At 49.9% G+C, this 132692-nt stretch overlaps 9 protein-coding genes across 20 annotated transcripts; 3 read left to right on the top strand and 6 right to left on the bottom strand.

Annotated features, from left to right (window-relative positions):
* Nucleotides 1-2990: 2990 nt before the first annotated feature.
* On the bottom strand, nt 2991-8116 carry LOC142907679 (uncharacterized). Its single transcript, XM_076057324.1, has 2 exons — nt 7970-8116; nt 2991-5527 (listed from the first exon to the last, which is right to left on the bottom strand). Exon 2 carries the CDS (start codon nt 5509-5511, stop codon nt 4066-4068), a length of 1446 nt encoding a protein of 481 aa, XP_075913439.1. The 5' UTR covers nt 5512-5527; nt 7970-8116; the 3' UTR covers nt 2991-4065.
* Nucleotides 8117-26219: 18103 nt separating this feature from the next.
* Nucleotides 26220-34309, bottom strand: LOC142907676 (uncharacterized). The gene is made up of 2 exons (XM_076057314.1): nt 33512-34309; nt 26220-30926 (listed from the first exon to the last, which is right to left on the bottom strand). Exons 1-2 carry the CDS (start codon nt 33703-33705, stop codon nt 29465-29467), a joined length of 1656 nt encoding a protein of 551 aa, XP_075913429.1. The 5' UTR covers nt 33706-34309; the 3' UTR covers nt 26220-29464.
* Nucleotides 34310-42757: 8448 nt separating this feature from the next.
* On the bottom strand, nt 42758-97817 carry LOC116958653 (uncharacterized). 4 transcript variants are annotated; one of them, XM_076057318.1, is made up of 2 exons: nt 97521-97817; nt 42758-47288 (listed from the first exon to the last, which is right to left on the bottom strand). In XM_076057318.1, exon 2 carries the CDS (start codon nt 47270-47272, stop codon nt 45833-45835), a length of 1440 nt encoding a protein of 479 aa, XP_075913433.1. In that variant the 5' UTR covers nt 47273-47288; nt 97521-97817; the 3' UTR covers nt 42758-45832. The 4 variants fall into 4 exon arrangements, with proteins under 4 accessions (XP_075913433.1, XP_075913430.1, XP_075913432.1 ...); XM_076057315.1 differs by lacking the exon at nt 97521-97817 and adding an exon at nt 50056-50201; XM_076057317.1 differs by lacking the exon at nt 97521-97817 and adding an exon at nt 50014-50159.
* On the bottom strand, nt 59868-70830 carry LOC116958671 (uncharacterized). Its single transcript, XM_032981406.2, has 2 exons — nt 70570-70830; nt 59868-64413 (listed from the first exon to the last, which is right to left on the bottom strand). Exon 2 carries the CDS (start codon nt 64383-64385, stop codon nt 63540-63542), a length of 846 nt encoding a protein of 281 aa, XP_032837297.2. The 5' UTR covers nt 64386-64413; nt 70570-70830; the 3' UTR covers nt 59868-63539.
* Nucleotides 71155-88618, top strand: LOC116958652 (uncharacterized). The gene is made up of 4 exons (XM_076057294.1): nt 71155-71489; nt 72830-74204; nt 82175-82347; nt 85399-88618. The coding sequence occupies exons 1-4, from the start codon at nt 71452-71454 to the stop codon at nt 86774-86776; spliced, it is 2964 nt and encodes a 987-aa protein (XP_075913409.1). The 5' UTR covers nt 71155-71451; the 3' UTR covers nt 86777-88618.
* Nucleotides 89898-98030, bottom strand: LOC116958667 (uncharacterized). 5 transcript variants are annotated; one of them, XM_076057326.1, is made up of 2 exons: nt 97928-98030; nt 89898-95503 (listed from the first exon to the last, which is right to left on the bottom strand). In XM_076057326.1, the coding sequence occupies exon 2, from the start codon at nt 95485-95487 to the stop codon at nt 94117-94119; it is 1371 nt and encodes a 456-aa protein (XP_075913441.1). In that variant the 5' UTR covers nt 95488-95503; nt 97928-98030; the 3' UTR covers nt 89898-94116. The 5 variants fall into 5 exon arrangements, with proteins under 5 accessions (XP_075913441.1, XP_032837289.2, XP_075913440.1 ...); XM_032981398.2 differs by having other exon boundaries at nt 97918-97991; XM_076057325.1 differs by having other exon boundaries at nt 97838-97940.
* LOC142907681 (uncharacterized) lies at nt 97966-101989 on the top strand. 3 transcript variants are annotated; one of them, XM_076057348.1, is made up of 2 exons: nt 97966-98043; nt 99859-101989. In XM_076057348.1, the coding sequence occupies exon 2, from the start codon at nt 99887-99889 to the stop codon at nt 100706-100708; it is 822 nt and encodes a 273-aa protein (XP_075913463.1). In that variant the 5' UTR covers nt 97966-98043; nt 99859-99886; the 3' UTR covers nt 100709-101989. The 3 variants fall into 3 exon arrangements, with proteins under 3 accessions (XP_075913463.1, XP_075913461.1, XP_075913462.1); XM_076057346.1 differs by having other exon boundaries at nt 98041-99126; XM_076057347.1 differs by having other exon boundaries at nt 98042-98879.
* LOC116958668 (uncharacterized) lies at nt 101025-108970 on the bottom strand. 3 transcript variants are annotated; one of them, XM_032981401.2, is made up of 3 exons: nt 108501-108970; nt 107146-107245; nt 101025-105622 (listed from the first exon to the last, which is right to left on the bottom strand). In XM_032981401.2, the coding sequence occupies exon 3, from the start codon at nt 105604-105606 to the stop codon at nt 104320-104322; it is 1287 nt and encodes a 428-aa protein (XP_032837292.2). In that variant the 5' UTR covers nt 105607-105622; nt 107146-107245; nt 108501-108970; the 3' UTR covers nt 101025-104319. The 3 variants fall into 3 exon arrangements, with proteins under 3 accessions (XP_032837292.2, XP_075913444.1, XP_032837293.2); XM_076057329.1 differs by lacking the exon at nt 108501-108970 and adding an exon at nt 108132-108490; XM_032981402.2 differs by lacking the exon at nt 107146-107245.
* A 10-nt stretch (nt 108971-108980) lies between these two features.
* Nucleotides 108981-131934, top strand: LOC116958651 (uncharacterized). Its single transcript, XM_076057293.1, has 3 exons — nt 108981-109255; nt 111681-113158; nt 129276-131934. The coding sequence occupies exons 2-3, from the start codon at nt 111719-111721 to the stop codon at nt 131013-131015; spliced, it is 3180 nt and encodes a 1059-aa protein (XP_075913408.1). The 5' UTR covers nt 108981-109255; nt 111681-111718; the 3' UTR covers nt 131016-131934.
* The last annotated feature ends 758 nt before the right edge of the window (nt 131935-132692 follow it).

Raw genomic sequence — 132692 nt, 5'->3', positions numbered from 1 at the left:
CAAACCAAAAAAAACGTTTTCGAAATCACCAACATAAAAGCCATAAATGCAATGTAACAGTGATCATAGGGACTGTGACCAATTTTTTAACAAAAAACTACATAAATTATAACACCAAAATCTAGAGCCATATTTTAGGCCACTGAATTGCAGTGGCAGCTAGGGGGGTACAACTCCTCTAGAGCAGTTTTGAGTGAAGATCTCATAGGTAGTGATTCAAGTTGCAGTTTATTGGCAATAGCATTCCAGACCCTGGAGGCATCAATAGCAAAGGCCCTTCCTCCGGTTTTTGTACGGCAATATGGAATGTGAAGCTGGTAAATGAGCGAAGTCCTGAGGTCAAAATTGTTCTTTGAAACAGAGAGGAGATCCAGTAGGTAGTCTGCGGATTTTTTTGTAAGTACATCTTGAATAAATAAGATCTGGTGCACAAGCCGTCGAATATTTAGAGATGTTAAGTTTGACCCAATGTAGAGATCACAGTGGTGCGTCCTATATGGGCAGTTCAATGCAAATCTTAAGGCCGAGTGATAGATGGAATCAAGCTTCTTCAGTACAATACTTGGGGCTGATTTATACACGCTGTCACAGTAGTCAAGTAGAGGCAGTATGGTAGCTTTTATCAATTCCAAACGGAACATTGGGGGGAAGCAGTGCTTGTGTCGATACAGAAAACCAATTTTTATTTTTGTCTTTTTACCAATATAATCAATGTGATCTTCAAAATTCAATGTTGAATCCAGGATTACCCCAAGATACTTATGTATCTTGACTTGCTCTATTTGATAATTATTTAAGGAATGTAATTGGGGAAAAATAACTTCCTGCTTTAGTCCTGATGAGAAGCATAGCACCTTGGTTTTAGAGGTATTCAGGACAAGTTTAAGAGCAACTAGCTGATGTTGTAGTTTGTTGAAATCACCTTGGAGCTTAGCAATCACGTCATCCGGAGAGCGGCCAGCAGTAATCAGTATCGTGTCATCTGCAAAAATATTTACCCTAGAATGATCCAATCACAAAGACCCCCCGTGTAGCCTGTGACAACTGTAGGGGCAAGTGCTGTTAGCGAGTGGCAGCAGCGCCTATGAACTCCGCCACTGTGGTACACGAGGAGTGAGGATGGCCGCCACGCACGGCCGCCTTTGTCTCCACCATTCACTCACTCGTGCTGCTGCTGTGTATTTGGAGTCTGCGTCTCTCTCATCATCATCATCACGGTGGCTAGGAGATGTTGACTACCTCGCCTGGTATACAGGAGGTCGTGGGTTCTATCCCGACCCAGACGCCTGCTGCTGCTGTATATTTGGAGTTTGCGTTTCTCTCTCCCCGTGGTTGCCATTCCTTCGTCCGTGAGCTGGACCAGTGACGCCTGCAGCGATGTATAATGCAGGAGGTCCAGTGGGCTGGTTTTGCCTCCAAGCACTTGAGGGGGTGGACAGTCCTCCACTCGGGGCATGAAATAAGAGAGTGGCTCTCAGAATGATGGAGGCATGGGGGCATTGGGGCATGGCGGTGACGTGTGGGAAGCTGTGAACCAAGGCCGTAGCCATGGAGTCAACATTGGGGGGGGGACCAAATCTTCCAGGGGATCTGGGGGTCCCCCCCCCAGAAAAAAAATCTAAATTTGAAAACTAATTTCCTGCCATTTCCTGAGATGGACTTTTTTACAATAATGTCTAATAGTGTATTGTATTACATTGATGTTTTTTTCTTTTTTGCCTTTTCTTGTTTCATTGTATAATGGCAGAGGTTAGGGATTAATAAAGTACAACCATAACCACAATCAAATAAACAAATCTATGCATTGTTATAAAATATTTTTTAGAGAAATATATTGTGGGGGGGCATTTTGAGCATATTTGAATATTGGGGGGGATGTGCCCCCCCAATATTCAAATATGCTCAAAATGTGTGTCCCCCCCAATATATATTATAATTACGGCCTTGCTGTGAACCCCAGGCCACTGTGGGCTTTGCTTCTTCATCAATGGGAGGCAAGGTTGGTGGTGGTGACATGCCCACACCGAAGATGAACATCAGGCAACGCTGATGAGTTTACATGACCTTTATGACCTCCTGTGCTAGCTAGATATATGAATATATAAATGGTTCTGTCCTCGTGGTAGAGTCAACTTGTTGGTTGACTTTAATAAGCCGACACAGGCACCTGGGCTGGAGTAATTGGATGGCATGGGCCAGATCGGCTCAATAACAGCAGCAGGGGGCTGCGCATCATCCACACAGCAACTTGGGTGCATGCTGGGTCCAAGCAAGAACATCTGCTGGACCACATAGCGATGGAACAGTGAATGCGGGCCCATGTCCTTGACAACAGAACCTACCGTGGAGCTGATCTGCCCACTGATCATCGACTTGTCATCTGTAAGATGAGCCTGCCATTCTTCCACTCAGGTGGTGGGTGTACACCCAGCATCCCATTCAAACCCATAGTGGCATGGTCTTATTTGTACCGATATGCACGTTGTGTGTATGTGTTGCAGCGCAGTCACCACGAGGTCCAATAATTATAGCGGGTAGTATGGTTTGAGTTTGTCAACGTACGATCTCTGCTATTGGTGGTTCTCGGGTCCAGAGGCGGTGATCGGCTTGATAGCGGTGTGTCCTTGTACCGAAAATACCACAGGTCCCCAGCAGGGGGCATTGGGTCGGCGGGTGTATGTCGGCACACGGCGTGTGATATTACCCGACCCTTACTATCCTTTGCCTGTGGTTTGGCGAATTACTGGGCACACTCAAGAGTAGCGGTGGCCTCAGGTCTTCCAACGGAGATGTTGACTTTGATCGGAGCACGATAGGAATGATCCTCACACTATGGTCATGTGTGTAGGCTTTCATCCGCCCATATTGGCGCTTTCCGCCTCACTGTTTTATTATTACTAAATAATAGAATAGTATTCTTTTATTTATATTTTCTTTCTACGCAGCTTTACCGAAAGAACCAAAGAGTAATTCCTGCAATCACGAAAAGCTTCAAATCAAGTTTGTTTTATTATTATAATTTCTATGACGTGGTGGTCAATACAGTTATACAACTTTCCCAAGATAACCTTGTGAATAAATTACCTCCCAGATGTCTTTTGTTTCGCGAGGCAGGGGAGGTGGTGCTCCTTTGGCCTTTGTTGTCTCGAGGGAGGAGACAATATATACATTTTTTTTTACTATTGAGAACCAACGGGGTGCAAGGCTGCAGTGAAAGTTAACCACCGCTCAAGAGTGGTTACCAAAGTTTAAAGTCCGTTGCACGTTATCCATCCTTGCCTGTTGCATCGCCCACACGTCCAGATCGGCAAAGGTCGGGAAACGGTGTTCCTTTCAAATCTGGTTTGGCGTCTCCTCCACCGTTGGGTGACATGGTGTCTAGATGTTAACTACCTCGCTTGGTATACAGGAGGTCGAGGGTTCAATCCCAGCTCTGACATGGCCTGCTGTATATTTGGACTTTGCACGTGTCTCTCTCCCCGTGGTTCACGTGGATTTTTCTCCGGGTCCTCTGGTTTCCCCCTGTCTCCCCACCCCGACATTTATAATCAACATCACCAGGTGTTTAGAGAGCATGTGGCTGCTGCTATAAGTGTCCACGTGATGATAGGCCACTTCGTTGAGGTATCATTTGTGATGGCCAGGCCGCTTCTGAAAAAGAGATACGTGGCTGTGGTGGGCCGTACCTGATAAAATAAAACCAAGAGTCTACGAAGTTTTCACTTCACGTGTATCTGTTCTCAGAAAAAAAAATATTGCCTCCACGTTGTGTACCTTCACAGTCGTGCAGACACGCTCGTGCTTTCGAACGGCCGATGTATCGCGCGACATTTTCTCAACATTTCTCTCTCTCGGTCAGCTTCTCGAGTGTTTAATCTCCATTCCACTAGACCTGCCCCCTCTGTGTAGTACACATCCCCCACCCACGCTAGCAAATTAACAAAGGTCCCAGTCGAGGACTCGCTCTCACTCGACATGCTTGCTTGGAGCCTCCTCCTTCACACGTCCCACGTAGACCTCAACATCCGTTCCCAAAGCAGAGACTCAGCCTCCAGTGTGCCACCTTCACCCCAGCCGCGTCTCACAGCCGGGGCTTTCTTCCCGTTCCTGCTTCACGATCGAGAGGGGAACTGAAGAATCCTCCCCCCCACCATGTTCCACCTTCACCCCTGGCCACGTCTCGACGCTGGCGATCCCTCCGCGCTCCCGCTTCATGATCGGTAGGGAGGCGGAAGGATCTTCACCGTCGCATTCCACCTTCACCCCCGGCCACGTCTCGAAGCTGGCGATCCCTCCGCGCTCCCGTTTCACGATCGGTAGGGAGGCGGAAGGATCTTCACCGTCGCATTCTACCTTCACCCCTGGCAACGTCTCGAAGCTGCGGGTCTCTCCGTGTTCTGATGATAGCGATGCCGAGGGGGTCACCGAAGGGGTCACCGAGGGGGTTGCCGAGGGGGTTGCCATGAGACCCTCGCCCCCGAGGCTCGCCACGACCTCCCCGGCAGCAGTCACGCCCTCGAGGAGCCCGGCCCTCCCACGGGCGCAGCGGCGGAGGGGACGGGCCGGTGGCGTCGACGCGCTGGAGCCCGCGCGGGCCTGCCGGCACGCCCGGAGGCCCCCTGCCTCGGAGGAAGCCTTCCCCCGTGTGAAGGGCCTCCCGCCCGCGTGCGTCCTCTTGTGTACATGGAGGGTGCCCAAGTGCGTGAACGACCTGCCGCACACGTCGCACGCGTACGGCCTCTCGCCCGTGTGGGTGCGCTTGTGGATGCCCAGTGTGCCCGACTGGGTGAAGGACTTGCCGCACGTGGTGCACCTGTAGGGCCTCTCGCCTGTGTGGGTCCTCTCATGTGGGACGAGAACCTTCAACAGGGTAAATCGCTTCCCGCACACGGTGCACCCGTAGGGCTTCTCGCCCGTGTGGGTCCTCTTGTGGTTGATGAGAGCCGTCGACTGGCTGTATGCCTTGCCGCACGTGGTGCACTTGTACGGCTTCTCGCCCGTGTGGACCCGAGTGTGGGTGACGAGGTTGGCCGAGCGCACGAACGCCTTGCCGCACACGGCGCACGCGTACGGCTTCTCGTTCGTGTGGATCCTCTGGTGTTTGAGAAGGTGTTGCGACTGAGTGAAGTCCACCCCGCAGACGTTGCAGTGGTAGGGCCTCTCGCCCGCGTGGATTCTCTTGTCCGGTGAGACGTCTCCTGGCGGTTGGCCGATCGACTTCCTGCGTCGCGCTCGATTGATGTGCGTGGTCTGATGGGAGCAGTAGTCTTCCGAATTTGCAAAAACTTCATCGCACACCCAGCACTTGTGGAGCATCTCGTCGGCGTGGCTCCTCTGGTGGCCGATCAGAGTGGCCGCTTTGTCCGTGCTGTACGGGCAGTGGGGGCACTGGTACAGCACGGACTCGGTCCGGCCCCTGTGCTGCTTCATGTGGTCCTCCAGGGCGGGCAGGCTGACCACCACCCAGTTGCAAACCGGGCAGTAGATCTTCATCTCTCCTCCCTCGTTCATCGTTCCCGTCCTGGCACTGGGGCAGAGAGTGAGGCACACGAAGGAAAATGAATCTCCCCCGCCCCACTCCGTCCCTGTGAAGTATCGCAAACAAGGCGTGAAGCTAGAAACCACGGACACCAGTTGCTAACTGTAGAACAAAGGCAGTGGTCGCCGCTGCATCCCGTGGCACTTTCAGATGCTGCGGCTTGTGGCGGAAGTCTGGAACGCTCTTCCTCTCCGGTATGAGGAAGCCACTGGGAGCTGCGATGCACTTTTAAATCATCATCTAGATCAGGGGTGGGGAACCTTTTTTCTGCCAAGGGCCATTTGGATATTTTTAACATCATTCGCGGGCCATACAAAATTATCAACTTAAAAATTAGCTTGTTATATTTGGTCAAACATTTAATTAACTCACCGCTAATGTGATGGCTGGAACTGCTTCTCTTTGGCGAGGCATGTGATGTTAGCTGGTATTGACGATTTTGCTACTCGCAACTGCTTATCCAGGTTTGCTCCTAGATTTATTGAATTTCGAGTCCTGCCTGCGGTTGCCTTGGCAGGGCCACACCAAATGATTTCACGGGCCGGACGTTCCCCACCCCTGATCTAGATTGACAAACTCAATTCTTTAGAACTGCTGCTTGCTGTTGTTGTGTTCAGTTTGTTGTCTTTCCCCCCGCACCTCCGATTAGCACAGTTGGCTACTGCTCTGTTGCTATTTTTGCTGCCTTGCCCAATCTTGATAAATCGAAATTAAACAATAATTTCCATTTACCTTTTGTTCTATTTTGCACTCCTATCGTGTGTGTGTATCGTGTGTTTGTGTGTATCGTGTGATTGTGTGTATCGTGTGTTTGTGTGTATCGTGTGTTTGTGTGTATCGTGTGTGTATCGTGTGTATCGTGTGTTTGTGTGTATTGTGTGTGTGTATCGTGTGTTTGTGTGTATCGTGTGTTTGTGTGTATCGTGTGTATCGTGTGTGTGTGTATCGTGTGTTTGTGTGTATCGTGTGTTTGTGTGTATCGTGTTTGTGTGTATCGTGTGTTTGTGTGTATCGTGTGTTTGTGTGTGTATCGTGTTTGTGTGTATCGTGTGTTTGCCGTTGTAAATCGCTGACTCCCTATACCCATACTGGACAATTGTGGAAAAGAGCTTTATAGCTCATCGGATTCCTCCTCCTGCAGTCTAAATAAACATTCTGATTCTGACTGAGATGACGAGCAGATGCACCACCTGTGCCCCCTACTGTGCAAAACTTGGTACTTTTAGTAGCCCGGCACTCTGCTCGTTGTTGTGAGCGTCGCTCCTCTGCCCTCCATTGTTGCTGGAGGGGGACTGCCACCAACTGCCCAGCAGCAGCATCCTTCACGAGCCTCCTACACAGAGGCCGATCTTGACACCGCTGGTGCCAGTCGTCGGCAAGTCCACTCAGCTCCACATACCGCATCAGCGCCATCTCATCTCCAGCCCGTACTGCGCCCGTTTAGCCCCCCTCTATCGGGCCAAACAGAAGCTGCTTGGGCGTGCGGTGGCTGGGCATGCGGGCTACATGACCCAGCCAACGGAGCCTTGGAGGAGCTCGCCGAAGACAGGTACCCTGTCCAGATCCTTCAAGTATTTGTGAGCTCCTCACACTGTGATTCAGCCTGCCGGTTAAACCCACGATGGATCGTAGGCAGGGCCGGCCTGCAAGTTTCAAACCGGCGCAGACATCTCTCATGGTCTCTCTACTCGCGATTTCGCCCTCGCGATGTCTCACAATCTTCCACTCGCGATCTTCCACTCACAATCTCCCTCTGACAATCTCCCTCTCACAATCTCCCTCTAGCAATCTCCCACTCAAAATCTCCCTCTCACAATCTCCCACTCACAATCTCCCTCTCACAATCTCCCACTCACAATCTCCCACTCAAAATCTCCCTCTCACAATCTCCCACTCACAATCTCCCACTCACAATCTCCCACTCACAATCTCCCACTCAAAATCTCCCTCTCACAATCTCTCTCTCACAATCTCCCTCTCACAATCTCCCACTCACGATCTCCCTCTCACAATCTCCCTCTGACAATCTCGCTCTCACAATCTCCCACTCACAATCTCCCTCTGACAATCTCCCACTCACAATCTCCCTCTGACAATCTCACTCTCACAATCTCCCACTCACAATCTCCCTCTGACAATCTCGCTCTCACAATCTCCCTCTCTCCCACGGCCTCTCTCCCACAGTCTCTCACCCACGGCCTCTCTCCCACAGTATCCTACGGCCTCTCTCCCACAGTCTCTCTCCCACAGTCTTTCACCCACGGCCTCTCTCCCACGGTCTCTCCCTCTCTATTACTCAGAGTCTCTCCCACAGTCTCTCTCCCACGGTCTCTCTCCCACAGTCTCTCACCCACGGCCCCTCTCTCCCACAGACTCCCACAGTCTCTCTCCCACAGTCTCTCTCCCACGGTCTCTCACCCACGGCCTCACCCACGGCCCCTCTCTCCCACGGCCTCCGGGTCGCTCTTCGCCCTCCGCTCCCTCCCCTTCAGCTTCCTTCCGTCGCGTGCGAGTGACGTCGGGCGAGCAAAACGGGGGGGCAAGCAACGCCGGCGTGACGTCACGACGGGGGGAGGGTGTGTATAATGGTGACGTCACGTCCGGTGGTGGGGGCGAAGGGACGTGACGTCACGAGCAATGGGCGTTTGGACGAAGAGACATGAGGTCACGGGCAATGTGGGGGGGGGAGGGGGTCGAAGAGACGTGACGTTGCGACCTTTGGGAAACGTTGCCTCTGTTTCTCCAAACACGCAGTAGAATTTTAACAAAAGTTACCTTTCTTCTCCCACCAAAACTGTATTCCTAGATGGTTGGAGGTCAAACAGTGTTAAGATAACAAAAGGGTCTATACTCTTTGGTTCTATTCGGTAAAGTCATGTAAATGTATAAAACAACAAAAATAAAAATACAAAATATATAATAAATTCACCACGTTTCGGCCACAACACAAGTGGCCTTCATCAGGTGAAGGGACCAGACTGTCTCGAGGACAGCGCTGTAGTGAACACAGCCAAGCTCAGACCGCGACCTTTAAGCTTGTGTGAGAGGAATTAAGGTGCCTTGACAAAGGAATTAGCATAAAAATTTGCATTTAATAGGCGGACTTAGCATGATGAGAGGTGAGGAGGGGGTGAACATGTGCAGGCTGGCGAGGGGGCAAGGTAGAGTCCACATGCTGGTGGTGTGAAAAGGGAATTTTAAGAAGCTGCGAAAGTTTGGGATACCACTACTTGAAAAAATATACTTTACCATTGAAAATTAGTTTAATGTTTGGTTCGATTTAGAACATCTTTCCAATGGTTGCTTAATTTTAAACCATCTTGGTTGAAATTGTGTCTGTGTTTGTAAATCTGAATTGCCTCGTGGACAAATTTCTGATAAAAACCCGTGGGTTTGCAAAGAACCTTGGTATCGGAGAAAATTATATCGTGATCACCCACAGCGTTGTAACAGTGATCAGCTACGGCAGAAGAATTCGTTCTGCCGTGTTTCAAATTTGATTTGTGCTCGCGAATTCGGTCAGAGACATGTCGTTTCGTCTCCCCGATATAGCAGTCACCACAGGTGCAGCTCAATCTGTAAACTCCGGGGGACTGTAAGTCAGGAATGACATCCTTCACGGAAGGGATAAGGTCACGGATTTTGTGTACTGTATTGAACCCGACCAGGATCTTGTTTGTTTAGAATTTTGGAGATCTTTTTAGTAACAATTCACAAACAAACCTCTATTTGATGTAAAGCAGCAGCCCGGGGTCACCAAGGGAAGAGGGGAGGGGGGCAATCAGGCGCAGCCGTGGGGAGAGAGCGGACGGAGTAAGCATCTGTTTTTTTTCTCTCTCGCAAGAGACGCGGAGAGAGGAGAGAGAATTTCACATTTAAGCTCGGCAAGGGACAGCGAGACGGCAGATTGGAAGAGGACAGCAAGCCAACTCCGAGGCATGGCCTCGAGACATTAGCAATGGGTGCTGTGTCCCGCAGAGAAGAGGGGCGAGGTGATGTTAGGTGCTGAGTTCGGCATGTACCGACAGAGTATCGCTGAAAGATTATTCTACATTCATCCTGATGCTTTGAGTCGCTTGCAGAATCAAGGATTGCGATGAGCTGTATCGTACTATGCTACCAGAGTTGTGTAAGAGGTGTGCAAATACAATTTTCAAGTTTTGAGAGTGAGCTCAACAATCCAGCTCGACAATTCTCTCGACAATTCAGCTCGGCGAGCGACCGAAGAGGGCAGCCAGCGGCAGGCTCCAGCAGTGGGCCCCGCGATCAACCGAGGATGGCGAGGCTGGCAGAGTAGCGATGTGCCACTGAGTGTGAGTTCAGAGCTGAAAGACGAAGTATCGCTCAAAGACTTTTATTCTACATCGAGTGCCAGCTGCCAGCACCAAACGTTGTACCGACTTGGCTCATCCAGCAGGGGAAAGAGCCTGACCAGCCGCCCGTGAGCAAAAGTGTCAGCGGACCAGCGGCGAGCGCGTGCAACGCAGCTCCTCCAGCAGTGGAAGGAGCCTGCTGCTGTCGGCGGACCAGCGGCGAGTGTGATCGAGCATCTACAGGGACGAGCGCATGCAACGCAGCTCCTCCAGCAGTGGAAGGAGCATGTATCTGCCAACACAGGCAGCTAAGCCGACGCCCCGAGCAAGAAAAAAAACGAAGCAGTTTGTATAACCCTCCCCCACATTCACATCCTCACGACGCATCACCCAGCGTCTGCTTTACAAAGACACACAACATGCATATCAGGACAAATCAAGAAGGGTTACCATTCCAAGGTGGTGCATTAAATATCAACTGATCGTGAAGAACATTTCTGCCCATTGAGTTACATGGATACGGTCATTTAGAAGCACCTTAGTCGTTCGTTTCTTTCTTTTCTTTTTAATTGAATAATCATGCCGATTAATCTATTGACGTATACTTTGCCTTTGGGGCATAATCATTGCTTATTGCCTTTCGCATGAATTTTGTCGGACGAATTTTTAAGGACTTTTTGTTCCTTCGTGTTACTCTGAAGTAATCAATCGATCTGTTACCCAATTAACAACGTGACCATTGTGGGTTAAATGTATGGATCAATGTGGTTGATAATTCTAAGCATAATAATTCGCATATTATAAAGTTAAGGTTTTGTTTAGAAATTAAAATTGCTTAACACAGAAGTGGTTGCGTGTTTCTTCCCTGAGTCCATGCGTAATAATCTTATTTATAAGGACTGTATCGTGCGATGAGATTTTAATTTGGAGACCTGACATAAACACCAATACATAATCAGTAAATGTTAAAGTGAGAATAATTGTATAATACCGATTGATAATACGAACCTAGACAACGAAGCCGAGTTAATCTGACATACTTACAGCACACCTGCATAACTTCATACGATTAATTGTATTATCCCGATTGATGATACGACCCTCGTCAGCGAGGCAGGGCCTAATTATCATAACTGTGTACATTAGCATAATAGCACGCACTCGCATATATTAATACGATTATCTCTTGAATGTGCACAATTACATCAATTAACATAATTTCGGATAATTACGCATTTTTTTCCAAATTTCTTTTAATTTTTATTATTTTCATTCAAATTTTCAATACCAACATATACAACAGTAAGTAGCGACTGAGGCGGTGGTGGGTTTTCCACCAATCAAAGGGCTGCCAGGTAAAAATTAGCATGTTAATGGAAGATCGCCGAGCAACAACCTCGAGGATGGCGCGCGAGGTAGCTGTGTTAGTGTGAGAAATTGAAACTGTTAATTTGTAAAAATTCAGAGAGCCGAAAATAACAACTAATATCGGAAGGTGGTAGGATGAGAACATCACAGTTAGTTATGACTTAAACTGGTTAATAACGTCCTTCCAATGGTTGCTCAGTTTGTACCCATCTTCTCGGTGAAAATTGTGTCTGTGTCTATAAATATGGATGGCTTCATGAACGAATCTTTGTTGATAGCCAGTGGGTTTTCAAAGTACCTTCGTCTTAGAGATATCAATTTCGTCTGAGCCCACCGCATTAAAACAATGATCAGCCACGGCTGAGGTATTGGTCCTACCGTGTTTCAGATCTGCCTTAGATTCACAAACACGGTCTGAGACATGTCGCTTAGTTTCCCCAATGTATCTACTGCCGCAGACACAGCTAAGTTTGTAGACGCCGGGGTATTGCATGTCAGGGATCACATCCTTCACAGATGGAATCAGATCACAAATTTTATGTACTGTGTTAAATCGAACCTGGATCTTGTGTTTGCTCATGATTTTGGAAAACTTTTTGGTGACCCCTGCTATGTATGGCAAGGTGATGGTTTTGATTGGATCCTCAGATGGTTCTTTCCCAACGGTGTGACCATTGTAGAACCCTCTTCAACGGTTCCAAACACACACAAACACACATATATACACCGTGAACACACACATATATACACTGTATATATATACCCTATACAGGGACTTCTTTACTTACGAACGAGTTATGCTCCAGAGGTCTGTTCGTAAATCGATTTGTTCGTAAGTCTCATATGTACTCCCTGTTGTTCCAAACATGTTGTACGGCATGTACACTAAACATGGGGGAATGGCTTTAAATATTGTAAAATCTCATGTATATGCTACTGGTGCTTCATGTTCTGCAGATGTAGATGCCACTGGTTCTTCATGTTCTGCAGATGTAGATGCCACTGGTTCTTCATGTTCTGCAGATGTAGATGCCACTGGTTCTTCCTATTCTGTAGATGCCACTGGTTCTTCGCATTCTGCAGATGTAGATGCCACTGGTTCTTCACGTTCTGCAGATGTAGATGCCACTGGTTCTTCACGTTCTGCAGATGTAGATGCCACTGGTTCTTCACGTTCTGCAGATGTAGATGCCACTGGTTCATCACGTTCTGAAAATGTGGATGCCGCTGGTTCTTCATGTGCTGCAGATGTAGATGCCACTGGTTCTTCATGTTCTGCAGATGTAGATGCCACTGCTTCTTCGCATTTTGCAGATGTAGATGCCACTGGTTCTTCATGTTCTGCAGATGTAGATGGCGGTGGTTCTTAATTTTCTGCAGATGTAGATACGGCTGGTTCTTCATGTTCTGCAGATGTAGATGGCGCTGGTTCTTAATATTCTGCAGATGTAGATGCCGCTGGTTCTTCATGTTCTGCAGATGTAGATGGCACTGGTTCTTAATTTTCTGCAGATGTAGATGCCGCTGGTTCTTCATGTTCTGCAGATGTGGATGCCACTGGTTCTTCACCTTCTGTAGATGTAGATGCCACCACCGCCATCTATTGCACGGCGGTTGAACTTACGACTCTCGGTCCAATCAGGCAACTGGACGCACCGGACCAGGTTTGTTCGTATCTCCAAAAGTTCTTAAGTCGAATGTTCATAGGTAGAGGAGTCCCTGTACTGTATATATTTTCGTAACATTAACTTAAAATGCAAACACTTGCAAACTGCACTGCAAAACTTACAGTCGATTGATTAGGGTCATCCATTTAGTACGTATCCAAAAATCTGTACAAATTTGACCCCTTCCTGTACACTGTTGTATACGGCCCTTTTTCCACAATTAATATCAATAATAATATTTGCCGATATATATTTTTTAATAGTAACCGAAATAAATAACAAACACCCCTACGACAAGGAACATGCAAACAGCAGCTGGAGATCGTAAAAAGGCCATTAAAATAAATAAATAATGACCTCCGGGGCAAAGAGAGGTTAACGACTATCTGCAAAATCTCCAGATTGCCAAAGAACATTTCACAAATAAATACCCAGAATCACATACACGGACACAGAGCACAGGGCATACGAACATTATAACTGATATTTTTTTATTCACGAAAAAAGTTAAAGCTTGGCTATAAGAATAAGTTATATTAGTGGCTTTATTATTACTTATTTTATTTCACCCTTATTCAACTCACGTATTGTTTCTTATTTTATCTTCTATCTACGTCACTTTACCAAGAGAACCAAAGTACATGAGTTCCTGCAATCACGAAAGCTTAAGTCCAAACAAAGCTATATATCCAACCTCCGGATATGGGAAATAACTCGCGAATAAACACCGACCCATGGCGACACGGACTGAGAACAAAGCTTAGCAAAGTCCGGAATCACGGTGGTAACATCTAAATGGTACATAACAAATCTTGGTTAAACATAGACCAAATATTAATCACAAGAGGTTATACCTTGGGTAATTCAGTAGAGGTACAAGAAATAGGTCAAACACACAGACCAGATGAAAGTATTCCATGAAATCAGAGCCTCCCGGCCGTCTTTGTCTTCCCGCAGCGCGGGAGAGCCAGAATCTAACATCCTTCGAGATCAAAAGGAGGAAGGGGGCGGGAAGGAATTTCTCTTGCCGAGAAGCGTCCAGGACGGCGAAAAACCGGACAGACAGCATTCGATTATTTTAATTAATGGAGAGTCCAAGGAAAACTTGACAACAAGAACAAGCTGGCATAGGAATAATCTCGGGAAACATAAACCAAAAATTATAATGATGCAGGGTTAAACCAAGAGCCAGCCAGAGAGAGAGAGAGACTCCTGGCCATCTTTGTCTTCCAGCAGCGGGAAGGCTCGCCCCTCCCTCCAGATTGTATAACGCAGACAAAGGGACGCCTTCAGGACAATCTGGAGCATCTGCTTTTTATGGTTTTTATAGAACAGAACCATGTAATAAATGACACACACACACGTACACACAACCACACATGGACACACACACAAACGGAAACACGGACAATTCCCCACCCCCACCAACACAGAGCGGAGATTTTTCAGGTATAACAAGCGCTCTACAGTTCAACAAGGCACAGCTCGGCGAGCTACAGGAGAGGGCGGCGAGCAGCAGGCCCTGAGGTGGGCCCCGTGATCAACCGAGGATGGCGAGGCTGGCAGAGTAGCGATGTGCCACCGAGTGTGAGTTCAGAGCTGAAAGACGAAGTATCGCTCAAAGACTTTTATTCTGCATCGAGTGCCAGCTGCCAGCACCAAACGTTGTGCCGACTTGGCTCATCCAGCAGGGGAAAGAGCCTGACCAGCCGCCCATGAGCAAAAGTGCCAGCGGACTAGCGAAGAGCGTGATCGTGCGCATCTCCACAGAGAGAGCGCGTGCGGCGTAGCTACTACAGCAGTGGAAAGAGCCTGCTGCTGCCAGCGAATCAGTGGCGATCGTGATCGTACGCATCTCCACGGAGAGAGCGCGTGCGGCGCAGCCCTCCAGCAGCGGAAAGAGCCTGTATCTGCCAGCACGAGCAGCCAAGCCGATGCCCCGAGCAAGAGAACAAAGCAGTTCGTATCACCCTCCCCCACACTCACACCCTCAAGACGCATCATCCGGCGTCTGCTTCACGAAGACACACAACACGCATATCGGGACAATCAAGAAGAGTGGCATTCCAAGGTGGTGCATTAAATATCAACTGATCGTGAAGAACATTGCTGCCATTGAGTTACGTGGATAAGGTCATTTAGAAGCAACTCAGTCGTATGTTTTTTTTTCGTTTTCTTTTTAATGGCATAATCTTGCCAATGCATCCATTGACGTATGCTCTTGCCCTTGGAAATAAAAATTGTTTGATTGCCTTTTCGTATGAATATCGTTGCATAATATTAAGGACCTTTTGCTCCTAATTGCCGTACCGGCTCGGGTTACTCTGCATAATAATCAATTGTTCTACTACCCTGTTAACAACGTGACAAGATTTCGATTTAAAGCTTTCGTGACAGCAAGGATTCATCTTCTTTGGTTCTTTTGGTAAAGTCACGTAGAATGAGAATAAAATAATATAATAAAATAACACAATAAAGTTCTCACGACGTTTTGGCCACAACACAAGTAGCCTTCATCAGGTGAAAGAACAGAACTGTCGGGACGACAGTGCTCCAATGAGCGTTGTTAAGATTCGTAGCGTCTTTTTAAGCTCGGTGAGAGGCGTGAAACCTCTTGACAAAGGAGTTTAAGTATCAAAGCAGGAGAATTTAGCATTGAAATAGCTGAGGGATTAGCTTGGGACAGAAATAGCTATGTTAGAGTCAGAGTTTACCAATCAACCGAGGCATTTAGTATATGGATGCTAAAGGCCTCCAACTACCCAACTATCATACAGTAAACCGATGTGAAAAAACTGGGTCTGTATTACATCAATATAATAAATGTACTTAATATATTCTTCAATAATCTGAGCTATTAATCACAAAGCAACTGGGTAAGGTAATGCCAGCGAAAGAGCTGCGGTCTGACGGTCACCGTTAAATACAATTAATTAAGAACCGAAATGGTTTAAAACATCTTTACAATGGTTACTAAGCCAGAATCCATCTTCTCGGTTGAAATTGTCTCTGTGCTTGTATATGTGGATGGCCTCATGAACGAATCTCTCATGGTAGCCAGTTGGCTTGCAAGAATCTCCGTCTTGGAGAAGTAGATGTCATGTGAACCCACTGAATTATAACAGTGATCTGCAACGGCGGAAGAGTTCGTCCTACCATGTTTCAAGTCTGCTTTATGTTCGCGGATATGGTCCGAGATATGTCGTTTGGTTTCTCCAATGTAGTTGCTACCACAGAGGCACTTTAGTTTGTAAACGCCCGGGTACTGTATGTCTGGAACAGCATCTTTTACAGATGGGACCAGATCACGGATTTTATGTAGTGTTGAATCGGACCTGGATCTTGTGTTTATTCAGGATTTTGGAGATCTTTTTAGTGACCCTTGCAATGTAGGGTAAGGTGATGGTTTTGAGTGGCTCCTCAAGAGGATCCTTCTTCATGACTGGAGTGATGGCTTTGCGGATTGTGTAGTCGGAGTAACCATTAGCCCTGAGAGCCTGGTGTACGTGCTTGAGTTCACTGGCAATGTGTTCCTGGTCGGAAATGCATTGGGCTCTATGGTATAGAGTCTTGATGAGGGAGTTTTTCTGGGATGGATGGTGGTGGGAATCCGGTTTCAAGTAAGCATCTGTATGGGTAGCTTTTCTGTAGACAGAGTGGCTCATTGAACCATCAGGTCTCCTTTTAATTAAGACATCCAAAAAGGGTAGCTTGCCATCTTTTTCGACCTCCATGGTAAATCTAATGGCTGGGTGTATGGAATTGATGTGGTCGAGAAATTGGTCTAGAGCAGGCTGCCATGTGGCCAGATGACAAAAGTGTCATCCACGTACCTCTTCCATAAGGTCGGGCGTAGAGTGGCAGTCTGGATGGTGTCAGTTTCAATTATTTCCATGAATACGTTGGCTACAGCCGGAGACAGGGGGCAGCCCATTGGGGTGCCCTCAGTCTGTTCTTAGAAAGTTCCATTCCAGGTGAAGTATGTGTTGGTTAAGCAATGTCTCACCAGGGGAGGTACATCAGTATGTAGTCTTTGATGAACGAAGTCTTCAATGATTGCGATGGTGTCAGGCACCGGAACTTTGGTGAATAAGGAAACCACATCAAAACTGACAAGCAGGTCGTCTGGGGACAGGGAAATGCCTATAATTGTCGATACCAGGTGAGTAGAATTTAGTATCGCAGAGGTGGTTTTTCCAGTGAAAGGTCGCAGTATATCAGCCAGAAAACGTGCCAGTTTATAGTTGGGGGAGTTGATAGTAGAGACGATGGGACGAAGGGGTGTATCTTCTTTGTGTACCTTTGGAAGGCCATATAATCTTGGTGGTCTGGCAGCAGAGGGTTTCAACGAGAACTGTTTGGTCTGATCAATTAATGCTGTTGAATCAGAGATTATTTTGTTCGTTTTGGTAACCAGGCTATTGGTGGGATCTCTTTTTTTTTATAGCTGCAATCGTTGAGTAGTTCTAGAATTTTGTTATATTCTGTTTTGTCCATGATGACAGTGGCATTGCCCTTGTCGGCTGAGAGGTCGACAATATCATCTCTCTTTTTTAATTGAGATAATTCAAAGCGTTCATCTTTGCTGATGTTGCTAGGTGGCATCTTAGCGTTTTTGAGGGTTGCAGCGATTTCAGATCTTGCTATGTCTGCAGAGATGTGACTTAAGCCCTTGAGTGCAACGTCGACATGGGCAATGATATCATTAACTGGTATGTGTCTCGGTGTGACAGCAAAGTTTAGCCCTTTAGCTAAAACGGATTTCAGGCCATCAGAAATGGAACTGTTACTGCGATTAATTACGACTTTGTTAACATCTATCTTTTCGGTGTGTGGATCCGATTTTTTGTTGAAGAGGCGATTAAATTTGGAAATCAAATTGTCCCTACATTTGGTCGCCATAGTGGCAGCCGAAGAGGTAGTCATATTGTCTACATGTTCCCAATCCGATGTAGACATTGTTGCTGTCAATGTTAATTGTGATTTGTAGAGTATCTTGTCTAACTGATCTAGTTCGGTGCGTGTAAGTCTGATTTTTTCCGAGATAAGAGCTAAGCTAGATCTAGCTAGAATTCGTTTTGCATTAAAATTAGTTGCAGCAGCAGAGGTTAGTGTAAATGCGGTTGGTATTACCTTAGAGTCGCGGCATCTCTTCAAAAAGGTGAGAGACTCGATTAGTTGAGCCTTCTCCCAGAGTCTGTTGAATGATGTTAAGGTTGTGTGAAATCCCTCCCCGTAAAAGCGGTTAAATTTCGATTTAAAGCTTTCGTGACTGCAAGGATTCATCTTCTTTGGTTCTTTCGGTAAAGTCACGTAGAATGAGAATAAAATAATAAAATAACAATAAAATTCTCACGACGTTTCGGCCACAACACAAGTAGCCTTCATCAGGTGAAAGAACAGAACTGTCGGGACGACAGTGCTCCAATGAGCGTTGTTAAGATTCGTAGCGTCTTTTTAAGCTCGGTGAGAGGCGTGAAACCTCTTGACAAAGGAGTTTAAGTATCAAAGCAGGAGAATTTAGCATTGCTGAGGGATTAGCTTGTGACAGAAATAGCTATGTTAAAGTCAGAGTTTACCTATCAACATAGGCATTTAGTATATGGACGCTAAAGGCCTCCAACTACCCAACTTTCATACAGTAAACCGATGTGAAAAGAACTAAGTCTATATTACATAATATAATAAATGTACTTAATATATTCTTCAATAAGCTGGGCTATTAATCACAAAGCAACTGGGTATACACTACACTATATGAGTGTCTTTTAAGCTCGGTGAGAGGCGTGAAACCTCTTGACAAAGGAGTTTAAGTATCAAAGCAGGATAATTTAGCCATCCACATATACAAGCACAGAGACAATTTCAACCGAGAAGATGGATTCTGGCTTAGTAACCATTGGAAAGATGTTTAAACCATTTCGGTTCTTAATTAATTGTATTTTACGGTGACTGTCAGACCGCAGCTCTTTCGCTGGCATTACCTTACCCAGTTGCTTTGTGAGCAATAGCCCAACTTAGTGAAGAATATATTAAGTACATTTATTATATTATGTAATATAGACTTAGTTCTTTTCGCATCGGTTTACTGTATGATAGTTGAGTAGTTGGAGGCCTTTAGCGTCCATATACTAAATGCCTCTGTTGATAGGTAAACTCTGACTTTAACATAGCTATTTCTGTCACAAGCTAATCCCTCAGCTATTTCAATGCTAAATTCTCCTGCTTTGATACTTAAACTCCTTTGTCAAGAGGTTTCACGCCTCTCACCGAGCTTAAAAAGACGCTACGAAGCTTAACAACGCTCATTGGAGCACTGTCGTCCCGACAGTTCTGTTCTTTCACCTGATGAAGGCTACTTGTGTTGTGGCCGAAACGTCGTGAGAATTTTATTGTTATTTTATTATTTTATTCTCATTCTATGTGACTTTACCGAAAGAACCAAAGAACGTGACAAGAATTGCATTGAGGGTTGCATATGGATCAATGAATGAGTGCAGTACTGTGTGTCCAATTTCAAGTATACAAATTTGCATATTATAGTGATAAGGTTTTTTTGTTTAGAATAGCGTGCATGCATGTTTGAACGACTCTTCCTAACACCAATTTAGCTTGCGTTACGCGGTGGAATCAATCATATGTGCAGTTGCCAAAGTGCAACAACGCAATCAATTGATGGTTAAATGTACTGCGACCTGAGGGATTTCCCCAATGGTACTGTATTGATAATCCCAAACCGAGAGTTGCATCTTCTAGAGTTAAGGTTTCGTTAGAAAATAAAATTGATTAACGCAGAAGTGGTTGCGTGTTTCTTTCCTGAATTTCATGCATAATAGTCTTATTTATAAGAACTGTATTCTGCGTTGAGATTCGAATTTGGTGACCTGACATAAACACACTAATACACTCAGTAAATGTGAAAGCGAGAATAATTATATTACCGAGCGATAATACGAAGTTAAACAACGAGCGAGTTACTCTGGCATACTTGCATCACGCTGGCATAACTTGATACGATTTATTGTATGATCCTGATTGATAATCCGACCCTCGTCAGCGAGGTGGGGCCTAATTATCATAGCGGCTTTCGTTAGCATAATCACACCCACTCGCATAAATTAATACGATTACCTCTCGAATCAGCATAATATATGCGCATAATTACATCGCTTAGCATAATTTTGGATAATTACGCAAACTTCAAATTTCACTTAATTTTTATTATTTTCATCAAAATTTTCACAACCGACATATGTCAAGCCCCCCCAAAGTACACCACCGGTTACTCATCGAATACACATACACTACCGTGACTGACTCAATTGACTGGTGTAAGTTCTAATAACATTCTAGACCAGTGGTTCTTCTTCTTAACCTGGGGTGGACACTACCCCCTGGAGGTGCGAGATGCCCTTTTCTGGGGGTAGCGAGACATGGCAAATAAAATTAGAAGGGTAAATCATCAAAACATAGACTCAACACTGCGCCGTAGAATCCACACTGCCTATAGACTTAAGACTCATTCACCCACTCACCGATTACCCTGTCCAATTGTTGCACATATTGTGTTGTGAAAAAATAAAAAAAATTAGAACAAATTGAAAATATGCAACTTCGTGAAATTATGCAAATTAATGAAATTATGCAAATATATGAAATGATGCAAATTATTAAAAATTTATCAAATAAATGAAACGTGTGTATTTCATGTTAATTTATGTTAATTGAGTGTAAGTGCAATGTGATCAATCATGTGTGATTAAACTTGCGTAAAATATCACGTGAAAATGTATTACATGATCTACGTGTGTGTGTATAGTATCATTAATGTGTCCGGCAAAAGCAACCCCCTACCTCCTCATGGTGCCGGATGCCAACGCTGTGGTGGGCAGTGCCGTGGGGGGAGGGCCAATTTAGATTGGCCTTTGATTCATGGCGTTTGTAACGACCACAGCGGCCAAATGGGGGTTCTGGGCGGGTGCGAGGGGCTGGTAACCCTTCGACCTTCAATTAACTACCACTAAACTACGATGTAAAAAACATATTAAGCTTTTGCCGGCGGCCCCAAGGGGACAGGCGTCTATGACGTCTCCTGGCCAAACCCCATTTGGCGGAGCCAGGGGACTGAATCTTTACCCTTCAGGGCTCCTCCAGAAACAACAAAAAGCCACTTCGGATGGCCATGTGGAATGTTCGAACACTCACTGCTGAGGAGAGGCTGCCACTCCTCTGCCGGGAGCTGGACTGGTACTGCCTGGATCTCTGTGGTATTCAGGAGGTCCGGTGGACCGGCTCTGGCTCCTGCCACCATGAGGGGTGGATAGTCCTCTACTCGGGGCAGGGGACTGCCAAACAACAGGGAGTGGATCTTCTTCTGAACAAAAGAATGATGGTGTGGGAGTGTGGCGGTGAGGTCTGGGAAGCTGTAAGCCCCATGCTACTTTGGGCTCGCCTTCCCATCAACCAGAGGCGAGGAGTGGTGGTCGTGGTTACTTATGCCCCCAACTGCAGACGAACATCCGTGGAGGGATGCAGGCAAGGCTAATGAGTCAGATACCTTCTTTGACCGCCTGTCATAGGTGCTGGCTAAAGTGGCCCCTCGGGATAGAGTCATCTTGTTGGGTGACTTCAATGCCCAAGTTGGTCATGATGCTGGCACCTGGTCTGGAGTGATTGGAAGGCATGGGCCAGATCAGCTCAATAACAACGGTAGGAGGCTGCTAGATTTTTGTACAGCCCATGGGCTTGTAAGTACCAATACAGTGAGGGAAAAAAGTATTTGATCCCCTGCTGATTTTGTATGTTTGCCCACTGACAAAGAAATGATCAGTCTATAATTTTAATGGTAGGTTTATTTGAACAGTGAGAGACAGAATAACAACAAAAATGTTATAAATTGATTTGCATTTTAATGAGGCAAATAAGTATTTGACCCCTCTGCAAAACATGACTTAGTACTTGGTGGCAAAACCCTTGTTGGCAATCACAGAGGTCAGACGTTTCTTGTAGTTGGCCACCAGGTTTGCACGCATCTCAGGAGGGATTTTGTCCCACTCCTCTTTGCAGATCTTCTCCAAGTCATTAAGGTTTCGAGGCTGACGTTTGGCAACTCGAACCTTCAGCTCCCTCCACAGATTTTCTATGGGATTAAGGTCTGGAGACTGGCTAGGCCACTCCAGGACCTTAATGTGCTTCTACTTGAGCCACTCCTTTGTTGCCTTGGCCGTGTGTCTTGGGTCATTGTCATGCTGGAATACCCATCCACGACCCATTTTCAATGCCCTGGCTGAGGGAAGGAGGTTCACACCCAAGATTTGACGGTACATGGCCCCGTCCATCGTCCCTTTGATGTGGTGAAATTGTCCTGTCCCCGTAGCAGAAAAACACCCCCAAAGCATAATGTTTCCACCTCCATGTTTGACGGTGGGGATGGTGTTCTTGGGGTCATAGGTAGCATTCCTCCTCCTCCAAACACGGCGAGTTGAGTTGATGCCAAAGAACTCCGTTTTGGTCTCATCTGACCACAACACTTTCACCCAGTTGTCCTCTGAATAATTCAAATGTTCATTGGCAAACTTCAGACGGGCATGTATATGTGCTTTCTTGAGCAGGGGGACCTTGCGGGCACTGCAGGATTTCAGTCCTTCACGGCGTAGTGTTACCAATTGTTTTCTTGGTGACTATGGTCCCAGCTGCCAAGAGATCATTGACAATATCCTCCCGTGTAGTTCTGGGCTGATTCCTCACCGTTCTCATGATCATTGCAACTACACGAGGTGAGATCTTGCATGGAGCCCCAGGCCGAGGGAGATTGACAGTTCTTTTGTGTTTCTTCCATTTGCGAATAATCGCACCAACTATTGTCACATTCTCATCAAGCTGCTCATTCCAGCCTTGTGTAGGTCTACAATCTTGTCCCTGACATCCTGGGAAAGCTCTTTGGTCTTGACCATGGTGGAGAGTTTGGAATCTGATTGATTGCTTCTGTAGACAGGTGTCTTTTATACAGGTAACAAGCTGAGATTAGAAGCACTCCCTTTAAGAGTGTGCTCCTAATCTCAGCTCGTTACCTGTATAAAAGACACCTGGGAGCCAGAAATCTTTCTGATTGAGAGGGGGTCAAATACTTATTTCCCTCATTAAAATGCAAATCAATGTATAACATTTTTGACATGCGTTTGTCTGGATTTTATTGTTGTTATTCTGTCTCTTACTGTTCAAATGAACCTACCATTAAAATTATAGACTGATCATTTCTTTGTCAGTGGGCAAACGTACAAAATCAGCAGGGGATCAAATACTTTTTTCCCTCACTGTATGCTGTTCCAGCATCAGCGCATCCACACAACATCATGGATGCATGCCGGGTCCAAGCAAGAACATCTGCTGGACTACATAGTGATGGACCAGCGGATGCGAGCCCATGTCCTTGACAAACCAGACCGACCGTGGAGCTGATCTGCCCTCTGACCATCGACTTGTCATCTGTAAAATGCGCCTGCCATTCTTCCACTCCGGTGGTAGGTGTACACCCAGAATCACATTCAAACCCATTCAAACCCAGGGTCTCAGCTAGCTGATGAAAGTTGCAAGCAAGAATTTAATCATTGCTTGCGGCTGGGGATGGCATCGTCCCCCACTCCTCCTGATGTCGAGGGGAAATGGGCAAGGTTTAGGACTGTGGCTCATGCAGCTGCAATGGCTGTTTTGGGTACATGGTCCAGACCTCCTTAACGTCTACAGCATCCCACGTCAGAGAATGAGGTTTACCGCAACCTTCGCTCGGAAGTTCAGAGAGCCATGAGGCACTGCAAGAATGGTTGGTGGTCGCGAATTGCTGATGAGATGGAGTCAGCCTCAATGGCCCGTGATCACAAATCGCTCTTTAATTCCATTAAAAGTAACCTGCAGCACCACACTTATTACCATAAATAGGGGAAAGAACGGTGATCCAATCTCCGACCCCCAGGAACAGGTTTGCAGATTTGCTGAGCATTTATGTGAGGTCCTGGGGGAGGGAAAATCCCTCAGCCAGGAAAACATCATGGGACAAAGTGGGGATGAGCCTGCTGAGGCTGTGGTGTTTCCAATATGGGAAGAAGTCACCCCCTGTGAGTGGCTGGCTGAGGTGCCATCTGTTGAGGAAGTACTGATCGCAATCCAGAGCCTGAGACTAGGAAAGGCGCCGGGTAGAGCCGATCTCCCAAGCGAAATGCTGAGGCGGGGTGGTGTTTGTGCACAGACCGCCCTACATGACATTATACCAACAGTCTGGACCACTGTACGGGTTCCGCAGGATTGGAAGGATGCCCTGGTGGTCCCCCTCTTTAAGAAGGGGGACCGCACAGACTGTAACAACTACAGGGGCATCTCACTCCTCAGTGTGATGGGAAAGGTCCTGGCAAGGATTATTCAACATCACCTTGCCAGGCATGCTGAGGAGAGGCTTGCCGAGCCCCAATGAGGTTTCAGGAAAGGGCAGTCCTGCACAGATGCCATATTTTCTGTCCATCTGCTAAAGCAAAGGTGTAGGGAATTCCAACAAGACCTACATCTCTGCTATATTGACCTGGTCATGGCCTATGAAACCATCAGTATGCCTGGGCTCTAGGTTGTTCTTCATGCTTTGGGAGTCCCTGACCCTCTGCTCAGATCATTATGGACCTTCATGAGGGTGAGCGGGCCCAGGTAAAACTACGTGGCAAGGAGTCACAGCCATTCCCTGTACACCTTGGGGTGCGACAGGGATGTCCCCTGGCTCCCACTTTAACATATTTTTCGACCACGTAGTTCGTGAAGCCTTCAATAGCTGTTCAAAAGGAATTTCCATCTGGTACAGACACAATGGGAGACTCATCGATGTCTAGGTGCGGTCAAGGGATGGCTCCCTATTGCTCAACCATGTCATGTATGCCAATGATCTGGTAATTGCTGCTCACTCAGAGGATGAGGTGGAAGCGCTGCTGCTTAACCTGGAGCGTGCCACTAAGAGGTGGGGCCTTACCATCAGCCCCACCAAAACTAAGCACCTGCCGGGGTATTTTGTACCATCGGACACTCCACCCCCACAACTCCCAATTGGTGATGGGGCAGTTGTGGAGAGTTTCCAATACCTGGGCAGTGTGCTCATGACCAGCTCCAGTTTGACAGCAGAGATCTCACTTCAAATTAATCGAGCGGCATTATCTTTTCATCGGTTGTGTAACGCTGGGTGGAAGCTACCTGGTCTGTCACTCCGCACGAAGCTTCAGGTCTTCTCGGCGACGGTCATTCCCTACCTTCTCTACGCTTGTAAAACATGGACCCCCCGAATGGAACATCTTTGCCGGTTAGAAACATTTAGGCTTGCCTGCCTCCATCCTGGGTTTAACCAGGCTGGATTGTGTGAGGAGCTCACAAATGTTTGAAAAATCTGTACAAAGTCCCATGGGTGAGATCCTCCAGCAGGCAAGACTGCATTGACTGGGTCATGTAGCCCACATGCCCAGTCACCGCATGCCTAAACAGCTTTTGTTCGGCCGGATAGAGGCTAAATGGGCGCGACACGGGCTCGAGAAGAGATGGAGTGATGTGGTACAGGAAAATGTGGAGCTGAGTGGACTTGCCGATGACTAGTACCGGCAATGTCAAGATCAGCCTCTGTGGAGGAGGCTCGTGAAGGCCGCTGTTACTGGGCAGTTGGAGGCAGTTGCCCTCCAACAACAACGGAGGGCAGAGGAGCGATGCTCACAACGAGCGGAGCGCCGGGTGGCTAAAGTACAGCAAGTTGGCACAGTAGAGGGCACAGGTGGTGCATCAGCCAGTCGTCTCAGTCAGTCGACCCGTGGATCCTGGGTCTGCCCCGTGACCTCCTGCCAGCGGGCGTTCGACACTTCCCATGGCCTCAACGTGCAAATAGCCTGGCACAAGCGTCGTGGTGACGTCACTGCCACTTAGTGGCGAATGGCGGTTGTTATTAATGCGTGTGTTAGTTTGTACTTTGATAAATTGGTGTGCGTGTAGTTACGTGTATTATTATTGGCTCTTTCGTTGTCTAGGGGTGTATTGTGAATGTGGTTATTTGTGATTGATGTTTGTGTGATGTGATGTTCAGCTTCGTTGTCTTGGGGGTGTATTCCCAATCGTGATAATACAATGATTCTCGCTTCAACTTTTACTGATCATGATTCTTGCTTAAACATGCAGTAAAACTTTGGATTGCCAGCATGATTTGTTCCGGAAATGTGTTTGTAATCCAAAGCACTCGTATATCAAAGCACTCGTATATCAGTTGTGATCACGTGACGCTCGGCAGACAAAGCGTATACATACTACTCGTATTGCAAGACCTCGCTCGTTTATCAAATTAATATTTATTTTAAAATGTTGCTCGTCTTGCAAAACACTCGCAGACTAAGTTACTCGCAATCCAAGATTTTACTGATTATGATAGTATACTTATGTCCGGTCTCAGGATTCAGATCTCGCCACAGGAAAAAGTTGTTATAATTAAGATAATTATGCATGAACTTAGTAACCACTCAGAATCTTCAGTGTGAAGCAACTTTAATATGTAAAAACACTCTAATTTGCTAACACACTTATGATCGGAATTGCCACAAGAGTACTCCTGTAGATATCACACTCATCAATCTGTACAATTAAAATCTCAATAGTTACGCTGTTAAATTGAGCAATAGGCTAACTCCTCATAGTAACGTGACAATACACGACAATAGGAAAGTCCTCGAAAATGACAACATTCATATAGAACCGTGCTAAAGAAACATGTGTCCAATGGCAAAAGGGGGCATCAATGAATTAATTAGTATAATTGTAATGACTAACTCGGAGACATTAAGACTTGTAGGCACTTCTTTAGTTAACAAGCACCAATGGGATAACATGCAATTTAATAAAGCCGTCTATTGTCAGAGCCACTACTTAGTTAGAACAGTTGGTAGGCTTTTGATTTAAAGCTTTCGTGACTGCAGGGATTCATATTCTTGGTTCTTTCGGTAAATTCATGTAGAAGGGAAACAATCATCATGTGTTAAAACCACAGCCGATGATGATTGCTTGTGTTGCAGTCGAAACGTCGTGAAAATTTTATTGTTTTATATTTTTATTATTTTATTGTTTCCCTTCTACGTGACTTTACCAAAAGAACCAAGAATATAGTTGGTAGGCTGTCTGACTAGCGGCGCCCCGGGATGGTGCAGACGGAGACGACGACGATAAGAATGGTGGCGATGGACTTGAGCAGCACGACGGGGATCCCACTTCTAGCAACAGCCCCGAGGTCCCCCAAAGGGGCCCCTCTTAAACTGTCAGCGTGGGCTCGAAGCACCCCGGCCACGCCCCCTTTCTGGAACCTACTAGCGGGTTCCCAAGGTTTCCCGATGGCCACCTTCTGTGACCTTTTCCCTAGATCCCACTTTCATGCATATCCTGGCCTGCTGACGTCAGAACTGCCGTATGCCGCAGATCCTCTCTTTTGCCAGCAGACAGCGCTATGCCACTACGCAATTAGAAACAATGGTGTACATGCCAGTGTGTATATTTGGCTAATAGATGCTTATCAATGGCTAGTATGACATCAATGAGTTCATTGGCAAGATTACGTGATGAAAAGAACCAAATGACTAAAATACTCCCAAACGACCATATTCATGCAACTTAAGGGACAACAATGCTTCTCCATGACCAGTTAATAATTAACACACCATCTTGGAATGGCAACCTTATGCAAAACCAAAGCAACGCAGAACAATCTTACTTGTATCGATATGCATGTTGTGTGTGTCTGTTGAAGGGCAGTCACCACGAGGTCCAATAATCCTAGTGGTTAGTAATGGTTTGAGTTTGTCCACGTACGATCTCTGCTATTGGTGGTTCTGGGGTCCAGAGGCGGTGATCGGCTTGATAGCGGTGTGTTTCCTCGTACCGAAAACACCTCAGGTCCCCAGCAGGGTGCGTTGGATCGGCGGTTGTATGTCAGCACACGGCATATCATTGAACTTGGCTGTATACACCTAGGCTCCACGTCCACCGCTGGAGTGGTTGAAGAGTAGGCATGCTGCTCACGCTGGCTGCGGCGCCTGTGCTGGCAGAAATCGATGGGTCCGGCTCCCTCTACAGTGGTGTCCGCGATGGTCACGTCGCCAGATAGCGCCTGCAGCTCGTCCGCCGGCAGCAGTGCGTCACCCCCCTTGGCACCAGACACGATTGACCCTTGCAGACTGAGGAACGGCCGGGAGAGACAGCGCCCGTCGTGTCTTCCCCCCTCTTTCCGAGAAACCTCCGCCAATTGTCTGAATGTCTCGAGCTCTGTTCAGTGGACACGCTCCAGATCAGGTTATATTGTTCCGCGTCAGTCTCTGAATCGACCCTCACTATCCTTTGCATGTGGGTTGGCGAAGTACTGGGAACGCTCAAGAGTAGCGATAGCGGTGGCCTCAGGTCTTCCCTCGGAGATGTTGACTTTGATCGGAGCACAATAGGAATGATCCTAACACTATGGTCACGTGTGCATGCTCTCATCAGCCCATATTGGCGCTATCCGCTTCACTATTTTTCTTTTTCGATGAAGTAGTGGTCAATCGAGTTTTACAACTTTCCCAAGATAACCTTGTGAATAGTTTACCTCCAGATGTCTTTTGTTTCGGCGAGGCAGGGGAGGGGGTGATCTTTTGGTCTTTGTTGTCTCGAGGGAGGAGACAACTTAATATTTTTTGCAACAATTGAAAACCAACGGGGTGCAAGGCTGCAGTGAAAGTTAAAAACCACCGCTCAAGAGTGTTTACCGAAGTTTAAAGTCCGTTGCACGTTATCCATCCTTGCCTGTTGCGTCGCCCACACGTCCAGATCGGCAAAGGTCGGGAAATGATGTTCCTTTAAAATCTGGTTTGGCGTCTCCTCCACCGTTGGGTGACATGGTGGTGAGATGTTAACTACCTCGTCTGGCATACAGGAGGTCGTGGGTTCAATCCCAGCTCTGACACGGCCTGCTGTATATTTGGACTTTGCATGTCTCTCTCCCCGTGGTTCACGTGGATTTTTCTCCGGGTCCTCCAGTTTCCACCCCTCCCCCACCCCGACATTTAAAATCAACATAACCAGGCGTGTGAGAGCATGTGGCTGCTGCTATAAGTGTCTACATGATGATAGGCCACTTCGTTGAGGTATAATTTGTGATGACCAGGTCGCTTCTGAAAAAGAGCTACGTGGCTAAGTGGTGGGCCTTACCTGGTAAAATAAAACAAAGTCTACGTAGTTTTCACTTCACGTGTATCTGTTCTCAGAACAAAAAATATTGCCTCCACGTTGTGTACCTTCACAGTCGTGCAGACACGCTCGTGCTTTCGAACGGCCGATGTAACGCGCGACATTTTCTCAACATTTCTCTCTCTCGGTCAGCTTCTCACGTGTTTAATCTCCATTCCACTAGACCTGCCCCCTCTGTGGAGTACACATCCTCTACCCGCGCTACCAAATTAACAAAGGTCCCAGTCGAGGACTCGCTCTCACTTGAAATGCTTGCTTGGAGCCTCCTTCACACTTCCCAAAGCAGAGACTTGGCCTCCTGTGTGCCACCTTCACCCCAGCTGCGTCTCACAGCCGGGGCTTTCTTCCTGTTCCTGCTTCACGATCGAGAGGGGAACTGAAGAATCCTCCACCCCAAGTTCTACCTTCACCCCTGGCCACGTCTCGACGCTGGCGATCCCTCCGCACTCCCGCTTCATGATCGGTAGGGAGGCGGAAGGATCTTCACCGTCGCATTCCACCTTCACCCCCGGCCACGTCTCGAAGCTGGCGATCCCTCCGCACTCCCGTTTCACGATCGGTAGGGAGGTGGAAGGATCTTCACCATCGCATTCTACCTTCACCCCTGGCAACGTCTCGAAGCTGCGGGTCTCTCCGTGTTCTGATGTTAGCGATGCCGAGGGGGTCGCCAAAGGGGTTGCTGAGGGGGTCGCTGTGGGACCCTCATCCCCGAGGCTCACCACGACCTCCCCAGCGGCAATCACGCACTCGTGGAGCCTGGCCTTACCGCAGGCTCCGCGGCGGAGGAGGGGGGAACGGGCCGGCGGCGTCAATGCGCTTGAGCCCGCACGGGCCTGCCGGCACGCCCGGAGGCTCCCTGCCTCGGAGGAGGCCTTCCCGCGCTTGGGGCACGTGAAAGGCCTCCCGCCCGCGTGCGTCTTCTTGTGTACGTGGAGGGTCTTCAAGTGCGTGAACGACCTGCCGCACACGTCGCACGTGTATGGTCTCTCGCCCGTGTGGGTACGCTTGTGGATGCCCAGGGCGCCCGACTGGGTGAAGGACTTGCCGCACGTGGTGCACTCGTAGGGCTTCTCGCCCGTGTGGGTCCTCTCATGTTGGACGAGAACCTTCAACAGGGCAAATCGCTTTCCGCACACCGCGCACCCATAGGGCTTCTCGCCCGTGTGAGTCCTCTTGTGGTTGATGAGAGCCGTCGACTGGCTGTATGCCTTGCCGCACATGGCGCACTTGTAAGCCTTCTCGCCCGTGTGGACCCGAGTGTGGATGACGAGGTTGGCCGAGCGGACGAACGCCTTGCCGCACATGGTGCACACATATGGCTTCTCTTTCGTGCGGATCCTCTGGTGTTTGAAGAGGTTTTGCGACTGAGTGAAGTCCACCCCGCCGACGTTGCAGTGGTAGGGCCTCTCGTCCGCGCGGATCCTCTCTTCCGGTGAAACGTCTCCTGGCAGTGGGACGATCGACTTCCTGCGTCGCGCCCGCATCATGTGCATGCTCTGATGGGAACAGTAGTCTCCCGAATTCGCAAAAACTTCATCGCACACCCAGCACTTGTAGAGCTTCTCGTCGGCGTGGCTCCTCTGGTGGCCAATCAGAGTGGCCGCTTTGTCCGTGCTGTATGGGCAGTGGGGGCACTGGTACAGCACGGACTTGGTAAGGCCTTTGTGCTGCTTCATGTGGTCCTCCAGGGCTGGCAGGCTGACCACCACCCAGTTGCAGACCGGGCAGTAGATCTTCATCTCTCCTCCCTTGTTCATCGTTCCCGTCCTGACGCTGGAGCAAAGAGTGAGGCACACAAAGGAAAATGAATCTCCCCCGCCCCACTCCGTCCCTGTGAAGTATCGCAAACAAGGCGTGAAGCTAGAAACCACGGACACCGGTTGCTAACTGTAGAACAAAGGCAGTGGTCGCCGCTGCGTCGCGTGGTGCTTTCAGATGCTGCTGCTGGTAGCGGACATCTGGAACGCTCTTCCTCTCCGGTATGAGGAAGCCACTGGGAGCTACAATGCACTTTTAAATCATCATCTAGATCAGGGGTGGGGAACCTTTTTTTCTGCCAAGGGCCATTTGGATATTTATAACATCATTCATGGGCCATACAAATTTATCAACTTAAAAATTAGCCTGTTATATTTGGTCAAACATTTAATTAACTCACCCCTAATGTGATGGCTGGAACTGCTTCTCTTTGGCGAGGCATGTGATGTTAGCTGGTATTGACGATGGTGCTACTCGCAAATGCTTATCCAGGTTTGGTCCTAGATTTATTGAATTTTGACTCCCGCCTGCGGTTGCCTTGGCAGGGCCACACTAAATTATTTCACGGGCCGGACGTTCCCCACCCCTGATCTCGATTGACAAACTCAATTCTTTAGAACTGCTGCTTGTTGTTGTTGTGTTCAGTTTGTTGTCTTTCCCCCCGCACCTCCGATTAGCACAGTTGGCTACTGCTCTGTTGCTATTTTTGCTGCCTTGCCCAATCTTGATAAATCGAAATTCAACAATAATTTCCATTTACCTTTTGTTCTATTTTACACTCCCATCGTGTGTGTGTGTATCGTGTGATTGTGTGTATCGTGTGATTGTGTGTATCGTGTGTTTGTGTGTATCGTGTGTTTGTGTGTATCGTGTGTTTGTGTGTATCGTGTGTGTGTGTATCGTGTGTTTGTGTGTATCATGTTTGTGTGTATCGTGTGTGTGTATCGTGTGTTTGTGTGTATCGTGTGTTTGCCGTTTTAAATCGCTGACTCCCTATACCCATACTGGACAATTGTGGAAAAGAGATGTATTGCTCATCGGATCCCTCCTCCTGCAGTCTAAATAAACATTCTGATTCTGACTGAGATGACGAGCAGATGCACCACCTGTGCCCCCTACTGTGCAAACCTGGTGCTTTTAGTAGCCCGGCGCTCTGCTCGTTGTTGTGAGCGTCGCTCCTCTGCCCTACATTGTTACTGGAAGGGGACTGCCACCAACTGCCCAGCAGCAGCATCCTTCACGAGCCTCCTCCTCCACAGAGGCCGATCTTGACACCACTGGTACCAGTCGTCAGCAAGGCATCATAGCTCCACATCCTCCCGTACCGCATCAGCGCCATCTCATCTCCAGCCCGTACCGCGCCCGTTTAGTCCCCCTCTATTCGGCCAACGAGAAGCTGCTTGGGCGTGCGGTGGCTGGGCATGCGGGCTACATGACCCAGCCAACGCAGCCTTGGAGGAGCTCGCCAAAGTTAGGGACCCTGTCCAGATCCTTCAAGTATTTGTGAGCTCCTCACACTGTGATTCAGCCTGCCGGTTAAACCCACGATGGATCGTAGGCAGGGCCGGCCTGCAAGTTTCAAACCGGCGCAAACATCTCTCATGGTCTCTCTACTCGCGATTTCACCCTCGTGATGTCTCACAATCTTCCACTCGCGATCTTCCATTCACAATCTCCCTCTCACAATCTCCCACTCACAATCTCCCTCTCAAAATGCCCCTCTCACAATCTCCCACTCACAATCTCCCTCTCACAATCTCCCTCTCACAATCTCCCTCTAGCAATCTCCCACTCAAAATCTCCCTCCCACAATCTCCCTCTCACAATCTCCCACTCACAATCTCCCTATGACAATCACCCTCTCAAAATCTCCCACTCACAATCTCCCACTCACAATCTCCCTCTCACAATCTCCCTCTGACAATTTCCCTCTCACAATCTCCCACTCACAATCTCCCTCTGACAATCTCACTCTCACAACCTCCCACTCACAATCTCCCTCTCACAATCTCCCTCTGACAATCTCCCTCTCACAATCTCCCACTCACAATCTCCCACTCACAATCTCCCACTCATAATCTCCCACTCACAATCTCCCTCTCACAATCTCCCACTCACAATCTCCCACTCACAATCTCCCACTCACAATCTCCCACTCACAATCTCCCTCTGACAATCTCCCTCTCACAATCTCCCTCTCACAATCTCGCTCTCACAATCTCCCTCTGACAATCTCCCTCTCACAATCTCCCACTCACAATCTCCCACTCACAATCTCCCACTCACAATCTCCCTCTCACAATCTCCCACTCACAATCTCCCTCTCACAATCTCCCACTCACAATCTCCCTCTGACAATCTCCCTCTCACAATCTCCCACTCACAATCTCCCACTCACAACCTCCCTCTCACAATCTCCCACTCACAATCTCCCTCTCACAATCTCCCACTCACAATCTCCCTCTGACAATCTCCCTCTCACAATCTCCCACTCACAATCTCCCACTCACAATCTCCCTCTGACAATCTCCCTCTCACAATCTCCCACTCACAATCTCCCACTCACAATCTCCCACAGTCTCTCACCCACGGTCTCTCACCCACGGCCTCCGGGTCGCTCTTCGCCCTCCGCTCCGTCTCCTTCGGCTTCCTTCCGTCGCGTGCGAGTGACGTCGGGCGAGCAAAACGGGAGCAAGCAACGCCAGCGTGACGTCACGACGAGGAGGGGGGGAGTGCGTCGAATGGGTACGTCACGTCCGCTGGTGTGGGCGACGAGACGTGACGTCACGAGCATTGGGCGTTTGGGTGACGAGACATGAGGTCACGAGCAATGGGGGGGGGGAAGTCGAAGAGACGTGACGTTGCGACCTTTAGGGAACGTTGCCTCTGTTTCTCTAAACACGCAGTAGAATTGTAACAAAAGTTACCTTTCTTCTCCCACCAAAACTGTATTCCTAGATGGTTGGAGGTCAACCAGTGTTAAGATAACAAAAGGGGTTCCACAGGGTTCCATCCTCGGCCCCCTCTTGTTCTCACTTTATACTCTTTGGTTCTTTCAGTAAAGTCACGTCGGTATGAAAATAAAATAAATTAATTTGCTTATTTTTATTTTTATACCTACTACGTAACTTTACCGAAAGAATCAAAGAGTATGGATCCCTGCAGTCACGAAAACTTCAAATCTAGATTCTCTCTTTATTTCAATGACTTGGGCACTGACCTGGATCATTCCAGGGTAAATCTGTTTGCAGATGACACTCCGGACTACGTGATTGCTAAGCTCCAGGGTAATTTCAACAAACTACAACATCAGCTATTTGCTCTTAAACTAGTCCTGAATACCTCCAAAACCAAGGTGCTATGCTTCTCACCGGGACTAAAGCAGGAAGTTATTTTTCCCCAATTATATTCCTTAAATAATCATCAAATAGAGCAAGTCAAGATCTATAAGTATATTGGGGTCATCTTTGATTCAAAACTGAATTTTCAAGATCACATTGATTATATTGGTAAAAGGATAAAATGTAAAATTGGTTTTCTGTATCGACATAAGCACTGCTCCCCCCCTATGTTCCACTTGGAATTGATAAAAGCTACCGTACTGCCTCTACTTGATTACTGTGACATCGTATATAAATCAGTCCCCAGAACTATACTGAAGAAGCTTGAATCAATTTATCACTCGGCCTTAAGATTTGCATTGAACTGCCCGTATAGGACCCACCACTACGATCTCTACATTGGGTCAAACTTATCTTGATCGACGGCTTGTGCACCAGATCTTATTTATTCACGATGTACTAGTAAAAAATCAGCAGACTACCTGGTGCATCTCCTCACTGTTTCGAAGAACAAATGTGACCTAAGGTCATCACTCATTTACCAGCTTCACATTCCTTATTGCTGTACAAATACTAGAGGAAGGGCCTTTTCGATTGATGCCCCCAGGGTCTGGAATGCTATCGCCAATAAACTGCAACTTGATCACTGCCTGTGAGATCTTCACTCAAAACTACTCTCGAGGAGTTGTACACCCCTAGCTGCCACTGCTATTCAGAATGGCCTGAAATCAAATGTATCGTTCGGGATGACCTCTGCAAAGTATGATCTTGAGTTTTGATTAAAGTGTGCTGATCTTTAAAGGTGTATTGAAAATTTTTGATTCTGCTACTGATACTCCTGCTGTTATGGAGTGACTCGAACAGCCAGCTATGGCTGCATGGTTTAGTGGTACATGTTATGTATATATCGTTTATTGTTAAATTTGAATCACAGTTCCTATGATCACTGTTACATTATTTGTATAGCTTTATTTTGGTGATTTTGAAAAAGTTTTGTTTGTTTGTTGTAGTACAAAGTTAGACTGATAACGTTAATCTACATTGTCTTATGGTTATTCTTAGTTTTTTTTCGGTAAAGTCACGTTGAAGAGAAACAACAAAATAACAAAATATATATAAAACAATAAAAAATTCTCACGACGTTTCGACCATAACTCAAACGGTCATCATCAGAGAATTTTTTATTGTTTTATATATATTTTGTTATTTTGTTGTTTCTCTTCAACGTGACTTTACCGAAAAAAACTAAGAATATGAATTACTGCAGTCACGAAAGCTTTAAATCAAAATTTGTCTTATGGTTGTTATTGTTTGACTTTCATCCCACTGGGATTTTTGAACATAGCGTTGAAATACGGTGTTTTTTCTGGAAGACTTTGCTGTTTTTTCCTGGATTTTTCTGTTGCATGTAGTCACTTTAAGATGTTCCTTGTTCATGTTTTTGTTTTGTTGCGGTTGCACCCGAGTCAAGAGCCGCATGGCTCACAGGGTTATACCTAATAAATGAAACTCAAACGAACAGACGTGACGTCAGGACCGGTACAGTGAGGGCACGACAAGTGACGTCACGACAGGTGGGGGACGAAGTTCCGTGACGTCTTGGCCGGTGAGGCGAAGGGACGTGACGTCACGGGCAACGAAGAGCGTGACGTCTGCAAAAGTGAGACGTGGCGTCGTGCGATACGGTGGACATTCTTTGGGTCTTTCGGTAAAGTCGCGTAGATATGTTAAAAGAAAATAACAAAAAACTACGACGTGTCGATCACAACACAAGCGGTCGTCATCAGGAAAATGGGGGTTAGCTTCTAAAGACAACTGTTTATAAAGGTTTGAGATGGGCGTAGCCCAAATGTCAGCAGCCAATGAGAATGCAAGTGGTAGGCAGCGATTGAGGCGGTGGTGGGTTTCCCACCAATGAAAGGGCTGCCAGGTAAAAGTTAGCATGTTAATGTGAGATCGCCGAGCATCCTCCACGGCGAGCGCGCCAAGGTGGCTATGTGAACGCGAGAGATTAGCATGTCAATGGCAGATCGCCGAGCAACAACCTCAAGGATGGCGCGCGAGGTACCTGTGTTAGTGTGAGAAATTTAATATCGTAATGTGAAAAATCAGAGAGCCGAAAATAACAACTAACATCGGAAGGTGGTAGGATGAGACCATCACAGCCAGTTATGACTTAAACTGGTTAATAACGTCATTCCAATGATTGCTCAGTTTGTACCCATCTTCTAGGTTGAAATTGTGTCTGTGTCTATAAATATGGATGGCTTCATGAACGAATCTTTGTTGATAGCCAGTGGGTTTGCAAAGTACCTTCGTCTTAGAGATATCAATTTCGTGAGCCTTATGTTCACAAACATGGTCTGAGGCGTGTCGCTTAGTTTCCCCAATGTATCTACTGCCGAAGACACAGCTTAGTTTGTAGACGCCGGGGTATTTCATGTCAGGGATCACATCCTTCACAGATGGAATCAGATCACAAATTTTATGTACTGTGTTAAATCGAACCTGGATCTTGTGTTTGCTCATGATTTTGGAAAACTTTCTGGTGACCCCTGCTATGTATGGCAAGGTGATGGTTTTGATTGGGTCCTCAGATGGTTATTTCCCAACGGTGTGACCATTGGAGAACCCTCTTCAACGGTTCCAAACACACATATATACACCGTGAACACACACATATATACACTGTGTATATATACCCTATACAGGGACTTCTTTATGCTCCAGAGGTCTGTTCGTAAATCGATTTGTTCGTAAGTCTCATATTTACTCCCTGTTGTTCAAACATGTTGTACGGCATGTACACTAAACATGGGGGAATGGCTTTAAATATTGTAAAATCTTATGTATATGCTACTGGTTCTTCATGTTCTGCAGATGTAGATGCCAGTGGTTCTTCATGTTCTGCAGATGTAGATGCCACTGGTTCTTCATGTTCTGCAGATATAAAAGCCACTGGTTCTTCCTATTCTGTAGATGTCACTGGTTCGTCGCATTCTACAGATGTAGATGCCACTGGTTCTTCACGTTCTGCAGATGTAGATGCCACTGGTTCATCACGTTCTGAAAATGTAGATTCCGCTGGTTCTTCATGTTCTACAGATGTAGATGCCGCTGATTCTTCATGTTCTGCAGATGTAGATGCCACTGATTTGTCGCATTCTTTAGATGTAGATGCCACTGGTTCTTCATATTCTGCAGATGTAGATGGCGGTGGTTCTTAATTTTCTGCATATGTAGATGCCGCTGGTTCTTCATGTTCTGCAGATGTAGATGCCACTGGTTCTTCACCTTCTGCAGATGTAGATGCCACCACTGCACGGTGGTTGAACTTACGACTCTCGGTCAAATCAGGCAACTGGACGCACCGGACCAGGTTGGTTCGTATCTCCAAAAGTTCTTAAGTCGAATGTTCCTAGGTAGAGGAGTCCCTGTGCTGTATATATTTTCGTAACCTTAACTTAAAATGCAAACACTTGCAAACTGCACCGCAAAACTTACAGTCGATCGATTAGGGGCCATCCATTTAGTATGTATGCAAAAATCTGTACAAATTTGACCCCTTCCTGTACGCACGCATACTTTTTACACCCCCCCCCCCCCACCTGCGTACGTACAATTGACGCAGCACCCCCCCCTCCCCCCCCCCGAGTCCTATAGAACGACCGATATTTAATCCACGCAGAAACGATCAAGGATTAATAATATGTACGTGTTTAAGTTAGATAGTCCACCGCCAGACTACTTAACTAATTTGAAGGCCAATTATCGAGGCTTCACCCCCCCCCCCCCCCCATACGCAAGCGTACGCATTTGGGTTAATCTCCCCTCCCCCCTCCATGCGTACGCACTAAATGGATGGTCCCTTATCTGGCAGCTTTGGTGGGGTGGGGAGGAGGTGCCGGATTTAAAAAAATGCCAATGACTAAATCGTCATTGTTTAAAATAGCTTATTGTTGCACATTCTTGTATGTCGTTATGTTTGTAGGTGTTGTTTTTCTCGTGTTTCAAATTCGTTTACTATGTGAAGTTGGCATCAATAAACAATGCAAATAGACCAAAAGTCACAGCATTTATTGCACCGTACTTAACACTCTAATCTCTCAGGCTCTGCATCATGGGGTGATTTATAGACGTGCAGTATTTTGATGTCAACACGTTGCCTTTCGCGACCAATATTATCCATAATGGAGGTTTTTAGGTTAGATCGCATAAATATAAATGTGTCGTTAAACCCTCCACCACCCGCCTTAGCCAATTAATAATAATGGTCATTTAATTTTAAGGTTAAGGAAAGGCCAAAAGAGGAGAGCTACATAGAATAGACGGACTTAATAATGTGTTTTTTTAGACGCGACTTAACAGTATCCACATTAAATTTTGATTTAAAGCTTTCGTGACTGCAGTAATTCATATTCTTAGTTTTTTCGGTAAAGTCACGTTGAGAGAAACAACAAAATAACAAAATATATATATAAAACAATGAAAAATTCTCACGACGTTTCGACCATAACTCAAACGGTCATCATCAGGTGTGTCGGTTTGAGTTATGGTCGAAACGTCGTGAGAATTTTTTATTGTTTTATATATATTTTGTTATTTCTCTTCAACGTGACTTTACCGAAAAAACTAAGAATATAGTATCCACATTGTCGTTTGAACGAATTTACGATGGTAGGGAATTCCACAACCGAGGCGCAGACACAGCAAATGCCCACTCAAGGAACGCAGCCGGGATCGAGATACGCACAGAAGAGCAGAGGGATTTAAGAATGAAACGGGTTTAAATATGGCTGTCGCCTGATGATGCTAGTTGTAATTACTGGCAAAACATCGTGCTCAGATTGTGAATGTGGATTTACTCTCCAACACACCGGTGTGCTGTACTCGTAACGAATTGGCATGTTCTATCTTGATTTGAAGCTTTCGTGACTGCAGGAATTACTCTTTGGTTCTTTCGGTAAAGTGACGTAGAAAGAAAAAGAAAATAAATAACAGATCACGACGTTTCGATTGCAACACAAGCAACCGTCATCAGGTGAGAACTGTATGTAAATGCCAGCTCGGAGAGAGACACATATACAGAGAGAGAGACAAATACAGACACGGAGAGAGATACACAGAGAGAGACACACACAGAGAGACACATAGAGAAGAGACGCATAGAGAGACACACACAGAGAGACACATAGAGAAGAGATGCATAGAGAGACACACACACACAGAGAGACACACACACACAACTCTGTCTCTGTGTGTGGAACCCGACGTGCGATGGATGTTCACGCGTGCGCCTCTTCCCCCTGTTGCGAGAAACCGGACGAGCGATTGTACGGTATGCTACGCTTCTCCGCTTACTGCTCCTCCTGACGCATCATCTGGGCTAGACCACCTGGTGAAAGCGAAATTAGTCGTTGATCTCTGCATCTACATCGGCAGCCGTTCGACAAGAACAACGTGAAGAAGACGCCAGCATCGAGGCGTGCCCGGCAAGTTAAGGTGGAAAGCGGAGCTGAAGACGCTTCCGTCTCCTTGGTGGTCGTCAAGCAGGAGTGGGGAGGGAGATCAGGCTGCGAGCTGTGGCTGGTAGTGAAGGTGGAACCCATAGTGGCATGGTCTCAGCTAGCTGATGAAAGTTGCAAGCGAGAATTTCATCATTGGTTGCGGCTGGGGATGGCATCGTCCCCCACTCCTCCTGATGTCGAGGGGAAATGGGCGAGGTTTAGTACTGTGGCTCATGCAGCTGCAATGGCTGCTTTGGGTACATGGTCCAGACCTCCTTATCGTCTACAGCATCCCACGTCAGAGAATGAGGTTTACCGCAACCTTCGCTCGGAAGTTCAGAGAGCCATGAGGCACTGCAAGGATGGTTGGTGGTCGCGGATTGCTGATGAGATGGAGTCAGCCTCAATGGCCCGTGATCACAAATAGCTCTTTAATTCCATAAAAAGTAACCTGCAGCACCACACTTATTACCATCATTAGGGGAAAGAACGGTGATCCAATCTCCGACCCCCAGGAACAGGTTTGCACATTTGCTGAGCATTTATGTGAGGTCCTGGGGGAGGGCAAATCCCTCAGCCTGCTGTGGCTGTGGTGCCTCCAATATGGGAAGAAGTCACCCCCTGTGAGTGGCTGGCTGAGGTGCCATCTGTTGAGGAAGTACTGAACGCAATCCAGAGCCGGAGACTAGGAAAGGCACCGGGCAGAGCCGATCTCCCAAGCGAAATGCTAAGGCAGGGTGATGTTTGTGCACAGACTGCCCTACATGACATCATACCAACAGTCTGGACCACTGTACGGGTTCCACAGGATTGGAAGGATGCCCTGGTGGTCCCCCTCTTTAAGAAGGGGGACCGCACAGACTGTAACAACTACAGGGGCATCTCACTCCTCAGTGTGCCGGGAAAGGTCCTGGCAAGGATTATTCAACATCACCTTGCCAGGTATGCTGAGGAGAGGCTTGCGGAGCCCCAATGAGGTTTCAGGAAAGGGCGGTCCTGCACAGATGCCATATTTTCTGTCCATCTGCTACAGCAAAGGTGTAGGGAATTCCAACAAGACCTACATCTCTGCTTTATTGACCTGGTCAAGGCCTATGAAACCATCAGTATGCCTAGGCTCTAGGTTGTTCTTCATGCTTTCGGAGTCCCAGACCCTCTGCTCAGATCATCAAGGACCTTCATGATGATGAGCGGGCCCAGGTAAAACTACGTGGCCAGGAGTCACAGCCATTCCCTGTACACCTTGGAATGCGACAGGGATGTCCTCTGGCTCCCACATTATTTAACATCTATTTCGACCACGTAGTTTGTGAAGCCTTCAATAGCTGTACCGGAGGAATTTCCATCTGGTACAGATACAATGGGAGGCTGATCGATGTCTGGGTGCGGTCAAGGGATGGCTCCCTATTGCTCAACCATGTTACGTATGCCAATGATCTGGTAATTGCTGCTCATTCAGAGGAAGAGTTGGAAGCGCTGCTGCTGAACCTGGAGCGTGCCACTAAGAGGTGGGCCTTACCATCAGCCCCACCAAAACTAAGCACCTGCCGGGGTATTTGGTACCATCGGACACTCCACCCCCACAACTCCCAATTGGTGATGGGCAGTTGTGGAGAGAGTAGAGAGTTTCCAATACCTGGACAGTGTGCTCATGACCAGCTCTGGTTTTACAGCAGAGATCTCACTCCAAACTAATCGAGCGGCATTATCTTTTCATCGGTTATGTAACACTGGGTGGAAGCTACCTCATCTGTCGTTCCGCATGAAGTTTCAGGTCTTGTCAGCGACGGTCATTCCCTACCTTATCTACGCTTGTAAAACGTGGACCCCCCTAATGGAACATCTGCGCCGGTTAGAAACATTTAGGCTGGCCTGCCTCCATTCTGGGTTTAACCAGGCTGGATTGTGTGAGGAGCTCACAAATCTTTGAAAAATCTGGACAAAGTCCCATGGGTGAGATCCTCCGGCAGGCAAGACTGCGATGGCTGGGTCATGTAGCCCGCATGCCCAGCCACCGCATGCCTAAACAGCTTTTGTTCGGCCGGATAGAGGCTAAATGGGCGCGACACGGGCTCGAGAAGAGATGGAGTGATGTGGTACAGGAGGATGTGGAGCTGAGTGGACTTGCCGATGACTGGTACCAACAGTGTCAAGATCGGCCTCTGTGGAGGAGTGATGCTCACAATGAGCGGAGCGCCGAGTGGCTAAAGTACAGCAAGTTGGCACAGTAGGGGGTACAGGTGGTGCATCAGCCAGTCATCTCAGTCAGTCGACCCATGGATCCTGGGTCTGCCCCGTGACCTCCTGCCAGCGGGCGTTCGACACTTCCCGTGGGCTCAACGTGCAAATAGCCTGGCACAAGCGTCGTGGTGACGTCACCACCACTTAGTGGCGAATGGCGGTTGTTATTATTAATGCGTGTGTTAGTTTGTATTTTGATAAATAGTTGTGCGTGTAGTTACGTGTATTATTATTGGCTCTTTCGTTGTCTAGGGGTGTATTGTGAATGTGGTTATTTGTGATTGATGTTTGTGTGATGTGATGTTCAGCTTCGTTGTCATTGGGGGTGTATTCCCAATCGTGATAATACAATGATTCTCGCTTCAACTTTTATTGATCATGATTCTTGCTTAAACATACAGTAAAACCTTGGATTGCCAGCATAATTCGTTCCGGAAACGTGTTTGTAATCCAAAACACTCGTATATCAAAGCACTCGTATATCAGTTGTGATCACGTAACGCTCGGCAGACAAAGCGTATACATACTACTCGTATTGCAAGACCTCGCTCGTTTATTAAATTAATATTTATTTTAAAATGTTGCTCGTCTTGCAAAACACTCGCAGACCAAGTTACTCGCAATCCAAGGTTTTACTGTATACTGATTATGATTTAGTATACTTATGTCCGGTGTTAGGATTCAGATCTCGCCATAGGATACAGTTGTTATAGTCAAGATAATTATGCATGAACTTAGGAAGGAACCACTCAGAATCTTGTGTTCAGCAACTTTAATATCTAAAACACTCTAATTTGCTAACACACTTATGATCGGAATTGCAACAGTACTCCTGTAGATATCATACTCATCAATCTGTACAATTAAAATCTCAATAGTTACGTTATTATATTGAGCAATAGGCTAACTCCTCATAGTAACGTGACAATACACGACAATAGGAAAGTCCTCGAAAATGACAACATTCATATAGAACCATGCTAAAGAAACATGTGTCCAACGGCAAAAGGGGGCATCAATGAATTCATTAGTACAATTGTAATGACTAACTCGGAGACATTAAGACTTGTAGGCACTTCTTTATTTAACAAGCACCAATGGGATAACACGCTACTTAATAAAGCCATCCATTGTCAGAGGCACTACTAAGTACAACAGTTGGTAGGCTTTTGATTTAAAGCTTTCGTGACTGCAGGGATTCATATTCTTGGTTCTTTCGGTAAAGTCACGTAGAAGGGAAACAATCATCATCATGTGTGAAAACCACAGCACGAAAATTTCAAATTTTCTTGCTGTGGTTTTTACACCTGATGATGATTGCTTGTGTTGCAGTCGAAACGTCGTGATGATTTTATTGTTTTATATTTTTATTATTTTATTGTTTCCCTTCTACGTGACTTTACCAAAAGAACCAAGAATATAGTTGGTAGGCTGTCTGACTAGCGGCGCCCCGGGATGGTGCAGACGGAGACGACGACGAGAAGAATGGTGGCGATGGACTTGAGCAGCATGACGGGGATCCCACTTCTAGCAACAGCCCCGAGGTCCCCCAAAGGGGCCCCTCTTAAACTGTCAGCGTGGCCTCGAAGCACCCCGGCCACGCCCCCTTTCTGGATCCTACTAGCGGGTTCCCAAGGCTTCCCGATGGGCACCTTCTATGACCTTTCCCCTAGATCCCACTTTCATGTATATCCTGGCCTGCTTATCAATGGCTAGCATGACATCAATTAATTTATTGGTACGATTATGCAACTAAAGAAATATCCCGAAACAATGGTGTACATGCCAGTGTGTATATTTATTTGGCTAATAGATGCTTATCAATGGCTAGTATGACATCAATTAATTCATTGGTACGATTACGTGATGAAAAGAAATTACTAAAATACTCCCAAACGACCATATTCATGCAACTTAAGGGACAGAACAATGCTTCTCCATGACCAGTTAATAATTAACACACCATCTTGGAATGGCAACCTTATGCGAAACCAAAACAATGCAGCAGAACAATCTTACTTGTACCGATATGCACGTTGTGTGTGTGTGTGTTCAAGGAGAGTCACCACGAGGTCCAATAATCATAGTGGTTAGTAATGGTTTGAGTGTGTCCACATACGATCTCTGCTATTGGTGGTTCTGGGGTCCAGAGGCAGTGATCGGCTTGATAGGGGTGTGTTTCTTCGTACCGAAAACACCTCAGGTCCCCAGCAGGGTGCGTTTGGTCGGCGGGTGTATGTCAACACATGGCGTGTCATTGAACTCGGCTGCATACACCTAGGCTCCACACACCTAGGCTCCACGTCCACCGCTGGAGTGGTTGAAGAGTAGGCATGCTGCTCACGCTGGCTGCGGTGCCTGTGCTGGCAGAAATCGATGGGTCCGGCTCCATCTGCAGTGGTCTGCACGATGGTCACGTCGCCAGATAGCGCTTGCGGCTCATCCGCCGGCAGCAGTGCGTCACCCCAATTGGCACCAGACACGGTTGACCCGTGCAGACTGAGGAACGGCCGGGAGAGACAGCGCCCGTCGTGTCTTCCCCCTCTTTCCGAGAAACCTTCGCCAGTTGTCTGTACGTCTCGTACTCTGTTCAGTGGACACGCTCCCGATCAGGTTATATCGTTCCGCGTCATTCTCTGATTCGACCCTCACTATCCTTTGCATGTGGGTTGGCGAAGTACTGGGAACGCTCAAGAGTAGCGGTAGCGGTGGCCTCAGGTCTTCCCTCGGAGATGTTGACTTTGATCGGAGCACAATAGGAATGATCCTAACACTATGGTCATGTGTGCATGCTCTCATCAGCCCATATTGGTGCTTTCCGCCTGACTTTTTTTTCTATGAAGTAGTGGTCAATCGAGTTTTACAACTTTCCCAAGACAACCTTGTGAATAGTTTACCTCCAGATGTCTTTTGTTTCGGCGAGGCAGGGGAGGGGGTGATCTTTTGGTCTTTGTTGTCTCGAGGGAGGAGACAACTTATTATTTTTTGTAACGATCGAGAACCAATGGGGTGCAAGGCTGCAGTGAAAGTTAAAAACCACCGCTCAAGAGTGTTGCGTCGCCCACACGTCCAGATCGGCAAAGGTCGGGAAATGGTGTTCCTTTAAAATCTGGTTTGGCGTCTCCTCCACCGTTGGGTGACATGGTGGTGAGATGTGAACTACCTCGTCTGGCATACAGGAGGTCGTGGGTTCAATCCCAGCTCTGACACGGCCTGCTGTATATTTGGACTTTGCATGTCTCTCTCCCCGTGGTTCACGTGGATTTTTCTCCGGGTCCTCCAGTTTCCCCCCCCCCCCCACCCCGACATTTAGAATCAACATCACCAGGCGTTTAGAGAGCATGTGGCTGCTGCTATAAGTCTCCACGTGATGATAGGCCGCTTCGTTGAGGTATCATTTGTGATGGCCAGGTCGCTTCTGAAAAAGAGCTATGTGGCTAAGTGGTGGGCCTTACCTGGAAAATAAAACAAAGTCTACGTAGTTTTAACTTCACATGTATCTGTTCTCAGAGCAAAAAATATTGCCTCCACGTTGTGTACCTTCACAATCGTGCAGACACGCTCGTGCTTTCGAACATGCCGATGTAACGCGCGACATTTTCTCAACATTTCTCTCTCTCGGTCAGCTTCTCACGTGTTTAATCTCCGTTCCACGGGACCTGTCCCCTCTGTGTAGTACACATCCTCCACCCACGCTAGCAAATTAACAAAGATCCCAGTCGAGGACTCGCTCTCACTCGACATGCTTGCTTGGAGCCTCCTCCTTCACACGTCCCACGTAGACCTCAACATCCGTTCCCAAAGCAGAGACTCGGCCTCCTGTGTGCCACCTTCACCCCAGCTGCGTCTCACAGCCGGGGCTTTCTTCCTGTTCCTGCTTCACGATCGAGAGGGGAACTGAAAAATCCTCCACCCCAAGTTCTACCTTCACCCCCGGCCACATCTCAACGCTGCCGATCCCTCCGCACTCCCGTTTCACGATCGGTAGGGAGGCGGAAGGATCTTCACCGTCGCATTCCACCTTCACCCCCGGCCACGTCTCGAAGCTGGCGATCCCTCCGCACTCCCGTTTCACGATCGGTAGGGAGGCGGAAGGATCTTCACCGTCGCATTCTACCTTCACCCCTGGCAACGTCTCAAAGCTGAGGGTCTCTCCGTGTTCTGATAGCGATGCCGAGGGGGTCGCCAAAGGGGTTGCCGAGGGGGTCGCTGTGGGAACCTTGCCCCCGAGGCTCGCCACGACCTCCCCAGTGGCAATCGTGCCCTCGTGGAGCCCAGCCCTCCCGCGGGCGCGACGGCGGAGGAGGGGACGGGCTGGCGGCGGCGACGCGCTGGAGCCCGCGCGGGCCTGCCGGCACGCCCGGAGGCTCCCTGCCTCAGTGGAGGCCTTCCCGCGCGTGGGGCACGTGAAGGGACTCCCGCCCGCGTGCGTCTTCTTGTGCACGTGGAGGGTGCCCAAGTGCGTGAACGACCTGCCGCACACATCGCACGTGTACGGCCTCTCGCCCGTGTGGGTGCGCTTGTGGATGACCAGGGTGCCCGACTGGGTGAAGGACTTGCCGCACGTGGGGCACTCGTAGGGCTTCTCGCCCGTGTGGGTCCTCTCGTGTTGAACGAGAACCTTCAACAGGGCAAATCGCTTCCCGCACACCACGCACCCATAGGGCTTCTCGCCCGTGTGGGTCCTCTTGTGGTTGATGAGAGCCGTCGACTGGCTGTATGCCTTGCCGCACATGGCGCACTTGTACGGCTTCTCGCCCGTGTGGACCCGAGTGTGGATGACGAGGTTGGCCGAGCGGACGAACGCCTTGCCGCACACGGTGCACGCGTACGGCTTCTCGTTCGTGTGGATCCTCTGGTGTTTGAGGAGGTGTTGCGACTGAGTGAAGTCCACCCCGCAGACGTTGCAGTGGTAGGGCCTCTCGCCCGCTCGGATTCTCTTGTCCGGTGAGACGTCTTTTGGCGGTTGGACGATCGACTTCCTGCGTCGCGCTCGATTGATGTGCGTGGTCTGATGGGAGCAGTAGTCTTCTGAATTCGCAAAAACTTCATCGCACACCCAGCACTTGTAGAGCTTCTCGTCGGCGTGGCTCCTCTGGTGGCTGATCAGAGTGGCCGCTTTGTCTGTGCTGTATGGGCAGTGGGGGCACTGATACAGCACGGATTTGGTCAGGCCCTTGTGCTTCGTCATGTGGTCCTCCAAGGCGGGCAGGCTGATCACCACCCAGTTGCATATCGGGCAGTAGATCTTCATCTCTCCTCCCTCGTTCATCGTTCCCGTCCTGGCACTGGGGCAAAGGGTGAGGCACACGAAGGAAAATGAATCTCCCCCGCCCTGTCCCTGTGAAGTATCGCAAACAAGTCGTGAAACTAGAAACCACGGACACCGGTTGCTAACTGTAGAACAAAGGCGGTGGTCACCGCTGCGTCTTATGGCGCTTTCAGATGCTGCTGCTTGTGGTGGACGTCTGGAACGCTCTTCCTCTCTGGTATGAGGAAGCCACTGGGAGCTACGATGCACTTTTAAATCATCATCAAGATTGACAAACTCATTTACTTAGAACTGCTGCTTGTTGTCGTGTTTATTTTTTTGTCCTTCCCCCACACCTCCGTTGAGCGCAGTTGGCTACTGTTCTGTTGTTATTTTTTCTGCCTTGCCAAATCTTGATAAATCGAACTTAAACAATTAATTTCCATTTCTGGACTTGCTTACCTTATGTTCTATTTTTCACTCCTATCGTGTGTTTGTGTGTATCGTGTGTTTGTGTGTATTGTGTGTTTGTGTGTATCGTGTGTTTGTGTGTATCGTGTTTGTGTGTATCGTGTTTTTGTGTGTATCGTGTGTTTGTGTGTATCGTGTGTTTGTGTGTATCGTGTGTTTGTGTGTATCGTGTGTTTGTGTGTATCGTGTGTATGTGTGTATCGTGTGTTTGTGTGTATCGTGTGTATGTGTGTATCGTTTGTTTGTGTGTATCGTGTGTTTGTGTGTATCGTGTTTGTGTGTATCGTGTTTTTGTGTGTATCGTGTCTTTGTGTGTTTGTGTGTATCGTGTGTTTGTGTGTATCGTGTTTTTGTGTGTATCGTGTGTTTGTGTGTTTGTGTGTATCGAGTGTTTGTGTGTATCGTGTTTGTGTGTATCGTGTTTTTGTGTGTATCGTGTGTTTGTGTGTTTGTGTGTATCGTGTTTGTGTGTATCGTGTTTTTGTGTGTTTGTGTGTATCGTGTGTATCGTGTGTTTGTGTGTATCGTGTGTATCGTTTGTTTGTGTGTATCGTGTTTGTGTGTATCGTGTGTTTATGTGTATCGTGTGTTTGTGTGTATCATGTGTCTGTGTGTATCGTGTGTGTGTGTGTATCATGTTTGTGTGTATCGTGTGTGTGTGTATCATGTTTGTGTGTATCGTGTTTGTGTGTATCGTGTGTTTGTGTGTATCGTGTGTTTGTGTATCGTGTGTCTGTGTGTATCGTGTTTGTGTGTATCATGTGTTTGTGTGTATCGTGTGTTTGTGTGTATCGTGTATTTGTGTGTCGTGTGTTTGTGTGTGTCGTGTGTTTGTGTGTATCGTGTGTTTGTGTGTATCGTGTGTTTGTGTGTATCGTGTGTGTATCGTGTGTTTGCCGTTGTAAATCGCTGATTCCACATGGCCATACTGGACATCTGTGGAAAAAGAGATTTATAGCTCATCCGATTCCTCCTCCTGCAGTCGAAATAAACATTCTGATTCTGAGATGACGAGCAGATGCACCACATTCACCCCCTACTGTGCAAACTTGGTGCTTTTAGTAGCCCGGCGCTCTCCTAGTTGTTGTGAGCATCGCTCCTCTGCCCTACGTTGTTGCTGGAGGGGGACTGCTTCCAACTGCCCAGTAGCAGCATCCTTCACGAGCCTCCTCCACAGAGGCCGATCTCGACACCGCTGGTGCCAGTCGTCGGCAAGTCCACTCAGCTCCACATCCTCCCGTACCGCATCAGCGCCATCTCATCTCCAGCCCGTAGCGCGCCCGTTCAGCCCCCCTCTATCGGGCCAAACAGAAGCTGTTTGGGCATGCGGTGGCTGGGGCATGCGGGCTACATGCCCCAGCCAACGTAGCCTTAGAGGAGCTCACAAAAGATAGGGACCGTGTCCAAATCTTTCAAGTATTTGTGAGCTTCTCACACTGCGATTCAGCACGTAGGTTAGCCACGATGGTCGGCAGGGCCGGCCTGCAAGTTTCAACCCGGCGCAGAAAACTCTCCTGGTCTCTCTACTTGAGATTTCGCCCTCGCGATGTCTCCCATGCTCTCTCTATCACGATCTTCCACTCACGATCTCTCTCTCTCACAATCTCTCTCTCACAATCTCCCTCTCACAATCTCCCTCTCACAATCTCCCTCTCACAATCTCCCTCTCACAATCTACCTCGCATAATCTCCCTCTCAAAATCTCCCTCTCACAATCTCCCTCGCACAATCACCTTCTCATGATCTCCCTCTCACAATCTCCCACTCACAATCTCCCTCTCATAATCTCACCATCTCCCTCTCACGATCTCCCTCTCACGATCTCCCTCTCAAAATCTCCCTCTCAAAATCTCCCTCTCTCCCACGGTCTCTCTCTCACAGCATCTCTCCCTCAAAGTCTCTCACGGTCTCTCCACTCACGAACTCCCAGGGTCTCTCTCCCTCTCTCTCGCGGTCTCCTACAATCACTCACGATCTGCCCCACCTCCCCCTCTCTCACTCGCTCTCTCATTCACCGTCTCTCTCCCACGATCCCTCTCCCACGATCCCTCTCCCACGATCCCTCTCCCACGATCTCTCTCCCACGGTCTCTCTCCCACAGTCTCTCTCCCACGATCTCTCACCCACAGTCTCTCTCCCAGGGCCTCTCTCCCACGGACTCTCACCCACAGTCTCTCTCCCAGGGCCTCTCTCCCACGGTCTCTCTCCCAGAGTCTCTTACCCAGGGCCTCTCTCCCACGGTCTCTCTCCCACGACCTCTCTCCCACGGTCTCTCTCCCAGAGCCTCTCACCCACAGTCTCTCACCCACGGCCTCTCTCCCAGAGTCTCTCACCCACGACCTCCGGGTCGCTCTTCGACCTCCGCTCCCTCTCCGTTCGCTTCCTTCCGTCGCGTGCGAGTGACGTCGGGCGAGCAAAACGGGAGCAAGCAACCCTGCGTGACGTCACTACCGGTGGAGGACATAGGGACGTGACGTCCCCATCGTTTAATGGAGGGCGAAGGCACGTGACGTCAAGATCGGTGGGCGGTGGGATGAAGAGACATGAGGTCACGAGCATTGAGGGGGGTGGGGGTGGGTTCGACGAGACGTGACGTTGCGACCGGTGTAGAACGAACAGACGTGACGTCAGGATCAGTAGGGCGGGGGCCACGAAAAGTGACGGTTTATAGTGGTGGAAAAGGATGGCAAGGGGCCGTCCATAAATGACGTCACGCACCTAGGGGGGGGAGGGGGTGTCAGACATTTGTAACGATGTGTGACGAGAGGGGGAGGGGGGGGGTGAGAAATGTGACGTCACATAAAAATGCGCAACTTGAAATAAATATGAATTAAAGAGTTGTTATAACAACACTAATTTTGATAAATGTTCATTAACTATTTTATTATTTCAATTTACTCAGGTCACCTTTTATTTATTCCATGAAGGAGCATTTTGCTTCTCTATGGTAGAATGGAGAAGCATAAATTTTGTAAAAAAATTTAATGATTGTTATTACATATTTTGATTCTAATGATTTTACCCGGGCTTTTCAATTTGCTTCGTTCTACTACAAAGTGTCAAGTATTTTTTTTTATATTCATAATTACTTTTAATACTTTTATAATTATAAGAGAATTTCAATATAATATTCTGAACATCTGCAGTTTTAGTTAGACGTTGAATATTTTCAAGTTAATTTTATGCTCAATTTCAGCTTTACGCCTCCTTTTCAATACATGTTTTTTCCTACAACATAAAAGTGCAGCGCCACATTAAATACGCGCGACAATAGTTTGAAGTGATTTGAAGCATATTCTTAGCTCTTTCGGTAAAGTCACGTTGAAGGGAAACAATAAAATATATATAAAACTATAGAAATTCTCACGACGTTTCGACCATAACACAAACGGTCATCATCAGGTGTGAAAAGCAACGGCAAGAAACATTTGAAAGAAGTGGCGGTTTGCATTAATTTATTTTTAAACGGTGTATTTATAAAAAAACCGTTTGCGTCACGAGCAGCGATTTGGTAGTTTGTTTAGAAGGACGAGTCCATCTATGTTCTGAAAAGAGGAGGGGGGGGACGAAAAATTAATGTATGCTGTCTGAAAGCCACCGTAAGCGTGAACAATCAATTAAGACCTGAAATTGTTTATCAAATCCTTCCAATGATTGCTAAGCCAGAATCCATCTTCTCGGTTGAAATTGTCTCTGTGCTTTTATATGTGGATAGCCTCATGAACGAATCTCTCATGGTAGCCAGATGGATTACAAAGAACCTCTGTCTTGGAGAAGTCAATGTCATGTGAGCCTACTGAATTATTACAATGATCTGCCACGGCCGAGGTGTTGGTCCTACCGTGTTTAAGGTCTGCTTTGTGTTCACGAATGCAGTCCGAGACATGGCGTTTGGTTTCTCCAATGTAACTACTACCACAGAGGCAACTTAGTTTGTAGACACCAGGGTACTGTGTGTCCGGAATCACATCTTTTACAGACGGAACCAGATCACGGATTTTATGTAATGTGTTGAAACGGACCTGGATCTTGTGTTTATTCAAGATTTTGGAGATCTTTTTTGTGATCCCCGCAATGTAGGGTAAAGTGATGGTTTTGAAAGGCTCCTCAAGAGGGTCCTTCTTCATGGTTTGAGTGATAGCTTTGCGGATTGTATAGTCGGAGTAACCATTAGCCTTAAAAGCTTGGTGTACGTGCTTGAGTTCACTGCCTATGTGTTCCTGGTCGGATATGCATTGAGCTCTATGATGACGACCGTTTATGTTATGGTCGAAACGTCGTGAGAATTTTTATTGTTTTATATATTTTATTATTTTATTGTTTCCCTTCAACGTGACTTTACCGAAAGAGCTAAGATTATTGCCATCTTTGTTTGTGTATCAATCTGTGGCCATCTGTATGTGTCTGTCAGTATCCGTCTGTGTGTTAATTTGTGGCCATCTGTGTGTGTCTGTCTGTCTGTATCTGTCTGTGTGTGTGTGAGAACCTGTGACCATCTGTGTGTCTGTATGTATCCGTCTGTGTTTGGCAATCTATGTTTTTATCTGTGTGTATGTCTGTATCCGTCTGTGTCTGTGTGTGTGTCAATCTGTGACTATCTGTGTGTGTCTGTCAGTATCCGTCTGTGTCTGTGTCAATTTGTGGCCATCTGTGTGTGTCTGTCTGTCTGTATCTGTCTGTGTGTGTGAGAACCTGTGACCATCTGTGTGTCTGTATGTATCCGTCTGTGTTTGTCAATCTATGTTTTTATCTGTGTGTCTGTATGTCTGTATCCGTCTGTGTCTGTGTGTGTCAATCTGTGACCATCTGTGTGTGTCTGTCAGTATCCGTCTGTGTCTGTGTGTCAATTTGTGGCCATCTGTGTGTGTCTGTCTGTCTGTATCTGTCTGTGTGTGTGTGTGAGAACCTGTGGCCATCTGTATGTCTGTCTATCTGTATCCGTCTCTTTGTCAATCTATGTTTTATCTGTGTGTCTGTATGTCTGTATCCGTCTGTGTCTGTGTCAATCTGTGGCCATCTGTGTGTGTCTGTCAGTATCCGTCTGTGTCTGTGTGTCAATTTGTGGCCATCTGTGTGTGCCTGTCTGTCTGTATCTGTCTGTGTGTGAGAACCTGTGGCCATCTGTATGTCTGTCTGTCTGTATCCGTCTGTGTTTGTCAATCTATGTTTTATCTGTGTGTCTGTATGTCTGTATCCGTCTGTGTCTGTGTGTCAATCTGTGACCATCTGTGTGTGTCTGTCAGTATCCGTCTGTGTCTGTGTGTCAATTTGTGGCCATCTGTGTGTGTCTGTCTGTCTGTATCTGTCTGTGTGTGTGTGTGAGAACCTGTGGCCATCTGTATGTCTGTCTATCTGTATCCGTCTGTTTGTCAATCTATGTTTTATCTGTGTGTCTGTATGTCTGTATCCGTCTGTGTCTGTGTCAATCTGTGGCCATCTGTGTGTGTCTGTCAGTATCCGTCTGTGTCTGTGTGTCAATTTGTGGCCATCTGTGTGTGCCTGTCTGTCTGTATCTGTCTGTGTGTGAGAACCTGTGACCATCTGTGTGTCTGTATGTATCCGTCTGTGTTTGTCAATCTATGTTTTTATCTGTGTGTCTGTATGTCTGTATCCGTCTGTGTCTGTGTGTGTCAATCTGTGACCATCTGTGTGTGTCTGTCAGTATCCGTCTGTGTCTGTGTGTCAATTTGTGGCCATCTGTGTGTGTCTGTCTGTCTGTATCTGTCTGTGTGTGTGTGTGAGAACCTGTGGCCATCTGTATGTCTGTCTATCTGTATCCGTCTCTTTGTCAATCTATGTTTTATCTGTGTGTCTGTATGTCTGTATCCGTCTGTGTCTGTGTCAATCTGTGGCCATCTGTGTGTGTCTGTCAGTATCCGTCTGTGTCTGTGTGTCAATTTGTGGCCATCTGTGTGTGCCTGTCTGTCTGTATCTGTCTGTGTGTGAGAACCTGTGGCCATCTGTATGTCTGTCTGTATCCGTCTGTGTTTGTCAATCTATGTTTTATCTGTGTGTCTGTATGTCTGTATCCGTCTGTGTCTGTGTGTCAATCTGTGACCATCTGTGTTCGTCTGTCAGTATCCGTCTGTGTCTGTGTGTCATTTTGTGGCCATCTGTGTGTGTGTGTGTCTGTCTGTATCTGTCTGTGTGTGTGTGAGAACCTGCGACCATCTGTGTGTCTGTATGTATCCGTCTGTGTTTGTCAATCTGTGTTTTTATCTGTGTGTCTGTATGTCTGTATCCGTATGTGTCTGTGTGTGTGCCAATCTGTGGCCATCTCTGTCTATCTGTATCCGTCTGTGTCTGTGTGTGTGTCAATCTGTGGCCATCTTTCTGTCTGTTTGTATCCGTGTGTGTGTCAATCTGTGACCATGTGTGTCTGTCTGTCTGTATCCTTCTGTGTTTCTGGGTGTCAACCTGTGTCCATCCGTGTGTGTGTCTTAGTCTGTGTCTATCTGTCTCTGAGGTGTGTGTCCATCTGTGTACCTTAATCTGTATATCTGTGTATGTCTCTTAATCTGTGTCTATGTGTGTGTCTTAGTCTTTGTTTATCTGTGTCTCTGGGGAGGGTGTAAATCTGTGTCCAACTGTGTGTGTCTGTGTGTCTCAGTATGTGTTTATCTGTGTCTCTGGGGTTTGTGTCCACCCACCTCTGCATCCATCTGTCTGTCTCTTTCTTCATTGGTCTTAGTGTCCCTGTCTCAATCTGTATTCGTCTATGTGTCAGTGTGTGGCTGGGTGTGGGAGCGGTGGTGCAGTGGTCAGCGCTACGCTACGTTACGAACGCAGCGACTCCAGTTCGATTCCTGCTCACGGCCAACACCAGTGATCGCGATTTTCTGAACAGGTCATGGGCCTCCTCCCCTCGGTCGACTCGGCCTCAAATGAGTAACCTGGTTCGGTGTGTAGTAAACATTGCCACTGGGGAGACAAAGGCGGCCGGGCGTGGTGCTGGCCACCCACCCCCTCGTGTGCCATAGTGCCAGCCTTCATAGACCGCTAATCGCTAACATCAAATTGCCTGTTAAGGCCATACGGGGGACTCTCACCTGTCCTGGGTCTCAGCTGCTCCAGGCTCTTAACCTGCCCAGCCTCTCACCTGCCCAGGCTCTCATCCGTGGGTGGAGGTTGAGGAGGAGCCGCACCCGCTGGCTTTGCCAAGTAGAAGGTCGCACAGCAGCAGAGTGTGTGGACTAATCTCCATCTGTTCCGTCTGTATAGGGTGGTGCTACTCCATCGCATGCGTGGGTTTTTCTCCGGGTGCTCCAGTTTCCACCCACGTATGAGCTCTCATTACTTGGCTAATAACACCTTGATATATAAAGGGCCGCAGAGTTTGGGAAAATAATTTTGGCTCAATGCTGGACTGCTGCCTTCTCCGCCCATCTTTCGTTCCTCTATGTATGTGTGTACTTTGAAATTATTTTGCACCGTAGCCAAAACTATTTTTTTATGTTACCAGGTAAGGCCGCAGCACTGAGCTATGAAGGAGCTCTTTTTCAGAATCGACCTGGCCATCACAAATGATAGCAGCTCAACGAAGTGGTTTATCATTCTATGGCAATTTAGAGCAGCACGCTGTGGTGATGTTCTAAATGTGGAGGGAAAAACCGGAGGACCCGGAGAAAAATCCACGCAATCATGGGGAGACACGCAAACTCAAAATATTCTGCGAGCTTTTACACATTCCGGTCAATGTCGGGGGCCACATACAGCTGAATGGCATGCTGGATTCGGGATCGATGGCATGCACCATCAGCGAAGATGCGGATCATGTGTTGGTGAAGGCAGGCTTGAATCTCGTGAAACACCCAGCAGATTGCGTGTTTCTAATAGGTTGTGGCGGAATGCGGACACAAACGAAGTGTGTCTTTGACCTACAACTAAGCATGGACGGAGTAAGCATGGTCGTGCCAATCCTGGTGGTTCCGGGTCAAACCAACGACATAGTGGGCTCGAATGTAATCAAGCAGCTACTGAAGACTCTGAGAAATGAGGAAGAATATTGGAACAAGATTTCCAATAGTACACCACCGACGGCGTCTGAGGGTGAGCGCCTAGTTGACCTTTTGAGTAACCTGACTGGTTGGAGAGGTTGTGTGGCACCTGAGAAAGTGGGGATAGTAAATATGACCCAAGCGGTGACAATTTTACCAAAACATGAACATCTGGTTTTGGGAAGGCTACCACTGGGTGCACCTAACTCACCAGGAAGTACGGTTATCGTTGAGCAGACGATGGCGAGGTGCTTTCCAAAAAACATTTTGGTAGAGAGGGTGATCACACCTCTGTGGGGGTGACCGATGGGTCCCCATGAAGGTGGTGAATCCCACGGACAAAGTTATAACGTTAAGGAGGAACAGCAAGTTAGCAGATGTATCACCATGTCTTGCTGTAGAGGATTTGGACCTACTTCAGTGCACCCTCTATTCATGATAGAAGTCACGTATCTGGACGGATGAGCCTGAACCAAAGACTGGCCTCCCTTGGTCTATCAAAGATTGATATTGACGGACGTTAGGTCAGTGGAGATGCAAAGTGTGAGCTGGTTAATCTGCTGGTAGAATATGAAGACATTTTCTCGAGAGATGTGTTGGATTGCGGAGAGACCAAGGAGTTTATGCATCGTATCCGACTGTCAGACGATCGCCCTTTCCGTCTTCCATACAGAAGGGTCCCACCACCTCACTATAGAGAATTGAGGAAGGCTGTCTCAGAGATGGAAGAGAAAAACATAATACGGAAGTCGGCAAGCGACTATGCTTCTCCTTTTTGTTATGGTTTGGAAAAAAGATGGTGGACTTCGAATCTGTACAGACTTTCGCTGGATGAACGCACGCACGATAAAAGAAGCACTTCCCTTGCCACATCAGGCTAATTGCCTTGCAGCATTGGTCGGGAATACATTTTTCAGTAAGATGGATTTGACATTTGGGTTTTATACGGTAACATTCCCATGCACGAAGACGACAAAAAGTAAACAGCATTTACGATGCCAGTGGGGTTGTTTGAATATAACAGGATGCCTCAGGGTCTTTGCAACAACCCGGCTTCATTTATGCGCATGACGATAGGCGTTTTTGGTCACCTCAACTTTACGAGCTTGTTATGTTACCTAGACGACCGACTGGTGTTTGCTCCTACAAAGGCGGAGGTCCAGAGGTTGCACACAGTATTTCAATTTAGATTAAAGTTACCAGGCTAACTCTGTACTTCAACAAACAAACATGGCTAAACCATACGTTTTCGAAATCACCAAAATAAAGCACTAAAAACAATGTAACAGTAATCATAGGAACTGTGCTTCAAATTTAACAATAAACGATATACATAACATGTACGGCCGAACTTTGCAGCCATAGCTTGCAGTATGAGTCACTCCATAACAGCAGGAGTATTAAAATTTTCTAATGCACACTATAATCAAAACTCAAGATCATACTTTGCAGCGGTCATCCGGAGCGATGCATTTGATTTCAGACCACTCTTTCAGATGGGTGTACACCATCTGTGCGGAGAATAAAGTCATTTTTGGGAATGGTCTTTTTTTACCCGAATTTTATTCCAGCCTGTTCGGCAAGGGCCAAGGTTTTGTTTCAGTTGACTGCAGGCCAAAAGAGAAAGAACGTGAAAGGCGCGAAGGGTCAGGGCACTTTCCGGAAATTGAATGCAGCAGACTGGACCTCTGAGTGTGACCAAGCCCTGAAAGAATTGATAGGCGGTTAGTAGACTGTGCAGTGTTGGCTCACCCGGACTTCAACAAACCCTTGGTGTTATCAATGGATGCATCCTTCGATGGGCTGGGTGCAGTGCTGTCACAAGTTCAGGAGGGGTGCGAAAAGGCACGCACAATAGCATTTGCCTCGAAGACACTCAGTGGTGCCCAGAAGCGATATCCTGCCCATAGGTTGGAGTTCTTGGCACTTAAGTGGAGTGTTTGTGACAATATATTATTGGTTCTTTCAGTAAAGTCACGGAGAAGGGAAACAATAAAATAATAAAAATATAAAACAATAAAATTCTCACGACGTTTCGACTGCAACACAAGCAATCATCATCAGGTGTGAAAACCACTTTTTTTCAATTTTCTTGCTGTGGTTTTCACACCTGATGATGATTGCTTGTGTTGCAGTCGAAACGTCGTGATAATTTTATTGTTTTATATTTTTATTATTTTGTTTCCCTTCTACGTGACTTTACCGAAAGAACCAAGAATATGAATCCCTGCAGTCACGAAAGCTTTAAATCAAAATTTGTTTGTGACAAGTTCAGTCACTGGTTCACTGTGCGGACGGACAACAACCCTCTGACTTAAGTTCTCACAAAGCCTAAGCTTGATGCTTGTGAGCAGAGGTGGATTGCAAAGCTCGCAAAAAAACGTTGTGGTGGATGCGCTCAGCAGAGATCCGTTCGTGGGGAAGGTAAATAGGCGGTTTCTTTGTGAGCCCTATCGCAATCTGGCTGTGGAGGCAGCAGGGGTTGGGAAGATGGATGTGCAAGATGCACTCTGGTGGATGAGTCAACTTCACCCAGGTGACGAGTGTTGCGGCAGTCACGCGCCCGCAACTGAGGGAGAATGTCTCGGCACGTTTTTGATGCAGCTTAAGTCAAAGCGATATTTGAATCCAAGGCAGGTTGGGAAGAGGGAGCTAAGTCTAGAGCAGGGGTCACCAAACTACGGCCCCGCGGGCCGAATCCGGCCCGCGACGTCAGTCCATCAGGCCCGCCGACGGTACTTGAATTTGGTTGATAAAACGTATGGAACACGAGACGTTGTGATACAATTTAAATTTAAATATGTTTAGAATACTAGGAGATTTTCACGCGTGCGGAGACCTCCTTACTGCTATGTGCCTTAAATTTACTATTTTAAATTTTAAATTATTGTATCTAGATTTTCTTGTTTATTGTAATGTTTGCTTATTTCGCGCCATCCCAAGTCCTTCCCCGGCTCGTGGTAGCTCCGCCTACGCTCTGACGTTACCATGGTTTCCATGGCAACACACACAAGCACGCATCCTTCCCGCCCCCAAGTATTGAACAGAATGTTTATGCGGCCCGCGATCGTCATTCTATCAGTTATCCGGCCCGTTGTGAAAAAAGTTTCGTGACCCCTGGTCTAGAGCAATGACTTTAGCTCAAAATGTGCAGTCACTGATACCACCTGGATAGGACGTGCTGCAAACATTGTCTTTAGAGGAACTGAGGTACAGCCAGAAGCAGGACCCGTGATCTCGAGAGTGCTGTCATACCTGAATCGTAGGCGCGCATGCCATCCAGGCGTGAGAGACACAATGAGAGTACTGGGGTTAATCAGCTCCTACGGCAGTGGAAGAAACTGGAATTGCCGGATGGAGTAATGTAGAGTCGTGAAAAACCAACTATCTGGACGGAAGAGGACACCAGTATTGTTCCGAGAGAAGGCACTGGTTGGGATTCATGACTTGGCAGGTCACCAGGGACGAGAGAGGACTTTGAGCTTTGCAAGGGAGCGGTTCATTTGGCCAGGAATGGAGAGAGATATCAGGGAGAATGTCCACTGTTGTGGGCGATGCGTCATGGCAAAGACGCCGGAATCAGCGACACGGGCACCGCTGGAGAGTATGAAGATGACAGCTCCAATGGAATTAGTCTGCATGGATTTCTGGTGTTTCGGAAGACCGGCTACAGCACTCAGTTGATGTTGTGGTGGTGACAGACCATTTTACGAAGATGGCCCATGCCTTCCCTTGCATTAACCAGACGGCGAAGCAGGTGGCTCGGAAATTATGGGATAATGTATTTTGTATCTACGGATTCCCAGAAAGGATTCATTCGGACCAAGGCACTAATTTTGAGTGACCTCATCGCAGAGCTGATGACATTTGCAGGTGTGAAAAAGTCGCGAACAGCATATCATCCAATGAGAAATTGTGGAACGGAAAGATTTAACCGCACTTTGGTGGGGACATGCTAAAGTCGCTGCCACTCAGGGCCAAGCATGAGTGGCCTCTGCAGGTGCAGACTCTCACCTTCACATATAATGCAACGGTCCATGAGGCGACGGGATATTCCCCTTTCTACCTTATGTTTGGCCGTGTGCCACGTCTTCCGGTGGATGTTGTTTTCCGCAATGTGCAGAATGACCCAGTCGTGACGGACTACAGCACTTACGTGAAGACTTTAATGTCAGACCTGAAAGAGGCCGCAGCCATTGCCCAAAGCCACACTGTGAAGGTACAACGACAGCAAGCCATGGAGTATGACAAAAGAGCTAAGGGCATGTCCCTGAAAGAGGATGACCGGGTGCTTCTTGCCAACAAAGGTGAACGAGGACGTAGGAAACTTGCAAACAGGTGCAAACCGGTTTTGGACGTGGTAGCCGGTAGGAACTCATACATACAAGGTTATGGACCCAGTGGGAAACGCAAAGGTTGTACATCAAAATCTTTTGCTTGTAGTGAATTTCTTGTTTTTGCCCTTAGTCCTTCTTTCATCCCTGGCGTGTCCCTAACTCCGCCCCTGGCCACGCCCCCTTTCTAGAACTCTCTGGCCCGTTCCCGAACTTCCCTGTTGATTCCCTCTTGTTGCAACTCGCCCTCTATTATTTATCAACCCTGTAATTTCTGCTCGTGACCTCTAGTCCACGCACTTTCTTTGCACCCGCACTGTCTCCACACACATACTGTCTACACACATACTGTCTCCACACATGCACTGTCTCTACACTAGTACAGCACACCGGTGTGTTGGAGAGTAGATCCAAACTCACAATCTGATTACGACGTTTCGCCAGTCATTACAACTAGCATCATCAGGCGACAGACATATTTGTGGAGAAATCCTCCTGTTTCATTCTTAAATCCCTCGGCCCTTCTGTGCGTACCTCCGTCCCGGCTGCGTTCCTGGGGTGAGCAGGCATTTGCTGTGTCTGCGCCTCGGTCGTGGAATTCCCTACCGTTGGAAATTCGTTTAACCGACAATGTGGATACTTTTAAGTCGCGTTTTAAAACAACTAATTATTAAGTCCGTTTATTCTTTATAGCTCTCATCCTCTTTTCCTTAACCTTAATCTTACAAGGCGCCTTGAGACAGAGAAAGGCACCTTACAAATAAATGAAAATGATTATTAATTGGCTGTGTCGGGTGGTGACGGGTTTAACGACATCTATAGTTACGCAATCTAACAAAAAAAACTATTACGGATATTGGTCGTGAAAGCTAACGTGTTAAAATTAAAATACTGCACATCTATATATCACCCCATGATGCAGAGTCTTAGAGATTAGAGTGGTAAGTACGGTGCTGTAAATGTGGTAACTTTTTGTCTATTTGTATTCTTTCTTTATGCCAACTTCATATAATAAACGAATATAGAACACCTACAAACATGTCAAACAAGAATGTGCAAAAATAAGTTAATTTAAACAATGATGACGATTTAGTGATTGTCCGGTGTTTTTGAAAATCCGGTGCCTCCTACCCCAACTCCCTAAGCTGGTGCCGTTTGCAAGTGTTTGCGTTTTAAGTTAATGTTACTCAAATTTATACAGCACAGGGACTCCTCTACCTACTCAATACTTGACTTACGAACTTTCAGAGATTGGAACAAACCCGGTCCGGTGCGTCCAGTTGCCTGTTCAGACCGAGAGTCGTAAGTTCAACCGCCCCGCTCAATAGATGGTGGTGGCGGCATCTACATCTGCAGAACATTAAGAACCAGCAGCATCTACATCTGCAGACCATGAAGAACCAGTGGCATCTACATCTGCAGAATGTGAAGAACCAGTGGCATCTACACCTGCAGAACACGAAGAACCAGCGGCATCTACATCTGCAGAACTTGAAGAACCAGTGGCATCTACATCTGCAGAACATGATGAACCAGTGGGATCTGCATCTGCAGAACGTGAAGAACCAGCGGGATCTAAATCTGCAAAACTTGAAGAACTCATGTCATCTACATCTGCAGAACGTGAAAAACCAGTGGCATCTACATCTGCAATACATGAAGAACCAGCGGCATCTACATCTACAGAACTTGAAAAACCAGCGGCATCTACATCTGCAGAACATGAAGGACTAGTGACATCTCCATCTGCAGAACAGGCATGTACAGGAGAGTACACAACTTTCAAAGCCATTCCCCGTGTTTAGTGTACACGCCATACAACACGTTTGGAATCGACTTACTAACAAAGCAACTTACCTCTGGAACATAACTCATTCGTAAGTAAATAAGTCGCTGTATAGGGTATATAAATGTGTTTATGTACACGGTGTATATATATGTGTGTGTACAGGGTGTATATATGTGTGTTTGTGTGTTTGGAGCCATTGAAGAGGATTCTACAATGGTCACACAAAGTGCTTGGTCACAACTGAGCCGCGATACCCTCGCTGCTGATCTCGTCAAGGAGCTATAAACCATCGCCACGCGACACTCCGGTGGTCATACTCGCAGTAGCGGCGGCTTCGGGCTCAGCCGTCGAATCAAAGGCGGCGGTTACCGCATCATCGTCGTGTAACACTTCCCAATATGGTTCCGCGGCCGTCTGGAACGCTCTCTTTCCGATATTAGGAAGACGCTGCGAGCTATGCATCATCGCCTAGATTGACAAACTCATTTGTTTGGAAGCTGCAGCTTGTTTTGTGTTTAGTTTGTTGTCCTTCCCTGTCCCCCGAACCTCCGATTATCAACGGTCGGCTACGTACGGTGTGAAGGAAAGTTCAACGTACGTTGGTAAATCTGTTCAGACCTGAACGTTATTCTCCATCTTCACCTTCCCGCTTCACAATGGAGAGGGGAAATGAAGAAACCTTCGGAGTTAGAATCTTTAGTTATCCAGGGGCAATCTGATGAGCTATAAAGCTATTTTTCACAGATGTCCAGTAGGAGCACGGGAGATCGCAAAGTTACAACAACAAAGTACAATAACACGATAGGAGAGCAAAGTATAGGAAACGTAAATAAATTACTTAAAAACTAAACTATTTTTATTGTTACCAGGTAAGGCCCCTAATGAGCTGTGTAGTAGCTCTTTTTCAGAAGTAACCTGGTCATCACAAATGATAGCAGCTTAACTAAGTGGCTGACATCATCATCACATGGAAATGTATAGGAGCATCTATACATGTCCACATCATGTGGAGGGGAAATGGAGGACCCGGAGAAAAATCTCTGCGAGAGAGCGAGAGACATGCAAACTCCAAATATACAACAGGTGTCAGGGTCGGCATCGAACCCATGACCTGCAGTGATCCCAATGCTGCTGTATATTTGGAGTCTGCGTCTCTCTCCCAATGGTCGTGTCGATTTTTCTCCGGGTCCTACGGTTTTTCCCCGCTACGTTTAGAATCGGCATCACCGTGCGTTTAGAGTCTTTGGCTGCTAGCTATGAATTTCCACATGGTGATGATGATGATATCAGCCACTTTGTTGAGCTGCTATCATTTGTGATGGCCCAGGTCGCTTCTGAAAATGAGCTCCTACACAGCTCAGTGGGGCCTTACCTGGTAGCAATAAAAAAACGTTTAGTTTATACCAGGCGAGGGAGGTTAACATCTCGCCACAGCAGTGGATCAGGGTGGGTGGGGGGCCCGGGGTTGGGAAGTTACTACATCGACAAACGGCACTAAAATTAAAACCTCTCCCCCATGGTTCCACCAAAACACCGCTCTCTGTCCCAGACGGGGCTCCACGTCTCACGGCCAGAGTTTCATTCCAACTCTGGATTCACAGCCACGAAGCCCACACGAGGGGGGTTGGGGGGGTGTGTGGGTGGGTGATGGCAGAGCGTCCTCTATGACGACGCCGCCGACAACGTCGCCTTCGCCTTTACTGCCGCCGGCTTCTTTTCAAAGCCGCCTCGCGCGGCGGCAAGCAGGATGAGGAGGTGGTGGTGGGGGCGGTGGTGGGGGCGTTTCTCTTTGCCTGGCTCGCTCCGGCGGAGAAGGAGCGGTCGCCACCGCCGCCTCTGGACGTCTGCCGTTTTCTCTGTTCGCCACCTCCGTTTCCGCGGGGAACGGGAGCGTCGAACGTCCGAGCCGAGGCATCCTCCGGTTTGCCGTCGGACGGGGGCCGTGACGGCGGGCCATGGACGTTCTGGTGAATGTGAAGGGCCCTGGGGTCCGCGAACTCCTTGCCGCACGTGGCGCACCGGCGTGCCCTGCCAGCCTCGTGGACCCGCCGGTGGGCGACAAGGGTGTCCGACTGGGCGAATATCTTGCCGCACTGGGCGCACCCGTAGGGCTTCTCGCCCGTGTGGGTCCTCTGGTGGTTTCGGAGGTGCTCCGACAGGGTGAACTCCGTGCCGCAGACGGTGCAGTGGTAGGGCTTGCCGCGGGCGTGCGTCTTTTGGTGCTCGTGAAGATCCCCCGAGCGGTTGAACGCCAGTTCGCAATCAGTGCACTTGTAGGGCTTCTCCTCGGCGTGCGCCGTTCGGTGCTGGCGGAATATCTCGGCGTCGATGAACACCTTGCCGCACTCGGCGCACTTGTGCGACTCGCACGCGTCGTGTGTCGCCTGGTGGTCGATGAACACGTTCAGCTTGTCTGTGTTGAACGGGCAGTGGGGGCACCGGAACAGAGCGGGCTCCGTCCACCCCCTGTGCCGCTTCATGTGGTCGTCCAGGGCAGGCAGGCTGACCACGAGCCACTTGCAGATCGGGCAGAAGATCTTCATCTCCGCTCCGTTCCGTTCCGCGTTGGCACTGGGGCACACAAGGGCAAGGCAACAATCACAAGACGACAAATTGCGTGACGCGCCGCTGCACGATATCCATTCACGGGTGAACCGCTACACCTCGTTGATGATCTCGCTGAGGAGCATGAACCGTCGTGATGTGAACTCTCCAACCGTCAACCTCATAGCACCAAAAGCAGCGGTGCATTGTTGCGTGGCGCTTTGAGATCCGTTTCTTCTGCGGCCGTCTGGAACGCTCTTCCCTTCCGATATTAGGAAGCCACTGGGAGCTATGATGCACTTTAAAATCATCATCTCGATTGACAAATTAATTCCTTTAGAACTGCTTTTTGTGTTTAGTTTGTTGTCCTTTCCCCGCATCTGCGATTAACACAGTTGGCTCTGTCGAGGCGAGATGTTAACTACCTCTGCTGGTATACAGGTCTTGGGTTCGATCCCGACCCTGACACCTGTATATTTGGAGTTTGCGTGTCTCTCTCCCCATGATTGCGTGGATTTTTCTCCGGGTCCTCCGTTTTTTCTCTCCACATTTAGAATCAACATCACCACACGTTTAGAGTACAGTATTTGGCTGCTCTAAATTGCCACGTGATAAGCCACTTTGTTGAGCTGCTATCATTCGTGATGGCCAGGTCGCTTCTGAAAAAGAGCTCCTACATAACTCAGTGCTGGGGCCTTACCTGGTAACAATACAAAATTGTTTAGTTTTGGAAAGGTACGGTGCAAAATAATTTCAACATACACACATACATAGAGGAGTGAGGAACCAAAGATGAGCGGGGAAGGCAGCAGTCCAGCATTGAGCCAAAATTATTTTCCAAGCTCTGCGGCCCTTTATATATCAAGGTGTTATCAGCCAAGTAATGAGAGCTCATACGTGGGTGGAAACTGGAGCACCCGGAGAAAAACCCACGCATGCGATGGAGTAGCACCACCCCATACAGACGGAACAGATGGAGATTCGTCCACACACTCTGCTACTGTACCGCCTTTTCCCGGCAGAGCTAGGTGGTACGGCTCCTCCTCAACCGCCACCCACGGGTAGAAGGGAGTGAGATGGAACAGATGGAGATTAGTCCACACACTCTGCTGCTGTGCGACCTTCTACCGGCAAAGCCAGTGGGTACGGCTCCTCCTCAACCTCCACCCACGGATGAGAGCCTGGGCAGGTGAGAAGCTGGGCAGGTGAGAGCCTGGACAGGTGAGAATCCCCCATATGGCCTTAACAGGCAAGTTGCTAGATTTGAAGCTTTCGTGACTACAGGAATCCATACTCTTTGTGTACGTACACCAAGCCCTCAGGATGAACGGATATTCTGATCGTACAATCCGCAAAGCTGTCTCCCCAGCAATGGGGAGACAACCATCTGAGGATCCAACCAATACCATCACTTTACCATACATAGCAGGGGCTACCAAAAATATTTCCAAAATCTTAAACGAACAAAAGATCCAGGTTCGTTTCAACACAGCACACAAAATCCGTGATATGATCCCATCTGTAAAGGATGTGATTCCTGATATGCAATACCCGGGTGTCTACAAATTGAGTTGTGGCTGCGGCAGCAGTTACATTGGGGAAACGAAACAACACGTCTTGGACCGCGTTCGCGAACACAAGGCAGATCTGAAACATGGTAGCACCAATACCTCTGCTGTTGCTGATCATTGTTTTAACGCAGTGGGCTCACACGAAATTGACTTTTCCAAGACGAAGGTACTCTGCAAACCCACCGGCTATTATCAGAGATGTGTTCATGAAGCCATCCAGATATATAAACACAGACCAAACTTGAACCGAGAAGATGGGTACCAACTGAGCAATCATTGGAAGGACGTTATTAACCAGGTAAAGTCTTAACTGACTGTGATGTTTCCATTCTACCTGCCTATGTCAGCTGTTATTTCCGATTCTCTGTGTCTTTCTCTCTCTCTCTGTGTATCTCTAACTTTACTCCAGTGACCCGGGTGCTGCTGCGGGGTCCACTTTCTGCCCACCCCCTCTCCCCCTACTGCCGAGGCCTATAAAACCTCGGGCCAAGGCAGATCTCTCGCCTACTTTAGCAGTTTTTTTTCTTGCTGTGGTTGTCCCACCTGATGATGATTGCTTGTGTTGCTATGGAAACGTCGTCATCTATTATTTTTCTACCTACGTGGCTTTACCGAAAGAACCAAAGAGAATAGGCAAGTTGCTGTTAGAGAGTAGCGGCCTATGAAGGCTGGCACCATGGCACACGAGGGGGTACGTGGCCAACACCACGCAAATCCGCCTTTCTCTCCCCAGTGGTGATGTTTACTACACACACCGCACCAGGTTTCTCATTTGAGGCCGAGTCGACCTAGGGGAGGAGGTCCATGACCGGTTCAGATAATCCCGATCACTGGTGTTGGCCGTGAGCGGGAATCGAACTCGGGTCGCCGGGTTCGTGGCGCAGCGTAGCACTAACCGCTTGCACCACCGCTCCCACACAGAGACACACACTGACGCATAGACGAATACAGATTGAGACAGGGAAACTGTAAGACAAATGAAGAGACAGGCGGATGGATGCAGAGATGGGTGGACACAACAACAACAATAACCGCCATTCACCACTAAGTGGCGGTGATGTCACCACGACGCTTGTGCCAGACTATGTGCACCCTGAGGCCACGTGAAGTGTCGAACGCCTGCTGGCAGGAGGTCACGGGGCAGACCCAGGTGCCACGGGTCGACTGACTGAGATGACTGGCTGATGCACCACCTGTGCCCCCTACTGTGCCAACCTGCTGTGCTTTAGCCACCCGGCGCTCTGCTCATTGTTGTGAGCGTCGCTCCTCCGCCCTCCGTTGTTGTTGGAGGGCGACTACCTCCAACTGCCCAGTAGCATCCTACACGAGCCTCCTCCACAGAGGCCGATCTTGACACCGCTGGTACCAGTCATCGGCAAGTCCACTCAGCTCCACGTCCTCCTGTACCACATCACTCCATCTCTTCTCTAGCCCGTGCCGCGCCCATTTAGCCCCCTCAATCCGGCCGAACAAAAGCTGTTTCGGCATGTGGTGGCTGGGCATGCGGGCTAAATGACCCAGCCATCGCAGCCTTGCCCGCCGGAGGAGCTCACCGATGGGACCTTGCCCAGATCTTTCAAGGATTTGTGAGCTCCTCACACAATCCAGTCTGGTTAAACCCAGGATGGATCGTAGGCAGGCCAGCCTAAATGTTTCTAACCGGCGAAGATGTTCCATTAGGGGGGTCCACGTTTCGCAAGCGTAGAGAAGGGAGGGAATGACCGTGGCCGAGAAGACCTGAAGCTTAGTGCGGAGCGACAGACCAGGTAGCTTTCACACAGCGTTACGCAACCGATGAAAAGATATTGCCGCTCGACTGATTCGGAGTGAGACCTCTGCTGTTAAACTGGAGCCGGTCATAAGCACACTGCCCAGGTATGGGAAACTCTCCACTTGCTCCACAACTGCCCCATCACCGATTGGGAGGTGTGGGGGTGGAGTGTCCGATGGTACAAAATACCCAGGCAGATGCTTAGTTTTCGTGAGGCTGATGGTAAGGCCCCACCTCTTAGTGGCACGCTCCAGTCTCAGCAGCAGCATCTCCAACTCCTCCTCTGAATGAGCAGCTATTACCAAATCATCAGCATACATAACGTGGTTGAGAAAATAGGGAGCTATCCCTTGACTGCACCCGGGCATCGATCAGCCTCCCATTATATCTGTACCATATGGAGATTCCCCCGGTACAGCTATTGAAGGCTTCATGAACTACGTGGTCAAAATAGATGTTAAGCAATGTGGGAGCCAGAGGACATCCCTGTCACACCCCAAGGTGTACAGGGAATGGCTCTGAAGGTCCTTAATGATCGTGAGCAGAGGGTCAGGTACTCCAAAAGCACGAAGAACAACCCAGAGCCCAGGCCTACTGATGGTATTATAGGCCTTGACCAGGTCAATAAAGCAGAGATGTAGGTCTTGTTGGAATTCCCTACACCTCTGCTGTAGCAGACGGACAGAAAATATGGCATCTGTGCAGGACCGCCCTTTCCTGAAACCGCATTGGGGCTCCGCAAGCCTCTCCTCAGCGTGCCTGGCAAGGCGATGTTGAATAATACTTGCCAGGACCTTTCCCGGCACACTGAGGAGTGAGATGCCCCTGTAGTTGTTACAGTCTGTGCGGTCCCCCTTCTTAAAAAGGGGGACCACCAGGGTATCCTTCCAATCCTGCGGAACCCGTCCAGTGGTCCAGACTGTTGTTATGATGTCATATAGGGCAGTCTGTGCACAAACGCCACCCTCCCTCAGCATTTCGCTTGGGAGATCATCTCTGCCCGCTGCCTTTCCTGGTCTCAGACTCCGGATCGCCTTCAGTACTTCCTCAACAGATGGCACCTCAGCCAGCCACTCACAGGGGGTGACTTCTTCCAATATTTGAGGCACCGCAGCCTCAGCAGGGTCATCCTCACTTTGTGCCACGATGTTTTCCTGGCTGAGGGATTTCCCTCCCCCAGGACCTCACAGAAATGCTCAGAAAATCTGCAAACCTGTTCCTGGGGGTCGGAGATTGGATCACCGTTTTTTCCCCTAATGATGGTAATAGGTGTGGTGCTGCAGGTTACTTTTTTGATGGAGTTAAATAGAGATTTGTGATCACGAGCCACTGAGGCAGACTCCATCTCCTCAGCAACCCGCGACCACCACCCATCCTTGCAGCGCCTCACGGCTCTCCGAACCTCCGAGCAAAGGCTGCGGTAAGCCTCCTCATTCTCTGACGTGGGATTCTGTAGCCGATGACAGTGGGCCTGTCGCTTTTTCTCAACCATTCTGAACACCTCTTCTATCAGCCAGGGTCTCTGGGGAGGTCTTGAGCACGTACCCAAAGCAGCCATTACAGCTGCATGAGTCACAGTCCTAAACCTCGCCCATCTACCCTCGACATCAAGAGGAGTCGGGGACGATGCCAATCCCAGCCGCAAGCGATGATGAAATTCTCGCTTGCAACTTTCATCAGATAACTGAGACCAGGCCACTTTAGGTTGGAATGGGGTCCTGGGTGTACACCCACCACCGGAGTGGAAGAATTGCAGGTGCATCTTACAGATGACTAGTCGATGGTCAGAGGGCAGATCAGCTCCACGGTAGGTCCTGGTGTCAAGGACATGGGCTCGCATCCGCTGGTCCGTCACTATGTAGTCCAGCAGATGTTCTTGCTTGGACCCGGCATGCATCTATGATGTTGTGTGGATGCGCCGATGCCGGAACAGCGCGTTGGTATTTACAAGCCAATGGGCTGCACAAAAATCTAGCAGCCTCCTACTGTTGTTATTGAGCTGATCTGGCCCATGCCCTCCAATAACTCCAGACCAGGTGCCAGCATCATGACCAACTCGGGCATTGAAGTCACCCAACATGATGACTCTATCCCGAGGGGCCACTTAAGCCAGCACCTGTGACAGGTCATACAAGGCATCTGACTCATCGGCTTTGCCTGCATCCCTCCACGGATGTTCATCTTCGGTGGGGGCATAAGTAACCACGACCACCATTCCTCGCCTCCGGTTGATGGGAAGGCGAGCCCAAAGTAGCCTGGGGCTTACAGCTTCCCACACCTCACCGCCACGCTCCCATGCCCCCTTCATTCTTTTGGGTGGACACAAACCCCAGAGACACAGATAGACACAGACACACACAGATGGCCACAGATTGACACACAGACACAGATGGATACAGAAAGACACACAGATGCCCACTGATTGACACACACAGATTGACACAGATAGACAAGACAGACACACAGATGGCCACAGATTGACACACAGCCACAGATGGATACAGAAAGATACACAGATGCCCGCAGATTGACACACACACAGACAGACACACACAGATTGACACAGATAGACAAGACAGACACACAGAGATGGCCACAGATTGACACACACACAGACGGATACAGAAAGACACACACAGATGGCCACATTGACAGACGGATACAGACACACAGATTTGCACAGAGACGCAGACCGATACAGACAGACACAGACAGATGGCCACATATTGACACAGCCAGACACACACAGATGGCCACAGGTTGAGAGACAAAGACGGATACACAGAGACACAGACAGACACGGGTATTCTCCCACAGAGTGACACAAAGACACGGACTCACGCAGACTCGGCCGACTCGGTGGTGACGTCACCATTCCCTGCTCGACGTGACGTCACGTCTCTCTTTTTTGCAAGAAAACTTTTTTTTGCAAGAAATTATTTTTTGCAAGAAAAATGTTTTTGCTGTCGTTTTCCCACCTGATGATTGCTTGTTTTGCAATCGAAACGTCGTGATTTATTTTATTTTATACCTACGTGACCGAAAGAACCAAAGAGTATGTTGCCCGTGATGTCACGTCTCTTCGTCCCCCACCAGTCGTGACGTAACTTCTCGTGCTACCTTACCCTATCGGTCGTGACGTCACATTTGTTGGTCCCCCAATGGTCGCGAACGTCACGTTTCTTCGCCCCCCCCGCCCCCCATCGGTCGTTACGTCACGTCTCTTCGTCCAATCACCTTTCGGTCGTGACGTCACGCCGGCGCGACTTGCTCCCACTTTGCTCCTCCCTTACGTCACTCGCACGCGACGGAAGGAATCCGACGGAGAGGGAGCGGAGGGCGAAGAGCGACCCGGAGGCCGTGGGAGAGAGACTGTGGGAGAGAGACCGTGGGAGAGAGACTGTGGGTGAGAGACCGTGGGTGAGAGACTGTGGGAGAGAGACTGTGGGTGAGAGACTGGGAGAGAGAGACCGTGGGAGAGAGGCCGTGGGAGAGAGACTGTGAGGGAGACTCTGGGAGAGACTGTGAGTAATAGAGAGGGAGAGATCGTGGGAGAGAGATCGTGGGTGAGAGACTCTGGGAGAGAGACTCTGGGAGAGAGACCGTGGGAGAGAGACTGTGGGAGAGAGACTGTGGGAGAGAGACTGTGGGAGAGAGACTGTGGGTGAGAGACCGTGGGAGAGAGACTTGTGGAGAGACTGAGTAATAGAGAGGGAGAGACCGATGGAGGCCGTGGGGGAGGCCCTGGGAGATTGTGAGAGGTAGGTCGTGAGAGGGAGATTGCGACAAGGAGATCGTGAGTGCAAGATCATCAGAGGGAGATCGTGAGAGGGAGATTGTGAGAGGGAGATTGTGAGAGGGAGATTTTGAGAGGGAAATCGTGAGAGGGAGATCGTGAGAGGGAGATCGTGAGCAGCACCTTGTGAGTAGAGAGACCGTGATATAGAGAATGTGGGAGGCATCGCGAGGGAAAAATCGTGAGCAGAGAGAGATTTGAAACTTGCAGGCCGGCCCTGCTTGCGATCCATCGTGGGTGTAACCGGCAGGCTGAATCACAGTGTGAGGAGCTCACAAATACTTGAAAGTTCTAGACACGGTCCCTATCCTTGGCGAGCTCCTCTAAGGCTACGTTGACTGGGTCGTGTAGCTCGCATGCCCAGCCACCGGACGTCCAAGCAGCTTCTGTTGGGCTGGATAGAGGGGGGCTAAACGGGCGCGGTACGGGCTGGGGATGAGATGGCGCTGATGCGGTACGGGAGGATGTGGAGCTGAGTGGACTTGACGATGACTGGTACCAGCGGTGTCAACATCGGCCTCTGTGGAGAAGGAGGCTCGTGAAGGACGCTGCTACTGGGCAGTTGGAGGCAGTCCCCCTCCAGCAACAACGGAGAGCAGAGGAGCGACGCTCACAACAACGAGCAGAGCGCTGGACGATTAAAATGCACACATTTTGCACAGTAGGAGGCACAGGTGGTGCAGCTGCCAGTCATCTCAGTCAGAATCAGAATGTTTATTTAGACTGCAGGAGGAGGAATCCGATGAGCTGTCAAGCTCTTTTCCACATATCCAGTATGGCCATGGGGAGTCAGCGATTTACAACGGCAAACACACGATACACACACACACACGATACACACAAACACACGAAACACACAAACACGATAGGAGTGCAAAATACAACAAAAGGTAAGTAAGTCGCTAAATGGAAATTGTTTAAGTCCGATCTATCAAGATTGGGAAAGGCAGCAAAAACATAAAAGTAGCCAACCGCGCTAAACGGAGGTGCAGGGGAAGAGCAACAAATTAAACACAACAACAAGCAGCAGTTCTAAAGAAATGAGTTTGTCAATCTTGATGATTTAAAAGTGCATCGTAGCGCCCAGTGGCTTCCTCATACCAGAGAGGAAGAGCGTTCCAGACGTCCACCACAAGCAGCAACAGCATCTGAAAGTTCCATGCGACGCAGCGACGACCACTGCCTTTGTTCTACAGTTAGTAACCGGTGTCCGTGGTTTCTAGCTTCATGCCTTGTTTGCGATACTTCACAGGGGTGGGGCGAGGGAGATTAATTTTCCTTCGTGTGCCTCACTCTTTGCCCCAGTGCCAGGACGGGAACGATGAACGAGGGAGGAGAGATGAAGATCTACTGCCCGATCTGCAACTGGGTGGTGATCAGCCTGCCCGCCCTGGAGGACCACATGACGAAGCACAAGGGCCTAACCAAATCCGTGCTGTATCAGTGCCCCCACTGCCCGTACAGCACGGACGAAGCGGCCATGCTGATCGGCCACCAGAGGAGCCACGCCGACGAGAAGCTCTACAAGTGCTGGGTGTGCGATGAAGTTTTCGCGAATTCAGGAGACTTCTGCTCCCATCAGAGCATGCACATCAATCGGGCACGACGCAGGAAGTCGATCGTCCCACCGCCAGGAGACGTCTCACCAGATGAGAGAATCCGCGCGGTCGAGAGGCCCTACCACTGCAACGTCTGCGGGGAGGACTTCACTCAGTCGCACCACCTCCTCAACCACCAGAGGATCCACACGAACGAGAAGCCGTACGCGTGCACCGTGTGCGGCAAGGCGTTCGTGCGCTCGGACAACCTCGTCATCCACACTCGGGTCCACACGGGCGAGAAGCCGTACAAGTGCGCCACTTGCGGCAAGGCATTCAACCAGTCGACAGCGCTCCTCAACCACAAGAGGACCCACACGGGCGAGAAGCCCTACGGGTGCGCGGTGTGCGGGAAGCGATTCGCCCAGTCGAGGGTTCTCGTCAAACATGAGAGGACCCACACGGGCGAGAAGCCCTACGGGTGCGCCACGTGCGGCAAGTCCTTCGCCCAGTCGGGTACCCTGGGCATCCACAAGCGCACCCACACGGGCGAGAGGCCGTACACGTGCGACGTGTGCGGCAGGTCGTTCACGCACTTGGGCACCCTCCACGTACACAAGAGGACGCACGCGGGCGAGAGGCCCTTCACGTGCCCCACGCGCGGGAAGGCCTCCGCCGAGGCAAGGAGCCTCCGGGCGTGCCGGCAGGCCCGCGCGGGCTCAAGCGCGACGACGCCGCCGGCCCGTCCCCCCCTACTCCGCCGCCGTGCCCGCAGTAGAGCCAGGCTCCACGAGAGCGTGACTGCCCCTGGGGAGGTCGTGGCGAGCCTCGGGGACAAGGGTCCCGTAGCGACCCCCTCGGCGACCCCCTCGGCGACCCCTTCGGCGACCCCCTCGGCATCGCTAACATCAGAACACGGAGAGACCCTCAGCTTCGAGACGTGGCCAGGGGTGAAGGTGGAATGCGAAGGTGAAGATCCTTCCGTCTCCCTGCCGATCGTGAAACGGGAGCGCGGAGGGATCGCCAGTTCCGAGACTTGGCCAGGGGTGAAGGTAGAACTGGGGGGGGAGGATTTTTCAGTTCCCCTCTCGATCGTGAAGCAGGAACGGAAAGAAAGCCCCGGCTGTGAGACGCGGCTGGGGTGAAGGTGGCACACTGGAGGCTGAGTCTCTGCTTTGGGAACGAATGTTGAGGTCTACGTGGGAAGAGTGAAGGAGGAGGCTCCAAGCAAGCATGTCGAGTGAGAGTGAGTCCTCGACTGGGACCTTTGCTAAGTTGGTGGCACGGGTAGAGGATGTGTACTACACAGAGGGGGCAGGTCTCGTGGAACGGAGATTAAATTCTCGAGAAGCTGACCGAGAGAGAGAAATGTTGAGAAAATGACGCGCGATACATCGGCCGATCGAAAGCACGAGCTTAATATCTTTAATTATATTTACGAGATGTTCAGAGTTTTTGATGAAGAGGTCCTACCGATGTTGGGCTGTATTTGTTTTATTACGTAGTGTTAATTTGTATTTGGCAGAGCCTATTGTACTATGATTCTACATGGGACACCAGGTTTGTGAATCATTGGTAGCCATGAAGTCTTGATGTTTTTGATGCCCTTGGTTTGATCAGGTATTGCTCTTCTTTGTGTAGCCGGTATTGGTTTAATGTAAATGAACCACAAGTCCAATTGTGAAGGAAAGTAATAATGAACATGGATTAAGCCCATAGGGTCACGTTAGTGCACAGTAGGCCACGCCCACCAGTAGAGTAATCAATTCAGGGTACAGGGCACCTATTCAGATTCGGGTGGACGCCATACAGATGCACGAATGCTCCTCAGAAGATCACTTTGAAATAAAGAGTTGCAGTCACACAATCCTCTGGTGTCCCCTGCTGGTGGAGTCATCCGATTCTCAGAAGGAGGGCAGAACACAACACAGAGTATCCACTCATCGCCTCCGAACTCATCTACTATTGTTGGGTTTTTTGTACTTATTAACCGGCCTGTCCCCTCGTAACGAACACGGGAGGAGAGGGATAGGGCGGGCCGGTTACACTTGGTGTCGTGATTCTTTTCCTTATCAGCCATTGTCATTTGGCTGCCGAGGTTGTGTTGCAGGCATGTGGGTATCTGACCACAGATACAATTTGGTATTTCCCCTGGCGCAGTCCGTGGCCTCCATTTAAAATTGGAATCATCGAGAGTATTCTATACTAGCTTTACTACCCGGCTTTGCCCAAGACTTGGATTCTTGTCTTGGATGAATACACGGACTGCGCGGAGGGTGGGGGGGGGGGGATGCATGACGTCACCAGGCACACTGCGTAATGCTGCCGCATGCAGGTGACATCACAGATGTGACATCACAGATGTGACATCACAGATATCACCGCTTACTTGCCGTGTAAAATATATCCATTATTGCGCCCCCCCCTCCCCAAAATATGTCTATTGTTATACTTTTTGCATTGTGTACAGTCTGGAAGCTGCCCACATGCCCAAATTTCAACTTTGTTGCGTGTCGGGAACTATGCAAAACATTTCGAACAGACACATTCACAAATTTCCCTTTTATATATATATAGACTAGCTTTACTACCCAGCTTCGCCTGGGACTTGGATTCACCACGCCCGGCCGCCTTTGGCGCCCCAGTGGCGATGTTCACACACCACACCAGTTACTCGTTTGAGGCTGAGTCGACCTAGGGGAGGCCCAGGACCGGTTCAAATAATCGTCACCGGTGGTGGCCATGAGCGGGAATCGAACTCGGGTCGCCGGGTTCGTAGCGCAGCGTAGCGCTAACCACTACACTACCGCTCCCCCCACACATACACGCACGCGCGTCCATAGGTACACATACACACAACTTTCAGGGTGCGTGCGGTAGTAAACGACTGAAATAATGAAGCAATGCTGCGCGAAGAACGCCTTAGACCTGCAACACATTTCTATGGCACTTTACTCGCGTGACGCTTCCGCATGCGGGTGACATGACAGATGTGACGTCACAGCTCACTTGCCGTGCAAAATATATGCATTATTGCGCCCCCCCCCCCCCCCCAAATAATACAAAAGTCATTTTTTATAATTTTTGCATGATGTACAGTCTGGAAAGTACCCACATGCCAAATTTAAAGTTTGTGGCATTTCGGGAAGTATGCTAAACATTTTGAACAGACACATTCACATATTTCCCTTTTATATGTATAGATGAATAATGCGCTCTACCTAGCATTTACCTGTTATAAACCTTTTTCATGTGTAGTACCCCAGTAATTACCTTGTAATCTGGTAATGTGTATGAGGTAAGGGTAAAAGGTAGGGTAAAGGCAGGCTGGTTGCTTTTGATCTTTTACCTTACCTTGCTAAAGGGTAAAAGTAAGGGTAGAGTGATTGTATTGTGGTAAGGTAAAAGGTAGGGTAAAGGGAGGCTCGTTGTTTTTACCTTACCTTGCCGAGGCCTAAATCACACGAAATCGCTAATTAAACTAATTGAAAGTTGACGTATGTGAAAAAGGAATAGCGCTTGCTCACCGCGGGGCTTACGGCGTGGTACCTGGCTATTTTATTTTTACGTAAACTCCATCGTTGGAGAGCCAAGCACGCGACCACACACAAACCCACACACATTTTTTTACTTTTTTATATATATAGATAGCCCTGTGAGCCATGCAGCTCTTAACTCGGGTGCAACCGCAACAAACAAAAACATGAACAAAGAACATCTTAAAGTGACTACGCACAACAGAAAAATCCAGGAAAAAACAGCAAAGTCTTCCAGAAAAAAACACCGTATATCAGCGCTGTGTGCAAAAATCCCAGTGGGATGCAAGTCAAACAATAACAACCATAAGGCAATTTAGATTAAAGTTATCAGGCTAACTCTGCACTTCAACAAACAAACGTGGCTAAACCATGTTTTCGAAATCACCAAAATAAAGCTCTAAAAATAATGTAACATTGATCATAGGAACTGTGATTCAAATTTTACAATAAACGATATACATAACATGTACGACCAAACTTTGCAGCCATAGCTTGCAGCATGAGTCACTCCATAACAGCAGGAATATCAGCAGGAGTATCAACAATTTCCAATGCACCTTTAAAGATCAGTACACTTTAATCAAAACTCAAGATCTTCCTTTGCAGCTGTCGGGGCCGCTGCCCCCCCCGACTCCTCCGTCGTGATCGAGCTACTGCTCCCGGACGGCTCTGTCGGGTGCGGGCTGCCGCCCCCCAATTCCTCGCTCCCCTGTACCCCCGACTTTGCTGCTGCCCCCCGCGTATTCATGATTCAATTGGTGGAACTGACCGCTTTACGCTTCCGATTGGAGGGGGACACTCCGCCCCGATTTAAAGGTCGTTTAAACAGCCGCGCGTGTACGCGAACACCAGGTGCTCTCCCGAACAGTTGGATGTAATTTTCCGTACGCCCCCGCGACCTGACCCACGACACTCGACCCTCCTTTCCGCGCTCACAGAGACCGCTCGACACGGTGTATACTCTCCTGACGATTTATTATCCGCAAATAAACAAACTAAACTGTGTGTGTCAGTGCGGACCAGCAGGACAGGTCTAACCTATCTCTCTACTGCCTGATACTTAATTGGCCTGTCCGTTCTCTATTCTCTCTCAGAATTTTGCCCCTTTTGTCTTACCGCTCTTCCTTGTACTTACGGTCCGACCTCGCAGTGATGTAGGTCGCGGAAAGATGATGCTGTAAACGGAATCTGGCTGTTCTCTGCCCCGTCTCACGGACGTGCGAGTAACAGTGAGGTGACGACTCGTCGATCCCTCCCCCCTGTTGATCCCCAGCGAAAACGGCCCTGTGCTTCCCCAAAGCGTCCCTTTTTATGCTCGCTTCAAAGCCCCCGCGCCGCCGTCCCGTTGGCCTCTTATCCAATCCGATCACCTCCCCTCTCTGACGCTCCACCCCCCCACTGTTTAGCCAAGTGCACCGACTCAATAAGCGAGCCGGTGCCGCATCATCGCCGCCAATCCGCGGTTAAGCCATGGTGCATCATGGGTAGAGACGCCAATCCGCGGTGCATCACGGGTAGAGACGTTTAATCCGTGGTGCATCATGGGTGGAGACGTTAACCCGTGGTGCATCACGGGCTGAGACGTTTAACCCGCGCTGCCCCGCTCCCCACCTGTCTGCTGGTCCGTGTGTGTCTTGGGCATCTCCTCACTGCGGATCTCAGTGAGTTCGCCGTGGTCATTTAATTTTAAGTTAAGCCACAGCGCCGCAGTGCCATTTGGCCTGGGGGCGGGGGGGGCCTGCCAATTCCCTGACCCTGAGAAACCGTGGAGCACCCCCACGAGGGGGCCTCTCAGGTAAAAACTCAGGGCAGGTGCCCCCCCTCCCCACGAGGCCCGACGTGAGTGTGTGTGTGTGTTTATGTTGGGGGGGGGGGGTGGCAGGGAGAGCGCTGTGACGGGAGCCGGGTGGCTTCTCGGTCGCAGCAGCACAGCGACGGCCCCGGTTTCGACGGAGCGGCTTCGCTGTTGTGGCACCACACAGCGGTCATCCGTTGTACGTTGCTAAATTTTGTTTCATATTACGTACCGCATACATATGTTACTGTGTTACTATGTACTTATCTATATATATAAAAGGGAAATTTGTGAATGTGTGTGTCTGTTTGAAATGTTTAGAATACTTCCCAACAATGCAACAAACTTAAAATTTGGCATGTGGGTAGCTTCCAGACTGTACACAATGCAAAAAGTATAAAAATAGACTTTTGTATTTTGGGGCAGTGTTGAGTCTATGGGTAGTGTTGAGTCAATGGGCAGTGTTGAGTCTATGGGTAGTGTTGAGTCTATGGGTCGTGTTAAGTCTATGAGTAGTGTTAAGTCTATGGGTAGTGTTGAGTTTCAATTTTGCAGACACAACGCCACGCCCTCGTTGCGCGTGACGTCATATCTCGTCGCCCCCACCACAGATCGTGACATCTCTTCGCCCCACCCCCCACCGGCCATTACGTCAATGTCACTTAGCCCCCCACTTTTCGTGACGTAACTTCTCATGCCCCCCACCCGACCGGTCCTGAAGTCACGTCTGTTCGTTGCCCACCGGTCGCATCGTCACGTCTGCTATAGACCGCCTTGTGGGAAGGATGTTGAAGCTGCATCGGCACTGAGAGAGCTTTTTGGGGGCCTCCCTAAAGGTGAAATAATTTTAGTGGGTGATCTAAATGGAATTGGCTAAACCCGCCGGCCGTGGCCACAAATTTTACAGATGAATTTAACTTGTTTCAATTAATAAATGTCCCCACAAGACCCCAACCTAAAAAATCCGGGACAGTCAACTCTGCTTGACGTCCTATTGACAAATGCCCCTCACAATTTCGCACTGACTGGTGTTCTGGGTAATAACCTTAGTGATCACTCCTTCATTTTTGGTGTGAGATCATCAGTCAGACCCAAAGCCCCCCCTAAAATTGTTGAGAAGCACTCTTTGAGGCACTTCAGCACTCAGGCATTTACAAATGATGTGCTTCACTCGGATATTGATAAGGTCTGTGATATCCCCAACCTGACTATGGCTTGGGAGACTTTCAGGTACACGTTTCTCCAAATTCTTAACAAACATGCTCCGTTGGTTAGATTTAAAACTAAAGGCAACCGCCCACCATGGTATGATCCTTTGATTACAAAGCTCATGAAAACTAGGGACAAGGCTTGGGCATGTGCTCAGAAAAGTAATTTGGTAAATGACTGGCTAGAATACAGGATTTTAAGGAATAGATGCGTAAAAAATACGGCATGCAAAAAATGCCTATTTTTCCTCCACTCTCCTGGAATCACATGGAAATGCCAGGATTTTTTGGAAAATAATCAAATCTATCGAAAAGGCATCCAAAACAGAAAATCTGCCCGTTAAGCTTCACCGAAATGGGGAATATTTTTCAGATCCCAAAAAAATAGTTGACAATTTTAACCTTCATTTTTCTGAAGCTGGTAATCTTTTTGATAATGTATTGGGAGTCACCCCTGCTCCTGCAAATTCCTACACCCCTGTCTAAACATTAAACGAATTTAGTTTCCAACCAATCCACGAAAGTAATGTTCTGAAACAACTGTCCTACCTCAAAGGGTCCTCCTCTACCGGAGCAGATAGTTTTCCCGTCTTTGCTCTACTAACTGTTGGTCACCTAATATACAAACCTATAGCCCATATTTTCAACCTGTCCATCAAAGAAGCATCAGTTCCTCTAGAATGGAAACCTTCCTATGTCCGTCCACTTAACAAAGGGGGCCCTAAAGATGATCCCAATAACTACCGACCTATCTCAATTTTGTCCCCATTGATGAAAATTTTTGAAAAATTATTGAACTACCAAATTAGCAGTTTTCTGTCCACCAACAATCTACTACATCTAAAACAATCTGGGTTCCGGAAAAAATACAGCACATCTGCTGCATTAGACTCTTTGAATCAAATTTACAATAGCCTTGGTAATAAGCAGTACTGTGCCTGTCTTTTTCTTGACCTGTCCGAAGCTTTTGATACAGTAGACCACAACACCCTGCTTAGTAAACTAAGTTGCCTCGGTTTTTCCGAGAACACAGTACAATGGTTAAAAAATGACCTCTTTTCTCGCACCCAAACTGTATTCACAGATGGTTGGAGGTCAAACAGTGTTAAGATAACAAAAGGGGTTCCACAGGGTTCCATCCTCGGCCCCCTCTTGTTCTCTCTTTATGTCAATGACTTGGGCACTGAACTGGATCATTCCAGGGTAAATCTTTTTGCAGATGACACGATACTGATTACTGCTGGCCGCTCTCCGGATGACGTGATTGCTAAGCTCCAGGGTGATTTCAACAAACTACAACATCAGCTAGTTTCTCTTAAACTAGTCCTGAATACCTCCAAAACCAAGGCGCTATGCTTCTCTCCGGGACTAAAGCAGGAAGTTATTTTTCCCCAATTACATTCCTTGAATAATTATCAAATAGAGCAAGTCAAGATCTATAAGTATCTTGGGGTCATCCTGGATTCAAAACTTAGTTTTGAAGATCACATTGATTATATTGGTAAAATGACAAAAATAAAAATTGGTTTTCTGTATCGACACAAGCACTGCTTCCCCCCAATGTTCCGTTTGGAATTGATAAAAGCTACCATACTGCCTCTACTTGACTACTGTGACATTGTGTATGAATCAGCCCCAAGTACTGTACTGAAGAAGCTTGATTCCATCTATCGCTCGGCCTTAAGATTTGCATTGAACTGCCCATATAGGACTCACCACTGTGATCTCTACATTGGGTCAAACTTAACTTCTCTTAATGTTCGACGGCTTGTGCACCAGATCTTATTTATTCACGATGTACTTACAAAAAATTCCGCAGACTACCTACTGGATCTCCTCTCTGTTTCAAAGAACAAATTTGACCTCAGGTCTTCGCTCATTTACCAGCTTCACATTCCCTATTGCCATACAAAAACTGGAGGAAGGGCCTTTGGTATTGATGCCCCCAGGGTCTGGAATGCTATTGCCAATAAACTGCAACTTGAATCACTACCTATGAGATCTTCACTCAAAACTACTCTAGAGGAGTTGTACAACCCTAGCTGCCACTGCTATTCAGTGGCCTAAAATATGGCTCTAGATTTTGGTGTTATAATTTATTTATGTAGTTTATTGTTAGAAATTCGGTCACAGTCCCTATGATCAGTGTTACATTGGATTTATTGCTTTTATTTTGGTGATTTCGAAAACTTTTTTTGTTTTGCCCATGTTTTTTGTTTATTGTAGTACGGAGTTAGACTGATGGCCTTTATCTTAGTTGTCTTGTGGTTGTTGTTGTTTGACTTGCATCCCACTGGGATTTTTGCACACAGCGTTGGTGTACGGTGCTATTTCAGGAATATTTTGATATTTTTTTTCCTGTATTTTCTGTTTGCACAGTCACATAATCACTTTAAGATGTTTTCTTGTTCGTGTTTTTTGTTTGTTGCGGTTGCACCCGATTCAAGAGCCGAATGGCTCACAGGGCTATACCAAATAAATGAACTATGAACTATGACTATGACCCACATCCCCCCACTAGTCGTGACATCATGTCTCTTAATCTAACCACCCACCTCACATGACGTCACGTCCCTTCGCCCCCCACCCTACCGGTCGTGACGTCACGCCAGCGTTGCTTGCTCCCAGTTTTCCTCCCCCCCACGTCACTCGCACGCGACGGAAGGAAGCCGACGGAGAGGGAGCGGAGGGCGAAGAGCGACCCGGAGACTGTGGGAGAGAGGCCGTGGGAGAGAGACCGTGGGTGAGAGACTCTGGGAGAGACTGTGGGAGAGAGACTCTGGGAGAGACTGTGAGTAATAGAGAGGGAGAGACCGTGGGAGAGAGACCGTGGGTGAGAGACTGTGGGAGAAACTGAGTAATAGAGAGGGAGAGACCGTGGGAGAGAGACCGTGGGTGAGAGACTGTGGGAGAAACTGAGTAATAGAAAGGGAGAGACCGTGGGAGAGAGACCGTGGGAAAGAGACCATGGGTGAGAGACCGTGAGAGAGACTGTGGGAGAGAGACTGTGGGAGAGACTGGGTAATAGAGAGGGAGAGACCGTGAGAGAGAGACCGTGGGAGAGAGACTGTGGGAGAGAGACCGTGGGTGAGAGACTGTGGGAGAGAGACAGTGGGTGAGAGACTGTGGGAGAGAGACTGTGGGAGAGAGACCGTGGGAGAGAGACCGTGGGAGAGAGACCGTGGGTGAGAGACAGTGGGTGAGAGACCGTGGGAGAGAGACCGTGGGAGAGAGACCGTGAGGGAGAGAGAGGGGGAGGTGGGGCAGATCGTGAGTGATCGTGGGAGACCGTGAGAGAGAGGGAGAGAGACCGTGGGAGAGAGGGAGATTGTGTTGAGAGGGAGATTTTGAGAGGGAGATTGTGAGAGAGAGATTGTGAGAGGAAGATCGTGAGAGGGAGATTGTGAGTGGGAGATTGTGAGAGGGAGATTGTGAGTGGGAGATTGTGAGAGGGAGATTGTGAGTGGGAGATCGTGAGATCGTCAGTGGGAGATTGTCAGAGGGAGATCGTGAGTGGGAGATTGTGAGAGGGAGATTGTGAGAGGGAGATCGTGAGTGGGAGATTGTCAGAGGGAGATTGTGAGAGGGAGATTGTGAGTGGGAGATTGTGAGAGGGAGATTGTGAGTGGGAGATTGTCAGAGGGAGATTGTGAGAGGGAGATCGTGAGAGGGAGATTGTGAGAGGGAGATCATGAGAGGGAGATTGTGAGTGGGAGATTGTCAGAGGGAGATCGTGAGTGGGAGATTGTGAGAGGGAGATCGTGAGAGGGAGATCGTGAGAGGGAGATTGTGAGAGGGAGATTGTGAGTGGGAGATTGTCAGAGGGAGATCGTGAGTGGGAGATTGTGAGAGGGAGATTGTGAGAGGGAGATCATGAGAGGGAGATCATGAGAGGGAGATCGTGAGAGGGAGATCGTGAGAGGGAGATTGTGAGAGGGAGATCGTGAGAGGGAGATTGTGAAAGGGAGATCTTGAGTTGAAGATCGTGAGTGGGAGATTGTGAGAGGGAGATTGTGAGTGGGAGATTGTGAGAGGGAGATCTTGAGAGGGAGATTGTGAGTGGGAGATTGTGAGAGGGAGATTGTGAGTGGGAGATCGTGAGAGGGAGATTGTGAGAGGGAGATTGTGAGTGGCAGATTGTGAGAGGGAGATTGTGAGAGAGAGATTGTGATAGACCATGGGAGACATCGCGAGGTACTCGCGAGAGACCATGAGAGATAGTCCGGTTTGAAACTTGCAGGCCAGCCCTACCTACGATCCATCGTGAGTTTAACCGGCAGGCTGAATCAAAGTGTGAGGAGCTCACAAATACTTGAAGGATCTGGACAGGGTCCCTAACTTTGGCGAGCTCCTCCAAGGCTACATTGGCTGGGTCATGTAGCTCGCATGCCCAGCCACCGCACGTCCAAGCAGCTTCTGTTTGGCCCGATAGAGGCGGGCTAAACGGGCGCGGTACGGGCTGGAGATGAGATGGCGCTGATGCGGTATGGGAGGATGTGGAGCTGAGTGGACTTGCCGATGACTGGTACCAGCGGTGTCAAGATCGCCTCTGTGGAGGAGGCTCGTGAAGGACGCTGCTACTGGGCAGTTGGAGGCAGTCCCCCTCCAGCAACAATGTAGGGCAGAGGAGCGATGTTCGCAACAACGAACAGAGCACCGGGTGACAAAAGCACCAAGTTAGCACAGTAGGGGGGCACAGGTGGATCTGCGAGTCATCTCAATCAGAATCTTTATTTAGACTGCAGGAGGAGGAATCCAATGAGCTATCAAGCTCTTTTCCACAGATATCCAGTATGGGCATGGAGAGTCAGCGATTTACAACGGCATACACACGATACACACAAACACACGATACACACACAAACACGACACACACACCGGATACACACACAAACACGATACACACAAACATGATACACACACACACGATACACACAAACACGATACACACAAACACGATACACACACACACGATACACACAAACACACGATACACACAAACACACGATACACACACAAACACACGATACACACAAACACACGATACACACAAACACACGATACACACAAACACACGATACACACACAAACACACGATACACACAAACACACGATACACACACACACACGATACACACAAACACACGATACACACAAACACACGATACACACACACATGATACACACAAACACACGATACACACAAACACGATACACACACAAACACACGATACACACAAACATACGATACACACAAACACACGACACACACACAAACACACGATACACACAAACACGTGACACACACAAACACACGATACACACACACGTGACACACACAAACACATGATCGGAGGGCAAAATAGAACTAAAGGTAAGCAAGTCGCAAAATGGAAATTAATTGTTTAAGTCCGATTTATCAAGATTGGGCAAGGCAGCAAAAACGTAACAACGGATCAGTAGCCAACTGCGCTAATCGGAGGTGCGAGGTAAGGACAACACAACAACAAGCGGCAGTTCTAAATGAATTAGTTTGTCAATCTTGGTGATGATTTAAAAGTGCATCGTAGCTCCCAGTGGCTTCCTCATACCAGAGAGGAAGAGCGTTCCAGACATCCGCCACAAGTAGCAGCAGCATCTGAAAGCGCCACGCAACGCAGCGGCGACCACTGCCTTTGTTCGGAGGTTAGCAACCGGTGTCCGTGGTTTCTAGCTTCACGACTTGTTTGCGATACTTCAGAGGGGCGGGGGAGATTAATTTTCCTTCCTTCGTGTGCCTCACTCTTTGCCCCAGTGCCAGGACGGGAACGATGAACGAGGGAGGAGAGATGAAGATCTACTGCCCGATCTGCAACTGGGTGGTGATCAGCCTGCCCGCCCTGGAGGACCACATGAAGCAGCACAGGCGCCGGACCGAGTCCGTGCTGTACCAGTGCCCCTACTGCCCGTACAGCACGGACAAAGCGGCCACTCTGATCGGCCACCAGAGGAGCCACGCCGACGAGAAGCCCTACAAGTGCTGGGTGTGCGATGAAGTTTTCGCGAATTCGGGAGACTACTGCTCCCATCAGAGCATGCACATGAAGCGGGCGCGACGCAGGAAGTCGATCGTCCCACTGCCAAGAGACGTCTCACCGGACAAGAGAATCCGCGCGGGCGAGAGGCCCTACCACTGCAACGTCTGCGGGGTGGACTTCACTCAGTCGCAACACCTCCTCAAACACCAGAGGATCCACACGAACGAAAAGCCGTACGCGTGCGCCGTGTGCGGCAAGGCGTTCGTGCACCCGAGCACCCTCGTCATCCACACTCGGGTCCACACGGGCGAGAAGCCGTACAAGTGCGCCACGTGCGGCAAGGCATACAGCCGATCGACGGCTCTCATCCACCACAAGAGGACCCACACGGGCGAGAAGCCCTACGGGTGCGCGGTGTGCGGGAAGCGATTTGCCCTGTCGAAAGTTCTCGTCAAACACGAGAGGACCCACACGGGCGAGAGGCCCTACGAGTGCACCACGTGCGGCAAGTCCTTCACCCAGTCGGGCACCCTGGGCATCCACAAGCGCACCCACACGGGCGAGAGGCCGTACACGTGCGACGTGTGCGGCAGGTCGTTCACGCACTTGGGCACCCTCCACGTGCACAAGAGGACACACGCGGGCGGGAGGCCCTTCACGTGCCCCACGCGCGGGAAGGCCTCCTCCGAGGCAGGGGGCCTCCGGGCGCACCGGCAGGCCTGCGCGGGCTCGAGCGCGTTGCCGCCGCCGGCCCGTCCCCCCCTCCTTCGCCGCCGCGCCTGCGAGAGGGCCGGGCTTCACGAGGGCGTGACTACCACTGGGGAGGTCGTGGCGAGCCTCGGGGGCGAGGGTCCCACAGCGACCCCCTCGGTGACCCCCTCGGTGACCCCCTCGGTGACCCCCTCGGCATCGCTGTCATCAGAACACAGAGAGACCCGCAGCTTCGAGACGTTGCCAGGGGTGAAGGTAGAATGCGACGGTGAAGATCCTTCCGCCTCCCTACCGATTGTGAAGCGGGAGCGCGGAGGGATCACCAGCTTCGAGACGTGGCCGGGGGTGAAGGTGGAATGTGACGGTGAAGATCCTTCCGCCTCCCTATTGATCGTGAAGCAGGAACAGGAAGAAAGCCCCGGCTGTGAGACGCGGCTGGGGTGAAGGTGGCACACTGGAGGCTGAGTCTCTGCTTTGGGAACGAATGTTGAGGTCTACGTGGGGACTGTGAAGGAGGAGGCTCCAAGCAAGCATTTCGAGCGAGAGCGAGTCCTCGACTGGGACCTTTGTTAATTTGGTAGCGCGGGTAGAGGATGTGTACTACACAGAGGGGGCAGGTCTAGTGGAGTGGAGATTTAAACACTCGAGAAGCTGACCGAGAGAGAGAAATGTTGAGAAAATGTTGCGCGATACATCGGCCGTTCTTAAGCGCGTCTGCACGACTATGAAGGTACACAACGTGGAGGCAATCATTTTTTGTTCTGTGAACAGATACACGTGAAGTGAAAACTACGTAGTAGACTCTTTGTTTTATTTTACCAGGTAAGGCCCAACACTGAGCCACATTGCTCTTTATCAGAAGCGACCTGGCCATCACAAATGATACCTCAACGAAGCGGCCTATCATCACGTGGATACTTATAGCAGTAACCACATGCTCTCAAACGCCTGGTGATGTTGATTCTAAATGTCGAGGCGGGGGGGTGGGGGGGGAGAAACTGGAGGACCCTGCTTGACGACCACCAAGGAGACGGAAGCGTCTTTGGCTCCACTTTCCACCTTAACTGCCTGGTGCACAATAATAATAGGGTTTTTCCTCTTTTTTCTGGCAACAAAACTGAAACCTTTTTACAAGGATTAATGTCTGCATTAACCACAATACCTGCAGATGGTCGAGCACCAATTGGGTCGAGGCTCAAAAGAAAACCGTCCCTTGGTGTGGACCAATCAGTGTCAAGGACAATGCATATATTATCATAGTATGTTTGTGCATTTTGTCTGCAGGTATTGTGGTTAATGCAGACATGAATCCTCGTAAAAAGGTTTCAGTTTTGTTGCCAGAAAAAAGGGGAAAAACCCTATTATTATATTTTGGTACTGGCAAAGGAGGTCTAATGATGCCTGGTGCACCTCGATGCTGGCGTCTTCTTCACGTTCTTCTTGTCGTACGGCTGCCGATGTAGATGCAGAGACCAACGACTAATTTCGCATTCACCAGGTGGTCTAGCCCAGATGATGCGTCAGGAGGAGCAGTAAGCGGAGGAGCGTAGCATACCGTACCATCGCTCGTCCGGTTTCTCGCAACGGGGAAGAGGCGCACCGAGTGACCCCTCCGCCCACCCCCTCCATGAGCTCCATCTGAATCGGGCCCCCCCCCCCTCCCATTCGTAACGTTGGACGGTTCGTAAGTCATAATAGGGTTTTTCCCCTTTTTTCTGGCAACAAAACTGAAACCTTTTTACGAGGATTCATGTTTACTGCATTAACCACAATACCTGCAGTCAAAATGCAAACAAAAAACATACTATGATAATGTATGCATTGTCCTTGAAACTGATTGGTCCACACCAAGGGACGGCTTTCTTTTGAGCCTCGACCCAATTGGTGCTCGACCAGATGGACCAATCAGTTTCAAGGACAATGCATATATTACCATAGTATGTTTTTTGTTTGCATTTTGACTGCAGGTATTGTGGTTAATGCAGACATGAATCCTCGTAAAAAGGTTACAGTTTTGTTGCCAGAAAAGAGGGGAAAAACCCTATTATTACATTTTGGTACTGGCAAAGGATGTCTAATGAGGTTCGTAAGTCGTGTACGGCGCCGTATTTAAATGCCTGCACGGTCGGTGTTGTGAAACGTGTTACGGTTCAACGCAACAAAAAGGGTGACGTACTTTTAACACCTCGTAAATTAAGAGGAAATGTCGTACATTTGCATGTAATACTGGACTGTAACATATACCGTACCGTAAATGTAACCTATTAACTTCATTTTTTGGCTGTCTGTATGTCTCACTGTGTCTGCGCCTTGTAATAATATTAACTGACAAACTATTGGGTTTACGTTTGAACAGAGTACACGATGAACGTTTGCTATTTGTTTTTGCCCTTGGTCCCATCTAAACTAAGAAAATCACTCTTTGTACAATGTACGATCATCTTGATAACTGAGCCGCGCCAAAGCACGCATCTGCTCATGTGGAACGCCGACTCGCAGTTCCCCCTAGCAACACAAACACAGTTGCTTAGCGACGACGGGAGGTTCTCCCGCGTTAAAGATTTGGTGGTCATATTGTTTACGAGAAAAAATGCCTCCAAAGAGAGTGGCAGCACTGTGGCACGCAAAACAAAGAATGCAGGAGCAGTACATTCATACAACTTAATAAAACAGGTCCCTGCAGGGTGGGCTGGTAGGACAAGTCTCTGCGCTGTCTATTGCTGATTTTACACCCAACAGCACGAGATTTCACTTCGTTAAAGTATTGAAAGGGGACAGACGGATGGACGGACACATTAATCTATTGCAGGCTGGTACACTCAGTTTACAACTTCGTTCCTACCAGTAAAATACTATCCATAATTGAGGTGTTCATGGGTTAGATCGCGTAAATATAAATGTGTCGTTAAACCCACCACCGCCAATTAGAAAGTTTGTCACGTAAACAGAACATGCCAATTCGTTACTAGTGTAGTGGGCTCCAGGAGACTTGAGACGTCTTTAGAGACAACACAGTTTATTTGTAAACTACAACAGAACTCGCCTAACTCCCACTATCTAGGGAGGTACAGCCTCCGGGCTAACGTGCCCTCACACTCAGTAATCCTGGCTCTCAGCCCTCCGGCTATCTGTGCCCTAGGGGAGGCTAACTGACCCGACCCAGCCCAGGGTACGGGTCCTGACCACTGGTCCGCGCTCGGCCCCGGCCCTTACAAGGACGTCGGGTCCCAGGGTCCTAGCTAGGCTGGTCTTCTGTTCTTCGTCTTCGGAACACTGCCCTGAGCTGTCCCAGAGGTGCTCCTTTTATACACCTCTCGGGGGCTCTCCGCCCCCGGTACCACCCCCTCTCTAAAACCTTCCAGGGGGCTCTGGAAGAACCCCCCAACCCCTCACCTGGGGTCTGGGGGGAAGCACCCGCCCCTCAACGGTCCAGCTCTCTCTGACCTTCCCCAGCTCAGGGTGGCATGGGCCTGTGCCCGCAACTGCAGGTAAGTATATATACCGACGGTATAAGATGTGCATTTCCGACGCTACACTAGTGTAATGACTCTCGGACGACACAAAATATAGAGGGCATTCTTTATTTTGATTAGGCCACTTCACGCAGATAACTTGGCCAGGGATGACACGCAAATAACGACAATGCGAAGACAACGGCGACGTTTAGACAGCACCGACATGAAGACAGTGACGGTGTGAAGACAGCGATGGCGTGAAGACAACGACGACCCCGATCCCATGGCAGCTCGAACCATGCTCGTCGCCTCCTTTTATCCCCGGCGTGGCCCTCACTCCGCCCCTGGCCACGCCCCCTTTCTTGAACTCTCTGGCCCATTCCTGAACTTCCATGGCGATTTCCCCTTGCAACAACTCGACCTCTTATTTATCAACCCTGCAATTTCCGATCGTGACCACTAGTCCACGGACTGTCTTTGCACCCGCACTGTCCCCGCACACATACTGTCTCCACACATGCACTTTCTCTACACTAGTACAGTATACCGGTGCGTTGGAGAGTAAATCCACAATCACAATCTGAGTACGACGTCTTCACCGCCGCCGGCCGCGTCTCAAAGCCGCCGCGCGCGGCGGGGAGGAGGAGGTGGTCGTGGGGGCGGTGGGTGGGGGGGGGGGCGTTTCTCTTCGCCTGCCTCTCTCCGGCGGAGAACGAGCAGTCGCCACCGCCGCCACTCCTGCCGCTGGACGTCCGCCGGGACGCCGAATGTCTAAGCCAATGCCCCCTCTGGTTTGCCGCCGGACGGGGGGCGCAATGGCAGGCCGTGGACGTTCTGGTGAATGTGAAGGGCCCTGGGGTCCGCGAACTCCTTGCCGCATGCGGCGCACCGGCGTGCCCCGCCAGTCGCGTGGACCCGCCGGTGGGCGACGAGGGTGTCCGACCGGGCGAATATCTTGCCACACTCGGCGCACCCGTGGAGCCTCTCGACCGTGTGGGTCCTCTGGTGGTTGCGGAGGTGCTCCGACCGGGTGAACTCCGTGCCGCAGACGGTGCAGTGGTAGGGCTTGCCGCCGGCGTGCGTCTTTTGGTGCTCGCGAAGATCCCCCGAACGGTTGAACATGAGTTTGCAAACGGTGCAATTGTAGGGCTTCTCCTCGGCGTATACCGCTTGTTGCTCGCGGAAGACCTAGGCGTCGATGAACACCTTGCCGCACTCGGCGCACTTGTGCGACTCGCACGCGTCGTGTGTCTAGTTTGTTGTCATTTCCCCGCACCTCCAATTAGCACAGTTGACTCCACCGTGGCGAGATGTTAACTACCTCTCCTGGCACACAGGTCTTGGGTTCTCTGAGATCCTTGAATAACTCGTGTGTGGTCCTTCGACAATGCTCCTTGGACCTCAGCATGCCATTGTTGTACGTGGACCTGTTAGAGGGAATTATTAACACCCACACAGACCCTCTTTGCGAAGCAAGTGATCTAGTTTAACGGCGGCTGATGTGAAGACATTCGATTGCCTGGTCCCTCAGCTGTCCGTCTATTCTGCAGGGGGCAATCCTGTTTCCAATGACCAGCTGCAAAGCACAACAAACAAAAGTTGGCCCTACTGCAGTGCAGTGGTGTTGTGGTTTTCTTCATTGCACACACCACATGCCTTGAGTAATCGCAATAGGTTTCCTCTCATCAGATGTTGTCCCATCCCAGACACTTGTACCTGCTGCTCCAAGACCCTGTCCAACCTATTGATCAGCCTCATGTGCAACGTGTCGGTGGCCTCCTGACCTCCCATGCGTCCCCGAGTTGACGAGTCCTTTTGAAGGTTTCCTCCAGGGTTCCCTGGGCATCTAGGTATCGGCTCACTCAGTTGAACATTAGCAACAGCATGTCTTGTTCCTGACAATTCCTGTGGTCCATTCAATGTTTGTGCTCTACTATCATGCAAGTGCTCCTCGAGGTTTTCCTGGACTTCCTCGACAGTCCACTTTTCCACTGCCTTGAACCGGAAGATTCCAGCAAGTGTCGGGTCTGTACAGTGTGTCATGAACATCATCGCCACCTCATGACCAGGGTCCTCAATACTGCGACCCCGCCTCTGTAGGCACTCTGTTGCTACCTCAATAGCCTTGCAAAGCCACACCCAATAATCCATTTCCCCTTCCCCTGAAATTGGAAATGTGTTATAAAAGTCTGCAAGAGGCATTGCGGAGTAGATGAGCTCACTAAAATGTTGTTTTAGAATGTCAAAAAACAATTTGGGGTTATTTTCTGGGGACAGTTTCGGACTCCCACGCAATTTTATTTGTGCAATATCCCGGGTTCTTCCCATCAATTTGCAGGCTCTCTCTTCTGATTATTTGTTTGCCGGGCATGCACACTTCCTAAGGTAGGTCTCCATGAGTTCCTGTCATTCCTGGATTGTCTACTTATCTGAACCATCACCTCGAAAGACTGCACAACTAACCAAATCCCGGATGAACTTTGAAATGAACGCTGGTCGCCCACTGAATTACTATGGTCACCCTGCATACTGACATCGTTAGTCCTGCTAATTGACTGCAGTTGCAAGGTCACCAATTGGCAAATTTCGCGTGCCTGCTGGGTAATTAGGTCACTGAGCTCACCACCAACCTGACCCTCTCTACTTGACCCTATCTCCTGTCCTGGCCTTGGAGTACTTGTAGCACCTGCACCTAAAACACCTGAAGTTTTTGGGCTGTCATCAAACTGGCATGCCAAAGTTACACCCTCAGTGGTGACTTTAGACCTGCCCTCAAAACCTGGGTCCATAATTCGGGGTGGCCGCGTGCCTGTGAACCCTATAGGTGTTACAGGTACCTCTCCTTCCAATGAACCCACACAACTGGAAAAATAATTCCAATGGTTCAATCATATCCGACACACACAAAAATCAGACACAAGATAATAATGTCACTCCTCCAATTGAAGGAGATCAAAAATAAAGATAAGAAGAAACTGGAGAGAAAAATATATTTAAAACAAAAATAACTGTCAATGAAAGGCCTGCAAAATAATGAATAAAAACAATGTAAACGTTACATTATGAGACCACCTTTGCCAGTAACAAGATATAGTAATAGGTTTTTACCCTTTTAGCTGGCACAAAAACTGACACCTTTATACAAGGGATCATGTTTGCAATAACCACAACACAAGCAGTCAAAAATGCAAACAAAAAGAAACAACTCTGATAATGATATGCACTGTCCTTGAATTTGATTGGTCAACACCCGAGATGTCTTTTCTTGGAGCCTAGTCTCCACTGGTGTTGGACCAGATGACACCATAAGGCGTACAACTCAAAAACAGCGCAATATCAGAGTATTTCTGTGGTTTAGCGTTTCGCTTATATCCTAAATTTTTCGCCTCTGGCTCCGTCTTCTCACAAAGCACCAGAATTCCTTTGATTCCGCTCCTTGGCTCGTCATTGGTCGGGGCACCTTTTTATTTTGCTATCACAAAGCAGCAGCTGTGGCCTTTGAACTGTGCGTCACCACCGCCATGTTATCCGTTCACATTTTGAGCAGCGTTTGCTGCACTCCCTGTCACGATTGGAACTTATGCATGGTGTTTGATACATCAGAGGGAGGCACCCCCCGCATAACATAATTTCCTGCTACCACGTGCTATGCTAGCTACTGGGAAGACAAAGGCGATTGGTCGGGCTCTGATCCCCTGAAATGCATACCATCTTGGTCGTTGAAGATTGACATAATTCATATTGTATATCTTCTGAATGATCCTAGGTCTAATACACCCGTAATTATTATTCGGTTTCTGCTTAACAAAGATTCGTGGCATGCAGTAATTGTTACCAAGGATATTCCGAGGGTCCTATTAACCTTTGTTCCCCGTCTGTATCGCCAAAGGATCCGCGCTTCTTATTCTCAAGTTACGTTTTGATATTTAGAGAGCATGTGGCTGCTGCTATAAGTGTCCACGTGATGATAGGCCGCTTCGCTGAGGTATCATTTGTGATGGCCAGGTCGCTTCTGAAAAAGAGGTACGTGGCTAAGTGGTGGGCCTTACCTGGTAAAATAAAACAAAGAGTCTACTACGTAGTTTTCACTTCACGTGTATCTGTTCTCAGAACAAAAAATATTGCCTCCACGTTGTGTACCTTCACAGTCGTGCAAACGCGCTCGAGCTTTCGAACGGCCGATGAAACGCAAGGCATTTTTTTCAAAATGTATCTCTCTCGATCAGCTTCTCGAGTGTTTAATCTCCACTTCACGAGACCTGCGCCCTCTGTGTCGGACACATCATCCTTCACCCACGCCACCAAATTAACAAAGGTCCCAGTCGAGGACTAACTCTCACTCGACATGCTTGCTGGAGCCTCCTCCTTGACTCTTCCCACATAGACCTCAACATCTGTTCCCAAAGCAGAGACTTGGCCTCCCGTTTGCCACCTTAACCCCAACCGTGTCTGACAGCCGGGGCTTTCTTCCTGTTCCTGCTTCACAATCGAGACGGGAACTGATAAATCATCCCCCCCCAGTTCTACCTTCACCTCTGGCCACGTCTCGGAGCTGGCGATCCCTCCGCGCTCCCATTTCACGATCGGCAGGGTGGTGGAAGGATCTTCACTGTCGCATTCCACCTTCACCCCCGGCCACGTCTCGAAGCTGAGGGTCTCTCCGTGTTCTGATGTCAGCGATGCCGTGGGGGTCGCCGAAGGGGTCGCCGAAGGGGTCGATGTGGGACCCTCGCCCCCGAGGCTCGCCACGACCTCCCCAGGGGCAGTCACGCTCTCGTGGAGCCTGGCCCTCCCACGGGTGCGGCGGCGGAGGAGGGGGGGACGGGCCGGCGGCGTCGACGCGCTTGAGCCCGCGCGGGCCTGCCGGCACGCCCGGAGGCTCCTTGCCTCGGCGGAGGCCTTCCCGCGCGTGGGACACGTGAAGGGCCTCTCGCCCGCATGCGTCTTCTTGTGTACTTTGAGGTTGCCCAAGTGCGTGAACGACCTGCCGCACACGTCGCACGTGTACGGTCTCTCGCCCGTGTGGGTACGCTTGTGGATGCCCAGGGTGCCCGACTGGGCGAATGACTTGCCGCACGTGGCACACTTGTAGGGCTTCTCGCCCGTGTGGGTCCTCTCATGTTTGACAAGAACCCTCGACTGGGCGAATCGCTTCCCGCACACCGCGCACCCGTAGGGCTTCTCGCCCGTGTGGGTCCTCTTGTGGTTGAGGAGCGCCGTCGACTGGTTGAATGACTTACCGCACGTGGCGCACTTGTACGGCTTCTCGCCCGTGTGGACCCGAGTGTGGATGACGAGGGTGTCCGAGCGTACGAACGCCTTGCCGCACACGGTGCAAACATACGGCCTCTCGTCCGCGCGGATCCTCTCTTCCGATGAGACGTCTCCTGGCAGTGGGACGATCGACTTCCTGCGTCGCGTCCGCTTCATGTGCACGCTCTGATGGGAGCAGAAGTCTCCCGAATTCGCGAAAACTTCATCGCACACCCAGCACTTGTAGGGCTTCTCGTCGGCGTGGCTCCTCTGGTGACCGATCAGAGTGGCCGCTTTGTCCGTGCTGTACGGGCAGTGGGGGCACTGGTACAGCACGGACTCGGTCCGGCCCCTGTGCCGCTTCATGTGGTCCTCCAGGGCGGTCAGGCTGATCACCACCCAGTTGCAGATCGGGCAGTAGATCTTAATCTCTCCTCCCTCGTTCATCGTTCCCGTCTTGGCACTGGGGCAAAGAGTGAGGCACACGAAGGAAATGAATCTCCCCCGCCCTGCCCCTGTGAAGTATCGCAAACAAGGCGTGAAGCTAGAAACCACGGACACCGGTTGCTAACTGTAAAACAAAGGCAGTGGTTGTCGCTGCGTCGCATGGCGATGCTGCTGCTTGTGGTGGACGTCTGGAACGCTCTTCCCTCCGGTATGAGGAAGCCACTGGTAGCTACGATGCACTTTTAAATCATCATCTAGATTGACAAACTCAATTCTTTATAACTGCTGCTTGTTGTCGTGTTTAATTTGTTGCCCTTCCCCCGCACATCCTATTAGCGCGGTTGGCTACTGTTCTGTTTTTGCTGCCTTGCCAAATCTTGATAAATCGGACAAACAATTTCCATTTAGCGACTTGCTTACCTTTTGTTGTATTTTGCACTCCTATCGTGTTTGTGTGTATCATGTGTTTGTGTGTATCGTGTGTTTGTGTGTATCGTGTTTGTGTGTATCGTGTGTTTGTGTGTATCGTGTGTTTGTGTGTATCATGTGTTTGTGTGTATCGTGTGTTTGTGTGTATCATGTTTGTGTGTATCGTGTTTGTGTGTATCATGTGTTTGTGTGTATCGTGTGTTTGTATCGTGTGTTTGCATGTATTGTGTGTGTATCGTGTGTTTGTGTGTATCGTGTTTGTGTGTATCGTGTGTATCGTGTGTTTGTGTGTATCGTGTGTTTGTGTGTATCATGTGTTTGTGTGTATCGTGTGCTTGTGTGTATCATGTGTTTGTGTGTATCGTGTGTTTGTGTGTATCATGTGTTTGTGTGTATCGTGTGTTTGTGTGTATCATGTGTTTGTGTGTATCGTGTGTGTATTGTGTGTATCGTGTTTGTGTGTATCGTGTGTTTGTGTGTATCGTGTGATTGCCGTTGTATATCGCGGACTCCCCGTGGCCATACTGGACATCTGCTAAAATGAGCTTCATCCTCCCGTACCGCATCAGCGCCATCTCATCTCCAGCCCGTACCGCGCCCGTTTAGCCCCCCTCTATACGGCTAAACAGAAACTGCTTGGGCGTGCAGTGGCTGGGCATGCGGGCTACATGGCCCAGCCAACGTAGCCTTGGAGGAGCTCGCCGATGATAGGGACCGTACTTTGGTTCTTTCGGTAGTCACGTAGGTCGACAGAATAATAGATCGCGACGTTTCGATCGCGACGCAAATGACCGTCTTCAGGTGAGAGGGGGAGGAGACATCCCCGCGGCGTGCCCGTGGTGGGTTGGAGAGAGACGTGACGTCACGTCGAGCATGGAATGGTGACGTCACGACCGAATCGGCTGAGTCTCCCTCTGACCATCTCCCTCTCACCTGATGACGGTTGCTTGTTGTTGCGATTGAAACGTCGTGATCTATTATTTTTCTACCTACGTGACTTTACCGAAAGAACCAAAGAGCATGAATTCCTGCAGTCACGAAAGCTTCAAATCAAGATTGATAGGGACCGTGTCTAGATGTTTCAAGGATTTGTGAGCTCCTCACACTGCAGATTAAATCCACGATGGATCGTAGGCAGGCCCGGCCTGCAAGTCTCAAATCGGGGCAAAAATATCTCATGGTCTCTCTACTCACAATCTCCTGTTCACGATCTCTATCTCACAATCTCCATCTCACAATCTCCATCTCACAATCTCCCTCTCACAATCTACCTCTTACAATCTCGCTCTCACAATCTCCCTCTCACGATCTCCCTCTCACGATCTCACTCTCTCCCTCTCACAATCTCCCACTCACCATCTCCCTCTCACGATCTCCCTCTCACGATATCCCACTCACAATCTCCCTCTCACGATCTCCCTCTCACAATCTCCCACTCACAATCTCCCTCTCACGATGATCAACTCAAGAACTCCCTCTCACAATCTCCCTCTGACAATCTCCCAGGGCCTCCCTCACGGCCTCCCACAGTCTCTCCATCTCCATTACTCACAGTTTTTCTCTCAGAGGCTCTCTCCCAGAGTCTCTCTCCCACGGTCTCTCACCCACGGTCTCTCACCCACGGTCTCTCTCCCACAGTCTCTCTCCCAGGGTCTCTCACCCACGTCTCTCACCCACAGTCTCTCTCCCAGAGTCTCTCTCCCACGGTCTCTCACCCACAGTCTCTCTCCCAGAGTCTCTCTCCCACTGTCTCTCTCCCAGGGTCTCTCTCCCAGAGTCTCTCCCTCTCCATTACCCACAGTCTCTCTCCCAGAGTCTCTCTCCCAGGGTCTCTCACCCACGGTCTCTCACCCACGGTCTCTCTCCCACGGTCTCTCTCCCAGAGACTCTCTCCCACGGTCTCTCTCCCAGAGTCTCTCACCCAGAGTCTCTCTCCCACGTTCTCTCCCAGAGTCTCTCTCCCACGGTCTCTCACCCACGCTCTCCCTCTCCATTACTCACAGTCTCTCACCCACGGTCTCTCTCTCACAGTCGCTCTTCGCCCTCCGCGACTTCCTTCCGTCGCGTGCGAGTGACGTGGGGGGAGGAAAAGTGGGAGGAAGCAACGACGGCGTGACGTCACGACCGGTGGGGTGATGTCAATTTGGGTGTCTTTCTGTATCCGTCTGTGTGACAATCTGTGGCTATCCGTGTGTATGTTTGTATCCGTCTGTTTCTGTGTGCCAATCTGTGGCTATCCGTGTGTCTGTATCCGTCTGTCTGTCAATCTGGACATTTGTGTGTATCTGTATCCGTCTGATTCTCTGGGTGTATGTCATTCTGTTTCCATCCGTGTGTGTCTGTCTTAGTTTGTGTCTATCTGTGTATCTTTGTCTGTGTCTCTGGGGTGTGTAAATCTGTGTCCATCTGTGTGTCTGTCTCTGGGGTGTGTGTCCACCCACCTCTGCCTCCATCCGCCTGTCTCTTTCTTCATTTGTCTTACAGTTTCCCTGTCTCAATCTGTATTCGTCTATGTGTCAGTGTGTGTCTCTGTGTGGGAGCGGTGGTGCAAGCGGTTAGCGCTACGCTGCACCACGAACCCGGCGACCCGAGTTCGATTCCCGCTCACGGCCAACACCAGTGATCGGGATTATCTGAACCGGTCATGGACCTCCTCCTCTAGGTCGACTCGGCCTCAAATGAGAAACCTGGTGCCGTGTGTGTAGTAAACATCACCACTGGGGAGACAAAGGCGGCCGGGCGTGGTGCTGGCCACCCACCCCCTCGTGCCATAGTGCCAGCCGTCATAGGCCGCTAATCGCTAACATCAAATTGCCTGTTAAGGCCATATGGGGGACTCTCACCTGTCCTGGGTCTCAGCTGCTCCAGGCTCTTAACCTGCCCAGCCTCTCACCTGTCCAGGCTCTCAGGCTCTCACCCGTGGGTGGAGGTTGAGGAGGAGCCGTACCCGCTGGCTTTGCCAGGTAGAAGGTCGCACAGCAGCAGAGTGTGTGGACTAATCTCCGTCTGTTCCATCTGTATGGGGTGGTGCTACTCCATCGCATGCGTGGGGTTTTCTCCGGGTGCCCCAGTTTCCACCCACGTATGAGCTCTCATTACTTGGCTGATAACACCTTGATATATAAAGGACCGCAGAGCTTGGGAAAATATGTTTGGCTCAACGCAGGACTGCTGCTTTCCCCACTCATCTTTGGCTCCTCACTCGTCTATGTATGTGTGTAATTTGAAATTCTTTTGCACCGTACGTAGCCAAAAGTAAACAATTTATTATTGGCCCCAGTACTGAGCTATATCGGAGCTTTTCTTCAGAAGTGACCTGGGCATCACAAATGATAGCAACTCAACGAAGTGGCTTATCATAGTATGACAGTTTAGAGCAGCCAAATACTGTACTCTAAACGCGTGGTGATGTTGATTCTAAATGTGGAGAGAAAAAACGGAGGACCCAGAGAAAAATCCACGCAATCATGGGGAGAGAGACACGCAAACTCCAAATATACAGGTGTCAGGGTCGGGATCGAACCCAAGACCTGTATACCAGCAGAGGTAGTTAACATCTCGCCACGACGGAGCCAACTGTGCTAATCGCAGATGCGGGGAAAGGACAACAAACTAAACACAAAAAGCAGTTCTAAAGGAATTAATTTGTCAATCGAAATGATGATATTAAAGTGCATCATAGCTCCCAGTGGCTTCCTAATATCGGAAGGGAAGAGCGTTCCAGACGGCCGCAGAAGAAGCGGATCTCAAAGCGCCACGCGACAATGCACCGCTGCTTTTGGTGCTATGAGGTTGACGGTTGGAGAGTTCACATCACGACGGTTCATGCTCCTCAGCGAGATCATCAGCGAGGTGTAGCAGTTCACCCGTGAACGGATATCGTGCAGCGGCGCGTCACGCAATGTCGTCTTGTGATTGTTGCCTTGCCCTTGCGTGCCCCAGTGCCGACGCGGAACGGAACGGAGCAGAGATGAAGATCTTCTGCCCGATCTGCAAGTGGCTCGTGGTCAGCCTGCCCGCCCTGGACGACCACATGAAGCGGCACAGGGGGTGGACGGAGCCCGCTCTGTTCCGGTGCCCCCACTGCCCGTTCAACACGGACAAGCTGAACGTGTTCATCGGCCACCAGGCGACGCACGACGCTCGCGACTCGCACAAGTGCGCCGAGTGCGGCAAGGTGTTCATCGACGCCGAGATCTTCCGCCAGCACCGAGCGGCGCACGCCGAGGAGAAGCCCTACAAGTGCACCGATTGCGAACTGGCGTTCAACCGCTCGGCGGATCTTCACGAGCACCAAAAGACGCACGCCGGCGGCAAGCCCTACCACTGCACCGTCTGCGGCACGGAGTTCACCCGGTCGGAGCACCTCCGCAACCACCAGAGGACCCACACGGGCGAGAAGCCCTACAGGTGCGCCGAGTGCGGCAAGATATTCGCCCGGTCGGACACCCTCGTCGCCCACCGGCGGGTCCACAAGGCTGGCGGGGCACGCCGGTGCGCCGCGTGCGGCAAGGAGTTTGCGGACCCCAGGGCCCTTCACATTCACCAGAACGTCCATGGGCCGCCGTCGCAGCCCCCGTCCGACGGCAAACCGGAGGGTGCTTCGGCTCGGACGTTCGACGCTCCCGTTCCCCGCGGAAATGGACGCGGAGGAGGCGAACCGAGAAGACGGCGGACGTCCAGTGACGGCGGTGTTGACCGCTCCTTTTCCACCGGAGCGAGGCAGGCGAAGAGAAACGCCCCCCCCACCACCACCTCCTCACCCTCCTCCCGCCGCGTGCAGCGGCTTTGAAACGCGGCCGGCGACGGCGGCATCGGCGACGGTGACGTCGTCATAGAGGACGCTCCCCCATCACCCACCCATCCCCACCCCCCCCAACCCCCCTCGTGTGGCCTTCGTGGCCGAGAATCTGGAGTTGGAATGAAACTCCGGGCCGGGGTAGGAGGCATCGGATTTTCAAAAACTCCGGACAATCACTAAATCGTCATCATTGTTTAAAATAACTTATTTTTGCACATTCTTGTATGATATTGTAGGTATTGTTTTTTTCATGTTTTATATTCGTTTATTATATGAAGTTGGCATAAATAAACAATACAAATAGACAAAAAGTTACCACATTTACTGCACCGTACTTAACACTCTAACCTTTCAGGCGTGGGGTGATGTATAGACGTGCAGTATTTTCATTTTAACACGTTGGCTTTCGCGACCAATATCCATACGTTTTTTTTGTTAGATTGCGCAAATATAAATGTGTCGTTAAACCCGCCACCACCCAACAATTAATAATTTTTATTTATTTCTAAGGCGCCTTCCACCGTCTCAAGGTGCCTTGTAAGATTAAGGTTAAGGAAAGGCCAAGAGAAGATGAGAGCTACATAGAATAAACGGACTTAAGAAGATATTGTTTTATCTACATTGTCGGTTAAACGAATTTCCAATGGTAGAGAATTCCACGACCGAGGAGCAGACACAGCAAATGCCTGCTCACCCCAGGAACGCAGCCGGGAAGGAGGTACGCACAGAAGGGCAGAGGGATTTAAGAATGAAACAGGAGGATTTCTCCACAAATATGGCTGTCGTCTGATGATACTAGTTGTGATTACTGGCGAAACGTAATCAGATTGTGAATGTGGATTTACTCTTCAACACACGGGTGTGCTGTACTAGTTTAGAGAGTGCGTGTGTGGAGACACTACGTCTGTGGAGACAGTGCAGGTGCAAAGACAGTGCGTGGACTAGAGGTCATGAGCAGAAATTACAGGGTTGATAAATAATAGAGGGCGAGTTGCAACAAGAGGGAATCAACAGGGAAGTTCGGGAACGGGCCAGAGAGTTCTAGAAAGGGGGCATGGCCAGAGGCGGAGTGAGGGCCACGCCGGGGATAAAAGGAGGCGACGAGCAAGGTTCAGGGCTCCCGTGGGATCGGGGTCATCGCTGTCGTCGTGTCACTGCTGTCTTCACGTCGCCACGATTTGTACGTCATCCCTGGCCCAAGTGATCTGCATGTCATCCCTGGCCAAGTTATCTGCGTGAAGCGCCTGATTAAAATAAAGAAAACCATTTACAGCTCGTGTCGCCTGAGAGTCATTACAACTGGTGTCAGAAGTGGGGTAATTGAAATGTCGGGGCCCGTATTGATTTCAAAGATCCTGGCGGTGCCTTGCCTCTTGTGTGCCGATTTTTTTAGCAGGATGCCCCTAAAGATTCTGACAGACCAAGGATGTGTCGAGATTCCATCAGGGCAACGATTGTTCTTTTTGGATTCCACGTGTAAAAATACTGTGGCGGACGTTACAGTTCAGGCCTTGGCAAAGGAATCAATAGATTCCGCCAGGCACGCAAATGTTGGTCCTTTTGCGCTACCGCAAACAGCTTCAATCAGCTGACGCCGAGGCGGGAGTCCTCCTTACACCGTCCAACACAGCGACCCGTGGGCTTACGCTGGTGGGTGTGCAGACAATCCTTCGGATGAACCAGGAGCCAATTTTACAGGTCTTGAATGTAGGTGTGGGAACAGCTGTGGTCCAGGCAGGTACAATGTTAACTCACGCGACGCCTGCATGTTTTTAGGCTATCGTCTCAGCTGCGGGGGGGGGGGGGGTGGAACAGAGAGCCGAGTCAGATGGGACATGGGGCAGATAAATTGAGGAAAGTCCTGATTTATCCCAGGTGCAATGGAACGGATTGCGATCTTTGCTAAGGGAATTTTCCGACATTTTCAGTCATATAGGTACGGGCGAGGCGGCTCCTATTCGACAGAACTCATATATATTCTTGGTTCTTTCGGTAAAGTCACATTGAAGGGAAACAATAAAATAATAAAAAATATATAAAACAATAAAATTATCACGACGTTTCGACTGTAACACAAACAGTCATCATCAGGTGTGACAAACCAACGGCAAGAAGCATTTGAAAGAAGTGCCGTTGTTTTTTCACACCTGATGATGACTGTTTGTGTTACAGTCGAAACGTCATGAGAATTTTATTGTTTTAGATATATTTTATTGTTTCCCTTCAACGTGACTTTACCGAAAGAACCAAGAATATGAATCACTGCAGTCACGAAAGCTTTATATCAAAATTTAGAACTCATATAGTTTGAGTCCTGTAAAAAAGGAACATGTACAGCAGGCGTTGAAGGAAATGTTGGCGGCTGATATGATTTCACCATCAACCAGCCCTTGGGGAGTCCCTGTGGTGTTGGTCAAAAAACCGGACGGAAGTTTAAGGTTTTGCGTCGACTTTCATAAATTGAACAAAGTCTCAGTGACAGACGCTTATCTGCTTCCACATATGGATCATTCCCTGCATGTGTTGTCGGGCGCTCGGATTCTTTTCAACATTGAACCTGTCGGGGTTTTGGCAACTACCCGTGTGGATGAGCAGTTACGAGTGGAAATTACAGGGTTGATAAATAATAGAGGGCGAGTTGCAACAAGAGGGAATCAACAGGGAAGTTCTGGAACAGGCCAGAGAGTTCTAGAAAGGGGGCGTGGTCAGGGGCGGAGTTAGGGACACACCGGGGATAAAAGGAGGCGAGGAGCAAGGTTCAAGGCTGCCGTGGGATCGGGGTCGCCGCTGTCTTCACGTCGCCGCTGCCTTCGCGTCTTTGCTATTTGCGCGTCATCCCTGGCCCAAGTTATCTGCGTGCCATCCCTGGCCAAGTTTTCTTCGTGAAGCGCCCTAATCAAAATAAAGAAAGCCCTCTACAGCTTGCCTCGTCTGAGAGACATTACACTAGTAACGAATTGGCATGTTCTGTTTACTTGACAAACCTTACGTATGTGCTGTCGAGTGGTGGCGGGTTTAACGACATATTTATATTTACGTGATCTAAACCATAAAAACCTCAATTATAGATAGTATTTTTTATTAATTTGTATGCATCTATGTACTGCTCCTGCACTGTTTGTTTTGCGCGCCACAGTGCCGCCACTGATGATAGGCCGCTTCGTTGATGGCCAGCTCGCTTCTGATAAAGAGCTATGTGGCTCAGTGGTGGGCCTTACCTGGTAAAATAAAACAAAGAGTCTACTACGTAGTTTTCACTTCACGTCTATCTGTTCTCAGAGCAAAAAAATTTTGCCTTCACGTTGTGTACCTTCACAGTCGTGCAGACACGCTCGTGCTTTCGAACGGCCGATGTATCGCGCGGCATTTTCTCAACATTTCTCTCTCTCGGTCGGCTTCTCGAGTGTTTAAATCTCCGTTCCACGAGACCTGCCCCCTCTGTGTAGTACACATCCTCCACCCGCGCTAGCAAATTAACAAAGGTCCCAGCCGAGGACTCGCTCTCACTCGACATGCTTGCTTGGAGCCTCCTCCTTCACACTTCCCACGTAGACCTCAACATTCGTTCCCAAAGCTGAGATTGGGCCTCCCGTGTGCCACCTTCACCCCAGCCGCGTCTCACAGCCAGGGCTTTCTTCCTGTTCCTGCTTCACGATCGAAAGGAGAACCGAAGAATCCTCCCCCCCCAGTTCGACCTTCACCCCTGCCCACGTCTCAGAGCTGGCGATCCCTCCGCGCTCCCGCTTCACGATCGGCAGGGAGGCGGAAGGATCTTCACCGTCGCATTCCACCTTCACCCCTGGCCACGTCGCAAAGCTGAGGGTCTTTCCGTGTTCTGATGTCAGCGATGCCGAGGGGGTCGCCGCGGGACCCTCATCCCCGAGGCTCGCCACGACCTTCCGGGCGCGGTGGCGGAGGAAGGGAGGACTGGCTGGCGGCGTCGACGCGCTCGAACCCGCGCGGGCCCGCCGGCGTGCCCGGAGGCTTCCCGCCCCGGAGGAGGCCTTCCCGCGCGTGGGGCACGCGAAGGGCCCCCCGCCCGCGTGCGTCCTCTTGTGCACGCGGAGGGTGCCCAATTGCGTGAACGACCTGCCGCACACGTCGCACGCGTACGGCCTCTCGCCCGTGTGGGTGCGCTTGTGGATGCCCAGGTTGCCCGACTGGGCGAAGGACTTGCCGCACGTGGCGCACCTGTAGGGCCTCTCGCCCGTGTGGGTCCTCGCGTGTATGACGAGGACCCTTGACTGTGCGAATCGCTTCCCGCACACCGCGCACCCGTAGGGCTTCTCGCCCGCGTGGGTTTTCTCGTGGTTGAAGAGCGTCCCCGACTGGTTGAATGCCTTGCCGCACGTGGCGCACCTGTACGGCTTCTCGCTAGTGTGGACCCGACTGTGGATGACGAGGTTGTCTGAGCGCGTGAACTCCTTGCTGCACACGGTGCATGCGTACGGCTTCTCGCTCGTGTGGATCCTTTGGTGGTTGAGGAGGTGGTGCGACTGAGTGAAGTCCTCTCCGCAGACGTTGCAGCGGTAGGGCCTCTCGTCTGCGCGGATCCTCCCGTCCGGTGAGGCGTCTCCTGGCGGTGGGACGAACGCCTTCCCGCGTCGCGCCCGCTTCATGTGCACGCTCTGATGGGAGCAGAAGTCTCCCGAATTTGCGAAAACTTCATCGCACATCCAGCACTTGTAGAGCTTCTCGTCGGCGTGGCTCCTCTGGTGGCCGATCAGAGTGGCCGCTTTGTCCGTGCTGTACGGGCAGTGGGGGCACCGGTACAGCACGGGCTCGGTGCGGCCCCTGTGCCGCTTCATGTGGTCCTCCAGGGCGGGCAGGCTGATCACCACCCAGTTGCAGACCGGGCAGTAGATCTTCATCTCTCCTCCCTCGTTCATCGTTCCCGTCCTGGCACTGGGGCAAAGAGTGAGGCACACGAAGGAAAATTAATCTCCCCCGCCCTGCCCCTGTGAAGTATCGCAATTAAGTCGTGAAACTAGAAACCACGGACACCGGTTGCTAACTGTAGAACAAAGGCGGTGGTCACCGCCGCGTCGCGTGGCGATGCTGCTGCTTGTGGTGGACGTCTGGAACGCTCTTCCTCTCTGGTATGAGGAAGCCACTGGGAGCTACGATGCACTTTTAAATGATCATGAAGATTGACAAGCTCATTTACTTAGAACTGCCGCTTGTTGTTGTGTTGTTTTTTCCCCTCACTTCCGTTTAGCGCAGTTGGCTACTGATCTGTTGTTATTTTTGCTGCCTTGCCCAATCTTGATAAATCCGACTTAAACAATTAATTTCCATTTTGCGACTTGCTTACCTTTAGTTATATTTTGCACTCCTATAGTGTGTGTGTATCGTGTGTTTGTGTTTCGTGTGTGTGTGTGTATCGTGTTTGTGTGTATCGTGTATTTGCGTGTATCGTGTGTTTGTGTGTATCGTGTTTGTGTGTATCGTGTGTTTGTGTGTATCGTGTGTTTGTGTGGTACTGTGTGTTTGTGTGTATCGTGTGTTTGCCATTGAAAAATCACTGACTCCCCATGCCCATACTCAACATCTGTTGAGAAGAGCTTTATAGCTCATCTGATTCCTCCTGCAGTCTAAATAAAGATTCTGATTCTGACTGAGATGACGAGCAGATGCACCACCTGTGCCCCCTACTGTGCAAACTTGTTGTGTTTTAGTCGCCCGGCGCTCCACTCATTGTTGTGAGCGTCGCTCCTCTGCCCTCCGTTGTTGCTGCAACTGCCCAGTAGTAGCGTCCTTCACGAGCCTCCTCCTCCTCCACAGAGGCCGATCTTGACACCGCTGGTACCAGCCATCAGCAAGTCCACTCAGCTCCACATCCTCCTGTACCGCATCAGCGCCATCTCATCTCCAGCCCGTACCGCGCCCGTTTAGCCCCCCTCTATCCGGCCAAAGAGAAGCTGCTTGGGCGTGCAGTGGATGGGCATGCGAGCTACATGACCCAGTCAACGCAGCCTTGGAGGAGCTCGCCGATGATAGGGACCCTGTCCAGATCTTTGTGAGCTCCTCACACTGCGATTCAGCCCGCAGGTTAAACCCACGATGGATCTTCGGCAGGGTCGGCCTGCAAGTTGCAAACCGGCACAGACACAACAACAACAACCGCCATTCGCCACAAAGTGGCGGTGAAGTCACCACGGCGCCTGTGCCAGGCTAGGTGCACTTTGAGGCCGTCACGTGAAGTGTCGAGGGCTCACTGCTGGCAGGAGGTCACTGGACAGAGACGCAGACACGAAAATTAAAAAGATCCCTCGCATAGATTTTGACTTGAAACCTTTGGTGACCGCAGGAATTCAAATTCTTTGGTTCTTTCGGTAAAGTCTCGGAGATAGAAAATACAAATAAAATTAAGTAATATTTTTAAAACACTTTTTTTTTAAAACACGCTTTAATGAAATGTACCGTACTTAGTAATGGAAGAACTCCACGACTCCAGGAAGTTGGCCCCGAAGTTCCCCACGACGTAAGGCAGGGGTCACCAAACTTTTTTCACAGCGGGCCGGATAACTGAAAGAATGACGAGCGCGGGCCGCATAATAAATAAATATTTCTGGAGCGTCGGACCTGTGCTGACAGCTGGAAAATCTTGGGGCGGGAAAGATGCGTGTTTGTGTGTGTTGCCATGGAAACCATGGTAACGTGTTGCCATGACGTTGCCATGGAAACCATGGTAACGTCAGAGCGTAGGCGGAGCTACCACGAGCCGGGGAAGGACTTGGGATGGCGCGAAATAAGCAAACATTACAATAAACAAGAAAATCTAGATGCAATAATTTAACATTTAAAATAGTAAATTTAAGGAACATAGCAGTCAGGAGGTCTCCGCACGCGTGAAGATCTCCTAGTATTCTAAACATATTTAAATTGTATCACAACGTCTCGTGTTCCATACGTTCTATCAACCAAATTCAAGTACCGTCGGCGGGCCTGATGGACTGACGTCGCGGGCCCCATTCGGCCCGCGGGCCGTAGTCTGGTGATCCCTGACGTAAGGGGACCGTGGTCAAAATAACAGCCAACGTCAGTTGACCGTGGGCAACATAACAAATATAAAAAATAATGTTTAAAAATATATATATCGTTTTTAATGATATAATATAGCATTGTCATCAGTATGACATAAGTATACCAAGTTTGCAGTCGATACCACATTGGCAAGTGGGTTAAAATCGAGTTACAAGATTTGAGGTATACAACGACAACAGGCAGAGTGAGTTAATAAAAAGCGTGTCAAAAAAACCCCACGACGTTTCGATCGCAACACAAGCAGCCTTCGTCAGGAGGCGGCGAGAAAATAGGACCGCTTGTGTTTTTATTATTACAATTTTTATTTTATTTTCTTAAAATTTCTATCCACCGAAATAACCAAAAAAGATCCCCCGTGTAGCCTCACCAGACTGCTGGGGCAAGTGCTGTTAGCGAGCACCTACGAAGGCCGGCACGGTACACGGGGGGGTGGGTGGCCATCACCACGCCCGGCCGCCTTTGTCTCTCCCCCAGTGGCGACGCTTACCACACACACACACAGCACCAGGTACACATTTGAGGCTGAGTCGACCTAGGGGAGGCCCAGGAACCGGTTCAGGTAATCGTCACCGGCGGTGTTGGCCGTGAGCAGGGTCGCCGGGTTCGTAGCGCTAACCGCTGCACCACCGCTCCCCACAGGGGCAGGCACACGCACACGCAAAGATAAAGATCCCCCAGGTAGCCTCACAGAGGCCTTGCAGTCGCAAGTGCTGCTGTTAGTGGCGAGTAGCAGTACCTATGGAGGCCGGCACGGCACGCGAGGGGTCGGTATCCAGCACCACGCCCGGCCGCCTTTGTCTCTCCCGCAGTGGCGATGTCGAACTTCACAACCACGCAGAGACACGGAGATCTAGACTCTCTGTCTGTGTGCGTGACGTCAATTCACGGCGTCCACAGGCCCCCCCCGCAACCCGGGCGTTGGTGACATGACGTCACGCAACATGCAGTCGCGAGCAACTGACGTCATCACCCGTTATAAGGACACCCCCCCCCGCACAGGATCGACGACGTCACGTGCCGGGTACGGGGGTGGGGGGTGGCGTCACTCGCGTCTCCCAGCGGCCCGCCACTAGTGACGTGACGTCACGCTCGCGGCGCGATTGACGATACGACGTCAAACTTGGCGCGCGCCTGCCAGTCAGAGTGGCGGGGTGGTGATGGTGTAGGGTGACGTCACGAAGGGGGCTGGATGCGAGTGACGTCACCGCTACAAAGACAAAGATCCCCACCCGTGTAGCCTGTGACAGACTGTAGGGGCAAGTGCTGTTAGCGAGTCGAGGGGGTGGGTGGCCAGCAACCACCCCCGGCCGCCGTTGTCTCCCCCCGCAGTGGGAAAACATTTACACACCGCCACACCAGGTAGGACTCATTTGAGGCTGAGTCGACCTAGGGGAGAGGCCCGGGACCGGTTCAAGTTAATCGCCGTCACCCGCGAGCGAGATTCGAACCCCAAGCGACGGTGACGTCACCGCGGCGCCCGTGCCAGGCCAGGTGCGCTTCGAGCCGATACACGACGTCATACCACCGTCCCCAGCTGAAACCTCCCCCCGGCCGCGCACGCCTCCATCCCGAGCGTGACGTCACCCAGCCATCTTCGGGCGCGATGACGTCACGCGCGCGGTGGGGCTGCGAGTGAGTGACGTCACCGGCGAGGGAGACAGCGGCCCGGGTTGTGTGCGAGGCGCGCTGCGGTGAGCGGTGGTGAGGACTCATCATCGGTGAGCGGTGGTGAGGTCTCATCGGTGAGCGGTGGTGAGGACTCAACGACAGCGGCAGTGGTTGTCACAGCGCCGGCTTTCGTAGGTGGCTATGAGATGTTGACTACCCCGCCTGGTGTACAGGAGGTCGTGGGTTTGATCCCACCCCTGACGCCTGCTGCTGCTGTAGATTTGGAGTTTTACATGTATCTCATTCATCATCATCATCACGGTGGCTAGGAGATGTTGACTACCTCGCCTGGTGTACAGGAGGTTGTGGGTTTGAGCCCACCCCTGGCGCCTGCTGCTGCTGTATATTTAGAGTTTTACATGTATCTCATTCATCATCATCATCACGGTGGCTAGGAGATGTTAACTACCTCGCCTCGTGTACAGGAGGTCGTGGGTTTAATCCTACCCCTGACGCCTGCTGCTGCTGTATATTTTGAGTTTTACATATATCTCATTCATCATCATCACGGTGGCTAGGAGATGTTGACTACCTCGCCTGGTGTACAGGAGGTCGTGGGTTTGATCCCACCCCTGACGCCTGCTGCTGCTGTATTTTTGGAGTTTTACATGTATCTCATTCATCATCAACACGGTGGCTAGGAGATGTTGACTACCTCGTCTGGTGTACAGGAGGTCGTGGGTTTGATCCCACCCCTGACGCCTGCTGCTGTATATTTAGAGTTTTACATGTATCTCATTCATCATCATCATCATCACGCTGGCTAGGAGATGTTCACTACCTCGCCTGGTGTGCAGGAGGTCATGGGTTTGATCCCACCCCTGACGCCTGCTGCTCCTGCTGTATATTTGGAGTTTTACATGTATCTCATTCATCATCATCACGGTGGCTAGGAGATGTTGACTACCTCGCCTGGTGTACAGGAGGTTGTGGGTTTGATCCCACCCCTGACGCCTGCTGCTGCTGTAGATTTGGAGTTTTACATGTATCTCATTCATCATCATCATCACGGTGGCTAGGAGATGTTCACTACCTCGCTTGGTGTACAGGAGGTTGTGGGTTTGATCCCACCTCTGACGCCTGCTGCTGCTGCTACTGTATATTTGGAGTTTTACATGTATCTCATTCATCATCATCACGGTGGCTAGGAGATGTTGACTACCTCGCCTGGTGTACAGGAGGTTGTGGGTTTGATCCCACCCCTGACGCCTGCTGCTGCTGTAGATTTGGAGTTTTACATGTATCTCATTCATCATCATCACGGTGGCTAGGAGATGTTCACTACCTCGCCTGGTGTACAGGAGGTTGTGGGTTTGATCCCACCCCTGACGCCGGCTGCTGCTGTATATTTGGAGTTTTACATGTATCTCATTCATCATCATCAAGGTGGATAGGAGATGTTAACTACCTCGCCTCGTATACAGGAGGTCGTGGGTTTGATCCCACCCCTGACGCCTGCTGCTGCTGTATATTTGGAGTTTTACATGTATGTCATTCATCATCATCACGGTGGCTAGGAGATGTTAACTACCTCGCCTGGTTTACAGGAGGTTGTGGGTTTGATCCCACCCCTGACGCCTGCTGCTGCTGTATATTTTGAGTTTTACATGTATCTCATCCATCATCATCATGGTGGCTAGGAGATGTTCACTACCTCGCCTGGTGTACAGGAGGTTGTGGGTTTGATCCCACCCCTGACGCCTGCTGCTGGTGCTGTATATTTGGAGTTTTACATGTATCTCATTCATCATCAACATCACGGTGGCTAGGAGATGTTCACTACCTCGCCTGGTGTACAGGAGGTTGTGGGTTTGATCCCACCCCTGACGCCTGTTGCTGCTGCTGTATATTTAGAGTTTTACATGTATCTCACCGTGTTCAGCGTGGATTTATCTCCGGGTCCTCCGTATTTTTTTTCCCTCCACGTTCAGAAACACGGCCACGAGGCGACGCAGTTTTTTTTGCTTGCGTTGCGATCGAAACGTCGTGATGAATTATTATTTTTTCTACCTACGTGACTTCACCGAAAGAACCAAAGAGTATGAATGGCGCAACGTTACTTAGGCTTCGGCGAGTGTGACCGTGGCCGCCTCTCGTCCTAGTCACCCATTCACCAAGAGGCCTTGGCATTGCCAAACGCGGCGGCTTTTAGGAACGTAACCCCCTACGCGGTTGGCGAGGGGATCACTGTGTCGAATGTGAAGGCGTAAAAGGAAGGAATTTCCGCGTGCCTCCCTGCGTGCCCCAGTGCTGACACGGACGGACGGACGGACGGACGGAGCGGAGATGAAGATCTTCTGCCCGATCTGCAAGTGGCTCGTGGTCAGCCTGCCCGCCCTGGACGACCACATGAAGCGGCACAGGGGGTGGACGGAGCCCGCTCTGTTCCGGTGCCCCCACTGCCCGTTCAACACGGACAAGCTGAACGTGTTCATCGGCCACCAGGCGACGCACGACGCGCGCGAGTCGCACAAGTGCGCCGAGTGCGGCAAGGTGTTCATCGACGCCGAGGTCTTCCGCGAGCACCGGGCGGCGCACGCCCGGGAGAAGCCCTACAAGTGCACGATGTGCGAGCTGGCGTTCAACCGCTCGGAGGATCTTCACGAGCACCAAAAGACGCACGCCGGCAGCAAGCCCTACCACTGCACCGTCTGCGGCACGGAGTTCACGCGGTCGGAGCACCTCCGCAACCACCAGAGGATCCACACGGGCGAGAAGCCCTACGGGTGCGCCACGTGCGGCAAGAGGTTCGCGCGGTCGGGAGCGCTCGTCATCCACAACAGGATCCACACGGGCGAGAAGCCGTACGTGTGCGCCGCGTGCGGCAAGGCGTTCACGGAGTCGGGGGCCCTGAGCGTGCACAGGAGGACCCACACGGGCGAGAGGCCCTACAGGTGCACGGTGTGCGCGAAGGCGTTCGCAGACCCGGGGACCCTCTCCACGCACAGCAGGATCCACACGGGCGAGAGGCCGTACGCGTGCGCCACGTGCGGCAAGGCGTTCGCGCGGTCCGACACGCTCGTCAATCACAAGAGGGTCCACACGGGCGAGAGGCCGTACGCGTGCGCCGTGTGCTGGAAGGCCTTCGCCGAATCGGGTGCACTGAGCGCCCACAAGAAGATCCACGCGAGGGAGAGGCCCTGCGACTGCGGCGAGGGCGGGGAGGCGTCGGCGCCGTCGGGCGGCCCCCCCGCCGCCGGAGGCGCGGACGCGGACGGAGGGAGCGTGACGAGGAGGAAGAAACGCCGGGCGCGCCCGGCCGGCGCGGGGGCGACGGCCGCCCTGCCGGAGCCGCCTGGGGGCGAGCGCGCGACTTTCCCCGGGGGGGCGACGGCGAGCCCTGATGGCGAGAGTCCGGCGGCGAGCCCTCCTCCTGCGCCCGCCGCGTCGGAGGGAGGACGCCGGGAAAAGCCGGCCAGCTTCGTCGAGACGCGCCCGGAGGTAATGAAGGCGGAGAGCGGGGGCGGAGACGCTTCCGCGTCCTCGGCGACGGTGAAGGAGGAACGGGAAGGGGACGCCGGCGGCTTCGAGGCGTGGCCGGGGGTGAAGGTGGAGCCCGGTGGCGAGGCCGTTCCGTCCCGCCCCCCCTCCCAGCCGACCGTGAAGCGGGAGCCCGAAGACGGCCACGGGAGCAGGACGGAGCCGGGGGTCAAGGTGGAACGCGGAGGTCAGGACTCCTCCGTCTCCCTGTTGAGCGTGAAGCAGGAACCGGAGGAAATCCTCGGTTGAGACTCGGCCCGAGGGGAAGGGGTAAAGTTAGAGCTCGGAGCTCAAGATTGCTCGGTCTTCCTGTCGAACGTGAAACGGGAACTGGAAGGACGAGGTCCTCGTTTGAGAACCGATGTCAAGGTCGATGCAGACGACATGGAGATGGGAGGAAGACGCCGGACAGCCGTGGACCGCCGTTGACGTGAAAGTATCGCTAAAGAATGGGGTCGAGATAAGAGGGTGGAGGGTGGATCACGTGGAGCAGAGGTCAGACCCCTTTAGATCTCTGCAGAAGCACCAGGAATGTGAGTGTGCATGTCTGTGTATGGGAAGCGGTGGTGCAGCTGGTTAGCGCTACGCTGCGCTAAGAACCCGGCGACCCGAGTTCGATTCCCGCTCACGGCCAACACCGGTGACGATTATCTGAACCGCTCCTGGGCCTCCCCTAGGTCGACGTGGCATGAAATTAGTTCCTGGTGCGATGTGTAAATTTTGCTGCTGGGGAGACAAAGGCGGCCGGGCGTGGTTCCTGGCCACCCCACCCCCTCGTGTGCCGGCCTTCATAGGTGCTGGCTAATGGCACTTGTCCCAACAGTCTGTTACGGCCTATACAGGGGATCTTTGTGTTTTTTTCGTATGTTCAACTTCTTTCGCACCATACGTAGCCAACCGTGCTAATTGGTGGTGCGATGCGTAGCGCGGCGGTTTCTTAAAAAAAATGTTTGGCCTCCGCAGCCGATGCAAACATTTCCACATGGGACTGCCCAGTCGCCCCTAGTGACAAAAACGCATTAAATTGTTTCTCTCTCGACCTCTAAACACCACACCACAAATACTAAAATTATTATTACTGGAACATTTGTCTGTCTTTTTTTAAAACAAAGATATTGGGGGGGGGGGGGTTTAAGAGGGGGTGGCTCCTTTTTAGATGTTAGGGTATGATTCTAATACCCTAACAACTTCATTTTAATGAAATGTAAGTTACAAAAAATTTAATGCATTTCTTGAACAAAATTGGACAAATATTGGAGAAATCTCTCTTATCCCAAGGTAAGATTTTTGTTGTAGGTACAGTAAATATTTATTAAGGCTGTTAAGTGATTTGGTCGTTAAGCAACTATAGGAAATGCACGTTAAAGGCTTAATCCGTTCCGACAGGATCTAAAGTTCACCCTTTTTCACCCTAAAAAACGTACTTATATAATATTTGAACGATGGATATTAATACGTAAAGATACTACCAACATCATGGAGACCTTTGCCAGTACCAAAATATGAGAATAGTTTTTCCCCTTTTTCTGGCAACAAAACAGCTGTGTTAAGATGTTAAAACACCAAACTGAAACCTTTTACAAGGAATCATGTCTGCAACACATTCCTGCGGAGGGAGCTGGTAGGAACGTTGGGTTGCTCGGTCAATGGCCAGGGTCAACGGCGGCACCACGTGGTGTATTCCGTAAATATGCCCAACTGTGAGGGCGGGCACAAGCCGGCGTGATTAGGTTAAACGTTGAGTTTCATAAGGGCACCACGGGGTGACCAGCCCCTCCCCACCCAGCCCCACCCCTCCCACCCCCCACCCAGCCCCACCCTCTCCACCCAGCCCCTCCCCACTCTCCCCTCTCCACCCAGCCCCTCCCCACCCTCCCCTCCCCACCCAGCCCCTCCCCACCCTCCCCTCTCCACCCAGCCCCACCCCTGGATGCACGACGGACAGACGGACGGACACAATAATCCCCTGTGGGCTGGTGGTGTAACCAGGAGGTTCCTACACAGTATTAACCACCATACTTGTGGTCAGAACGCAAACAAAAAACGTACTCTGATAATATATGCATTGTATTTGAAACCGATTGGTCCACACCATAGACAGCCTTTACACTCTGGTCCTTTCGGTAAAGTGACGTAGGTATAAAATAAGCAGACCACACTTTCCCACCTGATGACGGACGCTTGTGTTGCGCCCGGAACGTCGTGCTTTATTTTAATTTGATACCTACGTGACTTTACCGATTGAACCAAAGAGTGTGGATTCCTGCAGTCACGAAAGCTTCAAATCAAGAGAGACAGCTTTCTTTTGAGCCTAGCCTCAAAACGCCTTGTGGCGTCCTCTGGCCTAACATCGTTTTGAGACGAGGCTCAAAAGAAAGCCGTCTCTGGTGTGGACCGATCGGTTTCAAGGACAATGCATTTGTTATCAGCGTACATTTTTTTGTTTGCATTCTGACCACAAGCATTGTGGTTAATGCAGTTACATGATGCCTCGTAATAGGTTTCAGTTTTTTTTTTACATCTTAACACAGCTGTTTTGTTGCCAGAAAAAAAGGGGAAAAACTATTCTCGTACTACCAACAGTATTAACACATGTTAAAAGAAATGTGGTTAATGCGTTAATGAATATTTACTGTACCCACGACAGTCCGTCGTTAACAGGGGAATGGTCGGTAAGCGAACACATTGAGCTCTATTGAGGCACTACACTATACACTACTATACACTACACTACTATACACTACACTATACACTACACATTGAGCTCTATGGAGGCACTACACTACACTGTACACTACTATACACTACACTACTATACACTACACACTACACTACTATACACTACACTACACACTACACATTGAGCTCTATGGAGGCACTACACTACACATTAAGCTCGATAGAGGCACTACACTATACACTGCACTATACACTACAATACACTACGCTACTATACACTACACATTGAGCTCTATTGAGGCACTACACCACACTATACACTCCACTATACACTACACATTGAGCTCTATGGAGGTCTGTCGTTAAGCGATAAGTCGTTAATGGAAGGCGCTCGTTAAGAGGGGTTCTACACTACACTACTATACACTATACACCACTACTACACTACTATACACTACACTACTATACACTACACTACTATACACTACACTACTATACACTACACTACTATACACTACACTATGCACTACACTATACACTACACTGTACACTACACTATACACTACAGTATACACTACACACTACACTATATACTACACTGCTACACACTACACTACTATACACTACACTACTATACACTACACTATACACTACACTACTATACACGATACACGTTGTGCTCTGTGAAGGCCCGTCGTGAAGCGATTAGTCGTTAACGGGGGGGGCGCTCATCATAATCATCGTCGTCACCATCCCTGCGAACTACCCGGAGTGCCACTGCGGACTCCCGTTGGACCCGGGAACCGCACTCTGTGAACCACTGCTCTCAGTGATACCCCTTAGACCAGCGGTCCCCAACCTTTTTGGCACTAGGGACCGGTTTCGTGGAAGACAATTTTTTCACGGACCAGGGGGTGGGGGGGGGGGGGGGAGTTCTTCATTGGGTCTTTCCCCCTTTTCAAAGAAGCTTTCCAGCGACGTTTGTTTGTTACTCATTGTGGCTACTAGGGGTTAGAGCTTGTGGGCTTTATACCAACACTGTGACTGAGACAAGTGCGCGGTGCGGGAAAGAGGCACGGACGGAAGTGGTGAATAGAATAATGGGCGCGGGTCACGCGCATGGACTCGCCGCTCGCCTCCTGCTGTGCGGCCCGGTTCCTAACAGGCCACGGACCGGTACCGGTCCGTGGTCCCGGTGGTTGGGGACCCCTGGCCTAGAAGATTCCTGAGAATACATACGAAAGAATGACTCTGGCTCTTGTGTTTGTCACCAAGGTAAGGTCTTCGTTTCACGGCAAGGGTCCACACCTTCGTGCCCGCTCTGTCTCTCCCGCAACGCCCCGAACTCTGCCTCCTGCTCCCGCTTTTAACCTCTTCCTGACTCCTCACCTCGTCGCACTCCGTCTCCACCAATCATTATCTTTTACCGTCACCTGGACTAACCATCCCACCTGATGCTCACCCAACCTTTCCACTCATCCACCAACTCACCCACTCACTCACCCACTCGCCCCCTCTTTTAACCACTTCCTGGCTGCGCACTCCATCTCCACCAATCATCTCTTGCCCTCACCTGGCCTACCCGTCCCACCTGATGCTCACTCACCCAACCCATCCACTCACCCACCCACTCACCCACCCACTCCCTCTTTTAACCTCTTCCTGACTCCGCACCTCATCGCACTCCGTCTCCACCAATCATAATCTTTTACCGTCACCTGGACAAACCGTCCCACCTGATGCTCACTCACCCACCCACTCATCCACCCACCGACTCACCCACCTACTCACCCGCTCCCTATTTTAACCTCTTCCTGGCTCCACACCTCGTCGCACTCCGTCTCTGCCAATCATCCTCCCTTGCCCTCACCTGGCCTTACCGTCCCACCTGATGCTCACTCACCCACCCACTCAGCCACCCATTCACTCACCCACCCACCTACTCACCCACTCCCTCTTTTAACCTCTTCCTGGCTCCGCACCTCGCTGCACTCCGTCTCCACCAATCCTCCCTTACCTAGCCTAACCGTCCCACCTAACCCTCACCCACCCACTCACCCACCAACTCACCCATTCGCTCACCCACTCACCCACTCGCCCCCTCTTTTGACCTCTTCCTGGCTGCGCACTCCATCTCCACCAATCATCACCTCTTGCCCTCACCTGGCCTAACTGTCCCACCTGACGCTCCCCCAGCCATGCAGCTCTTTTCCCTTTTGAAAGTTCCGGCCAATCTGCTTGGCTCGCCGTGCCCTAACCAATCGGAGCGTGGAGTGTTTGCTCTCCATCCTTCTTGATTACTCTGTCCCAGGGATACACATACACACGTGGTTGTGAATTTAGACTCAAGACCTGCTGTCACGCTTGACAATTTAGTCTTCGAATAAAACAATGGCATGTCGAACGAACACGTAGGAAATTGCACGTACGGCTCGGTCAGATGTTGACTTATAATACGTGCAGTAGGAACCCTTCCCATATCTGTCCCTCTGTGTAATAAGCTAAGTTTTTTGGTTTGTTACATATATCGTTGGATGCACATAAGCCTACTGAGAGTGGTGATTTTTTTGCGTCAATGGTCTAAATAGTGCAAGTAAATTCTGGACCGTTTTTTTTTGACATTCAGTTTGGTGTGTGTGTGTGAAAAGGCATTCACAAATCCTGGGACGAAATGGTGACGTTTTCGAGATGTTAGCTGCCTCGCCGGGTACACAGAAGGTCGTGGGTTTGATCCCGACCCTGACGCCTGCTGCTGCTGTAGATTTGGAGCCAGTCGTGTGGATTTATTTCTCCGGGATCCTCCGGTTTTTCCCCTCTACATTCAGAATCGACATCACTGCGCGTTTAGGGGCCGTCCATAAATGACGTCACGCACCTGGGGGGGGGGGTCAGACATTTGTGACAATGTGTGACGAGAGGGGGGGGGTTGATAATTGTGACGTCACATCAAAATGCACAACTTTAAATAAATATATAATTTGGATTTAAAGCTTTCGTGACTGCAGGGATTCATATTCTTGGTTCTTTCGGTAAAGTCACCACGTAGAAGGGAAACAAAAAAAAATATATAAAATATTTTATTTATAATATTTATAATAAAAATATTTTATTGTTTCCCTTATACGTGACTTTACCGAAATATAGAATTGTTATAACAACACTCCTACAACATCAGAGTGCAGCGCCACATTAAATACGCACTACAATGACAATAGTTTAAAGCGATTAGAAGCACGTTTTATTTTCAAAATGTAAATATGGTTTTTGGGGGGGGGCAGAGCTTTGTGACGTCATATTTGAGGGGGGGGGTCTGACTTTTTGTGACGCCGTGTGACGAGGGGGGTTAAAAATAGTCCAAAATCGCGTGACGTCATTTATGGACGGCCCCTTAGAGAGTATGTGGCTGCATCTCAAAATTTCCACATGGATGATGAAGATGATGATATCAGCCATCTCGTTGAGCTGCTAACGTTTGTGATAACCCCAGGGTCACTTCTGAAAGGGAGCTACTACACAGCAGCCCAGTGGGGGCCCGACATTTTTTTTATTTCATTAGACCTCCTTTGCCAGTACCAAAATATAATAATAGGGTTTTTCCCCGTTTTTCTGGCAACAAAACTGAGACCTTTTTACGAGGATTCATGTCTGCATTAACCACAATACCTGCAGTCAAAATGCAAACAAAAAACATACTATGATAATATATGCATTGTCCTTGACACTGATTGGTCTACACCAAGGGTTGGCTTTCTTTTGAGCACCAATTGGGTCGAGGCTCAAAAGAAAGCCGTCCCTTGGTGTAGACCAATCAGTTTCAAGGACAATGCATATATTATCATAGCATGTTGTTTGCATTTTGACTGCAGGTATTGTGGTTAATGCAGACATGAATCCTCGTAAAAAGGATTCAGTTTTTTGGCCAGAAAAAAGGGGAAAACCCCTATTATTAATTTTTAATTTCATTAAAAAAATTCTGTCTACGTGACTTTACCGAAAGAACCAAGAATATAAAGTCAGTCAAATCAAGATGAAGGGCATCTCGAGCACCCGCCCCAGGGGGTGCATGCACCCCAGGTTAAGAACCACTGGCTCTTACGTCAACCCAATACATCACACAGGGAGAGTGTGTTGAACGAGAAATCGGATGAATACGTTCTCATGTCGAATACAACTTGTGCTGTGGAACGTATAGAACAGTGGTTCTTAACCTGGGTTCGATCGAACCCCATGGGTTCGGTGAGTCGATCTCAGGGGTTCGGCAGAGCCCCCGCCACGGAGGTCCGGACACACTTGAATTATTGTGTAAATTTGTGATGACACACACGGCCCGCTTGGCCATCACTGGCTGCAGATGATCATGCTACACTGCTTGGCCAATCAGCGCTGCGGGGAATTTAGTGCGTACTCAGTAGTCAACGTGTGACTGTTGTTGTCGTACGTCGTGTGATTTCTTTAATATTTTATCCATACTAACTATGTCGGGCAAAAGAAGAAAGTGGTCGGACGAATATGTACAACATGGATTCTCATGTATCACGGAACGTGATGGGAGTGAGCGTCCTATCTGCATGATTTGCAACGCCAAGTTGAGCAACTCTAGTCTTGCACCGGCAAAACTAAAGGAACACTTCTTGAAGCTGCATGGAGACGGGGAATACAAGAACACAACACTTGCTGAATTCAGGGTGAAGAGAGCCAGATTCGATGAAAGGGCCACTCTGCCTGCTCTTGGATTTGTACCTGTTAACAAACCGATCCTGACAGCATCGTACGAAGTTGCTTACCTGATCGCAAAGCAGGGCAAGCCACACACCATTGGTGAAACACTTGTGAAACCAGCTGCATTAAAGATGGCGAATCTGATACTCGGAACAGCGGCCGAAGGTAAATTATCCCAAATTCCCCTTTCAAATGACACCGTCAGTGACAGAATAGAAGACATGAGTAAAGACATCTTGGCTCAAGTAGTCGCGGATCTGATTTCAAGCCCGGCAAAATTCAGCCTTCACCTCGACGAAACCACAGACGTTTCTGATCTAAGCTAGCTTGCTGTTTTTGTACGCTATGTGAAAGACGACATGATAAAAGAAGAGTTTTTATTTTGTAAGCCTCTTACAACAACAACGAAGGCAGCCGATGTGAAGAAGCTTGTGGATGACTTCTTCAGAGACAACAATCTTTCATGGGATATGGTTTCTGCAGTTTGTACGGACGGAGCTCCAGTCATGCTGGGAAGAAAGTCTGGTTTTGGTGCGCTAGTAAAGGCCGATGCACCACACATCATTGTGACGCATTGTATTCTGCACAGGCATGCGTTGGCAACAAAAACCTTACCTCCAAAAATGACAGAAGTATTAAAAACTGTGGTGGAATGTGTGAACTATGTGCGAAAAAGTGCTCTGAGGCACCGCATCTTCAGTGAGCTGTGTAAAGAAATGGGCTCTGAATTTGAGGTACTTCTGCTCCATTCTAATATTCGGTGGTTATCCCGGGGACAGGTGCTGAATCGTGTTTTTGCCATGCGTGTGGAATTAGCCCTGTTTTTGCAAGAGCACCAACACTGCCATGCAGATTGCTTCAAAAATCCTGAGTTCATTCTCATTTTAGCGTACATGGCTGATATATTCGCAGCTCTCAATCATCTCAATCAGCAGATGCAGGGTGGTGGAGTCAATATCATGGAAGCGGAAGAACACCTGAAGGCTTTTCAAAAAAAGCTACCGTTATGGAAACGACGAACAGAGAACAATAACTTCGCAAACTTCCCGCTTCTGGACGACTGTGCAAGTAAGATCGAAGATGTGTCTGGAATCGGAGATATTTATGTATCCACGGAACTGAAGCAAACAATTGGCACGCACTTAGATGAGCTTGCAAAGTCTCTCGACGGATATTTCCCTACAAGAGAGTCATATCCAGCATGGGTGAGACAGCCGTTCACGTTTGCTGTTGAAACAGCAGATGTCAATGATGAATTCCTCGACGAAATCATTGAAATTCAGCAGAGCCAGGTTCAACAGCAACTCTTCAGAACAACAACGCTCTCAACGTTTTGGTGTCGACAAATGAACAAGTATCCAGTTATTGCTAAGAAAGCCCTGTTTTTTTATACCATTTGTTACAACATATCTTTGTGAGCAATCCTTTTCGAGGATGCTGGACATAAAAACGAAAAAAAGGAACAGACTTTGCTGTGAAAATGACATGAGAGTGGCACTTGCCAAGGTGAAGCCACGCATATCTGAACTGATCTCTCAAAGGCAACAGCAGAAGTCACATTGATTTCCAGGTATGTAATTTGTTGTGAGTTTATGCATTGTGTTAGTTTTATTCTTTGAACAAGGTAATGTTCATGCACGGCTCATTTTGTGTACCAGTAAAAAACATATCTATGTCTTGAATTTGAAAAAAAATCACATTTTATTTTTCACTAAAGAGGGGTTCGGTGAATGCGCATATGAAACTGGTGGGGTTCGGTACCTCCAACAAGGTTAAGAACCACTGGTATAGAATAATAAAACAACATTAACGGTGCGTACACTATTGGACACGTGTACAGAAGTGTACGGGAATTAAAAAAGAAAATAGTGTGGCTGAACCGCGTGGTGACCTGGGGCTCGCGATGGGCCGCTTGGGAGACGAGACCGAGACAACACAGAGCAGACGAGATGGAGATAGAGACGGAGATAGAGACGTAGACAACACAGACGAGATAGAAATAGAGACGGAGACGAGATGGAGATGAGACAGAGGCGAGATAAAGACAAGACAGAGACAAGATAGAGACAGAAACAAGATAGCGACGGAGACAAGACAGACGAGACGGATGATGAGGCAGAGACAAGACAGAGACAAGACAGACACGAGACAGACACAAGACAGAGACAAGACAGACACGAGACGGAGACAAGACAGATGAGACGAATGATGAGATGGAGACAGACACGAGAGACAAGACACACGAGACAGACACTAGACAGAGACAAGACAGAGACAAGACAGACACGAGACGGAGACAAGACAGACGAGACGGATGATGAGATGGAGACAGACACGAGACAGAGACAAGACACACGAGACAGATACTAGACAGACAAGACAGACACGAGACAGACACTAGACAGATACAAGACAGACACGAGACGGAGACAAGACAGACGAGACGGAAGATGAGTTGGAGACAGACACGAGACAGAGACAAGACACACGAGACAGACACTATACAGAGACAAGACAGACGAGACAGACACGAGACAGACACTAGACAGAAACAAGACAGAAACAAGACAGACACGAGACAGATACGAGACAGACGAGACGGATGTTGAGATGGAGACAGAGACGAGACAGAGACTAGACGGATGATGAGATGGAGATGGAGACAGAGACGAGACAGAGACAAGACAGACACGAGACAGACACAAGACGAGACAGCTCCGCGTGCCTTCTTCCATGGCGGCGGCGGCAGCAGCAGCAGTGACGTCACCGCGAGCAGTGACGTGGCTACGCCGTGCAGCAGGAATCCCGCGAGCCACAGAGGAGGAGCGCAACTGGGCGGGGCTCTGGGTGCCGCGATAGCGACACTCGCGCGGTGGTGGTTGGGTGGGGGAAGGTTTTTGTTGTCCAGGTACTGAAATGAAAAAAAAACCCAAAAAAATTTCACACTAAGGCTTTCGAGACCGATATTATTTATAATAAAGGGGGGGGGGGGTTGTCTTGATTTGAAGCTTTGGTGACTGCGGGAATCCATACTCCTTTGGTTCTCTCGGTAAAGTCACGTTGGTATGTGAGTGGATGAGTGAGTGGTTGGGTGAATGAGTGGTAGGGTGAGTGGGTGGGTGAATGGTTGAGTGAGTGGTTGGGTGGGTGAGTGGCTGGGTCAGTGGTTGGGTGATTGACTGGTTGAGTGAGTGGTGAGGTGATTGAGTGGGTGGGTGAGTGGTTGGGTGAGTGGATGGGTGAGTGGTTGAGTGGTTGGGTGGGTGAGTGGCTGGGTCAGTGGTTGTGTGATTGAGTGAGTGGTTGGGTGGGTGAGTGGCTGGGTCAGTGGTTGGGTGATTGAGTGGTTGAGTGAGTGTTTAGGTGATTGAGTGGATGGGTGAGTGGTTGAGTGGTTGGGTGGGTGAGTGGCTGGGTCAGTGGTTGGGTGATTGAGTGAGTGGTTAGGTGATTGAGTGGATGGGTGAGTGGTTGAGTGGTTGGGTGGGTGAGTGGCTGGGTCAGTGGTTGGGTGATTGAGTGGTTGAGTGAGTGGTTAGGTGATTGAGTGGATGGGTGAGTGGTTGAGTGGTTGGGTGGGTGAGTGGCTGGGTCAGTGGTTGTGTGATGGAGTGGTTGAGTGAGTGGTTGGGTGGGTGAGTGGGTCACGTTGGTACGTGACATTACCGAAAGAACCACAGAGTAAAGGTTTCGGGGTTGCAATTGTTGTGGATTTACTTCTCCAACACACCGGTGGGCCGAAGTAGTAACTGATTGATGTTTTGCTTACGCGACAGGCTTAGTAATTGGCTGTGTCGGGCGGTGGAGGGGTTACGACACATTTTTACTCGCGATCTAACCCGTACGCGGAATGCGCGCCGTTATAACGTGGAATGCGCACCGCTATCACGCGAAATATGCACTTATAATGGTATGATGCAGTAAGCGGAATGATACAGTAACACGGAATGATAAGTAACGTGGAGTGATACAGTAACACCCACTCACAAACCACCCACTCGCCCACCTACTCATTCACCCAACCACTCACTCAACCACTCACCCACCCACTCATTCACCCAACCACTCACTCAACCACTCAATCACACAAACACTGGCCCAGCCACTCACCCACCCAACCACTCACTCAACCACTCACCCATCCACTCACCCAACCACTCATTCATCCATCCACTCAACCACTCACCCACCCACTCATTCATCCAACCACTCACTCGACCACTCACCCAACCACTCATTCACCCAACCACTCACTCAACCACTCAATCACCAAACCACTGACCCACCCACGCACCCACTCAACCACTCACCCATCCACTCACCCAACCACTCGTTCACCCAAACACTCACTCATCCACTCACCCAGCCACTCACTCAACCACTCACCCACCCACTCAATCACCTAACCACTCACTCAACCACTCAATCACCCAACCACTGATCCAGCTACTCACCCACCCAACCACTCACTCAACCACTCAATCACACAACCACTGACCCAGCCACTCACCCAACCAACCACTCAATCAACCACTCACCCATCCACTCACCCAACCACTCATTCATCCATCCACTCAACTACTCACCCACCCACTCATTCACCCAACCACTCACTCAACCACTCACCCAACCACTCATTCACCAAACCACTGACCCAGCCACTCACCCACCCAACCACTCAACCACTCACCCACCCACTCACCCACCCACTCGTTCACCCAAACACTCGTTCACCCAAACACTCACTCATCCACTCACCCAACCACTCACCCGGCCACTCACCCACCTAACCACTCACTCAACCACTCAATCACACAACCACTGACCCAGCCACTCACCTACCCGACCACTCACTCAACCACTCACCCATCCACTCACCCAACCACTCATTCATCCATCCACTCAACCACTCACCCACCCACTCATTCACCCAACCACTCACTCAACCAGTCACCCACCCACTCATTCACCCAACCACTCACTCGACCACTCACCCAACCACTCATTCACCCAACCACTCACTCAACCACTCAATCACCAAATCACTGACCCAGCCATTCACCCACCCAACCACTCAACCGCTCACCCACCCACTCACCCAACCACTCGTTCACCAAAACACTCACTCATCCACTCACCCAATCACTCACTCAACCACTCACCCACCCAACCACTGACCCAGCCACTCACCCACCCAACCACTCACTCGACCATTCACCCAACCACTCATTCACCCAACCACTCACTCAACCACTGACCCAGCCACTCACCCACCCAACCACTCACTCAACTATTCACCCACCCACTCACCCAACCATTCATTGACCCAACCACTCACTCATCCACTCACCCACCCACTCACCAAACCACTCATTCACCCAACCACTCATCCACTCACCCAACCACTCACTCAACCACTCACCCGCCCACTCACTCAACCACTCAATCACACAACCACTGACCCAGCCACTCATTCACCCAACCACTCACTTAACCACTCATCCATCCACTCACCCAACCACTCATTCACCAAACCACTCACCCATCCACTCACCCAACCACTCATTCACCAAACCACTCACTCATCCACTCACCCAACCACTCACCCAACCACTCACCCAACCACCCACTCACCCAATCACTCACCCAACTACCCACTCACCCAACCAACTACTCATCCAACCACTCACCCACTCACCCAACCACTCACCCAACCACCCGCTCACCCAACCACTCACCCAACCACCCACTCACCCAACCACTCACCCAACCACCCACTCACCCAACCATTCACCCAACCATTCACCCAACCATTCACCCAACCACCCACTCACCCAACCACTCACCCAACCACCCACTCACCCAACCACCCACTCACCCAACCACTCACCCAACCACCCACTCACCAAACCACTCACCCACTCACCAAACCACTCACCCAACCACCCACTCACCCAACCACTCACCCAACTACCCACTCACCCAACCACTCACCCAACCAACCACTCATCCAACCACTCACCCACTCACCCAACCACCCACTCACCCAACCACTCATCCAACCACCCACTCACCAAACCACTCACCCACTCATCCAACCACTCACCAAACCACCCACTTATCAAACCACTTACCCTACCAATCACTCAACCACCCACTCACCCTACCAATCACTCACCCAACCACCCACTCACCCAATCGCTCTCCCACGTGCCCATCCGTGACGTCACACCCCATCCCCAGTCGCCGCCACGGTGACATGACGTCACTTGGGCGCCGCCGGAGTGTGTGGACGTCACGCACAAGCTGGCTGGAGCGACGTCACCGGCGAGACGAGAACCGTGTCCTGGACGACCTGCCCACTAGGTCGACTCGGCCTCAAATGTGTGACGTGGTGCATCCTTGGTGTGTTTCGTAGTCGTTAAACATCGCCACTAGGGGGGGGGGGAGATACAAAGGCGGCCGGGACGCACCACACCACGCCCCCCCCCTCTGTGCCGCGTGCCACAGTGCCGGGGGCACTTGCCCCGACATTCTGGTGAGGCTATACCGCGTGGCGTGTGGGTGGGACACCTTTGTCTTTGTGCGAGTTGGGGAGCGGTGGCGCAGTGGTTAGCGCAACGCTGCCGCCCTACGGACACTTCGGCCTGCTAGAGGCTACACGAGGGACCTTTGTGTATAGCTGCTGCTACTGCTGCTCGCTACTACTAACAGCACTTGCCCCTACAGCCTGCTAGAGGCTACACGGGGGACCTTTGTGTATAACTGCTGCTACTCGCTACTACTAACAGCACTTGCCCCTGCAGCCTGCTAGAGGCTACACAGGTGACCTTTGTGTATAGCTGCTGCTATTCGCTACTACTAACAGCACTTGCCCCTACAGCCTGCTAGAGGCTACACGGGGGACCTTTGTGTATAGCTGCTGCTGCTGCTGCTACTCGCTACTACTAACAGCACTTGCCCCTGCAGCCTGCTAGAGGCTACACGGGTGACTTTTGTCTGTGTAGGTGCTGCTGCTACTCACTACTACTAACAGCACTTGCCCCTGCAGCCTGCTAGAGGCTACACGGGTGACCTTTGTCTGTGTATAGGTGCTGCTACTCGCTACTACTAAAGCACCTGCCCCTACAGCCTGCTAGAGGCTACACGGGTGACCTTTGCCTGTGTGTAGGTGCTGCTACTACTCGCTACTAACAGCACTTGCCCCTACAGCCTGCTAGAGGCTACACGGGGGATCTTTGTCTGTGTGTAGGTGCTGCTACTCGCTACTACTAACAGCACTTGCCCCTACAGCCTGCTAGAGGCTACACGGGTGACCTTTGTGTATAGCTGCTACTCGCTACTACTAACAGCACTTGCCCCTGCAGCCTGCTAGAGGCTACACGGGGGACCATTGTGTATAGGTGCTGCTGCTACTCGCTACTACTAACAGCACTTGCCCCTACACCCTGCTAGAGGCTACACGGGTGACCTTTGCCTGTGTATAGTTGCTGCTACTCGCTACTACTAACAGCACTTGCCTCTACAGCCTGCTAGAGGCTACACGGGGGACCTTTGTGTATAGGTGCTGCTACTCGCTACTACTAACAGCACTTGCCCCTACAGCCTGCTAGAGGCTACACGGGTGACATTTGTCTGTGTATAGGTGCTGCTACTCACTACTACTAACAGCACTTGCCCCTACAGCCTGCTAGAGGCTACACGGGGGACCTTTGTGTATAGGTGCTGCTGCTACTCGCTACTACTAACAGCACTTGCCCCTACAGCCTGCTAGAGGCTACACGGGTGACCTTTGCCTGTGTATAGTTGCTGCTACTCGCTACTACTAACAGCACTTGCCCCTACAGCCTGCTAGAGGCTACACGGGGGACCTTTGTGTATAGGTGCTGCTACTCGCTACTACTAACAGCACTTGCCCCTACAGCCTGCTAGAGGCTACACGGGTGACATTTGTCTGTGTATAGGTGCTGCTACTCGCTACTACTAACAGCACTTGCCCCTACAGCCTGCTAGAGGCTACACGGGGGACCTTTGTGTATAGGTGCTGCTGCTACTCGCTACTACTAACAGCACTTGCCCCTGCAGCCTGCTAGAGGCTACACGGGTGACTTTTGTCTGTGTATAGGTGCTGCTGCTATTCGCTACTACTAACAGCACTTGCCCCTACAGCTTTCTAGAGGCTACACGGGTGACCTTTGTGTATAGCTGCTGCTACTCGCTACTACTGCTCGCTACTACACTACTATACACTACACTCTACACTACACTACTATACACTACACACATGCTACACTACTATACACTATACTGCTATACACTACACTATACACTACACACTACACTACTATACACTACACTATACGCTACTATACACTACATTACTATACACAACTATACACTACACTACTATACACTACACTCAACACTACACTACTATACACTACACTATAGAGTACACTGCTATATACTACACTACTGTACACTACACTACTGTACACTACACTTCTATACACTGCACTATTATACACTACGCCACTATACACTACATTACTATACACTACACACTACACTATACACTTTCCTACTATATACTACACTATACACTACATTATACACTACACTACTATACACTACACTATTCACTACACTATACACTACACTACTATACACTACATTATACAGTACACTATACACTACACTATACACTACACTACTATACACTACACTACTATACACTACATTGTACACAATACTACTATACACTACACTACTATACACTACATTATACAGTACACTATACACTACACTATACACTACACATATGGGCTCTATGGAAAGACGCTGCAAGCGTCTGCCCTCTCTGTGTCCCAGCACGCAACACGCATGCGTCAACATCATTCCCGTGAATTCCCTTCCTCCGCCTCGCTCTCTCTGTTGGCACCACCCCCCCCCCGCCCCCGCCCAGCACCGAGAGACGCGAAGAATGAACGACGGCGAAGTGACGAGGATCCGCTGCCCGGTGTGCGACTGGGTGGTGGTCAGCCCGCCGGCGCTGGAGGACCACATGAAGCGCCACCGGGGCCGCACCGAGCCCCTGATGTACCAGTGCCCGCACTGCCCGTACCGGACGGACAAGCCGTTCACTCTGATGAGCCACCAGCGAACGCACGGCGGCGAGAGGCGCTACAAGTGCCGCGTGTGCGGGGACGAGTTCGCCGAGCCGGAGGACTTCCGCGCGCACCAGCGGGTCCACGTGGAGGAGAGGCCACACCGATGCCCCGTGTGCAAGAAGGCCTTCGCCCAGCCGGACGCTCTCCGGTCGCACCAGAGGGTGCACGCGGGCGAGAAGCCGTACAGGTGCGACGTATGCGGCATGGACTTCACCCGCGTCGACCACTTCCGCAGCCACCAGATAATCCACACGGACGAGAGGCCCTACCGGTGCACGGCGTGCGGGAAGAACTTCACGCGGTCGGACTACCTGCGCAGCCACCGCAGGACCCACACGGGCGAGAAGCCCTTCCGCTGCGCCACCTGCGGCAAGGCCTTCGCCCACCCGGGCACCCTCTCGACGCACACGAGGATCCACACGGGCGAGAAGCCGTACAGGTGCGACGTGTGCGGCAAGGCGTTCACGAACCCCGGGGGCTTTTACATCCACAAGCGGATCCACACGGGCGAGAGGCCGTACGCGTGCGCCGTCTGCGGCAAGGCGTTCGTGTGCGCGGGGGCCCTGAACACCCACCGGATGGTGCACACGGGCGAGAAGCCCTACAAGTGCGACGCGTGCGACATGGCCTTCCAGCGGTCGGGGGCCCTGAGCACGCACCGGAGGACGCACACGGGCGAGAGGCCGTACGCGTGCGGCGCGTGCGGCAGGGCGTTCGCGGACCCCAGGGCCCTTCGCGCGCACGGCAGGGTTCACACGGGCGAGAGGCCCTACGGGTGCACAGTGTGCAGGAGGACGTTCACGCAGCGACGGGCCCTCGCGGTCCACCGGAGGACGCACACGGGCGAGAGGCCGCACGCGTGCGGCGCGTGCGGCCGTTCGTTCGCGCAACGGAGATCCCTCGTCGTGCACCAGAAGGTCCACGGCGCGACGGCCGCGGGGAAGGGGCCCCGCGGCGAGGGCGGCGGGGAGGCGTCGGCGCCGTCGGGCGGCCCCCCCGCCGCCGGAGGCGCGGACGCGGACGGAGGGAGCGTGACGAGGAGGTTGAAACGCCGGGCGCGCCCGGCCGGCGCAGGGGCGACGGCCGCCCTGCCGGAGCCGCCTGGGGGCGAGCGCGCGACTTTCCCCGGGGGGGCGACGGCGAGCCCTGACGGCGAGAGTCCGGCGGCGAGCCCTCCTCCTGCGCCCGCCGCGTCGGAGGGAGGACGCCGGGAAAAGCCGGCCAGCTTCGTCGAGACGCGCCCGGAGGTAATGAAGGCGGAGAGCGGGGGCGGAGACGCTTCCGCGTCCTCGGCGACGGTGAAGGAGGAACGGGAAGGGGACGCCGGCGGCTTCGAGGCGTGGCCGGGGGTGAAGGTGGAGCCCGGTGGCGAGGCCGTTCCGTCCCGCCCCCCCTCCCAGCCGACCGTGAAGCGGGAACCCGAAGACGGCCACGGGAGCCGGACGGAGCCGGGGGTCAAGGTGGAACACGGAGGTCAGGACTCCTCCGTCTCCCTGTTGAGAGTGAAGCAGGAACCGGAGGAAATCCTCAGTTGAGACTCGGCCCGAAGGAATGGGGTGGAGTTAGAACGTGGAGATGAAGATTCCTCTCCCTGCCAGCCGATCGTTAAGCGGGAGCCCCAATGATGGCCCTAATAAGCAGCTACATTTGGAGGCTTGCCCCCACTTTTCTCTCCGCCTGATGAAGACCGCTTGTGTTGTTTTTTTGTTTTCCGTTTACGTGACTTTACCGAAAGAAGCAAGAATATGAACATCGCATTCATCCCCCTTCTATTTAAGAACAAAACGGGAGGGAGGATTTCTGCACAACTCTGTGGCTGTCCGAATGATGATGCTGAGCTGGAATTACCGGCGAAATGTCGCGGTTGCTCGAATTGTAAATGTTGTAGCTGATTTACTCTCCCAAAACACAAAACCGGTGGAGTGGTGTAACTTGTATACACTGCACTATACACGACACTATAATTGTAAATGTTGTAGTGGATGTATTCCTCAACACACAACCGGTGGAGTTCTGTAACTAGTATACTGCACGATACACAACACTATACTTGTAAATGTTGTAGCAGATGTAATCTTGAACACACTGGTGGAGTTCTGTTACTAGCATACTACACTATACACTACACTATGATTGTAAATGTTGTAGTGGATGTATTCTCCAACACACAACCGGTTTAGTGCTGTACTAGTATAGTACACTATACACTACACTATTTGTAAATGTTGTCGTGGGTTTACTCTCCCAACACACAACCGGCGTAGCGCTGTAACTGGTAAGGAATTGGCCACGTTTTGTCTACGTGACACAAACCCCCTTACTAATTGGTTGTGTCGGGGGGTGGTGGGTGGTTTAACTCTCCAACACACACACACCCACGCGCTGTTGTTTTTTCCCCCGATGTTCGAACATAGATATTCGTGCACGCGTTATTTATTAAACAATGGTAAAACACGAAGGCCCGCGGAGTGAGTCTGTCGCTTTGCCAGCGAGCGGTGGGTTATTGACACTGGTAGCAGCGGTGTCAAACACGCCAACCCTGCAAACCGCGCCAACCGTGCCAACCGCGCCAAACGCGCCAACGAATGATGTTATTGGGTCTGTCTCCTTAACACAGGGGTGGGGAACGTCCGGCCCGCGGGCCGTATGAGGCCCGCAAAATCATTTGGTCTCTGGCCCTGCCAAGGCAACCACAGGCGGGACTCGAAATTCGATAAATCTAGGAGCAAACCTGGAAAAGCAGTTGCGAGTAGCAGCAACATCGTCAATACCAGCTAACATCACCAATATCAGCTAACATCATCAATACCAGCTAACATCGTCAATACCAGCTAACATCATCAATACCAGCTAACATCACCAATACCAGCTAACATCACCAATACCAGCTAACATCATCAATACCAGCTAACATCGTCAATACCAGCTAACATCCTCAATACCAGCTAACATCATCAATACCAGCTAACATCATCAATACCAGCTAGCATCACCAATACCAGCTAACATCATCAATACCAGCTAGCATCACCAATACCTGCTAACATCGTCAGCTAGCATCGTCAACACCAGCTAACATCACCAATACAGATCACCAATACCAACTAACATTACCAATACCAGCTAATATCAATACCAGGTAACATCGTCAATACCAGCTAACATCATCAATACCAGCTAACATCACCAATACCAGCTAACATCAATACCAG

This window comes from Petromyzon marinus, chromosome 80 (genome assembly GCF_048934315.1).
Source record: "Petromyzon marinus isolate PM22_M1 ecotype Great Lakes invasive population chromosome 80, UKy_Petmar_22M1.pri1.0, whole genome shotgun sequence".
Taxonomy (NCBI): Eukaryota; Metazoa; Chordata; class Hyperoartia; order Petromyzontiformes; family Petromyzontidae; genus Petromyzon; species Petromyzon marinus.
The sequence above is the reverse complement of the archived record's forward strand: the minus strand, read 5'-3'. Positions and strand labels throughout refer to the sequence as shown.

What these genes read in the sequence shown, in the direction of transcription:
- LOC142907679 (XM_076057324.1), bottom strand. Translation starts at nt 5,511, where the DNA reads ATGAACGAGGGAGGAGAGATGAAGATCTACTGCCCGGTTTGCAACTGG.
- LOC142907676 (XM_076057314.1), bottom strand. Translation starts at nt 33,705, where the DNA reads ATGCTCGTGACGTCACGTCTCGTCGCCCACACCAGCGGACGTGACGTA. An exon ending in GAGCGACCCGGAGGCCGTGG is followed by an intron (nt 30,927 to 33,511) that starts GTGAGAGACCGT and finishes TCTTTGCTCCAG; the next exon opens with CGTCAGGACGGGAACGATGA.
- LOC116958653 (XM_076057315.1), bottom strand. Translation starts at nt 50,186, where the DNA reads ATGTCCTCCACCGGTAGTGACGTCACGCAGGGTTGCTTGCTCCCGTTT. An exon ending in GAGCGACCCGGAGGTCGTGG is followed by an intron (nt 47,289 to 50,055) that starts GTGAGAGACTCT and finishes CCTTTGCCCCAG; the next exon opens with TGCCAGGACGGGAACGATGA.
- LOC116958671 (XM_032981406.2), bottom strand. Translation starts at nt 64,385, where the DNA reads ATGAAGATCTTCTGCCCGATCTGCAAGTGGCTCGTGGTCAGCCTGCCT.
- LOC116958652 (XM_076057294.1), top strand. Translation starts at nt 71,452, where the DNA reads ATGGAGGCCGTGGGGGAGGCCCTGGGAGATTGTGAGAG. An exon ending in GCCCTGGGAGATTGTGAGAG is followed by an intron (nt 71,490 to 72,829) that starts GTAGGTCGTGAG and finishes TCTTTGCCCCAG; the next exon opens with TGCCAGGACGGGAACGATGA. An exon ending in CCGTGGGAGAGAGACCGTGG is followed by an intron (nt 82,348 to 85,398) that starts GTGAGAGACTCT and finishes TCTTTGCCCCAG; the next exon opens with TGCCAGGACGGGAACGATGA.
- LOC116958667 (XM_076057326.1), bottom strand. Translation starts at nt 95,487, where the DNA reads ATGAACGAGGGAGGAGAGATTAAGATCTACTGCCCGATCTGCAACTGG.
- LOC142907681 (XM_076057346.1), top strand. Translation starts at nt 99,065, where the DNA reads ATGTTTGGCTCAACGCAGGACTGCTGCTTTCCCCACTCATCTTTGGCT. An exon ending in TTGGCTCCTCACTCGTCTAT is followed by an intron (nt 99,127 to 99,858) that starts GTATGTGTGTAA and finishes TGCGTGCCCCAG; the next exon opens with TGCCGACGCGGAACGGAACG.
- LOC116958668 (XM_032981401.2), bottom strand. Translation starts at nt 105,606, where the DNA reads ATGAACGAGGGAGGAGAGATGAAGATCTACTGCCCGGTCTGCAACTGG.
- LOC116958651 (XM_076057293.1), top strand. Translation starts at nt 111,719, where the DNA reads ATGAAGATCTTCTGCCCGATCTGCAAGTGGCTCGTGGTCAGCCTGCCC. An exon ending in AACCGGAGGAAATCCTCGGT is followed by an intron (nt 113,159 to 129,275) that starts TGAGACTCGGCC and finishes GCCCCCGCCCAG; the next exon opens with CACCGAGAGACGCGAAGAAT.